General features: G+C 43.6%; 2 protein-coding genes across 2 annotated transcripts; both read right to left on the minus strand.

Moving 5' to 3' along the window:
- Positions 1-17,662: 17,662 nt before the first annotated feature.
- otulina (OTU deubiquitinase with linear linkage specificity a) lies at positions 17,663-19,194 on the minus strand. Its single transcript, NM_001160578.1, is given in 3 exon segments — positions 17,663-18,263; positions 18,414-18,535; positions 19,002-19,194. Coding segments are annotated over 3 exon segments (732 nt in total). The 5' UTR covers positions 19,170-19,194; the 3' UTR covers positions 17,663-17,821.
- A 9,131-nt stretch (positions 19,195-28,325) lies between these two features.
- On the minus strand, positions 28,326-114,236 carry LOC110489921 (POU domain, class 6, transcription factor 2). The gene is made up of 9 exons (XM_021562935.3): positions 113,847-114,236; positions 96,093-96,190; positions 90,745-90,952; positions 71,500-71,837; positions 50,208-50,351; positions 41,447-41,656; positions 37,866-38,019; positions 34,133-34,301; positions 28,326-30,090 (listed from the first exon to the last, which is right to left on the minus strand). The coding sequence occupies exons 1-9, from the start codon at positions 114,016-114,018 to the stop codon at positions 29,568-29,570; spliced, it is 2,016 nt and encodes a 671-aa protein (XP_021418610.3). The 5' UTR covers positions 114,019-114,236; the 3' UTR covers positions 28,326-29,567.
- Positions 114,237-125,328: the final 11,092 nt, after the last annotated feature.

Below are 125,328 nucleotides of genomic sequence, written 5' to 3' on the forward strand. Positions count from 1 at the left end.
CGAAAGCCTTGGCCAGGTCGATGAAGACGGCTGCACAGTGCTGTCTTTTATCGATGGTGGTTATGATATCGTTTAGTACCTTGAGTGTGGCTCAGGTGCACCCATGACCAGCTCGGAAACCGGATTGCACAGACGAGAAGGTACGTTGGGATTCAAAATGGTCAGTGATCTGTTGATTAAATTGGCTTTCGAAGACTTTAGAAAGGCAGGGCAGGATGGATATAGGTCTATAACAGTTTGGGGCTAGATTGTCACCCCCTTTGAAGAGGGGGATGACTGCAGCAGCTTTCCAATCTTTAGGGATCTCGGGCGATACTAAAGAGAGGTTGAACAGACTTGTAATAGGGGTTGCAACAATGGCGGCGGATAGTTTTAGAAAGAGAGGGTCCAGATTGTCTAGCCTAGCTGATTTGTACATGTCCAGGTTTTGCAGCTCTGCTATCTGGATTTGGGTTAAGGAGAAGCTGCGGAGGCTCGGGAAAGTAGCTTCGGGGGTGCCGGGGTTGGGGAAATTGAAATTTAGGTAACCTGCCTAAATGACTACCGACCCGTAGCACTCACGTCTGTAGCCATGAAGTGCTTTGAAAGGCTGGTCATGGCTCACATCAACACCATTATCCCAAAAAACCTAGACCCACTCCAATTTGCATTTTGTCCCAACAGATCCACAGATGACTCAACACTGCCCTTTCCCACCTGGAGAAAAGGAACACCTATGTGAGAATGGTATTCACTGACTACAGCTCAGCGTTTAGCACCATAGTGCCCTCAAAGCTCATCACTAAGCTAAGGAACTTGGGACTAAACACCTCTCTCTGCAACTGGATCCTGGACCCTGACAGGCCGCACTCCAGGTGGTAAGGGTAGGTAACAACACATCCGCCATGCTGATCCTCAACACTGGGGCCCCTCAGGGGTGTGTGCTCAGTGACTGCATGGCCAGGCACAACTCCAACACCATCATCAAGTTTGCCGATGACACAATAGTTGTGGGCCTGATCACAGACAATGATGAGACAGCCTATAGGGAGAAGGTCAGAGACCTGGCCGTGTGGTGCCAGGACAACAACCTCTCCCTCAATGTGATCAAGACAAAGGAGATGATTGTGGACTACAGGAAAAGGAGGACCGAGGACGCCCCCATTGTCATCGACTGGGCTGAAGTGGAACAGGTTGAGTGCTTCAAGTTCCTTGGTGTCCACATCGCCAACCAACTATCATGGTCCAAACACAATAAGAAAGTTGTGAAGAGGGCATGACAAAGCCTATTCCCCCTCAGGAAACTGAAAAGATTTGGATTTGGCATGGATCCTCAGATCCTCAAAAGGTTCTACAGCTGTACCATTGATAGCATGACTGGTTGCATCACTGCCTGGTATGGAAACTGCTCGGCCTCCGACCACAAGGCACTACAGAGGGTAATGCCTATGGCCCAGTACATCACTGGGGCCAAGCTTCCTGCCATCCAGGACCTCTATACCAGGTGTTGTCAGAAGAAGGCCCTAAAAATGGTCAATGATTCCAGCCACCCTGGGCATGGACTGTTCTCTACCGCGCGGCAAGTGGTACCGGAGTGCCAAATCTAGGTCCAAAACTGCTTCTACACACAAAGCCATAAGACTCCTGAACATCTACTCAAAGGGCTACCCAGACCCCTCTTTTACGCTGCTGCTGCTCTCTGTTTATTATATACATGTATGCATAGTAACTCTACCTACACGTACATATTAGCTCAATTACCTTGACTAACCGGTACCCCGTCGCTATTGTGGTTTTACTGCTTCTGTTTAATTTTTTGTTACTTTTATATTCTATTTTTTACTTATCTATTTATTACTTAACACTTTAAAAAAACTTCTTAATGCATTGTTGGTTAGGGGCTTGTAAGTAAGCATTTCACTGTAAGGTCTACTTACACCTGTTGTATTCAGCGCATGTGACAAATAAAATTTGATTTGATTTGTGATCACCAGAAAATGATCTTGTGATCTCAACCAAACAACTTTTTCATGTCGTGATGCCCCGCTGACAACGTACAGGCAATGTACACAGTCAGCGTTAATAAGATTCCAATGGAGTTTCCCATCTCCTCAAAAGTACAGTATCTCTGAGGTTAGTCTCCCATAAACGAGTTGGCTGACAACTTTATGAAAATGATCCATGTGCATGGATGAGGCAGAAGGCTGGTCAGATAGCTAGCAACAATGACAAGAAGCTGGCATGCGAGGAATCATAAGTGGCTCGTTTCAGCTCAGTGTATCTTGTGTAATTGATACCATGTCTTGTTTTGACTCATGTCATGTCTATGCTAATATGTATAACATACGCTAGCTAGCTAACCAACGACTGTAATGACTAACAATGTTTTAACAAGTGCTCATTGTGCAAATGTGTTTATGATTTTACTAAATATTTGGAGAATAAATAGTTTAGATGTTGTTCGCAATCTAAGCCTACCCTGTCTGTTTTGCCCCATACTTGCGCACACGTCGGTTTTGTTACTATTGACAAAATGCGATAGCAGCCGGGCCTACTGATGTTATCTCATAGAACAAAACGTAGGCTAAGCCTGTGTTAACCTCAGACCGTATTCTCTGTGGTTATCCCAAAACGTTATTCTTTCCCCATTTATTTTCCCCATAGGAATGGCTGAACAAACTAATTTCCATTTTTTAGTACTATATGCTGGCGAACTCTATTTGACTGTATATGAACCAGAAGAAATTAGGGATTGGGATGTCTTGCTTCCTCTTGCGTTTCTGTGTCACGTCCTGACCATAGAGAGCCTTTATTTTATATGGTGGAGTAGGTCAGGGCGTGACTGGGTGGGTGTTCTAGGTTTATTTTCTATGTTGGTGATTTGTATGATTCCCAATTAGAGGCAGCTGGTAATCGTTGTCTCTAATTGGGGATCATATTTAAGTAGTGTTTGTTCCCACCTATGTTAATGGGATATTGTTTTGCACGTAGCATCTCTGTAGTCACAGTTTGTTGTTTCATTTGTTTATGGTTTGTTTTGCTAAGTTTCACTATTAAATAATTATGTGGAACTCAACCTCCAGTGCGCCTCCCCAGCCCGGTACGTTGTGTGCCTGCTCCACGCACCCGGCCTCCAGTGCGTCTTCCCAGCCCGGTACGTCCTGTGCCGGCTCCACGCTACAGGCCTCCTGTGCGTCTCCCCAGCCTGGTACGCCATGTGCCAGCTCCACGCACCAGGCCTCCAGCGACGGTCTGCAGTCCAGAGATTCCGGCGACAGTTCCTAGTCCAGAGCTTCCAGCGACTGTTCCCAGTCCAGAGCTTCCGGCGACGGTCCACAGTCCGGAACCTCCAACGACGGTCCACAGTCCGGAACATCCAACGACGGTCCACAGTCCAGAACCTCCAACGACAGTCCACGATCCAGAACCTCCAACGACGGTCCACAGTCCAGAACCTCCAACGACGGTCCACGGTCCAGAACCTCCAACGACGGTCCACGGTCCGGAACCTCCAACGACGGTCCACGGTCCGGAATCTCCTGAGACGGTCCACGGCCCGGAACCTCCTGAGACGGTCAATGGTGTGAAACCTCCAGCTCCATGGCCGGAGCCTTCCCCTGCGCCGATGCCCAGTCTAAGCACGGCGTCCAGTTCAGCTCCAAGGCCAGTGTCTTCTTCTGCTTTGGTGCCCAGTCCAGGCACAGCGTCCAGTCCCGCTCCATGGTGGGAGCTTTTCTCTGCGCCGATGCCCGGTCCCCGAGCACGGCGTCCAGTCCAGCTCCATAGCAGAAATCCTCCTCTGCGCCGATGCCCAGGCCAGGGTCGGCATCCAGTCCTGCTCCATGGCAGGAGCCTTCCTCGGCATCTAGGTCCAGTCCAGGCACAGTGTTCAGCCTGGGTCCATGGCTGGATCAGCAGGATGAGCGGGTTCTTCGGCCCCCACCAGAGCTGCCAACAAAGAGGGTGGATCCTCGAGCTTAGCGGGTTCTTCGTCCCGCAATTGAGCCGCCTCCGATGCTGGCGGATCCGTGGGATGAGCGGGTTCTTCGTCCTGCACCAGAGCCGCCACCGACAATAGACACCCCCTCTAACCCTCCCTTTTGGTTTCAGGTTTTGCGGCCGGAGTCCGCACCTTTGGGAGGGGTACTGTCACGTCCTGACCATAGAGAGCCTTTATTTTCTATGGTGGAGTAGGTCAGGGCATGACTGGGGGGGGAGGGGGGAGGGGGGGGGGGGTGTTCTAGTTTATTATTTCTATGTGGGGTTCTACGTTTATTTTCTATGTTGGTGATTTGTATGATTCCCAATTAGAAGCAGCTGGTAATCATTGTCTCTAATTGGGGATCATATTTAATTAAGTAGTGTTTGTTCCCACCTGTGTTTATGGGATATTGTTTTGAGTTATTGCACATAGCATCTCTGTAGTCACGGTTTGTTGTTTCGTTTGTTTGTTTACAGTTTGTTTTGCCAAGTTTAACTATTAAATAATTATGTGGAACTCAACATACGCTGCGCCTTGGTCCGTCTATACAAACGAGCATGACACTGTTATAAAATCGGTTTTTACTAGTGTTATACAGCTATGACCGGAAGTTACTTTTCGTGGCAGGTTAGGATAATTAACGTTGCAGGTTAGGAGAATTAGGTTAAAGTTAGGAAAAGGGTTTGGGTTAGTTAAAACGTTCTCCTAATCTGCTATGAAAATTCACTTACGGTCGTAGCAGTACTCCATCTAGTCACAACCAAAGATTAGCTCTCACAAGATATTTGAGGGACCGCTCTAACAATGGAAATAAATGTCCTCAACGAGGGAAGGCAGACGAGATCAGGTGGGACCATTCTAGCCAATGAGAGGGCAGATACGCATGGGAACGACAGGCACAGCTAGGAAGTTTTTCTCAAAGTTGCCGGTGTCTTGATACTGATGGTCGAGATTGACTTTAGCTAAGCCTAACCCAGCTCTGGACAGAAGTGACTTGACGCAGCAGGTTAGAACTAACACAGCAGGCTAGGATAATTAACAAACAGGTTTGGAGAATGAGGTTAAGGTTAGGAAAAGGGTTACACCAAAATGACACTCATTTCCAGTGAAGCGCTACGTTTGCCCTGCAGCATTGCTTGCAGATGCAGTTGCATTACGTTCGGTGTGGTGCATACGTTGGATTTATCGAACCTATGCGTCAAACTGCATAGACCGCTTGACAGAAATGGTAGCAGAAGGTGAATGTTGAATTTTTGTTGCATACATATCCAGATGATGCTGCGAACAATTTTTCGCAATGACGCTGTCGGTGGGATCGAAGCGTTACGGTTAGGTTTAGCTAAAACACTAACTGTTATCCAAATCAAATTTTATTGGTCACACACACATGGTTAGCAGATGTCATTGCGAGTGTAGCGAAATGCTTGTGCTTCTAGTTATGACAGTGCAGCAATATGAACAAGTAATCTAAGAATTCCACAACAACTATCTAATACACACAAATTTAAGTAAAGGGATGGAATAAGAATATGTACATATAAATATATGGATGAGCAATGACCGAGCGGCATAGTCAAAATTCAAAAGATAGTATAAAATACAGTATATACATATGGGATGAGTAATGCAAGATATGTAAACATCATTATCAAAGTGGCATTAAGAAAGTGACTAGTGATCCATTTGTTAGAGTGGCCAATGATTTAGAGTGGACTATAATGTGGATTAAGAGTTACTTGTCTAACAGAACACAGAGGGTGTTCTTTAATGGAAGTCTATCAAATATAATCCAGTTAGAATCAGGAATTCCCCAGGGTAGCTGTTTAGGCCCATTGTTTTTTTCAATTTTTACTAAGGACATGCCACTGACTTTGAGTAAAGCCAGAGTTTCTATGTATGCGGATGACTCAACACTATACACGTCACCTACTACAGCAACTGAAATGACTGCAACACTCGACAAAGAGCTGCAGTTAGTTTCAGAGTGGGTGGAAAGGAACAAGTTAGCCCTAAATATTTCTAAAACTAAATTCATTGTGTTTGGAACGAAAGACTCACTAAACCCTAAACTTCAACTAAATCTTATAAAAAATAATGTGGAAATTGAGCAAGTTGAGATGATTAAACTGCTTGGAGTAACACTAGATTGTAAACTGTCATGGTCAAAACATATTGATGCAGTAGTAACTAAGATGGGGAGAAGACTGTCTATAATAAAGCGATGCTCTGCCTTCTTAACAACACTATCAACAAGGCAGGTCCTACAGGCCCTAGTTTTGACGCACCTTGACTACTGTTCAGTCGTGTGGTCAGGTGCCACAAAAATAACTTAAAATTGCAATCGGCTCAGAACAGGGCAGCCCGGCTGGCCCTTGGAACTCTATTCCACATCAAGTCACTGACGTAAAATTTGATTTACAAAACAGATTTAAAAAAAACTTATGGACAGTGGGTACTGTGAAGCAACACAAACATTGGCACACACACACACACACACACACACACACACACACATACACACACACACACACACACACACACACACACACACACACACACACACACACACACACAATAACATGCGCACTGTACATACACATGGATTTAGTATTATAGATATGTGGTAGTGGTGGAGTAGGGGCCTGAGGGCACACAGTGTGTTGTGAAATCTGTGAATGTATTGTAATGTTTTAAAATTGTATAAACTGCCTTAATTTTGCTGGACCCCAGGAAGTGTAGCTGCTGCGTTGGCAGCAGCTAATGGGGATCCATAATAAATATAAATACAAATACAAATGATTTCAAGTCTCTACGTAGGCAGCAGCCTCTCTGTGTTAGTGATGGCTGTTTAACAGTCTGATAGCCTTGAGATAGAAGCTATTTTTCAGTCTCTCGGTCACAGCTTTGATGCACCTGTACTGACCTTGCCTTCTGGATGGTAGTGGGGTGAGCAGGCAGTGGCTTGGGTGGTTGTTGTCCTTGATGATCTTTTTGGCCTTCCTGTAACATCGGGTGCTGTAGGTGTCCTGGAGGGCAGGTAGTTTGCCCCCAGTGATGCATTGTGCAGACCGCACCACCCTCTGGAGGGCCCTGCGGTTGTGGGTGGTGCAGTTGCCGTACCATGCGGTGATACAGCCTGATAGGATGCTCTCGATTGTGCAAAAGTTTGTGAGGGTTTTAGGTGAGAAGACACATTTCTTCAGCCTTATGAGGTTGAAGAGGCGCTGTTGCTCCTTCTTCACCACGCTGTCTGTGTGGGTAGATCATTTCAGTTGGTCTATGATGTGCACGCAGATGAACTTAAAACTTTCCATCTTCTCCACTGCTGTCCCGTCGTTGTGGATGGGGGAGTGCTCCCTCTGCTGTTTCCTGAAGTCCATGATCATCTCCTTTGTTTTGTTGATGTTGAGTGAGAGATTGTTTTCCTGACACCACACTCCGAGTGCCCGCACCTCCTCCCTATAGGCTGTCTCGTCGTTGTTGGGGATCAAGCCTACTACTGTTGTGTCTTCTGCAAACTTGATGATTGAGTTGGAGGCGTGCATGGCCACGCAGTCATGGGTGAACAGGGAGTACAGGAGGGGCTGAGCACGCACCCTTGTGAGGCCCCAGTGTTGAGGATCAGTGAAGTGGAGATGCTGTTTTCTACCTTCACCACCTGGGGGCCGCCCGTCAGGAAGTCCAGGACCCAATCGCACAGGCGGGGTTGAGACCCATGGTGATTGCATCATCTGTGGACCTATTGGGGTGGTATGCAAATTGCAGTGGGTCTAGGGTGACAGGTAAGGTGGAGGTGATATGATCCTTGACTAGTCTCTCAAAGCACCTCATGATGACAGAAGTGAGTGCTACGGGCCGATAGTCATTCACTTCAGTTACCTTTGGCTTCTTGGGTACAGAAACAATGGTAGCCATCTTGAAGCATGTGGGGACAGCAGACTGGGATAGGGAGAGATTGACTATGTCCGTAAGGCCTCCCGGGTGGCGCAGTGGTTCAGGGCGCGACCGTGTGGCGACGCACAATTGTCCTAGCGTCATCCAGGTTAGGGAGGGCTTGGTAGGGATATCCTTGTCTCATCGCGCACCAGCGACTCCTGTGGTGGGCCGGGCGCAGTGCACGGTAGCCAAGGTTGCCAGGTGCACGGTGTTTCCTCCGACACATTGGTGTGGCTGGCTTCCGGGTTGGATGCGCGCTGTGTTAAGAAGCAGTGCGGCTTGGTTTGGTTTTGTATCGGAGGACGCATGACTTTCAACCTTCGTCTCTCCCGAGCCCGTACGGGAGTTGTAGCGATGAGACAACATAGTAGCTACTAACAATTGGATACCACGAAATTGGGGAGAAAAAGGGGTAAAAAAAAAAAGAAGAATATGTCCGTAATGCGACCGAGGACACGGCTAGGAATGCTGTCTGGGCCGGCGGCCTTCAGAGGGTTAAGACATTTTTTTTTTAAATTCACATCGGCCACGGAGAAGGAGAGCCCAGAGTCCTTGGTAGCGGGCTGCGTCGGTGGCACCGTGTTATCCTCAAAGTGGGCAAAGGTGTTTAGTTTGTCTGGAAGCAAGACGTCGGTGTCCGTGCCATGGCTGATTTTCTTTTTGTATTCCGTGATTGTCTGTAGTCCCTGCCACATAAGTCTCGTGTCTGAACCGTTGAATTGCGACTCCACTTTGTCCCTATACTGACATTTCGCTTGCTTGATTGCCTTGCGGAGGGAATGACTACTGTGTCTGTATTCGGCAATATTCCATGGTTAAATGCGGTGGTTCACGCTTTTAGTTTAAACAACTTCCGCCATCTATCCACGGTTTCTGGTTAGGGTAGGTTTTAATAGTCACAGTTGGTAGAACATATCCTATGCACTTCCTTATGAACTCACTCACCGAATCAATAAATCTATATTATTCTCTGAGGCTACCCGCGTAATGAAAATAATCTTGAAGCGTGTATTCCGATTGGTCAATTTTAAAGCGTGGATTCCCCAGCAACAACCGTACGAACCATCAATCTCGACAAACCATCAGTACCATCACACCGGAATGACACATGCATCCACTTATATCAGTACATTTGAAACAGCCTAAACATTACTTAACTTTGACCTCTGTCACAACCAACGATTTATATATACACTAGATGACTGACAGGGGGCACTGTTTTGAAGCCACCGTGCCTCCATATTGACACTCCCCCACCATTGTAAATAATATTTTAGAAGCTATAGAAATGAATTCATTAATGTCTACATTTTGCCACGTTTATTCTATTACAGACACCTTACATCATACTTTTAAATTATATTATGTGAGCTAAACATATCAATTAAAAAATATATAAAAACATTTCCCTTAAAGTACATTTTTTGACAGTTCTATTGTTACTATCCCCGAAAAATACTTAAATACATGTAATTTTGTCCTTGGAAATGTTTATTGAAATACTGTAGAATTCCATTCATTCATATGGAGGACTGCTTCTTCTGGGGAGTGCTAATACAGGGTTCGTACAGACAGGGGCTATTCAAATTCAAGGACTTTTAAGTACTTTTTGAAGCACTCCAATTTATTTACAAGGACCATCAATTTGTAGTAGTTCATATTATGCATTTGTTTCTAGTCACCACCAGATGGCAGTATTATCACCACAACCTCATGGAAAAAATAACTTAGTATTCATCACTACACTTTACAAGTTCTACTCAATAATATGTTGTTGATTTTGTATTTTGTATTTTGAGTAGTAAAGAGCAGAGTTTTGGGACATGCCCACTGGTGAATACACATTTCCTATTCGTATTACTACACAATTCCAGCTAAATGACTGTGTTTTTATTGTGCTTCAGCGCAGGATGCAGCATTGTGTCTTTCCCCCTTCATGTGGCTCTTCACGGCCAATTCACCCATGCTCGCAATGTCAAAGTGTGACGCATTCTTTGCACCTTACATGGTGTGGGTTGGATGCATTGGTCCAGTGATGTCGTGGTAAAAAAAGATGGATAAACTTTACTGAACATAAATATAATACATAACAAGTAAAATGTTTCATGAGGGATCCCAGAAGGCCAGATTGAATCTACATTTGCCCGGTATTTTATTTTAGATATCGATGCCTAATCAATCAGTTCTGTACCTGCCTGGCTGAGTGGCAGTGTGGGTGGAATAGGCGAGCATGCTTGGCAACCAGAGCGAGAAAACACGTGGAGAAATAAAACTCGGCAGTCTGCCTGAAAATTAATTCGCAAGACCAATACATTTTTCAAAAAAATGTAATAAGCATATTTGATCATTATCTGTTCTCCTCTCATTTGAATTCAAGTGGGAATTCCTCTGACATCGCCTGATATACAGGACCTGGATGGCAGGAAGCTTGGCCCCAGTGATGTACTGGGCCGTACGCACTACCCTCTGTAGCGCCTTGCTCTCGGAGGCCGAGCAGTTGCCATACCAGGTGGTGATGCAACCAGTGGTATGCTCTCGATGGTCCAGCTGTATAGCTTTTTGAGGATCTGAGGACCCATGCCAATCTTTTCAGTCTCCTGAGGGGGAGTAGGCGTTGTCGTGCCCTCTCCACGACTGTCTTGACGTGTTTGGACCACGATAGTTTGTTGGTGATGTAGACACCAAGGAACTTGAAGCTCTCCACTTGCTCCACTACAGCTCTGTCAATGAGAAAGGGGGAGTGCTCGGCCCTCCTTTTCATCTCTTTTATCTTTATCACGTTGAGGGAGAGGTTGTTGTCCTGGCACCACACTTCCAGGTCTCTGACCTCCTCCCTATAGACTGTCTCATCAATGTCGGTGATCAGGCCTACCACCGCTATTTCGTCTGAACATTTAATGATGGTGTTGGAGTTGTGCTTGGCCACACAGTCATGGTGAACAGGGATTACAGGAGGGGACTAAGCATGCATCCCTGAGGGGCCCCCGTGTTTAGGATCAGCGTGGCAGATGTGTTGTTGCCTACGCTTACCACCTGGGGGCGGCCCTTCAGGAAGTCCAGGATCCAGTTGCAGAAGGAGGTGTTTATTCTCAGGGTCCTTATCTTAGTGATGAGCGTTGAGGGCACTATGGTGTTGAACGCTGAACTGTTGTCAATGAATAGCATTCTCACATAGGTGTTCCTTTTGTCCAGGTGGGAAATGGCGGTGTTGAGTGCAATTGAGATTGCATCATCTGTGGATTTGTTTGGGCGGTATTCAAATTGGAGTGGGTCAAGGGTTTCTGGGATGATGGTGTTGATGTGAGCCATGACCAGCCTTTCAAAGTACTTCATGGCTACAGACGTCGGTAGTCATTTAGGCAGGTTACCTTGGTGTTCTTGGGCACAGGGACTATGGTTGTCTGCTTGGAACATGTACAGTATTGTGCAGAAGTTTTAGGCTGGTGTGAAAAAATGCTGTAAAGTAAGAATGCTTTCAGAAATAGACATGTTAATAGATTATATTTATAAATTAACTAAATGCAAAGTGAGTGAACAGAATAATTTGTTTTGTTTTGTTGTGAGTACCCTTTGCCTTCAAACAGCATAAATACTTCTAGGTACACTTGCAGAAAGTCAGGGATTTTGTAGGCATATAGTCAGGTGTATAATTAAACAATTATTACCAAACAGGTGCTAATGATCATCAATTAAATATGTAGGTTGAAACACAATCATTAACTGAAACAGAAACAGCTGTGTAGGAGGAATACAACTGGGTGAGGAACAGCCAAACTCAGCAAAAAAGGTGAGGTTGGTGAAGACAGTATACTGTCAGAAGTCATACACCATGGCAAGACTGAGCACAGCAACAAGACACAAGGTAGTTATACTGCATCAGCAAGGTGTCTCCCAGGAAGAAATTTCAAGGCAAACGGGTTTCCAGATGTGCTGTCCAAGCTCTTTTGGAGAAGCACAAAAAAATGAGCAACGTTGAGGACCGTAGACGCAGTGGTCGGCCAAGGAAACTTACTGCAGCAGATGAAAGACACATCATGCTTACTTCCCCTCGCAATCGGAAGATGTCCAGCAGTGCAATCAGCTCAGAATTGACAGGAAACAGTTGGACCCTGGTACACCCATCTACTGTCCTGAGAAGTCTGGTCAGAAGTGGCCTTCATGGAAGACTTGCAGCCAAAAAGCCATACCTCCGACGTGGAAACATGGCCAAGCGACTCAACTATGCACGAAAAAACACAGGAACTGGGGTGCAGAAAAATGGCAGCAGGTGCTCTGAACTGATGAGTCAAAGAGATCTTCTGTTGAATCTGACAATTAATCTTAATGGTTGTACAGTCGTCTCAAATAAAACTGTGAAGGACCTCGGCGTTACTCTGGACCCTGATCTCTCTTTTGAAGAACATATCAAGACCATTTCAAGGACAGCTTTTTTCCATCTACGTAACATTGCAAAAATCAGGAACTTTCTGTCCAAAAATGATGCAGAAAAATTAATCCATGCTTTTGTCACTTCCAGGTTAGACTACTGCAATGCTCTACTTTCCGGCTACCCGGATAAAGCACTAAATAAACTTCAGTTAGTGCTAAATACGGCTGCTAGAATCCTGACTAGAACCAAAAAATTTGATTATATTACTCCAGTGCTAGCCTCTCTACACTGGCTTCCTGTCAAAGCAAGGGCTGATTTCAAGGTTTTACTGCTAACCTACAAAGCATTACATGGGCTTGCTCCTATCTATCTCTCTGATTTGGTCCTGCCGTACATACCTACACGTACGCTACGGTCACAAGACGCAGGCCTCCTAATTGTCCCTAGAATTTTTAAGCAAACAGCTGGAGGCAGGGCTTTCTCCTATAGAGCTCCATTTTTATGGAACGGTCTGCCTACCCATGTCAGAGACGCAAACTCGGTCTCAACCTTTAAGTCTCTACTGAAGACTCATCTCTTCAGTGGGTCATATGATTGAGTGTAGTCTGGCCCAGGAGTGGGAGGGTGAACGGAAAGGCTCTGGAGCAACGAACCACCCTTGCTGTCTCTGCCTGGCCGGTTCCCCTCTTTCCACTGGGATTCTCTGCCTCTAACCCTATTACAGGGGCTGAGTCACTGGCTTTACTGGGGCTCTCTCATGCCGTCCCTGGAGGGGGTGCGTCACCTGAGTGGGTTGAGTCACTGATGTGGTCATCCTGTCTGGGTTGGCGCCCCCCCCCCCCCCCCTTAAGTTGTGCCGTGGCGGAGGTCTTGTGGGCTATACTCAGCCTTGTCTCAGGATGGTAAGTTGGTGGTTGAAGATATCCCTCTAGTGGTGTGGGGGCTGTGCTTTGGCAAAGTGGGTGGGGTTATATCCTTCCTGTTTGGCCCTGTCCGGGGGTGTCCTCGGAGTGGGCCACAGTGTCTCCTGACCCCTCCTGTCTCAGCCTCCAGTATTTATGCTGCAGTAGTTTATGTGTCGGGGGGCTAGGGTCAGTTTGTTATATCTGGAGTACTTCTCCTGTCCTATTCGGTGTCCTGTGTGAATCTAAGTGTGCGTTCTCTAATTCTCTCCTTCTCTCTTTCTCTCTCTCGGAGGACCTGAGCCCTAGGACCATGCCCCAGGACTACCTGACATGATGACTCCTTGCTGTCCCCAGTCCACCTGGCTGTGCTGCTGCTCCAGTTTCAACTGTTCTGCCTTATTATTATTCGACCATGCTGATCATTTATGAACATTTGAACATCTTGGCCATGTTCTGTTATAATCTCCACCCGGCACAGCCAGAAGAGGACTGGCCATCCCACATATGCTCTCTCTAATTCTCTCTTTCTTTCTCTCTCTCGGAGGACCTGAGCCCTAGGACCATGCCCCAGGAATACCTGACATGATGACTCCTTGCTGTCCCCAGTCCACCTGACTGTGCTGCTGCTCCAGTTTCAACTATTCTGCCTTATTATTATTCGACCATGCTGGTCATTTATGAACATTTGAACATCTTGACCATGTTTTGTTATAATCTCCACCCGGCACAGCCAGAAGAGGACTGGCCACCCCACATAGCCTGGTTCCTCTCTAGGTTTCTTCCTAGGTTTTGGCCTTTCTAGGGAGTTTTTCCTAGCCACCGTGCTTCTTCACCTGCATTGCTTGCTGTTTGGGGTTTTAGGCTGGGTTTCTGTACAGCACTTTGAGATATCAGCTGATGTACGAAGGGCTATATAAAATAAATTTGATTGATTGATTGATTGATTGATGAGTCAAAATGTGAAATAGGGCTGGAGAGCGTACACAAATGACTGTCTGCAGGCAACAGTGAAGCATGGTGAAGGTTCCTTGCAAGTTTGGGGCTGCATTTCTGCAAATGGAGTTGGGGATTTTGTCAGAATGAATGGTCTCCTCAATGCTGAGAAGTACAGGCAGATACTTATCCACCATGCAATACCATCAAGGAGGCATCCGGTTGGCTCCAAATGTATTCTGCATCATGACAACGACCCCAAACATACAGCGAAATTCATTAAGAACTATCTTCAGCGTAAAGAAGAACAAGGAGTCCTGGAAGGGATGGTATGGCCCCCACAGAGCCTTGATCTCAACATCATCAAGTATGTCTGGGATTACATGAAGAGAGAGAAGAACCTGAGGCTGCCTTAATCCACAGAAGATCTGTGGTTAGTTCTCCATGATGTTTGGGCCAACCTACCTGCCGAGTTCCTTCAAAAACTGTGTGCAAGTGTACCTAGAAGAATTTATGCTGTTTTGAATGCAAAGGGTGGTCACACCAAATATTGATTTGATGCAGATTTTTTTTCTGATCACTCACTTTGCATTTTGTTAATTGATAAATATAAACATTTAACATGTCTATTTTTTAAAGCATTCTTACTTTACAGCATTTTTTCACACCTGCCTAAAACTTTTGCACAGTACTGTAGGTATTACAGCCAGGGACAGGTTGAAAATGTCAGTGAAGACACTTGCCAGTTGGTCAGTGCATGCTCAGAGTACACGCCCTGGTAATCCTTTAGGCTCTGCGGCCTTGTGAATGTTGACCTGTTTAAAGGTCTTCCAGAACAGCTGGTGCTCTCATGCAGGCTTCAGTATTGCATGCCTCGAAGTGCTCATAAACGTCACTTAGCTCATTTGATAGGCTTGTCACTGGGCAGCTCATGGCTGGGCTTCCCTTTGTGTTCTGTAATAGTTTGCAAGCCCTGCCACATCCGACGAGCATCAATGGTTCATCTGAGGGCAAAGCGGGATTTCTTATAAGCGTCTGGGTTGGAGTCCCGCTCCTTGAATGCGGCAGCTCTACCCTTTAGCTTTAGTGCAGATGTTGCCTGTAATCCATGGCTTCTGGTTGGGGTATGTACGTACGGTCACTGTGGGTACAACGTCATCGATGCACTTATTGATAAAGCCAGTGACTGATGTGGTATACTCCTCAATGCCATCGGATGAGTCCCGGAACCTATTCCAGGATCTGCTAGCAAAACAGTCCTGTAGCTTAGCATCTGCATCATCTGACCTTGAATCATTATCATGAATTAAGTCATAAGTTATAATGGCAAATCCTTTTCAATCCTTGCCATATGAAGAGAAATTACAGATAAAAACTTATCTGTGCTCATCGGCCATTAAACATAAACATTACACAACAAGTTGGAAATCGCAAATTTAACAATGAGTGGTTTGAAAGGAATCAGTGGGTAATTGCAAGCGTTGCAAAGCAATCTCTAGCCTGCTATTCAGTGGAGTGGGTATGTGGTCCAAGTCTGGGTTTAAGGGTCTTTTTTCCAAGCTTAAAATGATTAACATTTACATCAACACCATGGGTCAGAAAAGGTTGAATAAAGCACGAGTTAATAAGTTGTTTACATCTTTGTTAATTTACCGTAAAACCGGTTTTATTCAGTGTGGAAGGGCTCCCTGTTTGAAAGGGGAAACTCTTTGGATGCACCACCGGTGAGCACCACAGTTATTAAGTCAGCTTGACGACAGGGAATAAGACAGCTAGCCGTTTCTACACCAGGGAAAAATGCAGGACAGATGTGAATGGGGTTGATTTGGATCAAAGTAGTTCAGTAAAAGAGGTGAATTTGGGTTTTGCATATTGCAGTGAATTTTCTAGTGTCAAAGGCTCAACAATATAGGCTATAACGAGCTATGACGGTTCGTTTAGGGTATTATTAGTCTTAAAGGTTGAATACAATGGCCATGCTGTCAATCCAGCATGACTTCTGCCGCATTCAAAACAACTGGAAACTCTGAACTGGGAAATCTTTGATTTCAGTGAGTTAAAGACAACTGGGAACTCTGAAAAAAAACAAGCTCTGACTGGGAAAATACGTTATGAACGGTCATCCAACTCGGATTAGCAAATTGGGAACTCAGGCCTCTTTCTTGAGCTCCAGCCTGAAGACCACTGACGTCATGATTCAACCTTGTTTCTTTTGGAGATCCCAGTTGTCTTGAAAGTATCATAAATCCAGAGAATGCCAGACTTTGATGACAAAATTTGCCCACAAGGACCGCCGCACCACCTTCCTGTTCAAGTGAGCACAGCACAACAAGTTGAGTCCAAAAATGCCTTGTATGCTGCTGCATAAATGGTGTAATACGCCAGGGAGATATGTATACTGTAGCTAAGAAAGTAATACTAAGTGTATATTGTGTAGTAAGATGTAAGTAGCCCATGTGCCTCACCCTAATAATTTGGTCCCTTTCCCCCCTCATAAGTTAGCCTACTGTTCTGAGTTGGTGGTGCACATGTAGCCTGTTTTAGAGAAATGTAGTCATAGAATATTCTAAGAGCTTTCATTGTCTGCTTATCTGCTCCCTTTATCCTACAGTTCTGACTTTGTGTACAGGGAGAATACCGTAAGAACGGCCCATGTTCTGAATTATTTTGCTGCACATTTCAAAAGTGCTGAGCAAATAGTTATGGACTATGTCCGCCCTAGCTCACTAATTGTCTTAATCAAAATTACGGATTGCCTCTCACCTCATCGTCCCATTATGCCATAGTTTGTACATTTCAATTGTCAGTAGAAACCACGTTTCAGCAAGTCAGCCATATCAGCTATATATTTTTGTTAAGGCAGTAAATGAGGGGGAATTAACTGTTTCACTGACAGACAAGGCTTCGCTGATAGCCAGGTGTAGCAGTGGTAAGATTTCCCTCCTTGGTGCTGAAAAGAAAGCTCTGCTGTTGGGACAGCTTTATGTAGGTCCTAACAGTTTGTGGGCACCGTTTGTCACCGTTATAGTGCAATGCATGTATCGTTTAGTATTGTGGCTTTGCTGGCATGCACCTAAACATTTTTGAGGGAGTTTGCCCCAAGATTTACATGCTAAAACTGCCACTGAGCCTACTTGAATTCAGAGTGCCAAGTTCAAGTACTTAAGCACCTCAGCATGGCCGACAAGTAGCTTCAAAGCCTCTGACTAGCCAATAAATAGCATGAGCAATCCAGAGTTTATATATATATATATATATATATATATATATACACACACATCATTGTTCACAACCGCAAAAATCTTTCGGTGTTATGATTACTTCCGGGAGGTTGAGTCGTTCATAACTTTAATCGAATGACCTTTTGCAGAGCTGAATGATTGAACAATGGTATAGCCTATATTTCATTACATCTGTACAGGAATGCATTGCAAATACATTTTACATCTAGCTCATTGTTTGCATAGTAAGACGACAAAATCATTTTAAAAAATGAAGACACCATATCATGTGCAGACGACAAGTCTATCTTTTTAATATTTAGCATAAAGGCACTATAGTATAAGGATTCAACTTATTCTGTAGCATATATGCAATTGGATAAGAAAATAATGTATAGTAAATAATGTATTACATACAGTATCATATTACAAATTCAATTAAAAATTCAGACCCGTTCAGTCTTCCGTGGCATTAGTTTTGCATCTGAGCTAACATTCACTCCTTTGCACTCTTCAGCTGCTGTAGATGCTGAATCAGTTCCTGGGGCAGACCCAGTTCAGACACTATGTCCATGCAACACTGTAGAAGTTGCTCAAGACTTTCCCCTGTAATGGCAAAGGGGTCTGTGGGCAGTGTGAAGCTCAAACGGGGCTTTTGTGGCAAGATGGGACCAATGTCCATATCACTGTCTTTCCTACAGCCGCCTGAGACCTTGCTGCATCCCCCGCCTGCACAGCAGCCCGACTCAACCTCTACAACCCCCAGATCCTCCATGTTCTCCGAGACGTCACTGACACTGGGTACGGGGTTCTCCAAAGCCGTCTTCATTGCCTCCATGAGAGAGTCCTCATGCTTTACAACCCGCTGTAGGAGGTCAGTCACTGAGGCAGGGGTGGGGGTGTCTGGTCTCTGGAGCTGGCACCAGCACTGTATAGCACTGTGTAGAGAGATACAAAGGGCCAACAGAATCAGAGACAATGGGAGAGAGAACAGAGTGGGACAGGCATGGGTCATGCACAACAAAGAGGACAGCAATAATGTAGCCAGCACAAAGAGTCATATGGTCACATCATGGAAAGAAAGCTACCTTATTATTCCTTTCAGCTGCCCAATGGCCCTGGTGCTTGCAGCTCCTTCTCTGTATCCCATGTTGAAACCAAGCTGGAGTGACGCTTCTTTTCCATGGTCGATGCCATCAACATAGCCGTCCTGACAGAGAACCACAGAACAGCATAACGTTCGTCACATTGTTTCTAGAGAGGGTGCTGTGGGTTACAATGCAGCCAGTTGTATTTACATTAGCTGCCTACAATGCCCACATTGTGTGCTGGGTGACGCTAGAAGCAGGGCGAAACACTTCGAGTTTTTGTTTCAACCTGGTAGTTAATTGCATTCTCCTGGTTTCCCATGTCTGAATTACCCTTATTAGAAGGAAAGGACCATGAAAACGAGAAATGTTTCGCCCCTACAGGTCTGACATTGAACAGCCCTGTGCTACAGAGAAGTGAACATTCTAGCTATAACTGGCTGATAAACCAAATAATTGTGAACAAGTCCAATAAACCAACGCAATATGTAAAATATTAGGGAAAAAAATACGAAAAATGAACATGTAGCTAGCTATGACAGCTAGCTAGGTGGAAACATGATTGATAAACATTATCCATGCATTTACCTTCACACGTTTCTTCATATTGTACTTCCATTCTTTGTCCTGTAAATTAATATCATCCGCATCCTCGTCAAATACGTCCTCGCCACTGTACTGTACAGACTTAACCCAAGACATCGTGGACTTTAAAAATAAATTTTTGCCCCTACAAGCTTGAACGTTTAGTAACATAGTTTGACTGCAAGTCACGTGGGCCAGCAAAGTTAACGACGTCATCACAATGCGCGTTGAGGTTTTTTCTTCTTTGGATGGCAATGTATACCCAAAGAGACGAGTGCATACATTCTGCCATCTACTGCGGTGAAGTAAAATTACACACTCGTCTCCAGATTAGGTTTTATTTAGACTGTAGATGGCGCTAAACCCATACAGGTCTACAGAGCTGCTAAAAAATATGAAGGCCTACTGTACCACTGTTTGTCATCTACATTTGTTCACTCTATCCCACATTTTTTTTTAACAAGTAAAACGAATTATATGAAAATATTAATGAGGATGTAGTTCATAAACATCCAAGGAGTAGGTCTATTTCAAAGGCAAGATAGCCTACACAGAAATGCAAATGGACTTTACTGTAGCCTACATCAAAATGAATTGCACCACAGATAGTATTTTATGCATTTTAATGATTGGTATTATCAATAACCTTTCCATCTACTACCCATCCCAAATAAAATGCGCACTATTCATATCTGGGAAATAAATATCTGATAACCATGTTCTAGTCACTATTGAAAATAGAAATACAGAGTATTCTCTTTAAAGCCTCTGTGGACACTGACAGTCTCTTATTCCTTCCTCTAAGCACTTCAGCCCATCTCTTTGGGATCTTTGCCTGACTGCAGACAGTCCTAATTCATTAAAGCTCCTTGAAACTGAGAGAGGGATGTTAATATTTAATCATTGAATTACTGGCACAATGGAGGAACGCCAGAACAAAAATAATGGCAATACCTTACACTTTCCGACTACTTTGTGTGCAAGAAATGTTTCTGTCTATTTACAGAGTTTTGGAGCCCAGATATTTATCCATTAAGAGAGTTGCAAAATGTCCTTTGGGAGCTGGTGTACACGCAGAGTAAACATATTTTGAAAATGGACTACTCTCTCCCATAACATTTCATTCATGATGCCGGAAATGTTGATACTTTTACTTTGGCAGCTTCAGTACCTAACCCACATCCTTGATCGTTCTAGCAAAATGAGTTTTAGGAATTATGATGGATTACTTTGTGTAACTGAGTAGTGACCAAATGAATGTTTATTTTCAATAAGTCTTCACATTTTGTTCAAGTAAATGTCACAGGGCTGAGATTGAATATCAAATGTAGACCGTCTTGTTGTGGTATTAGAGGTCTGTACCGTATGATCTATTTACACAATACACCCGCAAACAACTTTTGTCCAGCTTGACTGCATCTGTCGTTGATGTCACTGCTCAGACGCTCTTTGCTATCGCCTGTTGAAGTTTCAAAGAGGAAAATATGTTATTTGTGACGACAAACACATTACTTGCTCATCAATATTGCATTTCCCCCCTTCTTGCTGTTGAGAGAAGAAAAAAGTCCCTGCTTTATTTTAAGATTTCCCATTCTTCATGCCATGCTTTATGGAAAACACAGGAGAGATAGAATGTGGTGGACAAATGCATTTCACCTAGGTAAGAATGCATTTGCAGGAGCTGGACAACAATGGCCTTGAGAATACTCAGAGGCCACGGTGGGTTTGTCTTTGCTTTGGAAATGGAGTCAGTCCGTGGGCCTCATTCACAGCAGCAGCCACACCTTCAGTCCCTCTACACAGAAAGCAGAACAACCAGCCAGGGCAATCGCCTGACACATTTCCATCCAATTTCCACTGCAGAATGTGTTCATTTTCGGCCTAATGGCATGTCATTCTGCTGGAGCCTTTGGTCAAGAATTAATCCTGGAATCAAAACAGATTTTCCGGAGAGCAATCTTCCATCAAGTATTGATTTTTTTACACTCACGGAGCCTGTACTCCCTAATTTAACCTGACAGCCGGCAGCACAATGGACTGGGAGCACCTTGGCATCTCACAGAGGGAACTCTCCACCTCCTCCTCTCTCTCGTTCTCACTCTCTTTCTCTCTCCCTCCCTCCTTCTTTATCTCCGTCTCCCTCTTTCAAAAAGTGAAAGAAAGGTGGGGAAAAAAGAATCAGGGGATGTAAAGCTTCCTTCTCCCCGTTTTTACCTCTAATTATGTTTTCAAGTATAGTGCAACTCTGCAAGGTATGAGGCTGAGAGAGAAAAGGGGAGAGAGTCTTCTGGGGCCATCAGGTATCATTATGGGCCTGTTGACATCTCTCTGTTTTTGAGTGATTCTCATCTGTGATTTCCCCCCAGCCATTTTCCTGAGATGTGCGTGGAGGGTCTCATCATGGCCCCATAAAGAAGGCCAAAGTGTCCTCACTGGGCCCCCACTAATAAGACAGCAAAGATGCAGCCAACCATACCACTCACTCCTCTATCCATATCTCCTCTCTCACTCACTGCCTTTTGCTTTGTGCTCTCTGTCTCTTTGTCTCAAAGTACACTATAGGTGGTTCAGGGAGAGAGTGAGAGGCGGATGAAGAGGTGGATGTTGTCCTTACAAACATCTCATCAGAGGAACAGTTATCTTCCAGACTACCAAACATCCGAAAGAAGGGATCTCTGACCCTTCAAGACTCCTGTGATCCATGTACAAAAATATACAGCACTCTCTCAGATGGCACCACTCCACTTAGAATAAAACCCAGTCGTCTTGTTTTGACCTTTTTTGGATTATATAAATCTGAAGGAAATGGACAGCACAACGATTTTCCACAATGATCAGGATAGCTATGTTGTCTGTATAATGAAATATAGCAGTGACTATGGCTAGAGACCCGGTTTGGGTCCATTCATTTCAACACATAAATTGAAAGTCAATCCATGGGCAATCCTCCTATTTATAAAGCCAATTCCTTATTGCGTTAACTTGAGGTGGAATTGACCCTGGAAGAGATAATCAGACCTATAGATTTTCACCCTGACAACAATAATTAGGTAAAGCAGATGGTGTTTGCCATTTGATTTTTTTTTACATCATGTTCTGAACATTACAGCAATGTAAATATCTCTGTTGAATTCATTCAAAATGATTGAATTTATCGTTTCCACAACACACAAGAATGATAGAGAAAAAAATGAAGTCAAATCAACTCCCTTGGAGAAGTGGGACACATGAAACACTGGGCGTAACCCTGAGTCCTGATGGAAAACAGAAGGCATCACAAAGTGAGAAGATGCATTCACACAGTCAGTGTAGACAAGACAGTGTGGAAAGTTTAATGGGCTGTGGGCAATGCAATCTGCTGCTCCAGTCAGGGTGCCAGCCATCTCCATAAAAACCTTGGCTATTAACTCTTCAACCTTCAAATGCCTCAAATTGTGTCATGGCTAATAATGGTGGGAAAACCTCCAGAACAACACCAAAAGCAACAAGGGATCATATGCATGGACAACTTGGATTGCATGAGGATTGGTAATTGTACCCCCAGAGGCATCCTGGTGTGCAGAGCAGAGCAGCATAGTGGGAGACTCCTCAGCGGCTTGGGGGCTGAGCAGTGAGAGGAGCAACATCTCAACCTTGAGGAGGAAGTGAAAACAAGGAAGCAGAGGGCTGCCGGTAGTGAGGGATACACCGACAGTTCGTTTACTGAGAACATCAGCCCAGTGCACATTGTCGGAAAGATAAGGAAAGTGAATGCCTCATGCCTGATGGAAAACAAAGGGGGCAATTTAAAACCATCTGCATCCAACACATGCACCCTCCTCCTCCACCTTTATCTTTCTGTGTCCTGACTGATATTGAAACATAATCCATTTGGACTGCCGACATGTCATAATATTTTCTTCTAACCCTCTTTCCCTTCCAGGACAATTTCAGTTGGTGTCTAGTTGAACAGGAATGTGCTATAAGTCAGTCGGTTGACTTTTGCAGAGAGATGATTTTTTTCTTCTATTCAGACTGTCATAGATCAACCCAGAGAGATTCTCTTGTTTGAAAGACTACATATACGTTCTGTAGCCAAAATCCAAATAGAATTGTCTAATTTGCCAACAGCACATAAAGAAGTGACAATTGTCCCCCTCTAATTTAATTGAGATAGGGCACTTGTTCTTGTCTATAGCTGTTCTGTACTTTGTCATGCATTTGTATGTTTTATATGGAACCAAGCAAGAGTATCTGCTGCATGTTCAGAAGCTAATGGTGATCTTAATCAACTAAACTAAAGGAAACTGCAAAGAACACGGACATGTTTATGATTATTATTAGGGGTCATGGATATTGTCACACCCTGACCTTAGTATTCTTTGTTTTCCTTGTTATTTTGGTTAGGTCAGGGTGTGACATGGGTGATGTATGTGTTTTTTGTCTTGTCTAGGGGTTTTGTATGTTTATGAGGCTGTATCTTTTCTAGGTAAATTGTATGTCTATGTTTGCCTAGATTGGTTCTCAATTAGAGGCAGCTGTCTATCGTTGTCTCTGATTGGGAACCATATCTAGGCATCCATGTTCTGTGGGTACTTTGTGGGTGATTATCTGTGTCTATGTCTTGTTAGCACAGTTCTTATAGCGTCACGATTGTTTTGTGGTCAGTGCTTTCTTTAATTAAAATATCATCATGAACACATACCACGCTGCGCTTTGGTCTACTCCATACGACGATCGTGACAGATATTGTTTAAAATGCAGGGTTAAACAGCTTCAGTATTGACAGTATTGATTAAAGATACTTTACTAGCAACCTTACCCCACCCATATGTATACAATTAATAGAACAGAATATTCTATACTGAACAAAAATATCAATGCAAAATTTAAAGTGTTAGCCCATGTTTCATGAGCTGAAATAAAATATCCCAGAAATGTTCCATAAGCACAAAAATATTATTTCTCTCTTGTGCACAAAATTCCTTACGTCCCTGTTAGTGAGCATTTCTCCTTTGCCAAGATAATTCATCCACCTGACAGGTGTTGCATGTCAAGAAGCTGATTAAACAGCATGACCATTACAAAGGTGGTGGGGACAGTAAAAGGCCCCTCTCTAAAATGTGCAGTTTTGTGACACAGCACGATGGCACAGATGTCTCAAGTTTTGAGGGAGCGTTCAGTTTGGCATGCTGACTGCAGGAATGTCCACCAGAACTGTTGTCAGAGAATTGAACGTTCATTTCTCTACAATAAGCCAAGGCTTTAGAGAAAGCGGCAGTACGTCCAACCAGCCTCACACCCGCAGACCATGTGTAACCTGGCCAGTTCAGGATCTCCACATCCGGCTTCACCTGTGGGATCGTCTGAGGAGATGGGTGCTGCTGAGGAGTATTAATGTCTGTAATAAAGTACTTTTGTCTGGAAAAACTCATTGGCTGGGCCTGGCTCCCCATTGGCTGGGCCTGGCTCCCCATTGGCTGGGCCTGGCTCCCCAATGGTTGGGCCTGGCTCCCCATTGGCTGGGCCCGGCTCCTCGATGGGTGGTTCTGGCTCCCAAATGCCTGATGAATTTATTTCAATTGACTGATTTCCTTTTATGAACTGTAACTCAGTCAAATCTTTTAAGTTGTTGCGTGTTTACGTCTATATTTTTGTTGATTATAATTCTAAACAATGTCCCATGATATGTGGTCCAAAATATCAGCATATCAACTGTACCATTTTGAACATTTGAGTGGGATTCTGTATCAGTATGGCATTGTCCAGAGGCAAATGGGTGAACTGAATAATATGGACTTTAAGAATGTTTGTCTATTCTATTCCATTTCTATGATTCCACCTCACGTATCGGGTTACACCTCTCCTTACAAGGGTAGTGTGTTGTTTATATGTTGAGAGTGAGATCTGTTGATTTTGTGCCCTGGTCACTCACTTATTGACACTAACTTTTGGAGTTGAAGTTGACTTTTCCATCAACAAACTATAAACATTTTAAGATATTGAAAAAAGACGAGTCGGAATAGCTGTCTCTGCACAATGATATTGTACATAGAAAAATAAAGAAACTGGAATAAATACAAAACAAAAGAATATCAAATAGCCCAAGTTATACCTCAACCATCGCCACTTAAAAATACATCTAGCAGTTTGAAACGAAGAGGGGAAAAAACTGAAAGTATGACAAAAAACATCTTCAACATCAGTCTTCAGCCTAATGTTAATAATTTATGTTGTCTGTGCTTTTTTTTTAATTATTATTATTTATTTACTACTTTCTATTCACCAGACAGTCAGTTTTCAAAGGCTTCATGGACAAGAAAGCTATTTCAAACTTTGGAGTTTAGTTTCAAAAGGCTTTCACCCAAGAATGTGTTTTCCCCCTCATACACTTGTCTCGGTATTGTTTTCTGCTAAGGCAAAGAAATGAAACATTGATGTGAAATAACCCTGACATGTATTCCTTTCTATTGACCCTATGGAAATCTAAATGAATTGCTACTGACCCCAGAGGTTTGCAGCCTGTCCGTTTGCTTTTAGGTGCAAACTCTCTGTATTGAAAGGTGGTTCATTGGTGGAAAAGCCTTTGTGGACACATCTCTCTCAATCATGGCACAGTGGAAGTGCAAGAGAGAAAAAAAAAAAAACTCTAAACTGATAGCCAAGGGGGTGGGCTGGGGGGGATACGGAGCAGAACACAGAAGTCTGAGTTAACTTTATGCTCCAACTATACATGTACGTGTACACTGTGTCTGGGTTTTAATGGATTTGAGATGCACTTGCGCTGACAGCAAAGTATGCATTGGTAAAATAGGAGAGGAAAATATCTCAAAATCTTCTGAGACTGGAGAACAGTGAATTCAAAAAAGCATTTTCTCTGCAATCCGTCCCTTATTACTCCAACTGCAGTGTTTACAATGTCTGTCGGTACACTCTTAGAACCCCGAGGAACCCTTTTTTTCCTAAGAGTCTATGGTGTTAGGAATGTGGTGCATTAGTGCTTTCTTCATCATTATATGCAGCTCTTACCAGAGAAGTTCTCTAAAATGTCCCTAAACATAGATTTTAGATTCGGATGATTTATTCTACATTTCATAAGAAACAAGACAGTCCATTCATGTCAAACAATTGTTTATTATTCATTATGGTACAAATAAATGTGACAGACTTGAAGAATTGTAGAAATACACAAAGTGCTGCATAACTGACCAAACAGATATTGCTCTATAGATTAAGTTCAGTCTATAAAATTTAAAGCAACCTTTGCAGATTCATCAGCTTTGGTTTCAAGGTCGTTCTTGAGTTCCAACAACATTTCAAAACCAGTTGGTGTGTGAGTCTGTGTGGATATCGTTTGAAAACATTTATTTAAAATATTATTATTATTATTCTTTTTTTAACATAATTGGGGGCAATTATAAAGCCTTCTTTGCCCCTTATGAAATAGGGCACACCTTGAAGACTGTAACTGAGCAGTGCATGTAACAAAGTCACAGAGAGAGAAAAAAACAACAAAAAAACAAGTGACAACAAAGTTTAGAAAGTCCTGTACATGTTACCCTGGAAACCACTTGACTAAAATAAAACACATGGCATACAGAATCTCAGTTCAGACACAACCCCCCCCCCCCACGAGAAGTGAACACTACTTACAAACATTTTACAGGAGCCATTCTTCTGTATTTTCTTCTGTCATGGCGTTTGCGTGGCATTGCTCAGTGTGCGAGGACAGTGCTGAGGTAAAATGTCAATGAACTACAACTCATCTAATCATCGACTCTCTTCGTATTTCAAGATTGTCAGCGACATGAACCCATTTCTCTGTACAATGTGCATATAACTATAGAGCTTTGGACCAGCATCGAAGGTTTGAGCGAATGTTTAAATCCGTTCCTTGTCTTTGTTTTTGGTTACAGCTTCATTGTTGAGCCTCAGTACTACATGCCCATACTCCGCAGCATCATCACTTCTCTTACATGTAGGGATGAGGTGGGGTGAGACAGGGAGGGAACACACAAAAAAATCTTTGGATTGATTTAAATCACATATGACTTAAAGTATATTAGGATTGACCACTATTTAGTAATACGGCCTTTAAATATCTAAAAAGGTGTAGTATGACACTGTTTAACACTACTTCCTGTAAAGGTATATAATAACTAATAAATGGAATGAACTCGTCAGGGAGCTTGTATGTATAGTACCTCTTACACCTCGGCCTACTGGAACATACAGTCCGGGCTACAATATCAATGAATGTCTATTTCCTTATGCGTTTGTAAGTGTTATCAAGTGCACTTTACGTTGCTAGGCAACACCAGTGCACAGGGGGACTAACAGACATTGAACAAAACACACCAATACGAAAACACGGCAGAAAATCCAAGTTCACTGAGCCTGTCATGTAACACTCGCCATTCTCCCGTCACCTTATTTAAGTGTTTTATACGAGTCAAATAAGAACATTTCACATCAATGTGAAATCTTAAGAGTTCTGAGAAGTGGTTTTACACATATGTACTAGTTTGCAAATATTCAGTGGAGAGGTTCAACACATTGGCAGTATAGCTTATTGACACATCAACGGTGTAACAATATTGATTCCTTGAATCCTCCATGTGGGTCCTGGTAATATTGAAGTACACCTATGGGGAGGGGGGGGGGGGAGCTCGACGTTATGATGAGACTGTGTTTAGATCTGTATATTAACAGCTACGCAGCAACAACACCCTATGATTTGTTAGTTGAAATGAAATTGATTATGTCTTGCGGACGGGCTATTGGGTTGTCTTGCGTTTCACACAACTTTTTCCAATACACTTTTTTAATTAGGCTATACTGTCTGTCAAGGCTTCGCTGTAGAATCACTCAAAGCAAAAGACAATGAAAACAAGCACAAAACAACAGCATGACATTTTGCAAACAGCGTTTGACCCCCGAAGACAACGATTCAGAGATGAGAAAACCTTCCGATTGATTCGATTAGAATGAGTTGCTGAATGCTTAAAGAAAGTAATCCATATTTTGCTCTAAGGGCAGAAAAATGTGAGATAATTGCTAAATCCTCTACATGTGTAATTTGTTCTCTGTGACAGTGTACTCTGAAGAATGTACTTAATGATTTGAAGCTCGGGCTACCTTTTGTGGTTTTTGTCGTCTTGTTTTCAGATTCCTGTAACCCAAACCTTGTTATCGGAAACATGCGGAAGCAATTCGGTTATGCTATGCTACGGAAAATAGAACAAACTAGACACACACTTCAGAAAGGGATGGGCAGAAAAGTCCTCACAGTCCAACACATTTTCTATATTGCAATACAACAGGGTTGTCAATTAACAAAGAGTTCTCTTTTGAAAGTAAACATTTTATTTGGCATTCCGTTGGCCTTTGTGTAAAGGAGTGTATGAAAGAAACCCCGCAGGAAAAAAAAGAACAAAAGGGAACGTAATAAGCACATCAAAATAACTAAAACTTTTAATCGGCCAAGGTAAAAAAAAAAAAAATCTCCCCAAGTCCTTGAGCTGAAGCAATGTGTTCTTTGGCTATCAGGCTTTGGCAACAGAATGACTTACAGCAGCACTTGACACAGTATAACATTGAGGGAAGTTCTCCCTGACACAACACTAGGCCTGAAATAACAGAATTGACGGCATGTTTCTGTACGTATAAAAAAAAAAAAAGTCACAGTTGTCACAAAAGGAGAATAAGGTTGAAAAGACGTTGTCTTCCGTCGTGGATGACATATATATTTTGGTGAACAGAGACAGAACCTTTATGGTTAGGTACTGAGTATACCCACACTGTTTGGACAGCCTTAAGTTTTATTGTCCTTCATCAACAAAACATAAGACAATCCCATAAAATCATTGATAAATACCTGTAAAAAGTTGTTACCTGTAAAAACACCGTGACTTAAAATAGCTGCAGATGAGAAGGAATCTGAGACAAACAACAATGTCATTGTTTCACAGCAACAAATGCATTTACACGACAAATCTTTCAAAGAGAACTTTGACATTGTGATTTCAATCTGAAGACGGTATTTAGTAGATATTTACATATCAGCCCAGGAAATAAAATTAAGTGAAACAAAGTTAAAATGTACACCCAACCTCACACATATATCGTAGATTTTTTTGCCAGTACAAATGTAAAAATTTAGAACACATTTACACTTAAAAAATTATTCTTAGTATTCTGATGCAACAGACTTTGGTAAGTAGTTAGTGTTTTTGTTTTTGATTTTGGTATGATCTCTTTACTAAAATCTCCCTAATGGGAACCCAAATTTGGACAATGTTCTGGTCTATGAGGCCAGAACTTGATTGCTTTGAAACAGCACACTGTAGGTTTGTAATGTTTTCTCTCAAATGTGAACATATTTTTTCCCTTATATTTGGTTTTTGCCAAAATATTTAAATAACTGTGGTAATCACACTGACAACACTTATTTTTGTTTGCAAATGTTCATAACTGTCCTTTCAGTTGCCTTTATAAAGGGAGAGGAATGTTCTTTCAGTCTTCATCCTACTTTGGGTCATGAGCCACCGTGTTGTTCGAACTTTCCTCTTTACCTCTAGTTTCGGTCGTTCATTTAGGGAGCTCTTCCAGAGAATCAGAGAGAGGGTCCATGGGCGCGGTCGGGCCGAGGTCCAGGTCCAGGTCACCGGGCTGTTTCAACCGCTTTATTGTGTTTTTCAACGCTTGCCTCTTGTTGCAGAACCAGACGCGGACCACCTCGCGGTCATAGTTCAGTTTCTCGGCTATCTCGGTCATTTCCTGTCCAGAGGGGTGCGTGTTCTTCTCAAAGTGGCTGTTGAGGATCTCCAGCGCTTGTGGGGTGAAAGAGGTCCTCCGCTTGCGTTTTTTGGAGGGCTCACTGCCGATAAACTCGGTCAGGTTCTGCATGCCGGACCGGTGGCGGGCCTCGGCCTCGGCCATCCAGCGTTCCAGAACCGGCTTAATCTTCTGGGCGCTTTTTGGGGTGATGTCCAACTTCTCAAACCTGGCAGGATATAAAAGGCCAGGGTTCAGTTTGCCTGTCAGACTGCTACCTATAGGGTTTTCTTGGGCTTCCTGTGGTAGGAAAAAGTGGCTTCTCAGGATGGTGTGTCTGGGGAGAATTGAGAGAGAAGAATCTTACTTAGGTGCCCTGCTGGGCCAAGGGATAACCTGCCTGCCTCAGTGAACTGGGCCTCCTCTCCCAAGCAGCTGCCACTGGGACAGAGACACCCACCAGCCTTGGTTACATCCATGACAGTTTGTAGCCAAAGTTAAAGCAGCTGAAAGTGAACGTTACATGTGGTGCCATTTTGTTTTCGCTTTGTCCGCTTTACTTTTGTCTGGTTGGCTGTGGCTGTAGTTCTCTGTCCCAGATAGGCAGCGTTGGGGTGAGGAGACCCTGCCAATGGCTAGAAAAATACTTCAGGTGGACCAATAAAACTGCCCAAGCACCTGACTATAATGATCAAACACTGAGCTTTAGCTATGGAGACTACACTAGTATGCATTGATACACAATACCATCTACCCATCATATCATCAATCAGAAAAAGGTAAAAAGGGGTTAACCAAACAATGCCATTTTCCCCAATACCTTCCCTTCAAGTGATAAAAGTCAAGGTTTTTCATTCATATGGTCAAACAGGCAGCAGTGCAAGCACTTAAGCACAGAACTATCATTTACAAAAGCAGTTTGAATTATTCATCAAAATGCACATTTTAATACATTTTTTTGAACTTTTCTCCCTCAGGCGCTCATTGTATATTTAAAAAGAATACATTTCCACTTTTCAGTCTTGAATATACTTGAAAGTTTATGAATGCATGAAGCACAAGTAAATATTCGAATGTTGTGTATTGTGTACTTTAGTGCCTTTGAAATGAACCCTCAATAGCTCAAAACAATAGTTCCAAAGTTTTGAAAGAGTTCCTAAGTCATGAACAGTAGCTAAATTAAGGCTCGCTGAATCAGTATGATCTCACCAAATAGTGGATAGATACTACTGTACTACTAGATCATTGTAAGGGGTATCTGTACTGTAACTCAGTGTATTTTGACCCTGTCAGCTGCAGTGTTCTGTGAGACAAGCACAGAGACGGCGTTTGGCTTGGACGTGCTGAAGGATGATGGAACTGGGCTAAAGTTGCTGGGTTTCTCACATGCCGTGTAATAATGGGATCAGTGTCAGAGTGCGGTTTAAGCTGCCTGCCCTCTAATGAGAGTCCAGGCATCTGTCTAGGTGTTCAGGGGCGAGCGGCTGAGAGAAAAAGTAATACGCCTTTAAAACAACAGCGGAACACGCCTCTTCTATGACCTCGACCTATCACGGATGCCTTTGATATAATCTTCCTGGAAGGCAGGTGAGGAGATGCCTCAGAGCTGGGAGAAAGAACCCTCTCACAGGACCAAAATGAAAGACATTTCTTAGTGGAGAGTCGACTTGTCATACAGAACGATAGCGAATAATGCCCTGTCTGTTTTTCCGCTTTCCAACTCTGTTTTTACATTTCTGCTTGTCGACGGGCAGTATTATTTATAAGCCACTCTTAAACAGTGGAAAGAGGACGGTTCCATCCTGCAAGGAATACATTAGCCAGTAAATATATGGAGTGGGCAGAAACAAGACATTTCATGGATCAACAGGGACCAAATGCACTCAAATGAGTGGAGAGCTGCTCGGCTGGCTCCTCAGTGAGGAGCCACTCCTACTAGTTGAGAACCACCAGTGGGAAATGAATACATACATGTATATCTACCTCTTTTACTCCCCTTCCTCTCTCTCTCTCTCAACAGTCTTAAAAGTACCTTTTTCAGGCCATGCATAAACATCTTCTAAGTGCTAATGCTTACAGTGCTGTTTGCGTTTAACCATTTAACAATATCGTGAGGCCATGTGTAAGAATGGGTATTTGACTAAGTGGAAGGTCCCTAACTTACAGAATACAGGGGACAGATCCGATGTATTAAATCAGTATCCGAGCTTTCAGATATGAATCCAACATGCCAGGTACAGGTGGAGAAAGAAGTGGATGCGATGCAATATAAACAGGGCGGGTGTGAAGGCACATTTCTGCTTAATTTGATGTGTAAGTCTGAGTGTAAATGAATGTTGTAAATGCATGCAGCTTAAACATGGAAACATAATTCCCCTTCAGGAATTACACCAGAAACGAGTAGTTAGGACAACATTGTGCATCGATGCATTCTGAGCGTAGTTGCATTGAGGAGGAGGTGGATTTAAACTTAATGCCTGTTTTTTTCTGCAAGAAAAGGTGTCCTCCATTTGGGAAAGCATGCCATCAATCATAATTTGCAACGTTATCTAAAAAAGCATTTTTGGCAATATCATTACTTTAGTTTAACCCTAGATTACAGATTGCATTTGCTGCTTGTACAAAGCACTCTATGATAAGACAATATTCCAACCCATTGGTCTGATGATGTCCTTATGGGATGTCTGTGGCCCTGTGATAAGCTAATAAAGCCTTTTTAACAAAGTGAGCAATGGAATCCGACAAGATGGAACTCTGTGTCACTGTCTGTTCCAGTGACATATGACAACAGCAAGCCCCTAAGCTAGCATGCGGTCCCCTCGTCTCCTCCAACTTCCATGCCTCTGTTGATGTTAACTAAACTAAAGCATGTGAAGACTATCTACTTAAAACGTCATACCAACAACAAAAAGACGGTCTTACCGACATAGATGAACTCACAAGGACACATTACCTGTTCCTTTTTTTTCTTCTTTTTTTTGAAGCTAATGGCTTTTAATGTACGTTCTAAATGTCTGAATTATGCACGCGTGTAAATATTTCATGGGTGTTTTTTTTCTAAAGACTTGAAACATTCGTTTGAAAGGGCTGTTGCTCATAAGAACCCTGCTCCCCCAGTTTCAGATTATACTGGCCGTTTGATGCTGATGTGATGAACATTTTAAGAGCGCGTGGTAGCAGTGGGTCACATACTGTAGGCAGGACAGGTCATCAGCAGAGCACATGCAGTTCAGAAGCGCATTACAAATGAATACAGGAATAAGAAGGTTGCACAGTGATGATAACTGTTGACAGTGATGCATGCTACTGCAGTAAAGCACAATACTATGGGTGGGTAGGGTACAAAGAAAAGGCAAAATGACATTAGCCACAGGCCAAATGTCAGAGCTTAATTAGATGTGATTACGACATTTCAACTATTGATTTCGTACACTTGGTGAGAAAAATCAAATAGAACAGAGACAATTGTACTTTTAGATCGTGTGAAACTTAAGAATGAAGGGAGTTTGAATGCTGTGACGTAATATAACGGCGAGAGATGTGCACTTCTAAGGGGTTTAGTTAATTGGTGCTGAAGTTAAAGGAGGAAAGGCTTAAAAAGAACGAGACATTACCTGGTAACACTAAATGTCCGATTATCTAATGAATAGATAATGCGGCTTTAAACGCACGTCCTTACGGGACTGTGGAACATGACAATCTTATTAACAGACTGGTTCTTGTCAGGTTCTCTTAAGCCCAATGTAGAGTGAACAGCAATAGGCCTTAGTAATTATTAAATGCTTTAAGTGCTTCGTGTAATACTCTAGGTGATGTATTTTGCATAAGTAAGTCATGTCAGAGGAGAGGGGGGGGGGGGGGGGGGGAGAAGAGAGGAGGACAGAGAATTGACATGAGACCTTCATTTGACTGGATGGTCTTCAATTATGTATTCATTTTAATATCTTAATGATGTCTGCTTAAATATGAGATGAAATATGGATGTGAGTCGTCATGGACACCAGAAAACCATGTGCAGTCTCAAAGACAGCACTCCTGAGCACCTTTTGTCTACTGTGGCGACTACTACACCGACAGGAGAGCGCAGCAAGAGGATCCGTTGATCTCCAGGGGAGTGATCATTCAGATATAAAACGGTTTCAGATGTTCTACACGAGGTTCTACATATTTATTTGAATAAAACTGGTAAGATATTGCACTTGCACTTTTAGTACCACAATGAGTGAGTCAACTTAACTTCTGCACTGCAGTCAAGAAAAACACTTTTATCACTTGATGGGAAGGATAGGAATATTCCAGGAGACACCGAAATCAACAGATCTATGCCAGAAAAGACCATGCTTTGCTGTGAATCTTTCGGCACCCCAAGTTCTCCTTACCTGCAGATGGCAGACTGACTATAGGCCGGGCCCTCGGCCGCGCTGAGTGCCTGACCCACCTGCGTCTGGGTCAGCCCCAGGGACAAGCGGCGGATTTTGAACGCTTTGGCGAACTCCCGAATCTCCTCCAGGTTGACCCCATCCACTTCGCTGGCGGCCGTCTGGGGGTCTACAATACAACACAGATAGAGGGGGGGTCAAAAAACGAGAAGGACCAAGGCACTCTTCGTATAGTTAAAAGGCCTTTAAAAAAAACGATTTGTCAGGGAGTAGAGATGGAGGCAGAGGGAGGGTTAGCACCATTAAACACACCGAATACAAAGAATATAGCTAATTCACACACATTCCACTATAACGTGACATTTCTGGTCTCTGTTGACGAACAACAGGAGTAGCTTTAGAAATCTATTATGAATTGAGTTAGCAGTGATTGCCATTCTGGTGCTTCTCTGCCCTCTAGTTGATAATAGCGGTCTCTGTACAATATGTACTGTAATGGTGTCGAGAGTGAAAGGAGGGCTTTGCGTTTAACGCTACATTGAAAATGCTCCTCATTTAATCGTCAACGTGAAAGCTCATAGACACATAATGGACACAGCAGCACAGAAACATGTCCATTCAATAGGTTAGTCCACTGTGGTGCCATTGCCGTTCTCAGCATTCCTCCTGTTTCATTATGAACAATAAGCAGACTGAAAGCCAACCGTTTTATAGCCCAAACTCTGCGCTTTCATCATGGATGTGGAATGTTTATTAAGAGGATCATTCCAATCATCTGTCCCTCCTTTGGGGAAGTCAGTTGACACCTCCGCAGAACGACTGTGCTGCTGTGTGTGCTGCTGTGTGTGCTGCACTACTCAGTTGTTCAACGATGGCATTCAACTCTACTCTAAAGAAGACATTTTATTGTTTGATTGTTGTTTGTAAATTGCTGCTTTTGCGGACCCACATCTAAGTGACTTTGGGGACCTATTTTCCCTGAAGCATTATGAAGAATTTCATAGCTAATAAAAAGTGATTTCACATTGTACATCAATGTCAGGTGCCCTGGCATCCTGCTTACTAAAGCAAAGTTTGTGCCAGTGAATTATTCATCTTGGTCATTATCAATGAATTATTAAAGGAATTTTCCAAGCGTTTTGAAGAAAAAAAATCTATCGGGCTGCCATCTTGCCGTGAGGCCTCATAAGAGACGCAGCGATTCTGAGCTTCTCCGGCGGCAGAGCTCTAGACGTGCAAACATTTGGAGACATGGGACCAAGTCGTCCCAAATGGCACCCTATTCCCAATGTAGTGCACTACTTTGACCAGGACCTATAGTTCTTTTGTATTTTTGACTGAATGGAGGGTTCGCCTCGTCAAATGTAGGGCACTATATACGGAATAAGCTGCCATTTGGGATGCAGGCCCTGAATATCTTAAGAGGATGGGAGGATGGGCACTAGCTGCATCCTCAGTCCTCATCACTTCCACCTTGATGAGCATCTGATTATCCCCAACGGAGAGCCATTGAAGTGTGTTTCTCTATGAAATGATTCGTCCTCTCTGTAAGTGGTGCCCACACTGTCTGTCCACTGTGATCCATCACTGGTCTCCTTCCTATATGACTGCCTTCAAGGCTTTACAAATAAGACATATTCCATATGATGGCGTTGGATTTCATTTACATTGGGTTTGAAGTTCCTATGTACCCTGAGTGGGCATTTGTGATCTAAAAAGACATTGAATGTTTGAAAAAAAAAACATCCGCTCGTTTAGAATAAAAATCTTGGTCATACTTTATTATAGTATGGATACTATCAACAAACTATCTGTTGATAAGCAACTGCTTGCTAAGGTTACGGTTAGGGTTAGAGTAAGGATAAGGGTTACGGTTAGGGTTAGAGTAAGGGTTCAGGTTAGGGTTAGAGTAAGGATAAGGGTTACGGTTAGGGTTAAAGTAAGGGTTCAGGTTAGGGTTAGAGTAAGGATAAGGGTTAGGGTTAGAGTAAGGATAAGGGTTACGGTTAGGGTTAGAGTAAGGATAAGGGTTACGGTTAGGGTTAGAGTAAGGATAAGGGTTAGGGTTAGAGTAAGGATAAGGGTTACGGTTAGGGTTAGAGTAAGGGTTCAGGTTAGGGTTAGAGTAAGGATAAGGGTTACGGTTAGGGTTAAAGTAAGGGTTCAGGTTAGGGTTAGAGTAAGGATAAGGGTTAGGGTTAGAGTAAGGATAAGGGTTACGGTTAGGGTTAGAGTAAGGGTTCAGGTTAGGGTTAGAGTAAGGGTAAGGGTTTGGGTTAGGGTTAGGGTTAAATTTAGGGTTAGGATAAGAGTCACGGTTAGGGTTAGTAGATAGTTAGGCTAAACGTTGATGATGGTCTGTGGATAGTCTGTAGAGCATCTACAGATGGACTATCCAAAGAAAGTGTTACCCTTGGACCTTGCAAAGACAATGAGCTGGACCAGGGCAGTATATTGGCAAGAGGAATGTAGAATTTAAAAAAACGATATTATGTATGAATCGACACATGTCGATGTCCACGTACGTGTCCACGTACGGGATATTCACCTAAAGGGGCTATGCATCCCTGAACGACGTGGAAGATGTGCTCCACGATGCATTGACGGAGAACCCCGACTTGATGTTCCCTCTCATACATACCATGGCGACAATTTGACAGTAGAAATGTGTTCAACATCCACTGAAGTAGCTAGAACGTTTACTAGGTAGCTACGGCCGTTGCCTTGGTAACCAAACAAACAGACTTGCTAGTTTAGCTAGCCAAGCCATCAGTCCTAGCTTGCTATTATGAAAATTGAATTCAACGATGACAATAATGTTTTCAGTTCGACTGTTGCTTTCAAAAGCAGCTGAAACATAGAACATGTAAGAATGAACTATAGCCATTGAATTTTACCGTGCTGATATACCATGCGTTACAGGGAAATAATGCACGCTCTAGAATGGCCTTCAAGCCAATCAGAAACGAGTATTATCAACAATGCCATGGTGTAATTAAGCAATACGGCCAGAAGAGGTGTGGTATATGGCCAATATACCATGGCTAAGGGCTGTTCTTAGGCACAGCCCTTAGCCGAGGAGCCTTATTGCTATTTTAAATTGGGGACCAATGTAATTAGAGCAGTAAAACAAAATGTTTTGTCATACCCGTGGTATACGGTCTGATATACCATGGCTTTCAGTCAATCAGAATTCAGGGCTCAAACCACCCAGTACATAAAACAAGTTGATCAATGGCAACTTCTTTATATTGAATGCAGAACTCAGTCGCAGATGCCTTCAAAATGAGGGAATTTAGGTGAGTAGCCTGTGACAAATGAAATTTATATTTATATTTCTCTGACGAAAACAGAGTTTTTAAGGCAACGGTTTGCATGCTGACAGCCTTAGGCTCTATGATTTATTAAGGGTCCACAGAGGGCTAAGAATTTGGAAACTGAGGCTGGTGTTCATTACACACAGTGTTTTTGATAGTCTAATAAACAGAATATTAAATAAATCCTTTAAGAAGAGGAAGGAGAAAAATCTAAAGTTTCTGGACAAACAGAAATCCAGTGTTCTTGAAATATAAGGTTCACCATACCAAAAGACTGTGGTCAATGACAATATGTAATTCTCTGACAATGTAGGTTTATCTGTAGGCTTGAATGTTCTCTTAATATGTGTGTGTGTGTGTGCGCGCGTGTGCAAGTGTGTGTGCGTGTGTGTGTGAGTGTGTCACCGGGTACTCACTGCTGACCAGCTGACCCACGCTGAGGGCAGAGGAGGAAGATGAGGACGAGGAGGAGGACGAGGCCTGGCGGAGAGGACTCTGGCTGTGGGGCATGTGGAGCAGGTTGGGCTGAGACGACAATGGGCCTGTCTGAACATGCTGAGCCTGAGGCAGCTGAGGACACACAGAAATGAAATATTGACTTAAAACAACAACACAGCCCCTATAACGTTGCACCAATAGCACTATAAGCGATCTTCATAACCAACCACAGCAGTTATGGTGACTCTCCAGCACCTGTACATTGCTGTGACACTGCAGCAATTATATTTGACATTAACAGCTGAACATAATAAGATTAGGTTTGTGTAAAGAGGTTATATGATCATTACAGTGTATGCTAACAACTATTCAGAATGATAACACACAATGCACTATCAATAGTCGGGTCAATAGAGTAAACTAGTCAGGGCTAGATTTCTATTGAAACAGACAGTGTTACATTTGTATAGAGACAGACAGTGGGGTTTGATAGGCGATGACTGGTGTCTCTGCTGTTTGTATTTCTCTCTCTCTCTCTCTCTCTCTCTCCTCCATCCTCTCTCTCTACCATCCTCTCTCTCCTCCATCCCCCCCCCTCTCTCTCTCTCTCTCTCTCTCTCTCTCTCTCCTCCATCCTCTCTCTCCACCATCCTCTCTCTCCTCCATCCCTCTCTCTCTCTCTCTCTCTCTCTCCTCCATCCTCTCTCTCCACCATCCTCTCTCTCCTCCATCCCTCTCCCTCTCCCTCTCTCTATCTCTCCCTATCTCTCTCTCTCTCTCTCTCTCTCCTCCATCCTCTCTCTCTCTCTCCTCCATCCCTCTCTCTCTCTCTCTCTCCTCCCTCCTCACTCTCTCCTCCATCCTCTCTCTCCTCGATCCTCTCTCTCCTCCATCCTCTCTCCTCCATCCCTCTCCCTCTCCCTCTCCCCCTCTCTCTCTCTCCCTCTCTCTCTTTCTCTATCTCTCTCTCTCTCTCTCTCTCTCTCTCTCTCTCTCTTTCTCCCTCTGCCATACAGGAGTGTAGAGAACACTATGACAATAGTGTTTTCTCCAGTCGTCAGACACAAGGGAATTGCTAATGAAGGCAGGTCTGTGCAGGAAAAGACACGTGGACACCGCCGCTCCTGTAGCAAACATCATTTAGGATTTACAGGCAATGTGCTTCGGCTCTAAGAAAACGATGCATTTTCATGTTTGTGAGCAAATGAATTGCTCTTACAAGATCAAGCTGATATGTCTTCACTCTAAAGTGAAGGCCGTCTCCTCCGTAAACTAGTTTGGCTTTCCCACTCCTCTCTCTTGCTATTAGTTATTTTCCCCCTCGGTATGTGTTTGTTTGGGAAGTGTGGTGGATGTCAACAGAGATGCACATACTGTCAAGACAGTTGACAGGCAGAGAGAATTATCTAGCTTCACTGGAAATATTCCGCACTGCCGGCGCTGACAACCGTAAATTACACCTGTGGAACTGTCGGTGTCGTGTGTCTTTGAAGTGAGGACAAAAACCATAAACATTATTACAAATGCATTCATTCGATCGCGAGTGTGATCCGGTGTTCCGTGAAGTCACGTTTAAGACCATCTTCTGAGTTAATCCACCCTATCAGATTGAACTATTGTCCTTGCCATTTACCTATCATGTTTCACTTTTTTAAACCTGCTTTTTTTTATGGCTGAAAGCCTGGTCGATATTAGGTAGACCTAAAGCTGTGTCATTTATTTGGTTTCTTTGGTATGTGTGCGTCTGACACCTACCATGTATGTACAAGTCCAAAAGAAGGAAGCTATTTACTTTGTACATAAAACTTTTGCACTAGGTGGGATTTAAGCTCACTCATACAAATAGCACTAAAGAACTCGTGTTCTTCGGAGCACAAGAGAGCCTTCTGTCCCTTTTAGAGGTTCATTCTGGGCTTGTATTGTTTTGCTAGCTAGAGACACATGATTATCCCTTTAAATGTTTGATTTTTAAGGAGAATTACAACATGGTCAGGTCACAGAGGTCAAATAGGTGTAGGGGGGAGTATTTTAGTTTTAGGTGGGATGATGAAAAGCATTGCTTTTTGTTTGGCTCTGCAAGGACTCTGCATACTTCTTGAGAGGGAGTCTAAGAGGATGCCTGACAGGTGCTTTACACACACGCACACACACACACACACACACACTACTGCTCGACAGATTTGATTTCTTTCTGTAGTATTTCTATAATCTTTACTGCCCTAGTCAAAAGAGTCAATTTGAATGGTTTTATCGAAAGCAACGTCTTCCAAACACTGGGACCAATGAAATGTTACAGTTGGGAGTTATGTTTTTGTGAAGAGAAACCTTTTCAAGTGGTGTTTAGACAGAAGATGAGACGACTTGATAGCTGAAAAAAACATCAGACTTGACTCGTTTTGTAAAGGGTTACTTTTCTCAAGAGTAAACAGAAAAAAAGTTCAATCTACACAGATAAAGATTTTTCTCCTCATCCATTTTTATAGTGTGTATCTATGTGCTCCTGTAACCAGGTTCCCATCCAACCTTTTTATGCCTAAAAAATGTCACGACAGGCCTGATGGAAAGAGCAAATTTGTCAGCAAACTTTCCAAATGTCGACAAAAAACATACGCTAGACAAGGTGGCATCTTTTTGTGATGGTAAAGTTAATTATGCGATAAATGGCGGTGGAAAAGCTTTAATGGGCAAATATTTATAATTTTTAAAAATGTTACTTTCATTTAACTAGGCAGGTCCGTTAAGAAAAAAATATGATTTACAATGACGGCCTAGGAACAGTGGTTTAACTGCTTTGTTCAGGGGCAGAACGACAGATTTTTTACCTTGTCACCTCGGGGATTCGGCCAATTCTCTAACCACTAGGCTACCTGCCGCTCTAACCATCATGCGATGACATGTCGTGTGGTCCTCCCACTACGGCTCGGGAAAAGCATGCAGTTTATTAAGCTACAGATGAAATACGTTATGGTGAACCTCACAGGGTGGTGAAAGTGCACGGTGATGAGTTTGATGCTCCTTTCCTAATAAATATAGAGGGTCTTATTCTGGTGACATGACATCCGATGCTTGGTTGACGTTTGACAAATGTAAATAATCTTGCTCTTTTGTCCATAATAATCTCATCATGTAGGCTAAACCCGCACTGTATCTGCAAGCTGTTGGCTAGGGCGCACGTACCAGTACCGGTGGACACATTCGCTAAATAATTGTCTTCGTGACAAAACCATCAGTAGATTTGAACATGCTTTTTTATTCGCACATGGGAATTTAACCACAAAAGTCATTTTTCTAAGCTCTACATCATCACGCACAGCCTTTTATCCGCAGTAAGTCAATTTGATGGAAACATCTCTGGTGGGAAAATGCGCGTCATTTGCTTATGTGGAATTTAGAATAGTCGCATGAGAATCTGTCGCCAATTGGATGGAAAATGTTTTTGGCCTGCACTGTGTACTGTGATTAGGAACATATCTTCATGTGTCTGCATTGTTTGTGTGTGCACGTATGTTTGTATCTGTGCATGTGTGTGTGTGTACTGTACGTCTGTGTGTGTGGTTACCTGCTGTCCAGGCTTGATTGGTGACAGTGTGATTCCCTGGGTGTTGATGACAGGCAGGATTTGATTGCCGATCACCGTGGCGATGATCTGGCCCTGGGCGTTGGTCAGAAGCTGGGGTGTAATTGGCTGGACCTGCAGCGCTGGGTTTACGCCCCCTGATTGGCTCGAGGGCCCCCCAGAGTTGGGCATAAGTGGGATCGTTCCAATTATCTACGAAGGAGGGGTGAGAGGAGAAGGGGAAGAAATCAGATGGGTCGTTCCAGTGATCTACAGTACACGGAGAAGTGTAGGAGGGTGAACATCATTAGAACATATTGTTCGTCTGATCTACTGGACAGAAGTATGGAGCGATGTTCATGTTCTGTATGAAATCCCACAGCAAGTAAAACATAGAGCACTGTGCACGTCCACACATGCATATCAGTGAGCGCACAAACCATTAGAATGACAGTACCAAGCCCAGGCGCAGAACACTTGATGGTTGAGTAAGTGGATGAGGGAACGCACAGACAGATTCTCTGATCATCTGTCACAGAGGAGCTTTTATAGGCCAATGCAAGCAAAGGCAGAGCACCCAGCTGGGAGCACACTGCAAAGGTCAGCTCTGAGTACCTGTGTGTGTGCTGGTGCAGACCACTGACTGTGTTATCCATCACCAGGCCAGGAGAGGGGCGTGTGTGTGTGATTCATGTGTGTATATGCGTCTTTGTCCGTTTCTGTTAAGGGGGGTTGGTAATGTGGCTGGGCTGAGAGATCTCCCTCCCTTCCCCTTCCCTCAACGCACACACACACACGACCAAACAGCTCCCAGGGTCCCTGGGGTACTTCATCCCCCCCCCCCCCCCCCACCCCCAGCTCTCCTCTGCTCTCCTCCGTGGCTGTAATCAGGAAGTGCAGATCAAAAGGGGCGGCAGAGTGTCACCGCAGCGTTTTAGCTCTCAGAGCTGCCAGAGTGCGACCAAGAGTAGCGCTTTAGGGGGGGACTTAGCGCCTCTTCCCGATGATGAAGGTTAATGTCATCTGGGGTCTGGTCCTGGACAGACAACTTCAGTCTCTCTGCCTGCTCTCTCCACTGACAGAACAACAGCACCCAGGCTCATTATGCCAGAGGAGAGTGAACGTGGTTGGGGTGGCAAACCTTGTCGTTTGGACCAGGCTGGAAGATTTGGGCTGGCACGTTCCTATTTTTTAAAATTATAGATATGTAAATAGTCGCAGGCAAAATTCAAAGCAAAATAAATGGACATAAGCACAATGAATTTTGGTAACTCATGCTGCCCAGGGTTTCGCCATACTTCATGCATCGTGTATAAATGAGACACCGGCATAATTTAATCTAGGCAGGGATTCAATTATTACACATGCACCTGTCACTCCCTATGATTTCACAGCGAGATGCGAACAGATCCCTTCATACTGTAGTCCAGCATCTCACCACTGCTCCCTGTGCTAATCTAATTCTTCCTGCCATACCTCCCTCTGCCCGGTCCCCCTCCCCTCTCTCCCCATTCTCTGTTTGATGTAATGTGGAGGGATCAGTGGTAGAATTGTAGGCCGGCAATCTGTAATTCATCCCCTCCACGGCTCATTTGCTTACGTTGCTTCGCATTAGGCGACAGATAATTTATCTCTCTCTCTCTCTCCGCGCTCCGCGTCGCCTGCTCTGATTCCACCCTGTAATGCTCTCCTCTCCTGCCACTTAGCATATTTTATTGCGCCGCCTGACGCTCATGCCTCCCGACGCCTGGCTTCGCGTGCCTCTGTGGCGGTTGACTTGTTCCGCTCAATTATTCATCCTTATTGGACTAAGTGGTTGTTCTATAAACGTAATAACACAGGCAGGGAACTGACAGCTTAGCTCTCGTCCCCGGATGCGCCGCTACCGCCGCGTCTCCATCTCTCCCTCAGACTTCCTGGGTGTTGCATGGTAGTGCTCCAATGGCGTTTCTCAAGGCAGTCGATTGTGACACTGATTTTGAAAACACATAATACATTTAGAGGGAAGACCTGGTGGGCGGCAGGTGGCCTCGAGTTTAGAGCGTCGGGCCAGTGACCGAAAGGTCGCTGGCTTGAATACTGGAGCCGACAAGGTGAAAAATCTGTCGCTGAGCCCTTGAGCAAGGCACTAAACCCTAATTGCTGACCAATGACAACCTTTACTGTGACCCCACTCCCTGTGGGTGTCTCAGGGGGAGTTAGGATATGCAAGAAACACATTTCCATCACACATTTGTGTATAACAGAACAAATATAAGCACCCACAAATGATTATCATTTTACCTGTAGATGCACAGAGAGGTCCATGGAGAAGACACACTTTGGTCTCAGACTACAGCCAGTTATGGCATTTTTTAACAACATAGGCTGTGGCACCTTGCAACAAACAATAGTATTGTCAGCTTTGTCCAACCAGCATTCTTAATGTTTCTCTTTCCTTTTTGTCTTTTCTTTCCCAATCGTGAGGCGTGTCAGGAATGGTCAGGACCTTGGTCCCTCTCTCTCTCTCTCTCTCTCTCTCTCAGCAGAACTCATTAAGATTATGCTGCTCTTCTCTCGTTTCCACAGAAACGTCATGTCATCTCCTCGGCCAGGCCAATCGGTGGTGTTAGCCACGCTGGCCAGACAATATCTTTAGCCATTTTCCCCTCCTCTCTCCGCCAAGGAAATAGAGGCCCGCGTTGGGAAATCCTGACTTTCTTCATTAGAGCTCCAAGACACCAAGCATATCAATTTTATAAGGGACATGGTATGTAAATTGCTTTATACAGCTCCCGAATCCTCTTGATTGTCTGGCTCTAAAATGGAATACTGGTGTAGGTAACGTTGGGTACAGTACAATCTTCCACAAACATGCAAACCTGCACAGCAACTAGCATTCACCTGGCTTAATTTGTCCTGCTGTTATCGTTAAAGCAGGTGTTCAAAAGTTAAAATGGCAATGCCAGAATGTTTCCTCCACCTCTGAGGACTTCCACGAGCAGGAGTGATTTGTATTCCAATGGAGTCCCTCCCTGGTTGTGTGCATGCAGGTTAACAGTGCATGTGTGTGTTCCTACCTGGTGTAGTGTGCATTAGTAACAGCAGTGTCTGCCCTGTGGGCTGTAGCCTTCATCAAAGCCCATTGAAGGGGATGGATGGCTCATGGGGGTTTCACCAGGAAACAGAAAGACCAGCCACCAGGGTTAACAGGGCTGGGAGTTCCCCCATCACAGACCGTTTTGGGGCTAGCTACTTTTCAGGTCATAGATCTTACCATTGCTCTCTTTGTCAAAATATTATAGGTTTCTCTATGGAGCCGTGGAAGGTATGGCACAGAATGTGTGGTAAAATTGTGCATAGTACAAGGGAATACAGAATGACAGAAACCTTTGTGAGGAAATGTTTCCTCTAGATACTGAGGAACTAAGGTTTCCTCTAGATACTGAGGAACTAAGGTAAAATGGTGCAGTGCTTTCCTTAGGCAGACTGTGTACTGATATGAAATTCATTATTGAATGAACTCTTTCTTACAGTACAGCCTGAATTACAAAGATGGGACTGAAGAGTGGCTTCGTTGATTACTGGACACATATACTCCATAATCAGGTTGACACATGTTAAAGCCACATTATTAAAGCCAATGCTTTTAAAAGCCCCTATCTGGAACCTACTCTAACAAGAAATCCAGGGCGCAACTTTCACTGGGGAAGGGGAACATGTCCCCCCCCCCATATTCTGAAATTACATTTTCATCATTGGAATGTGATACAAACAAGGCAACGGGGTGCTTTAGGACCATGCGGATGCCTATGAGCAGTCGGGTAGGCTGTTTTGAGTGTTTATCTGACAAAAAATGTAATATATATATATATACAGTGCCTTGCGAAAGTATTCGGCCCCCTTGAACTTTGCGACCTTTTGCCACATTTCAGGCTTCAAACATAAAGATATAAAACTGTATTTTTTTGTGAAGAATCAACAACAAGTGGGACACCATCATGAAGTGGAACGACATTTATTGGATATTTCAAACTTTTTTAACAAATCAAAAACTGAAAAATTGGGCGTGCAAAATTATTCAGCCCCTTTACTTTCAGTGCAGCAAACTCTCTCCAGAAGTTCAGTGAGGATCTCTGAATGATCCAATGTTGACCTAAATGACTAATGATGATAAATACAATCCACCTGTGTGTAATCAAGTCTCCGTATAAATGCACCTGCACTGTGATAGTCTCAGAGGTCCGTTAAAAGCGCAGAGAGCATCATGAAGAACAAGAAACACACCAGGCAGGTCCGAGATACTGTTGTGAAGAAGTTTAAAGCCGGATTTGGATACAAAAAGATTTCCTAAGCTTTAAACATCCCAAGGAGCACTGTGCAAGCGATAATATTGAAATGGAAGGAGTATCAGACCACTGCAAATCTACCAAGACCTGCCGTCCCTCTAAACTTTCAGCTCATACAAGGAGAAGACTGATCAGAGATGCAGCCAAGAGGCCCATGATCACTCTGGATGAACTGCAGAGATCTACAGCTGAGGTGGGAGACTCTGTCCATAGGACAACAATCAGTCGTATATTGCACAAATCTGGCCTTTATGGAAGAGTGGCAAGAAGAAAGACATTTCTTAAAGATATCCATAAAAAGTGTCGTTTAAAGTTTGCCACAAGCCACCTGGGAGACACACCAAACATGTGGAAGAAGGTGCTCTGGTCATGTGAAACCAAAATTGAACTTTTTGGCAACAATGCAAAACATTATGTTTGGCGTAAAAGCAACACAGCTCATCAGCCTGAACACACCATCCCCACTGTCAAACATGGTGGTGGCAGCATCATGGTTTGGGCCTGCTTTTCTTCAGCAGGGACAGGGAAGATGGTTAAAATTGATGGGAAGATGGATGGAGCCAAATACAGGACCATTCTGGAAGACCTGAGACTGGGACGGAGATTTGTCTTCCAACAAGACAATGATCCAAAACATAAAGCAAAATCTGCAATGAAATGGTTCAAAAATAAACATATCCAGGTGTTAGAATGGCCAAGTCAAAGTCCAGACCTGAATCCAATCGAGAATCTGTGGAAAGAACTGAAAACTGCTGTTCACAAATGCTCTCCATCCAACCTCACTGAGCTCGAGCTGTTTTGCAAGGAGGAATGGGAAAAAAATTCAGTCTCTCGATGTGCAAAACTGATAGAGACATACCCCAAGCGACTTACAGCTGTAATCGCAGCAAAAGGTGGCGCTACAAAGTATTAACTTAAGGGGGCTGAATAATTTTGCACGCCCAATTGTTCAGTTTTGGATTTGTTAAAAAAGTTTGAAATATCCAATAAATGTCGTTCCACTTCATGATTGTGTCCCACTTGTTGTTGATTCTTCACAAAAAAATACAGTTTTATATCTTTATGTTTGAAGCCTGAAATGTGGCAAAAGGTCGCAAAGTTCAAGGGGGCCGAATACTTTCGCAAGGCACTGTATATATTATTATATCACGTATAAAACCAAAGTTGCGCCCCTGAAGAAATCCAATGGGCATTAGTGATAGGGTAAATGACTGTAACCACTACTGTAGTGTTCCGCTCTCTTCAAAATACCAAAAATACTTCATTTAGATTAAAAGACCTCTATTAGGAGAAGAAAGGAAAATCAAAGCAGGACAGGGATTTTCACACAGATACCTTTTTATCAAATTCCTTGCGCTTTAGTACAGTTACAACGCTATCACAATGTTGTCTTACCTAGCTAGAGAATAAATATTCAAGAAGTGGACATGTATTCGAGCTAGTCTAGTCCCTCTATCCTTCTTCCAGCAAAATAAACACCAAAGTCTGATAAAAGCTATTCTTTTGTTTCCTGTTTGAGAATCTACATACCGACACCATTTCTGCTTTTACGGTGGGCAGCTTCTGAGGCAGTGTTTGTTTTGTCTCCCAGTCAAGTTCCAAGCATGCATTTAGTTTCTGTAATGTTCCCTTCCCAGTATAAGAGGGGTGTCGGCTTGTACGTGCGCACGTGTGCGTGTGCGGTGGGGGGGACCCTGGCTACGTTAGTAAAGTGTGGTGCACGTTTCAGAGTGCTCAGACTGAATAATGCTCTGAAATAATGAGGTGGGGAGCAAAGGACTGTAGCCCAGGGCTTTGACCGTCTCAGTGACCTGATTATGTCAGCCAATGTCAGTCGCCGATACACTACAAAAGCACAGAGCATCCCATCAAATGCATCTCCATGGCGATCTGTCCCTGTGGCCCCGGCACCTTTTCCCAGACCAGGGAAACCCACACTGTCTCATTAGCCGCATTTAGCATCAAGGGCTAACACAGACTCACACAAGCTGTTTACAGTATGAGTGGACAAACATAGAAAAACATCTACAGTCATACACAATTATAAGTAGCCTACGATACAGTTGAAGTCGGAAGATAACAAAGTCCCTGTCTTAGGTCAGTTAGGATCACCACTTTATTTTAAGAATGTGAAATGTTAGAATAATAGTAGAGAGAATGATTTATTTCAGCTTTTATTTCTTTCATCGCGTTCCCAGTGGGTCAGAAGTTTGCATACACTCAAATAGTATTTGGTAGCATTGCCTTTAAATTGTTTCACTTGGGTCAAACGTTTTGGGGAGCCTTCCACAAGCTTCCCACAATAAGTTGGGTGAATTTTGGCCCATTCCTCCTGACAGAGCTGGTGTAACTGAGTCAGGTTTGTCGGCCTCCTTGCTCAAACGGGCATTTTTCAGTTCTGCCCACAAATTGTCTATAGGATTGAGGTCAGGGCTTTGTAATAGCCACCCCAATACCTTGACTTTGTTGTCCTTAAGCCATTCTGCCACAACATTGGAAGTATGCTTGGGGTCCTTATCCATTTGGAAGACCCATTTGCGACCAAGCTTTAACCCTCTGACTGATGTCTTGAGATGTTGCTTCAATATATCCACATAATTTTCCATCCTCATGATGCCATCTATTTTGTGAAGTGTACCAGTCCCTCCTGCAGCAAAGCATCACTATAACATGATGCAGCCACCCCCGTGCTTCACGGTTGGGATGGTGTTCTTTGGCTTGCAAGCCTCCCCCTTTTTCCTCCAAACATAACGATGGTCGTTATGGCCAAACAGTTATATTTTTGTTTCATCAAACCAGAGGACATTTCTCCAAAAAGTACAATCTTTGTCCCTATGTGCAGTTGCAAACCGTAGTCTGGCTTTTTTATGGTGGTTTTGGAGCAGTGGCTTTTTCCTTGCTGAGCAGCCTTTCAGATTATGTCGATATAGGACTTGTTTTACTGTGGATGTAGATACTTTTGTACCTGTTTCCTCCATCATCTTCACAAGGTCCATTGCCGTTGTTCTGGGATTGATTTGCACTTTTCGTACCAAAGTACGTTCATCTCTAGGAGACAGAACGCGTCTCCTTCCTGAGAGGTATGACGGCTGCGTGGTCCCATGGTGTTTATACTTGTGTACTATTGTTTCACAGATGAACGTGGTACCTTCAGGCGTTTGGAAATTGCTCCCAAGGATGAACCAGACTTGTGGAGGTCTACAACTTTTTTTGGCTGATTTCTTTTGATTTTCCCATGATGTCAAGCAAAGAAGCACTGAGTTTGAAAGTAGGCCTTGAAACACATCCACAGGTACACCTCCAATTGACTCAAATGATGTCAATTAGCCTATCAGAAGCTTCTAAAGCCATGACATAATTATCTGGAATTTTCCTAGCTGTTTAAAGGCACAGTCAACTTAGTGTATGTAAACTTCTGACCTACTGGAATTGTGATACAGTGAATTATAAGTGAAGTAATCTGTCTGTAAACAATTGCTGGAAAAATTACTTATGTCATGCACACAGTAGATGTCCTAACCGACTTGTCGAAACTATAGTTTGTTAACAAGAAATTTGTGGAGTGGTTGAAAACCGAGTTTTAATGACTCCAACCTAAGTGTATGTAAACTTCCAACCTCAACTGTATGTGCATTGCTCTGTCATGAGCATGTTGACAAACTCTTCCCTGTACAGCAAGTCTTACTCCTTACAGACTTCCTACACAAACAAGCATGGAATTAGGTCCGTCTTATCATAAAACCACAAAAGGTATTCACCGGGCCGCGGTTTTAATTGAGTGATAAACAGGATAGCGGGAGGAGGGCGGAGAGCGAGGGATGAAATAGGGGTTAAGGTAAATAACTGGCTGGCGTGAAAGGGCACATTGTCCATGCGATCTCCCTTTAATATGCGCCGTGTGCACCTGCGATAAGATGATTCATTAGATAGGGCCCCACTCTGACAAGCGCCATCGTTCAAGCCTCTGGCTACTGATGGAACAATTCTGCAGCCACCCTGTAAATATGACAAGGTCAGCGTTTTACTGCGACGGGTGCATGAGGATAAGAGGAGGAAGGGCTTTGTTTATTCCCAAAAAGCTTAACATATGGCAGGATGGCTGCCGCGGAGGAATGCCACATAACACACAGCTAAAAAAGAAATAAATAAACCCCCAAACTGGATTACTACATATGAAAATGAAATATTGAGACCATCCAGTCTTTGGAATTGTGTGTTGTGTGTATTTAGTTAGTGGAAAGTGTTTTCTAAGACTGGTACAGTGTAACATTGACTTAAGAACATGGAAAATACAGTGAAACCATCATTATGTGATGTGATCTTCCCCCACTATAACTTTCGCATTTCATTTACAAGTAGTTCTAGTCAGGTCTAATGAACACTGTGAAACCTATAGGATACCTCTTTTGATATTACGACTGGTAAAGATCACTAACCTGTCCTTGTGCATTAGTGACCAGTTGCCCCGTGACTCCAGCTTGCAGGTTGGAGAGGGTGTTGCCAAAGACCTGGGATCCGGCCATAGAGCCCATAGCTGCTGCTGCTGCCGCCACCGCAGCCTGGCTGGCCAGAGGGTTCAACTGCAGGGACAGAATCATACCGTTAATGACGGTTACCGTTTGGTTATAAATTAGAACCAGTGATCAGTGTTCTCCAAGTGTTACTGTAAGTAAACACACATGGAAGAGAGTAGAGGATGAGGAAAGTGAAGTAGCTTGACAGAAGCTTGACACCCCACAGGGTGGGGTCCGGGAGGGCACAAAGAGGGGGTGGGCCGGTGAATAAGTGCCCATTTTACCAGTCTAAGGACTTCCTGTGGCCCTCGGGGCTCCCCCAGGGCCCTGCAGCATCTCTGCAGAGGCCGGACAGCACCAGACCATGACGGTTTAACGACAGAAGGAGCCATGGTAGCTATTGTATCCTCAACCATCTCAACACGCTCCCACTCTGAATCAACCTGCCACCATACCGGGCCACCACACTGCTCCTTTCCAGGGTTTAAAAAAATGACCGCGTTTACCCTGGCTGTAATGGACTCATCTGGAACTGGTGGACAGGCCAAGTGATTGTAAAGGACGTCTCCCGTGTGGGCAGAGCCTGTGGAGCTCCAGCTTCGTAGGAGCATGAGATCACCCAGATAAATCAAGCTAACCACTTTATTAGAGGGTGAAAATGCACTGCTGATTTGGTTGTAGTGCAGCAGAGCAGAGCCTTATTAGGTTGAGTAAGGGGGGGAAAAAATAGCAGGCCGGCAGAGGAGATCGTCCAATGACTCAAGAGAATAGAGAAATAATAGAAATTCTGTTTAGGCTGTGAATAACTATTCCTGGTTGGCAATAATGTTATGCAGAGGGCTAATACATATTCAAAGATGGTTGGAGAAAATATTGAACAGACTAATAGCACCTTAAAGGGGCAATCTGGAATTCAAACCAAAACAAAGCCATCACCACACCACTTTTTGGTAAACAGCTGAGGGATGTGGGGCAGGAGAAATGTAATCACTCAAATTCATATATAGCCTTTATATATCACGCCGAGTAGACAATGTTACAGTCATGCAAAAACATCATTGATAGGTAGATAGATAACTTAGAGAGTAATGGAAATATATTATCATTCAGATAGTTCTGGACAATATCAAAAACTACTCCAGCACAGGCACAAATTCCACTCATTTTTCTGTCCACACAATCGCTCTACGGGGATTTGATCTTTGTTAAACTGAGGAGCGTTCAGTTGCCATTCATCTTTTATTGTTCCCCATCACCATGTGTTATTACGCTTTCTGAAATCAAATGACGGAGGAAAAAAAATGCCACAGAACGATCAATACTTTTTCATTGACAGTAAAGGTTAAGCACATTAAGAATGACACTGCATTTGTCTTATGAAATCATATTTCATGTTGGTGGCCTCAAATTGGCCATGATTGATATTGCGTCCCCTAGTCTGAAAGTCATCCGTTTTTTTTTCTTTCTCTCCAGATAATCACAGGTATTTTCTTTCTTATGTGCCCATGCCCCGTTCGTCCTTCTGAGCAACCTCAGTAGGAAACGTTAAGAAGAAATATCTTTCCACTTTAGTTATTTACCTTTTACAGCACATTGGAGAGTTCATTCAAGCTTTTCCTCGTCATTGGCTACTTGACATCTGTCATCATCTCCACACGATAAAACATTTGCACATCATTTCCATATGTGTTTGGAGGGTTATACCGTTTGACAATTTGATTTGTTCTTCCATGATCTTGTTCCAATCAGAGGCTCATAATTTACAATTAATTTCCTCTACGGAGGGTAGTAAAAGGCCAGAGGAACAAAACAGAGGAGGAAGCATATATTTCATTACTTGACATTCAGTAATCGTTTTGAAAACATGTCACTCTACAGTGAAATGGATGCCCTGAAGGACTCGTGTCATTTTGGATCTCCATTTTTGCGATGATATCGACCGACTTCTAACCTTCTAAACTTATCTCATTCATTTTTGATCATATTGAAGCTCATGTCAATGGAGATAGCAATAGTTTGTTGATTTTTACATCTCATGGAATCAGCGGGAGTTCAAGATAAACAGGATCAAAATAACCTGGCTACCCCATGGAGTGGCAAGATGCCTTCATGCCAAAATGTCTTTGGAGTGAGATTGGTACCTAGACAAACTGATAGTGTGTCTAGACTCCTTTTTTTTAAATGATAAAGTATGCAGTGTCACTTAGCCTTTTTAGCATGACATTGTCAAAATGATACAATGGCCAAGCCCAGGTGAGACAGAGAGGATTTGGTTATGTTATCGTTTAAATATCAGGCCCTTAGGCGTTTTGGTTATGCTGGTCTGATAAAGAGGATGTCCTCATGTAACTGGCTTGATGATGTGTATTTGGTAATCCCATGGGGTGATGTGCTAGCCTGATAGAGGCACAGTGGAGAGGAGGAGGATGTAGAGAGGGGTGTCTACACAACAGCAGAGCAGAGCAGAGCCAGGCTTCATGTGGAGGCGGAGAGGTCTAGATCAGTAAACAGACAACGGTATCAGCTCTGACAGAGTCACTTGACTTCCTGATGTAGTTGGCGTCCAATCAAAATCAAATGAAATCAATAATGTATTGGTCACGTACACATATTTTGCAGATGTTGTCGCGGGTGCAGCGAAATGCTCATGCTCCTAGCTCCAGCAGTGCAGTAAAACTTAACAATACAAAACAATACACGCAAATCCCCCCCAAAAAATAAGAAGAAAGGAATGAACAAATATAGAAATATTAGAACCAGCAATGTCAGAATCCACAATATAATATGATGGTGTGTACAGACAGTATGGACAGTATACAAATAGAAAAAGTGTGTACAGAAGTAGTTATATAGGATGAGCCATGACTTGAAGACAGTGTATACATATAAAGTGTGTAAAAGAGTATGTAAACATTATTAAAGTGACCAGTGTTCAATGACTATGTGGGCATGGCAGCAGTCTCTGAGGTGCAAGGTAGAGTACCAGGTGGTAGCCGGCTAGAACAGTAACTAAGGTTCAGGACAGGGTACTGATTGTAGGTGATGGAAGCTGTTTTTCAGTCTCTCGGTCCCAGCTTGGATGCACCTGTACTGTCTCCGCCTACATGGTAGCGGGTGAACTGGCCTTGGCTCGGGTGGCTGAGGTTCTTGAGGAATTTCTTGGCCTTCCTGTGATACTGGGTGCTGTAGATGTCATGGAGGGCAGGCAGTGTGCCCCCGTTGATGCGTTGGTCTGACCACACCACCCTCTGGGGAGCCCTGCGGCTGTGGACGGGGCAGTTGCCGTACCAGGTGGTGATACATCCCGACAGGATGCTCTCAATGTTGCATTTGTAGAAGTTCGTGACGGTCTTAGGGGCCAAGCAAAATTACTTCAGCCTCCTGAGGTTGAAGAGGCACTATTTGGCTTTTTTTAACACACTGTCTGCGTTGATGTACCATTTCAGATAATCAGTGATGTGCACGCTGAGGAACTTGAAGCTTTTCACCCTCTCCACTGCAGCCTCGTCGATGTGGATGGGGGCGTGCTCCCTGTGCTGTCTCCTGTAATCCACGATCAGCTCCTTCATTTTGCTGATGTTGAGGGAGAGATTATTTTCCTGGCACCACTCTGTCAGGGCCCTCACCTCCTCCCTGTAGGCTGTCTCGTTGTTTTTGGTAACCAGTCCTACCACTGCTGTATTCGTCTGCAAACTTGATCATTAAGTTGGAGATGTGCGTAGCCATGCAGTCATGGATGTACAGGGAGTACAGGAGGGGGCTGAGCACGCATCCTTGTGGGGCCCCAGAGTTGAGGATCAGTGTTGTTTCCTACCTTCACCACCTGGGGTCAGCCCGTCAGGAAGTCCAGAACCCAGTTGCACAGGCTGAGGTTTAGACCCAGGGCCCCGAGCCATGTCGTTGTCAGTGTGTGTTGTGTGTGTGTGAGTAAATTTCCCACCCGGTGTGTGTTTGTGTGTGTGAGTAAATTTCCCACCCGGTGTGTGTTTGTGTGTGTGTGTGTGTGTGTGTGTGTGTATGATACTCTTGTGCTTTGAAACTATGGTGCTATGTCCTGTGTAGCTACAGTGTATAAGTGGGCAGCTGAACAACTGTTTGTGGTAGTATTATTGTGTTTGATATCCCTCTGCTATTCAGAGGCTGTTATTCTAGTAAATCCAGGTAAAACGAGAGCGCCAACTGGGCTGTAGCCTAGGATCTTGTATGGGGTAATATGGCTAGCAGTTTGAGGGAGAGCCAGGCATAAGGAGGGGGGATAGCGGTGTTTGACACCTAAACAGGTGATTTTCCGCCACAGTGCTTCCTCTCAACATCGCAACAGGAAGCAGAAAATGACAGACCTGGCCCAGCATTTGTGTTGATTGCGTGTGTTGCAGGAGATAAATAGTGATCTTCCCGTTTGCAGGGCCGCCATGTAAACCATTGTGTTCCAGACTTTTCATTCTCCCGTCAATAGGTTGGTGAATCGTGTGGTTATGGAGTGTTATGGATCTCACTAGTCGCTCACCCTGGCTGTATCGGGCCAATAACACACAAACAGGAGCCCCAGGAGCCTGATAATGACATTAAATAATTGCATAAATACATATTCTGGAGTCACCAGGGAGTACTGCGTCTTCTGATGCTGTGTAATGTAAAGTCAGGTTCACTGTAGGACCAAACACCAGTTTGAGACACATAGCAGGTTATCATCAGTGGACCACCAGCCACAGATGTTTCCAGTCGCTACTACTTACCATCAGTCTCTATAAGCCTTATTCATCATATTAACGCTATACGTACTGTGCAGTACATGGAGTAGGGGTCAGTATAGAGAAAACAAGGTCCTCGATTCAAGGTAGGTCATTCTTTGATAAAACAGTCACGTTGTTAAAAAAACATGTTTTTCGCCATGGGCAAAAGTTGAGGACTATTACTATTATGCTCTATTATGCTCACTGTTGTTGCCTGTGCTGTTGCCATTTGACCATGAGGGTCACCCGGGGGCAGTAACCCGTGTAATCTCTGGAATAGGAGAGAAAATAGGCACTCTGTGAGCGTGGAGAAACCCCCTTTGGAAACTAAAGTGTCTGACACAAACTAACTGGAGTTTATTCTGGGCTGGCTCTTCTTATGTGCCTGTTTTTAAGTTAATAACTTTTTTCCCCCCCGGGGGACACAACGGGACAGAACGCAGCAGAGGTAATGGGTATCAACCGGGGCCAGACAACAAAAAGGAAGCATCTCATGGGACTTTAGTTTTGATAGGCTTGATGCATGCGGCGCGCCAACTTTTTGACGTTTAGCTCCCCGAAAAACTCACAATAATTTAGCAAAACATAATTATCTGTTTGTTTTGCAGCGATATGTATTGGAAAAGGAAAACAGAGTGTTCTAGCATTACCAACGAGCTTGGAACAACATCCATTATAGTCCTCAGTTCTCCCAGCTCCTTATATGGTCATTATCAGAAAGCATTTAGCTGGACAAAACTGGACCAAACCACCTAAGAGTGGACAATTACGGTAGGATGAAAATAGTGGAATTGCATACTCAGCATGTGTAATGGACAAGCAAACCTGTACATGAGAGCACAGTATATCTGACCAGTATTGAAAATAATGTACTTCAGCTTGTCTGAGAGGGTCCTCGTGTAGTAATGGGGTTGATAGCACTAGAAGGAAGCCTGGCAAAGTAATGCTATTGAATGCAGCCAGATACACATAGCCCATCTGTCAAAGTAGCACATCCATCTTAAGTCCTTCTGTCATACTCGGCATCACTCAGCCAAAAGTATGGCAAAGTGAACCAAACAGGGAAAATGAACAATCAATAGCGTTATCGCTTCTGGATGAGAGGAACGGGCGTCTATCTCAGGAGGAAAAACAAAGAAGTTTCCCATCCCTCGCTCCATTTTTCCCAGCCCCACCTCGCACATCCCTCCATCCCTCTCTTCTTTCCCCACTCCTGAGTGAATGTAATCAGCTGTGACATGAGAAAGCACGCTCTCTGTCTGCCAGTCCTCTGCTGGGCCTATCTTCCCCAAACAGCTCCCCTCCTTGCCCCAACCTCCTTCCCCTCGCATCCGCCACCAGGCTCATGTACATCGAAATGCCATTAGGCCCTCCCAAACACCTCTAGTCCCTGGGTTGGCTGGGGTGACTGAGGCTCACACACTGCGCCTTCACTCTAGGTCCTCAGAGCTCCTTCTGGGCCACCGATGGGCCTCTGTTACCACTCTACTTATGGGCCATTGTCACAAATCAACATTGGAAAGGACATTGAACATTGACGATGAGGGAAGAGAAAGCTAGAAAGGCGTACAGAACGCCAGGGACAGTAAACGCTGTGACAATACAACACCACAAGACAACAGTAGCCATACGGACCATTCTACTGGCAGTGGACCAGAGACGGCTGGGAGTGGGGAGTGGTGCTTGCTAACGGAGTGATGTCATCCTATCCCAGCAGTCCGACAACTAGTTAACAGAGGGTGGTTGGGCTGATCAAATAAGATGTATTAACTCCAGGTAATAGACATCCTAAGTTGGCGGGGAGAATGGCCATATTTAATGAACTGAATGAGGCAGAATGCAAATGAAGGAAGAGCAGAGTCGTGGAAAGGTTGGGGCTAACTATAAAGGGATGATTGAGTGCAGGAGAGTAGCCGCCAATCTCCTCTCTCGCTAGCCTCGTGTGAAATGAGCAACGGCTTGAATCATTAAGTAAAACCTGTTCTCGCTCACGCGTTGATAATTGTGGGGCTTGAGAGTTCACAACGGGGACTATAATGTTCAATTTCCTCTGTTCAGAGGGGCCACAGACTGTGTGGCTACAACATATACCATATAATATCCCTTTCATTCTAATTCCTCCCACCGCTTGAGGAATGGTCCATAATATTAGTCTTTTTTTCCAGGTGTGTTACATTTACGGCCACTGGCTATGTGATGAAGTACTATTCGTGGAAATTCGCTGACCATTCCGGTTTCACGAAGTGACATTTGGTGCAGTTATTTCCGTATGGTTGTAAAGTTGAGAAACATGAGTTTTTTTTGTTGTTGCTTAAAGCCACCTTGCCTCTCCTGCTGCAGATGTGAAACGGCAGAGAGAGTATTACTCTGGCTGAGAGTGTGAAGTGGAGGCATTGCGTTCCTGGTCTGTGCGTATACTTCTCAGTTTACCACAAAAGTAAGTGAAAAATGAAACATCCGGTCAAAAATGCACTGAATAACAAAACCAGATATTCACATGGTAAATCACCAGGGGCTGGTTCCTCGGACACAGACTAAACAGTCCTTGACTTAAAAGCATTCTCAATGGAGACTCTTCATATTAGGAAGTGCTTTTTAGTCTGCAACCAGGCTTTACTGTCTGGAAAACAACCCCTGGAGAGGAATGAAATTATGTTGGGCGTGCATTCAACCATTTCTGTCCAAAAAGTTAAGGAACAGCAATCACCTAACAAGATTAAACAAAATGTATTGCTTAACTTTGGCAATTTTTTATGACATGATCACGGTAGCCTCCATTATTTTTCATTTGGGGTAGAAATGCCATCTCTTTTCACGTTGCTGTTGTTTGACATATAAATATAGCATTTGAATGACTTTAATATCCTCCTAATCAATGACCGGTGATCTTTCCATGTCCTCAATTCAATATAGGAAGGGTCATCCATGATCCAGCTTTATAAACACAATAAAGGTAAATGATTACTCTCCTCTGTGGTGTCCAACAACACAGCCTTTAATGAAGAGAAATGAGGGAGATTGAGGGGGAGGCCTGTCACGTGTCATTGGTCGACTCTTGAGTCCAGAGATTAATCACAAGAGAGGCGCTCCATGGCCGAGACGTGGTCACCCCAGATCAATAAACCCCACCGCTCACACACACACACACACACACACACACACACACACACACACACACACACACACACACACACACACACACACACACACACACACACACACACACACACACGGAGACAGACACACGCACACTCTCACACATACACGTTTCAGTTTTTCTCAAACGCGTACAAGCATTTTTTTGGAACAATGTTGTTGATTTTCAAAACAGAGTCGGCAAGACACAGAACTCTGTGGCCTTTTGCAAAACAGTAAGTTGCCTTCTCAAAACATGAATACATTCATCCAGACCACATTACACCGTCAAAACTGAAAATAGATTCATCAAAAGAACACGACTGCCTGCAAAAAGATGAACACAGCCACATTTACTGTGTGTCTTGAGTCCAAGCAGACAAAACAGAAAGTTAGTATTTAAAAATCCCAGTAGATGAATACATTTTCTTTGCTGTTAGTAAAGTACAACTATCCAAAGGTTGCAGAATTATGGGCAATTCATCTCCTTTTATGAATATTTCACCAAACAATTTCATACACATCAAATCAAATATTATGCCTGATTGCATTTTTTTTTGCAAAACATAAGTACATTGTGTGCAGGATTCATTCATCAGTATCATCACAATCCAATTCCCTGTATTCTGTCACACTATCCACAATAGAAAGACGGAAAGGTGAATACAATGGAGGAACACAACTGATATGAATGTATAGGCCTAAATCCACTCCAATGCAACGCTATATAATGGAACTTCCTTCTCTGCTTGTCTGCAATATTGTAAAAAAATCCTAACAATTAGACGGCCTCCATGGCCTAGATCCTTCCATATATTGTATTTGCATGGTATGACACTGATGGGGTGATTTATAATGTTGTGCACTAGTATTTACTGATGGCTGGAAACAGTGAACAGAACTGCACACATTTCTCTTCTGACGAAAACAATGCGTTGTATTCTGTGAACAGAACTGCACACATTTCTCTTCTGACGAAAACAATGCGTTGTATTCTGTGAACAGAACCCTTAACGATGAACTTTGAATTCACCCATGACATTTGGATTGAAAGTTTCACAAAAGGTGGTTCAAAGATATGCAAGTCAGGTACCAAGGCAAGAAAACGATCAGATGTTCCGTAAACGGATTTGAGCATTTGAGCATTGCTGTTCGGCCATAAGATCGTTTCAACACAGATCTCAAAAATTGCTTGAGGAAAAACTAAGTAAAATTATTGACTTTGAATTCTGGTTCATTCACAGAATCGTCCATATCAGTTTCACTCTGCTGAGGAAATGGGGCAGAAGATCACCCACCTGGACAAATGCATGATGGAGCTTCCCTTTCCTGTATTCCAATGGTGTATCAGCAGTTTAGAGTACAGCTATTGAGTGCCCCCATTAAGCGTGAATTAGATCATCTAATTCCAACATAACATGCAAATAAAACATTTTCTGGTCATATTTAGCTCTGACTTTTGACTTGGTCTTAGCATGATGCCATAATGTAATAACATTCAATTAAAATAGGAGGCTCTTTGCGCTGCTGCTGCTGTGCGATGCGGCTGTTTTCCTTGTGTGAGCCCGATGCTCTGTTTGCGGTCACTAATGGGCATCAGAAATTACAGGTGGCAGAATCGCGCCCTGCGGGAGGATTGGCCTCCTCAGTGGAGCAGAGCACTTAGAACGTAGCCTGTGTCTGGGAGCCCACTGGAGGGGGGGGGGGGGGGGGGGGGGGGGGGACTCAATGTCACGGCTTACCCTCATAATTAAAGAAACCCTATTCTGTATCCACTGTTAAGTGAGCCTTGGCTCAGCTCCCCATCTCCAAGGCTCAACTGTGTGTTGCACCCAATGTGAGCGTGGGCTGATCTGGGCACCAAGTCTGTCTACTGGCCGTCTGCTCTGGGCTGGTAGCCTCCTCTCTTCAGCCTCTCTTCAGCCTCCTCTCTTCAGCCTCCTCTACTCTACTCCTCTACTCTCTACTCAGTGGGAGAGGAAGGCTGGCTGGCTGGGGAAGAGGAACAAGCACCAAAACACAGATGGGAAGCAGCAAATAGGTGAGCATGTCGCTGTACATAGTAACAGAGTGCTGTGTAAAGAAAACCTGCTCGCAGTGGTGGGAAAAGTCCCTAATTGTCATATTTGAGTAAAAGTAAAAGTGGAAGTCACCCAGTAAAATACCACTTGAGTAAAAGTCTAAAAGTAGATATAATTGCTCAAATATACTTAAGTATCAAAAGTAAAAGTATAAATCACTTCAAATTCCTAATTTTGAACCAGACAGCAATATTTTATGTTTTTTTTTAATTTACGGATCGCCAGGGGCAAAGCATGTACACTACATGACCAAACGTATGTGGACACCTGTTCGTTGAACATCTCATTCCAAAATCATGGACATTAATATGGAATATGTCCCCCTTTTGCTGCTATAACAGCCTCCACTCTTCTGGGAAGGCTTTCCACTAGATGTTGGAACATTGCTGCGGGACTTGCTTCCATTCAGCAACAAGAGCATTAGTGAGGTTGGGCACTGATGTTGGGCGATAAGGCCTGGCTTGCAATCGATGTTCCAATTCATCCCAAAGGTCTTCAATCGAGTTGAGGTCAGGGCTCTGTGCAGGCCAGTCAAGTTCTTCCACATCGATCTTGACAAACCACTTCTGTATGGACCTCGCTTTGTGCATGGGGGCATTGTCATACTGAAAGAGGAAAGGGCCTTCCCCAAACTGTTGCTACAAAGTTGGAAGCACAGAATTGTCTAGAATGTCATTGTATGCTGTAGAGTTAAGATTTCCTTTCGATGGAATTAAGAGGCCTAGCCCGAACCATGAAAAACAGCCCTAGACCATTATTTCTCCTCCACCAAACGTTACAGTTGGCACTATGCATTCGAGCAGGTAGTGTTCTCCTGACATCTGCCAAACCCAGATTAGTCGGTCGGACTGCCAGATGGTGAAGCGTGATTCATCACTCCAGAGACACTGCTCCGGAGTCCAATGGAGGCAAACTTTACACCACTCCAGCTGACTCTTGGCATTGCGCATGGTGATCTTAGGCTTGTGTGCGGCTGCTCTGCCATGGAAACCAATTTCATGGAGCTCCCGACGAACAGTTATTGTGCTGACGTGCTTCCACAGGGAGTTTGTAACTCAGTAGTGAGTTTTGCAACCGAGGACAGACAATTTCTTCTCGCTACGCGCTTCAGCACTCCGCAGTCCCATTCTGTGAGCTTGTGTGGCCTACCACTTCACGGCTGAGCTGTTGTTGCTCCTAGACTTTTCCACTTAACAAATAACAGCATTACAGTTGACCGGGGCAGCTCTAGCAGGGCAGAAACTGACTTGCTGGGAAGGTGGCATCTTATGATAGTGCCACGCTGAAAGTCACTGAGCTCTTCAGTACAGGCCATTCTACTGCCAATATTTGTCTATGGAGATTGCATGTCTGTGTGCTCGATTTTATACACATGTCCCCATACATGTAGTTAGTATATATATATATATAATTTGAGTCAATTGGAGGTGTACCTGTGGATGTATTTCAAGGCCTACCTTCAAACTCTGTGCCTCTTTGCTTGACATCATGGGACAATCAAAAGAAATCAGCCAAGACCTCAGAAAATAATTGCAGACCTCCACAAGTCTGGTTCATCATTGGGAGCAATTTCCAAACGCCTGAAGGTACCACGTTCATCTATACAAACAATAGTACGCAAGTATAAACACCATGGGACCACGCAGCCGTCATACCTCTCAGGAAGGAGACGCCTTCTGTCTCCTAGAGATGAACATATTTTGGTGCGAAAAGTGCCAATCAATCCCAGAACAACGGCAATGGACCTTGTGAAGATGATGGAGGAAACAGGTACAAAAGTATCTATATCCACAGTAAAACAAGTCCTATATCGACATAACCTGAAAGGCCGCTCAGCAAGGAAGAAGCCACTGCTCCAAAACCTCCATAAAAAAGCCAGACTACGGTTTGCAACTGCACATGGGGGCAAAGATCGTACTTTTTGGAGAAATGTCCTCTGGTCTGATGAAACAAAAATAGAACTGTTTGGCCATAATGGCCATCGTTATGTTTGGAGGAAAAAGGGGGAGGCTTGCAAGCCGAAGAACACCATCCCAACCGTGAAGCACAGGAGTGTCAGCATCATGTTGTGGGGGTGCTTTGCTGCAGGAGGGACTGGTGCACTTCACAAAATAGATGTGATCATGAGGAGAGAAAATTATGTGGATATATTGATGCAACATCTCAAGACATCAGTCAGGAAGTTAAAGCTTGGTCGCAAATGGATGTACCAAATGGATAATGACACCAAGCATACTTCCAAAGTTTGGGCAAAATGGCTTAAGGACAACAAAGTCAAGGTATTGGAGTGGCCATCACAAAGCCCTGACCTCAATCCTATAGAAAATGTGTGGGCAGAACTGAAAAAGCGTGTACGAGCAAGGAGCCCAAGAACCTGACTCAGTTCCACCAGCTCTGTCAGGAGGAATGGGCCAGAATTCCCCCAACTTATTGTGGGAAGCTTGTGGAAGGCTCCCCAAAACGTTTGACCCAAGTTAAACAATTTAAAGGCAATGCTACCAAATACTAATTGAGTGTATGTAAACGTATGACCCACTGGGAGTGTAATGAAATAAATAAAAGCTGAAATAAATTATTCTCTCTACTATTATTCTGACATTTTACCTAAGACAGGGAATTTTTACTTACTTAAATGTCAGGAATTGTGAAAAACTGAATTTAAATGTATTTGGCAAAGGTGTATGTAAACTTCCGACTTCAACTGTGTAATGCAGAATTCCCTCCTTTGAAAGGGTTTCCACATACTTTTGTATATATAGAGTATGTTTAGTGACTCGGCCAGATCAGGGTCAGTAGGGATGACCATGGATGTTCTCTTTATGTGTGCGAATGTGACCATTTTCCTGTTCTGCTAAGCATTCAAAATGTAACAAGTACTTTTGGGTGCCATGGAAAATGTATGAGGTAAAAAGTGCATTCTTTTCTTTAGGAATGTAAAAGTAAAAGTAGTCAAAAATATGAATAGTAAACTACAGTACAGATACCCCAAAATAACTACTTAATTATTTTACACCACTGCCTGCTTGTTACATCCCTAATTCAAGAATGGCAGTAATTGCAAAATTCCGGGAACTTAAAATAAATTCACAGGTTTTCCATAAATCCTGGTTGGAGGATTCCGAATTTCCTGCTTATTCTCTCCTGATTCCAAGTATAATTGTTTTTTAGAAAATATAGTAAACATGAATATGCTTATTTTTGGGACTTATCCCAAATGTCTTTGGCCTGAGTCTGAATATTTCCTTGGCCCTAATCCCTCTCATTTGAAGTAAATAAAAGTAGCAGTGCTGTCATGGCCAGGCTGTTTCCCTCATCTGGCTCCCCTTATGCAGTATAATTATTCATATGGAAAATGTGGCGCTGTCTGTTGATGGGCAACAGTCTTATTTTCTGCTTCAGTCAACAGTGCACATTTGTATTTCTAAATTGTGGTGGTGGTGCGCAGGTCGTTACGTAAGGCAATTTTCTGCCTTCTTAAGAGCCGGATCCCCTGTGCATTAATGAGACTACCTCCCTCCACCCCCTCCCAACCTGAGCAGCTAAAGGATCCCGACTACTCACAGGGCCCTACTTCTAGCACTAGACGGCAGTGACGGCACTACACATGAGCCTTCTTCATTCGACAGAACCCAGCAGCACAATTACACACAAGTTTATAAAAAGTAGTAATATTTGTAAACAACAAATTCATCTGATGTGGTGCTTTATGAAATTTGATATCAATTCTGCCGTATTTAATTCATTAGTAGTTAATTGCGATATGACCATATGACAGTGGTGTGTGTATTAAGCCTATGACTTCTAACACTGTATTTTTGTTCACTACAGAATATTCAATTTTCTCATGAGATTTCTGAGACGCAAATGGACAATTTCGTAGACTTAAGTCAGTCCGGAAAATGGAAATCACGGGTACATTTAAGCATGCTAGGGGCATGTCATTTTAATTTAGATATAATACACGGTGGAATTGTCAGGGGCTGCAGGCGCGTACCTGATCTGGAAAATCAATGAATCGACGTGGAAGAGCCCTTTAATACACATGTTAATATAATGGGAATAACACCAGAAAGAGAGGAAAGGGGCAGATTGGAGGATTCTGATTCTAACAGCGGTTGACAAAGGAAAAAGTGCGCTGCAGCGGAAGACAGTGACACGGGTGTTTGAAGGAGCCTCAGCTGGAGACAAAAGCAGTTGAGATGGGCTGGAGACCGACTGAGGGGAGGGAGGGAGGGAGGGAGGGAGGGAGGGAGGGAGGGAGGGAGGGAGGGAGGGAGGGAGGGAGGGAGGGAGGGAGGGAGGGCAGACAGCCAGGCCCCTGAAAGCCTGTTGTGGTTGGCAGGTGCTGACCTTGGTGACGATGGGTTTTCACGAGAGGGCTCTAATGAAGCCTGATTGCCAGGGACTGCTGACGGGGAGTCAGGAGCGGAGGGGAGAGAAGTGGGGAGAAGGAAGAAGGAGCGAGAAAAGGATATGGAGAGAGAGGGCTCAGGTAATTGCAGCACTTGTGGGTCTGAGGCCCCGCGGCCCTGTGATGTCGGGGTCCACTGAGGAAGAGAGAGAGAGAGAAAGAGATTTTGATGGTAAATTGTGGAGAGCTGGGACAAGAGGGAGGCAGGGAGAGAGCAGGGCTCTGGGGTGTAATTACCCCAGTGAGTTTGTGGGATGGTGGGAAAGAGAAGAGTGGACAGGCCCAGTGTGGAGCTCTGACAGGGACGGAGGAGAGGAAAGCAGAGGACTGCAGGGGGGAGGCCAGACACACGGCAGGAAGCTGACGAAGGGATAGAGGATGGAGGATAGAGACAGGACATACTGTAAGCCCTGAAACCACAGAGCTAGACACCGCTAGACACTACGCCAAGGTCAAGGGCTATTAGTGAACACACAACACATAGTGTGTGACAGGACAGCCCAGACCAAGACAAAAGATAGTGTTAGGCTGGAAAATACAAGATACTGTACATGAGCCTCTGGAAGTTGTTGCTCAACAAGAAACAGCAGATAATGTTCAGGCAGACTGCGCATTGGAGCTAACCAACCAGACAGTTTGTGCAAAGAGATATTCTTGTTTCTATTGAAAAGCAGGAACGGGGAGGAAGGACAAATGAGAACTCAGAAAAATATACAAATAAAACAAGAATGGAAGAGAATGATAACATGTGGAAGAATGCATGTATGTACTTCGTGACCCTGCACATCTATGTACTGGTACCCCTTGTACATAGACAAGTTATCATTATTCAATGTGTATCTATTATTACTTTTGTTATTACGTGTTTTACTTTTCTATTATTATGTGTGTGTGTGTGTGTGTGTGTGTGTACATGCAAACAACATATGTGTGTATACATGTGTGTGTGTGTGTGCTAGCTCCAGTGGATGGCACACAGGGGTCACGAGGACCCGGGCTCAGCGAATTGAATAAGAGAGAGTTGATGGGCTGGCCTAAGCCTCCCGCTGCCGCCGGATCAGTATGTAGCAGCCTCTCTCTCCCTCTTCTGCCTCTCCCTGCCGGGGCCGATGTAACTCAGTGGACTGGCAAATTACACCAGACCTACAGCTGTAGCCCGACATTATGATTAATTTGATCAGTAATTTCTCCTGTTTTTCATTTTAATCGCTGTGACTATTCTGCTGTGGCAGGTCTTTCAGATCTAATTAAGATCAATTCCGCTGTAACAGACTTGGCGAGCGCCGCGCAACCCGTCAAATCCCTGAGCTCTGCTGGGCGTGGAGAAAACCTACGCCTCTAATCAATCAACTTCCAGCAAATTCAGCCCGGGCTGCAGCAATCAGCCTATTAACACACTTAAGCAAATTTCATAATCTCCCTCCCTGTCTATTTGTCATCACTGTGGAGGGAGGCTGAGGCCATTGCCTGTGACTTCCTGGAACTCAGCATGCTGGAGAAGGGTGGGAGAGGTAGCAGCATAGTGGAGGCTTCTGTGGTGGAGACACACTGAGGAGTGGGGAGAGTGAAACTCGCGTTAAACTGTGGAGAGTCCACCAATAACCTTAGGGCTGCTAGGCTGCTCTACTGAAACAAAAACAAGGGAGCCTTGTCTCAACGCAACCGTTTTGTTTTTCTTTATCCACTGTAATGTGGATATTGGTAAGCCAGTGGATATTTGTGCTGCCCTCGCCATACAAAGGACGTTTTCACAGTGGCGATAGCAAAGGGTTCTTTTCGAGAGGTTCTCGAGAGGTATTGATTCTCGAGAGAGTAAACTTGCGAAATTTTCTGTATATATTGTATATATTTTTGTGGTGTTGTTGCCTGATTTGGATGTCATTTTGGCATTAATACGTGTCACATATCAGTTTGAAAACAATGTAAAAACGTAGTGAATAAAGCTGCATACAAACATGGGCTCTTTTTTGCTTTCTTCAGTAAGGCAGCTCCAAAATGCAGGTGTTTCAGCCTAGCTCAGTGCTTTCTCTGGTGGTGGGGCAGCCAATGGGAAAATACGGAGCGTAGGGGTTGGTAATGTTCTCTGGTTGCGCCGTGATTGGCTCAGGGTTCTGTCACTTATGGGGACACCACGTCACCACAAAATCTACAGGGAGAGCTCGAAAAATCAGGCCCCTTGGGTGCTGCCATTGATTTACGTTAGAAGTGCCCATCCAAGCAGGCTCAGGGTCATTGGTCATTACAGATAAAATGACGTCAAATCATGAAACATCTCCATTAGCTTTGATTGGACTGATCATGTCAACATTACACTTTCAAAATCTTACCCAACAAGCTAGGCAAGCAGTCATCATCATGAATCAAGTCAACAATCTACTGGCAAATCCTTTCCAATCCTTGTCATATGAAGAGAAATTGTAGATAAAACACATCGGTGCTCATAGGCCATTGGACATAAACATTACACAACAAGTTGGAAATCTCAAATTCAAGAATGAGTTTGGAAAGAATCAGTAGCCAACTGCAAGAGTTGCAAAACAATCACTAGCCTGCTATTCAGTGGAGTGGGTGTGTGGTCCAAGTCAGGGTTTAAGAGTCTCTTTTCCAAGCTTAAAAGGATAAACATTCATATGCAACACCATACGCCAGAAAAGTCTGAATACATTGGCCATGTTGTCAATCCTGCATGACTTCTTCCGCGTTCAAAACAACTGGAAACTCTGAACTGGGAATTCTCAGACTTCAGTAGGTTAAAAAAAACAGGGAATTCTGAAGAAAAAAAAAATGAGCTCCGATTGGGAAAACACATTTTGAACGGTCATCCAACTCTGAATTCCAAGTCGGGATCTCTGGCCTCTTTCTAGAGCTCCGACCTGAAGATCACTGACGTCATGATTCGACCTTGTTTCTTTCCGAGTTCCCAGTTGTCATGAAAGCACCATAAATCCAGAGAATGGCAGACTTTGATGACAAAGTTAGATGACAAAATTTGCTCATAAGAAGCACCGCCTCGCCACTTTCCTGTTCAAGTGAGCACAACAAAACTCTTGTATGCTGCTGCATAAATTATGTAATATGCCAGGGAGATATGTACAGTATACTGTAGCTAAGAAAGTAATACTAAGTGTATGTTGTGTAGTAAGTTGTTAGTAGCCCATGTGCCTCACCCTAATAATTTGGTCCCTTTCCCCCTCATAATTTAGCCTACTGTTCTGACGTGGTGGTGCACATGTAGCCTGTTTTAGAGAAATGTAATCAATCATTGAGTAATGTAAGTGCTTTCATTATCGGCCCCTTTTTTTTAAGGTTAGGCTTAAGTTTAGGCATTAACTCCACATTTTAAGGTTAGGCTTAAGTTTAAGGTTAGGGTAAGCATCTGCGTTCAGTGCCAAAGATTGCATGTTTGAATCCAGCAATAGAAAGTTGTTTTGAGACTTTTGTTTTAACCCTTACGTTAATCATTCTGAGTTAATGCCTAACCTTAACACTTCGAAGTTAATGCCTAAACTTAAGCCTAACCTTATGACATTTGAGAAACATGGATGAATGTATGCATGAAGAGTTGCTTGCTTAATGTTAGCTAGTAGCTAGCTAGCTAGTGGAATAGTTTGCAATAGTTAGCCTCCTGGCTAGTGGCTACTGTGACATTTACGGTACTTTTGAGCTGCGAAGCAAGAACGCCAAACAAACCCTTTCTCGGCTTGTGACATTCCTGTTGCTAATGTGAATTGAAAAGTGTTTGTACATACACTATATATACAAAAGTATGTGGACACCCCTTCAAATTAGTGGATTCGGCTATTTCAGCCACACCCATTGCTGGCAGGTGTATACAATCATGCACACAGCCATGCAATCTCCATATACAATTGGCAATAGAATATTACATTGGCAATAGAATTGCCTGTACTGAAGAGCTCAGTGACTTTCAGCGTGGCACCGTCATAAGATTCCACCTTTCCAATAAGTAAGTTCATTACATTTCCGCCCTGCTAAGCTGCCCCGGCCAACTGTATGTGCTGTTATTGTGAACATCTAGGAGCAACAATGGCTCAGCCGCGACGTGGTAGGCCACACAAGCTCACAGAACGGGACAGCGGAGTGCTGAAGCGCGTAAAAACCGTCTGTTCTCGGTTGCAACACTCACTACCGAGTTCCAAACTGCCTCTGGAAGCAACGTCAGCACAATAACTGTTCGTCTGGAGCTTCATGAAATGGGTTTCCATGGTCGAGCAGCCACACGCAATGCCAAGCGTCGGCTGGAGTGGTATAAAGCTCACCGATATTGGACTCTGGAGCACACTTCAGGGAAAGGGGGATAACTAGTCAGTTGTACAACTGAAATGTGTTTTCTGCATTTAACCCAACCAGAGAGGTGCGGGGTGCTTCCTTAATCAACATCCACATCTTCAGCACCCGGGGAACATTGGGTTAACTGACTTGCTCTGAGGCAGAACAACAGATTTTTACCTTGTCAGCTCAGGGATTTCAATCCATTAACTTTTTGTTCACTGGCCCAACTCTCTAACCACTAGGCTACCTCACCATCTGACAATCTGAGAGACAAATTTGGGTTTGGTGGATGCTAGGAGAATGTTACCTGCCTGAATGCATAGTGCCAACTGTAAAGTTTGGTGGAGGAGGAATAATGCTCTGGGGCTGTTTTTCGTGGTTGGGCTAGGCCCCTTAGCTCCAGTGAAGGGAAATCTTACAGCATACAGTTAAATTCTAGACGATTCTCTGCTTCCAACTTTGTGGGAACAGTTTGAAGAAGGCCCTTTCCTGTTTCAGCATGACAATGCCCCTGTGTACAAAGCGAGGTCCATACAGAAATGGTTTGTCTAGATCGGTGTGGAAGAACTTGACTGGCCTGCAAGAGCCCTGACCTCAACCCCCTCGAACATCTTTGGGATGAATTGGAACACCGACTGTGAGCCAGGCCTAATCGCCCAACATCAGTCCCCGACCTCACTAATGCTTTGTAGCTGAATGGAAGCAAGTCCCATCAGCAATGTTCCAACATCTAGCGGGAAAGCCTCCCAGAAGAGTGGAGGCTGTTATAGCAGCGAAGGGGAGACCAACTCCATATTAATTCCCATGATTTTGGAATGAGATATTTTGGTCATGTAGTGTATTATGTCAATTGAGATTTTGGTCCTGATAACTCTATTCAGTGAGAATCAGCTCACAGACATCTAGAGCTGTTGATTCTATTCACCTCCCAGTGGTGAACAATTAGGAGAGTAATCGTCTCCTAATGAATGTTTGTCTATCTGACAAGCCCTCTGGTTATTAAAACTAATGGCTGTGGTTATTAAAACAAATGGTTGAATGGCTGAGTGGTCATGTGTGTGTGAATAATAATAAGGAGATGAAATGAGAGCTGTTATCTTTGCTAGAGTGCATCTCAAATGGCACCCTATTCCCTATATAGTGTCCTACTTTAAAACCAGAGCCTTATGAAAAAGCAGTGCAGTAAATAGGGAGCCATTTGGGATGCAGCCCTTGCACGCACGCACGCACACACGCACACGCACACACACACACACACACACACACACACACACACACACACAAGATGGAGGGTGAAGATCTATCTCTATCTATCGATCTGTCTGTCTGTCTGTCTGTGTTTCTATGTTTCTATGTTTCTATCCCTGGATTAGAGTGTCTGCTAAGTGACTAAAATGTAAATGTATCTCCAGTCATCATAATCAGGATCTCAGCTTCTTAATCTAATAGTAAGGATGAGGTCTGGTGGTGAAACTAGTGGATTTCATTATAGTACAAATAGATTATGATTGCTCCTTAATTGTGCTAGTAAATAGAGGATAATTATATTTATTGCTCTCTGTAGCTCTGCTTTCTAGACCTAAAGTTATTTTCAAAAATGAAAGAATATTCAAAGAAGACATAGGGAAGCTTTGCTTGATTGTAATGCACATCAGAACACTTATGTACTCCAGAAAAGAAGGTTATTACTGCAAGGCTTTGGCCCTTATGCTGGCTGTGTCTGAGTGGACCAGTACTGTGGGTTTGTCCCAAATAGCACCCTATTGCCTATATACTTTTGACCAGAGCCCTATGGGGGGAATGGATGGAATAGGGTGCCATTTGGGATGCACAGCCGATGACTGTGCTAGACTGTGGTTATAGTATATGGTTGGTGTCTAGGTCTGGGAGGCAGGCAGAAGCTAGCCAGCTTTTGGAGGCCATTAAATGCGGGGGTCTGTTTTTCCTGCTGAGTCTCACTGGGCCGTGACAGGGCCGGAGAGGGGTGCAAGGGGGAAACAAATGGCCGTACTCATCCTGGCCATAAAGAAGGGTGCAGCGCCACAACCCAATAAAGGCCTGACGCTGATGAATGTGGCCAGGGAGAAGGAGGCGACCCTGGCCGAGCTCCACCAGAAATGAAACCACAGGGATATAAAATAGGTTATTATCGTCGCACACTGACAGCCAGACGGACAGAAGGGGGCCGAGATGGATGGACAGACAAACTGACGGAAAAAGGAGGTTGGATGAGGGAAGGGCAGCTAAGATAAAAAGACTGATAAACAGTACCTAGACAAACAGGGTCTAATGAGTAGTCATCAACATTGTGTTATGTCAAGATTGGCCTTCGTCTCTCCACAATACACCCCACAACACCATTTCATCACAATACCACCACTAGTAAGACTATTCGAACACACATCCACTGGCTGAAGTTTTTGCATGAGGGCGTCAAAGACGCAGCAGCAATAGGAAGTAGGCCTATGTAAGCTACAACTCTTGCAACTTGGATAACACAAGTTAAAGATCCTTTTGGGATTAACACAGTGGCATACAGTAACAGGGTAGTGTGAGCTCACCTGCAGTGGCATGGGCGGTGTGACGGGCGAGGGCAGGCTTCGGCCCGGTGATTGGTTCTGCCTGAGCGGCGGAGACAGCGGGGGTTGGCCCGAGCCGGTCATGGAGGTGGTGGAGGAGGCGGAGCCAGGGGAGGGGACCGAGACGGAGGACAGCTGTAGGCTGGGCGAGGTCATGTGACCCCGCGACGACAGCTGGTTGTGGACGTGGCTGTGGGAGTGCTGATGCTGCTGATGGTGTTGCTGTTGTTGGTGATGGTGCTGTTGTTGCTGCTGGTGGTGCTGTTGTATCTGTTGAAGCTGCTGCAGGTGCTGAAGCTGGGAGTTCAGGGATGAGGTAGCTGGTGAAGGAAGAGGAGCAGAACATCAAATTGATATCATCACTACTGTATCTTAAACCATTCACTCAAAAGTGTTTGTAACACATTCATGTGTAATCATGAAAACCAGCAGTCGGGGTATCACACCTAACAATAGATAGACAATAGGTCGAGGTGTGGGAATATCAATGTAAATGGTCCAGTCTCACAACAAAGTCCAGTAACATTGTAACCTCTACCACGGAGTTCCAGAAGAACCTGACTTCAGTAGTTAGACGACAAAGCTATCCACATGAACTGATATAATTGGCGTCTCTGGAGAGGAGCGCTTCATTTTCACTCGGAGGATGTCACAATCTCGCGTTTAATTGCGGGAAAATCTCCCGAAGAAGAGTCATTCGTCTTGAACGGCACGTCTGAAGAAATCATACCGTTATCCTCCTCTCTGGATTTAAACGCTAATGAAACCGGATGCACTTCTCTCACCGTTTCCGTGACACACAGCCAGAGATGGACAGACACATTCGTGTGTACATCAACACGGACGCAGCCACGAGGTTCTTAGAATATGCCATACGTCTACGTATCCAGCTCTTCATATATAATACAGTGCGTGGTGGTGCATTTCACAAATGCTCAACCATTGACTCAGAGAATCATTGGTTCTTATTTTTGTATATATTTTTTTACAAAACCCTAAGTGACTGTATGAGTGACTGTTTTGACCTAAGGCATACAGCATTTCACCCTTATAATCACTCAGCGGGCAGTATAAAGAGAGTGACACAAGACCAAGTCATTTCTAATGGCAACCCAAATATTTGATCAAGACGTCAAATTTCCCCCTGACCTTTACCAGTCCTCTAGTAAAAAAAAAAGACCAGGTTCTGAGACCATTATTTGACTGTGAATCTGCTTGACTTTTCCCCTTGAGAAGAGGGTACTGGCGGTGCGGTGAACGACAGGCACCATACAAAAGATCCGATAGACATTCAGAGGGCTCTTGTTACCATTGGTCTGCCCCCAGCCTAACACTTGGTGGTGTTTTTGCCAGTCCTGGGACTGCATGTGAGTGTACTACAGTATCTTGCAAAAGCACTATTACCTACTTATGGTATGTTAAGAATGCTATTTTAAGCCGTATAACATCGATATAACCTACAGTGGCCAGGCTACCGCAACGGAGTCCTCTTTCAGCCTTTAAAACAATGAGAGGTCTCGAGAAATGGAGAGAATAACAATAGATCAATGGCAGAAAAGAGAGTGTTGGCTGGTGTTTGATAACACAGCAGAGCATTTGTGAATAGAGGGGTAGACCAGCTTGTATACATACTGAATCAATGCGCTTCAATAATTAAACCAACGGCTGTTTCATAGCGAGATGAATTAATAAAACATGAGGGCAGACATTTCTTTGATTAGTCCGGTCGCTCTGGGTTCTGGAGAGGCACATGCGAGCATTTGATCAAGACCTCCCTCTTTTCCTCGGCTCTAAGTAGCAGAAGAAGAATCCCAGTGAAGAAAGCAAGTGGCTGTGTCCCAAATGGCACCCTATTCCCTATATAGCGCACTAGTTTTGACCGGAGCCCTATCGGGCCCTGCTCAAGAGTGGTGCACTATAAAGGGAATAGTGTGTCATTTGGGATGTGGGCCAGTGTCTCTGTGCCAGTAAATAGCGGCAACACTTTTACATTTCTTCTACCTCCTGACACATTGACACCTCTCCCACACCCACCATGAATTATATATCATCTTTGGCTCGCTAAAGCCAAGAGTCCAATTCTCATTTGAAATGTTGGGGCAAGTTGTCCAGCAAGCTATGACAGGACTGGGCACCTCTCTTCCTGCTCGCAAGTGTACCGCAAGGAAATGTGGAGGGCGCCAGTTAAAAAGATGGAAAGGGGGAGGAATGAAAGACAGAAAGAAGGAAAAGGAGAGCGAGAGAGATAAAAAGAGATTTCTGTCAAAAATGTTTTATCTAAACCAGGGGAAGATCAAAGAGGAGTCAGAGAATTTCCTCCAGCGACGACCGTGAGGCCGAGGAGGAAAGAGAGGCAAAACAAAAGAATATGAAAAAGAAAAACAAACACAGAGGGAATATGGAAGAAGCCCCATGTGGCCTTATTATAACGGCTACACCGCAGGTAACTAACTATATTCTTTAACAGCGATGCTTTATAAATTCTGTCATCTTGTTTAGACCGTGAGGCCCACTGACCCTTCTTCCCCCTGTTGCTGGAAGAGCATTCTTCTAACAGCGGCTGTCTGATTGCTTTGGCTGACCTCATAATCTAGCATCCCTGTGTCCACTAATTGTTCGTGCTACCTCCTCAAGCAGACAGTGGATGGAGGAGGAGGAGAAATGGAGGTTCGGAGAAGATGGAGACAAGGGCAAAAGGCTGCTGGGATCCTATGGAGCTCATTATGTGTTCTTCACTCCCATGGCGGCACGTTCACCAATCCTGGCACAGTGTTCAAGTGGCCCTCTCACTTACAGGCACCATGCATAGGGGTACAGGATAAAGGAGCCCAAACTAGCAAGCCTCTGATAATCATGATATTAAGAATAAGCCACAACACAGACAAAATACTGAAAAAACATGCCAGCTGAAGAAATGAAGTTAAATGTTCATTAGATGTGTATTATTGTAAGTTGTAATCTACTGTATACTGTAGCACTTTTGGACCATAAGAGGTCCCAGTAGGTGGTAGATGAAATACCTCAAACAAGATACAGTGACTCTCTATCGATACAGTGACTCTCTCTCGACACAGAGGAGTGGGAGTCATATGACCTAGGATACTGTAGGCCAGGGGTGATACTGTAGGCCGGGAGGGGGGGGGGGGGGGGCGCATTTGTCCTTCAACGAGGTCCGGAGGGCCGCACTGACAATTGGTTATACTTCCTCTCCGTCCAATTAGGCTAAGCAAAACTCCCTATGTAGCTTTCATTTCGGTGATTATTAGCGAGCTGTACACAGTCAAGAAACTGTATGGACCATTATTTCAAATCAAATGTATTTGTCACATTCGCCGATGACAACAGTGAAATGCATACTTACATGCCCTTAACTAACAATTCAGTTTTAAGAAAATACCCCCCAAAAAGTAAGAGATAAGAATAACAAATAATTAAAGAGCAGCAGTAAATAACAATAGCGGGGCTATATACAGGGGGTGTCGAGGTAAGAGGTAATTATGTGCATGTAGGTAGAGTTATTAAAGTGGCTATGCATAGATAATAACAGAGAGTAGCAGCAGCGAGGGGGGGGGGGGGGGGGGGGCAATGCAAATAGTCTGGGTAGCCATTTGATTAGCTGTTCAGGAGTCTTATGGCTTGGGGGTATGCCGTTTTGATTTGGTTTCAATCAATACAAAGTATATTGAGTTTGTTTTTAGGTATTTTTTTTTAACTCAAACCACCCGTGAGCCGGATCCCATTTGTTTGACACCCCTACTGTAGGCTCTTGTCAACTTTGTTTCAGTGTGGATGGTGCCACTGTAGAAATGAACTGTCGTCTTTGACTGCTGCAGCCCTGACTCTGTGAAGTACAAAGCGAGACTGATTGTCAAAGGTCGCGAGGCTAGGTCAAAACCGGCTCGTACGTCAAACAAAATGCTATTTCTGTTTCCTGTGTCGCTCAGGAGAGGATGAGAGAGAGAAGCAGCCACCTCTCTCATTACAACAGACCCCTCTCTGGTCCCTGCCCCATTACTGCAGTTCTCTCTCTGGGCTTGATTTGGCCTCTGTCCTTTTCTCCTCGGTGTTAACAACAGCTCACCCCTGTGTTTGTGTGTGTGTGAGTGTGTGAGCGTGTAATGTGCACTTGTCCATATCTGTCTATAGGATGCATATGTGTAGTAACTATTTAACTATATTATTTAACTATAGTAACTATATATAAGGTCAGGATACTAAATCATTCCATACATATAAGGAACAATAAAGACAAAAAAAATATAGATTTATAAAGAAATTACTTTTAAGGAGAAGCAAGTTAACTTACTTTTATAGCACTGCACACTATATATGTGTGTGTGTGTGTGTGTGTGTGTGTGTGTGTGTGTGTGTGTGTGTGTGTGTGTGTGTGTGTGTGTGTGTGTGTGTGTGTGTGTGTGTGTGTGTGGTTAGGACACATGCATACGAGGTACAATATAAAATACTGTATAGAAATAATGAAAAGGCCAAGTATTTGTTATATACAGTATTGAAAGAAAGTCACCAATGGCAAAAGGTCATGTGATAATTGAAAGGAGAAGCATTCAATGTCTATATCCATGCTCATCACACTCAGCTCCCAGCAAAGGCCAGGTCAAAGCCCACATGAAAGAGACAGTTAAGAAATAAACGGATAAAAGGACATTGACTGGTCTGGTTTCAACCCACAACGTTTAGTCCATTGGTTAACTCTTTACTAAATCTCTTTCTTACATTGGATTGTGTGTATCGCACAGACAGAACGGCGAGGAGTCCAGTCAATTTAATGTTGCGTAAAGAGTTAGTTCTTCAAGTACAAAAATAAGAATATTGTAGGCTAAAACATTCAATGCAAAATGGTACAATATGTGTTCAAATGTTCGGAGGCATAAAACATCAAAAGGTCAAAAACGAATCTGAAGCGACCTTCGCTCTATCTTCACCTCTCTCCTCCCAGCATCATTAGCAGACTGCAGTAAAATAGGAGCCTGACTTCAGACTGGGTCTGAAGAGGTGCCTTCACGAAGTAAATGAAAAGATGTGTTCTGACTACTTTAGGCGGTCGTCTTAACATTGCTGTGGTTCTTGAACAAGCAAAGGGAGAGGAGATAATGAGAGGAAACAACAGACCTATTATGTCTCTGCCTCACGTCCCACTGTGGGAGGACATAAAGCACTGTCTCGAATGGTTGCTCAATGAGCCACACGGATAATTACTCCACTGGAGAGAGATGGACGAGTCGGCGGGGCACTTGGCAATTATGAACATGGACGGAGGAAGGTCATTTTTACCCCGAGGATTAAGAGGAAGCACACTCAGACTAATAAACTGGGATGAAAACATGTTATTTCTACCAGAAACTTCTTTTGCACATGCAGCTGTTTCCATGCAACGTTATCAAGGTGGTAAATTCGGAGGAGCAGTGACTCCACAGAGAAATAGTCCATGTTATTGGTATTAGCAATATGGCGGCTCAATTTAGCATGCAGCATTAGATTTCAGTGACATGTTTCCCTTCGCCCTTTTTGAATAGATAGCGAACTAAAACGGAACATATTTTATTTTGTGTCGCGGAGGATTTCAAATTTCAGCACCAGACGTCGTGGTGTTGCGTCAAAGTAAACACTGAAACGACAGATAACGCTCACACATTGAACTAAAGGTCACACGACACATTTCAATGTCATAGGTTTCCCGAGACATCTGGGAACACAAATGTGTCTCTCCGTTTTATCATTCGGTAGCTGGGGTATACGAATCACGTTGAGAGCATGAAACATTGATTCCTGCTCCGTGGCCATGGTTAGAATGAACACAGGGCAAATAAAACCAGATAAAAGATCCAACTGTGTAAAAAAAAAATTACCTGCAGTCACTGTAGACAATATCAATGTCTCAGTGTCGCTTCGGAGGGGTTTAGACACTACAAAAATGGAAGCAGTAGAGACTGGAGTCGAATGGGCCATGTGGTTTTACAGAGTAAAACACACCGCTTGTAGGGATCCACAGATAACGCTTTCACTTTGTGATGCAAGGCAATACGAAGCTGTGTTGTGGAATTTTCACCCCAGGGGAAGGATTTGAAAGTATTTAGTATTGAGTCCTCTACATGGAGATATTAGAACACAAATAAGTCAAAAGATACAGTATAAGAGCGGACCTACTTTATCTGTGATTCACCGTAGATATTTAATTGCTATAATTGAATAGCATTTATCTGTCCATGTGAAAGGTCAAATCAAATCAAATGTTATTTGTCACGTACACATGGTTAGCAGATGTTAATGCGAGTGTAGAGAAATGATTGTGCTTCTAGTTCCAACCATGCAGTAATAACCAACGAGTAATCTAACCTAACAACTCCACAACTACTACCTTATACACACAAGTAAAGGGATAAAGAATATGTACATAAAGATATATGAATGAGTGATGGTACAGAACGGCATAGGCAAGATGCAGTAGATGGTATAGAGTACAGTATATACATATGAGATGAGTAATGTAGGGTATATAAATATAAAGTGGCATAGTTTAAAGTGGCTAGTGATACATGTATTACATTAAGATGGCAAGATGCAGTAGATGATATAGAGTACAGTATATACATATACATATGAGATGAGTAATGTAGGGTATGTAAACATTATATTAAGTGGCATTGTTTAAAGTGGCTAGTGATACATTTTTACATCAATTCTCATCAATTTCCATTATTAAAGTGGCTGGAGTTGAGTCAGTATGTTGGCAGCAGCCACTCAATGTTAGTGGTGGCTGTTTAACAGTCTGATGGCCTTGAGATAGAAGCTGTTTATCAGTCTCTCGGTCCCTGCTTTGATGCACCTGTGCTGACCTCGCCTTCTGGATGATAGCGGGGTGAACAGGCAGTGGCTCGGGTGGTTGTTGTCCTTGATGATCTTTATGGTCTTCCTGTGACATCGGGCGGTGTAGGTGTCCTGGAGGGCAGGTAGTTTGCCCCCGGTGATGCGTTGTGCAGACCTCACTACCCTCTGGAGAGCATTACGGTTGTGGGCGGAGCAGTTGCCGTACCAGGCGGTCATACAGCCCGACAGGATGCTCTCGATTGTGCATCTGTAGACGTTTGTGAGTGCTTTTGGTGACAAGCCGAATTTCTTCAGCTTCCTGAGGTTGAAGAGGCTCTGCTGCGCCTTCTTCACAACGCTGTCTGTGTGGGTGGACCAATTCAGTTTGTCCGTGGTGTGTACGCCGAGGTCAATATCTTATATCAATACAGTAGTACAGTCAATCAAGATGGCCGAACATCCCAACTGGCTCTTTAACTACAGCTGAGGAGTGACACGGCTGATCCCAGTTGTCCTCTGAGTTGTTCTCTGTAACACCTAATCGGACATAATACTAGGCATGGCTGCTTAACTCACTCATTCCTTACAGTAGGAAAACTCCCTATGAACATAGCAGGCTTCTCTCGCTCTTCAAAAGTCTGTCCCGAAGGGAGGCTCAGACAGTGGTGGAGGTGATACAGAACGTGCCACTGAACACAACAGAAGTAAATCGTCCATCTAACAGTATCTCTGCCTTTTGCCATTCTGTGGTAGATAACAGAGGAGAGTCTGGAGCCCCTGTGAAGCCTGTCGGCCCTGGCAGGCCAGGCCGGGTTATTACAGCTCGTTCACGGTCCCATCATCTGTCGTCAGACCGAGGCGGAGGACGTGAGTAAAAGCCTCATGCAAAATTTATGTTCATGCGGCTGTTTCAGTGGGTGGAAAAATCAATATTGCGGGCCCGATGCACGGAGATGACTGAGTGCTCTCTGACTGACAGTAAAAGCTGGGAGAGATTGAGGGGCAACATTTACTGCTCCCGAAATGGAGTGTAGTCGAGCTCCTCTAATAGTCTACTCAACTTAAATTAGAATTTCATTGGGGATTATTTGGATAACAGTTGTGATTGTGGGAGGTTTAAAGAAATGATGCTGTTAGAAAAGAGAGAGGAGGGAGGAAGGGAGAAATAAGAGCACACGGGTTGTTTTCAAGTCCTTCAAAAAGCATCTTTCCTTCTCAGCTTTCCGGCAGCTACATTATGGGGTTATTAAGCATTGCTTCGTTCGCCTACTCACTCCCCCTCTCCCCCACTCCCCCAGATATGAAATGATTCTAAAATAATGAAAAGACAATGTGGGGATGAGTAGGACATCATAGGCCCTTTGTTGTATGCTGCCTCGCTTACATAAGCTTTTGAAAGTGTGCCATATTACCCACAGTGCATTTGGAGAGAGGAATGCGAGAATAGAAGGAGAGAGAGAGAGAGAGGAGAGAAAGAATTCAGTGGGATGAAATAACCCCAAAACAATGGGATTTGCTCTCCATTCTTCTGCCTCCATATTCTGTCTTTAATTATTCCCTTTGGTTGTCTGTGGGAGAGTGTAAGCACTTTCGCACAGCACAACATGCCCACCAGCACAACATTGTCAGCCCCAGTGATGTGGAGACTTCTGAGTGACACAGAGCCTCTTGTGATTAGTGATGCTCTTTAATACAACACAACACAGCAGCGATATGATTGGGGGAGGGGGGGGGGGGGGGTGGTGGGGCAGATTTCAAAATGCAAAGGCAAAGATGGTGTCAGAAATATATGAGAGCTTTATGATGTAAATCACAAGCACCACTACTTGTGATACATTTCGTACCACATAAACCGAAATGAAGGCAAATACGCTGCAAAATGCAAGCATCAGAAATGTATATTTCATTACACATGCAAACAATCCAACATATTTCTTACGCAGCGTTTAACATAACCTCAGCTGTTTCCTAGAGGGATTCTTTGTGCCGGTTTAGTAGTTTCCTCCTGAATCGCATATGAGATATTTGAGGGCCCAGAACGATGTATGATGAATGAAGTAGTGCACTACTTATACGCTTATCATGCTCACTGACTAGCAACAGGTTTAGCAAAGGGCAGCAGCAGTAAATGAAATTCACCACCGGGACAATATATCATCAGAAGAAAAAAAAAAAATGCATGCACCCGAAACTTACAAGCCTTTGCCAGGTGCTTGATGGGGGAAGAGGACGGGGTAGTGGAGAGGGGAAGATGGGGTTGGGGTGAGGTGCAGGCAGAAGGGGAAAGCAGAAGATTTGTTGAATCATTTCTATTTTCTTATGGGGCTGATCTGTGTCTTGTAACCATTTCACTGCAGCCGGAAAAAGGGAGCACCAGGGCTAATTTCACAGTGAGAGCTCACTGAACAAAACCCCCATTGTCGGTGGGAAAAGGTGCTAAATCTACTTTGTCACTCTGAATTACAGCCACATAATTCAGGAACCGGAGAGGAAGGGGGAGGAGAGTACAGGAGGGGTGAGCGATGTGTTTGAACAGAGACAGAAACCATCGCTTTTCTCTCTACCCTGAGATGTACTAAGTAATGCTCTCTTATGATCAGAGAGTAATGGATCTCTCTGGTCTAAACATGCCATCCTGCTCAAACACTATATAATCCATCTGTGATGTATCTGTGGTTAATCCAGAGATGGGCCCCCAGGGACCCCACCACCCCCCCAGACCTCCTGGGCTTTTGAGCTCCTCTGACACTGATACAAGCTCCCCTGTCTTAGCCTTGAGACACCAAACCTATTAATTAAGGCAATTAGGCCCCGGCCAGCAATTAGTAACCACAGATAGCTTTTAGCAGCCTAGCGGACCAGCCTTCTCCCAATGGCCATGGGGTTTGTTTCAACACTATCTGCTGTCACCACAGGCTCTCTGGTTTCACAGACATGGAACTGGCGAGCCGTGGTTAATAATGACCTTAGAGTGATCTGGGCTGGACTGGATCCTTGTGACCCCCTGAGCCTTATGCTCTTTACAGAGTCGCACTTTGTTCTGCTAAGTTATTTCTATGACTTTTCAAACACGCCAGACTGTTCCCCTTTGAAATCCCTGTGTTATGCCTGTCTGGTCATTGTAGGGAATGGAAAGGATGAGTGCACAGGCTATTGATTAAAATGAGTAAATGTGGGGTGAGTGTAAGCAGTATTCATTAGTAGATAAGTCGTTTATTGATTTCCTGTTATTATTAAGTTGATGGTAGATTTGTATTGAAAAAGTGTTGGGTTGTATTGATAATCTGATATTTTTTGTATTGACAAAATTATGTATTCCAATCACGCTTGAGCTGCTTGTCCATTATGAAAGAAATATCTATTACTTTTGAAAAGTGTTCAGTGCTGTAAGAAGGCAAAACTATATATTTCTGAATAAGTCTCAGGATTTCTGACAACAAAAAAAACATACTGAATGTTACCAATTTCAGTAACTATTTGTTTTGTAGGTATCCCTAGAGGAACATTCAGATTGAATAGCTTCTTTAAAATCCTCACTTGGTAGAAGGAAAAGAAGCCTTTCACTACTTTTCCCTCCACATTTCTAAAAACCTCTAACCCATGAAGATGAATTGTCAAACAACCCCGTGGTAAAATACACTACAGTCTCCCTGTAAAGCCTTTGCTTCAGTAAAGGTGTGTGTTTGTAATGACGTTTGGAGTTGAACTGCCTGATAAATAAAAAATTGGGCTGAATGCATACATTCAACAACAGATCAGATCATTCAATAAGTCACCTTACTGAAAAATAGGAAATAAAGGACACAGCTGTGCTACTTTACACAATTCTACATTGGAGGCAATCTGTGATAACACCATGTTCATTCCAGTTCTGTCCCATAAAATGACCATTAACATTACAAGTCATGCGGAACACAGATAAATGTAAAATGTCACCCAATTCTGCCAGGCGGGAATTTCAGTTCCACAAGATTACCATCTCTGTCTGCTCTCTACCACAGCACCTTGTGTAATATTTCATTTACAATATTTCGTAAGGTAATTTTCCTATCAGTGACCATGTAAATCACAAATCAATTTTCATTTAAAATGCTCGACTACAGATTGTTCCTGAACGCGTAGGAATCGTGCCGTGGCAATCTCTGGCAGACCTTTAATGTGTGAGGGGTGCTAATCCTCTGTTAACCTTCTGGAGGGAAAATAACCAGAGTGAGAGGTAATTCTGTATATGCTAACTACCATCTGTCCGACTGTCTAGGCTCTGAGGTAATTTGCTAGAAATATTGGAAATATGGAAATGTCAAAATGTTTGAAAAACAAAATCTTTTGATGATAATAATAATAATTGTATTACCTAAAATACAAGTTCAGTATCGAAGAAGTAAAAAACATATATATTTAACACCATCCCATTTTTCATTCCATATTTGACTGAGCATGGGGCGACAGAAGGAGTCCGTCCGGCTGGTAATGTAATGTATTGTTATAGTCCAGTTGATCGAATCAGAGCTGGCTAGGGTAAAGGGAATGTGTTCCAACTTCGTAATTTTATTTAATACCAGTTGGAAAATCGCAAGTCATTTCAGGCCTCCCTGCACCACCTCTCTGTCAGAAAAGAGCATTTTACTCTTCCACACAAGACCTCTATTGTCAGCCAAAATAGCTAGGCGACAAACACTGTTACTATCGTGCAAAGCCTGTGTAGAAATACACATCACACCCTATACAGTACCTCATGTGTAGTTCTTGGGTCTATGGTTATGACACGATGTTAGCAGAATGTCTCCCTCAGTGCTCTCTCTGCAGCAGTAAGGGCACATGTCAGGGCTTGCTGTAGTGAAGCAGCCACAGCCATGTCTGATTAGCATTGTTATTACTACACTGACATCAAGAGTGCTCTCTCTCTTTGTCTCTCTCTCCCCCTCTCTCCCGTTCCCTCTCTCTCTCTCCCCTTTCTCCCTCTCTCTCACTCACCCCTCTCTCACCCCCCCCCCCCCCCCCCCCCCCCTCTCACTTTCACCCTTTTTCTCTCTCCCTCTCTCTTAGGCTCCACCATCAACTCGCTGTCCTGCAGCACAGCTGAAAACAAACAACGACATGTGGAGGAGCTGGGATTTAGCAGGTCAATGTTGTGACCAGCAAAGCTGCGAGAGTATGCCAGACAATGGCAATTTCTTAAAGACATAAGCCGTAAATAAACTGTATACAACGAGAAAGAATAAATAGCATTCCTCGTATTACTTGATCCTATGCATGATGTTGCAATACAACCGCAAATTGAGGACAAACGTTTTGAAATAATGTAACATTTGGAGGTGAAATTGAATTACACCTCTGCTTCAAAAACTAACATGTAGGTTTAAATAGTACGTCTCAAGGGATAGGTGTATGCGTGTGTGTACGAGTGTTCGCCTGCTTGAGTGAAAACAAGGGTGTTTGATTCTAACCTTTTGAACACTGCTCTGGCTCATTCTGATTGGTGACTTATTTTCTTTCCCTGAACTGTCACACAGGCAGTCGCCCCCCACGTTTCCCAAACAATAAACTAGTGGCAGCTGATATCAATGGCAGAGATGAGAACCCAGGCGTCATATCTGCTGGGATTGCCTGGGCGAACCTGCCTCAGTCTGCTCTTCATCTTCAACAGCACCTCTCACTCTCAATTATTTGGCTGCTGTCACAACAAATCAATCAAATTATCGCTCCAGGACAGTGTATGCAGCTGCTCCTTATGGCGTCGCTAGTTGCATTACCTTTGAAATGTACGAGGTCTACATTTTATCACTGTTATTTATTTAAATGCCACTCCCTCCCCTGCGAGTCACCTTACAACCGCAGCAAAGTTGAATCATTAAAGGAACGCCGTGGAATACACACTGGTGGAGGACGCTTCCAATTAAACAGGAGACGGGCTGGGATCGTTTCTATTGTGATGAGATAGGGAGAGGGGTGTTGATCTAGGGTGCGTATGAGAGGACCTGGCGGTAATAAAGTCTCACAATTCTGTCTGATATTATAATAATCCATCCTGATCCACTATGAATTGGACAAACACTTACAAAGCTGCTATATGTAACTTTATGGGCGATCCGACCAAATCTACATTGAAATGTGGGTTATAAATCTGTCATTCTCATTGAAAGCAAGACTAAGAAGTGGTGGATCTGTTCTATGTATGCTATTTCTATGCTTCCCTTCTTAAGTTTAGTTTTTCCAAACTGTGGCAGTATTTTCTCCAAACACCGGCTTTGAGGGCATTATTACTTTTATACAACGGTTTACCAATATATTCAAATAATGATTGATATATTTTCATTAAAAACGTTATTTTGATTAATTTATTCATACTATTCCATCCTTCCACAAGATATAGTCCCGAAACAAATCTAGCGTTGCAAGAGATGTGACCCAGTCATTTGTTTTTTTTTTTGTTCTGTATCTATGGACGCGACCCAGTCATTCGTTGGACCCCAAGTCCCATACTGGCTGGCAACGTTCTTATCTTTGCTTGCTAGCTTGCCAACTACGGCAAATTTACAGTCACATTGTCACGTTCTGACCTTAGTTCCTTTGTTTTGTCTTTGTTTTAGTATCGCCGCCCCAAGGCAGAGCTGGAGGCAGCGAAAGCCGAGAGGCGGAGTTATGAGGAGGCAGCACGGCAGCGCGGCTGGAAGCCCGAGAGGCAGCCCCAAAAATGTATTTGGGGGGAGGCACACCGGTGGATCTCGTCTCACTCATCGCCTTAACCATCCGGATCGATGGACGGGAACGTAGGAGGGAAAGGAGGTCTGATTGTGGTCCCAATCGCTCACTCAAGGATCCCACCTTGCATCTGATGAACTCCGGAAGTCCCCGGCATCTACGTCCCCGAGAGGAGCCAAGCTTACCCGAGTTCCTCCAAGAGCCTCCGAAGAGTGCCGATTTACCTCGGCAGAGCCAATGCAGCTCGGCAGGGCTAGGCTGTCTCCAGCCGAACGCGTATGCAGACTTAACACCCATAGTTGTCTGTATTGCGGTACTGGCAGTCATTAGGTGTCTACCTGTCCCTTAAGAGACCTAGCTCATTTGTAGGAATGAGTACTCTTATGGGTCTTAAGGATAATTTTGCATCTCCCCCTACTCGCCCCCCTCTCCATGCCACCCTGCTGTGGGGCGACCAGTCCAAGTCTTTCCAGATACTCATCGACTTGGGGTCCAATATGAGTCTTATGGATTTTACCGGGACGTCTGTTTCACCTGTCTTTGTGCTTGTCTCTTCCCCATTATCCCCTGTGTATTTATACCTGAGTTCTCTGTTTGTCTGTTGCCAGTTCATTTTGTTTCGTCAAGCCTACCAGCGTTTTTTCCCCCTCTGTTCCTGTCTCTTGTTTGTTCCCTGTTTTTCCCAGTTGTGACCTTTTCTGCCCGCCCTGAGAATGCCTGCCATCCTGTAGCTTTGCCCCACTACTCTGGATTACCAACCTCTGCCTGACCTGACCCTGAGCCTGCCTGCCGTCCTGTACCTTTGGCCCACTACTCTGGATTATTGACCCCTGCCTGCTTGGACCTGTCATTTGCCTGCCCCTGTTACTGTAATAAACATTGTTACTTCGACACAGTCTGCATTTGGGTCATGCTTGAAACGTGATAGTTTCACCTTTTTTCAATTGACCTTTTTTTGTATATATCCATAAAAAATGATGCCAGCTGATTAGGGATTTCGACTGGCTGAGAAGCGCTGCCTGTCTGTCTCAACCGGTTCATTACTATTGGACAACAGGAGATTCAACATTGAAACAATGTTGCAAATGTCGGAGAGACAGACAGCAACATTTATACAAATCTCCACTGATTAATAACTAAATGTTAGTCTCAAAGTAGTGTGAGATTATAGTGGAGATCAAGTTTATAATTTGCTTGGCTGGGCTGATGAGACAGTGCAGTGCAGTGCAGTGCAGTGCAGTCAGATGGAACAGAGTAAACAAGCATTTCAACGTCATAGATTACTTAAATTTATTTAATTAGGAAAGTCAGTTAAGAACAAATTCTTATTTACAATGACGACCTACCCTGGTCAAACCTGGACAACTCTGTACCACCCTATGGGACTCCCCAATCATGGCTGTTTGTGATACTGCCTGGATTTGAACCAGGGTGCCTGTAGTGACCAGGCTATCTGTAGCGACACATTGCAATTGAGATGCAGTGCCTTAGACCGCTGCGCCATTCGGGAGCCCAATTTAGCCGGTGGCAACTTGTGGAATAGACACCGGCTGGAATGTGGTTTTAACCAATCAGCATTAAGGATTAGACCCTCGTTGTATTATGATTTTCTACATTGCTTGTTTTGTCACATAAACTGAAATTAGGTGAACTATTATACGTTTTGCATAGCTCATCTTTACCACCATGACAGTCTGCTGTAATGTTAGTTATTCTTAGGATTCTCAACATTAACATTTTTATGTAAGACAGAGCTTTTTATTTGCTGCCAAGTACGCACACATGCAAATGTGCGTACGCGCACACACACACACACACATTGTGTGACAGTATAGTTCAAACAAAGTGGCATGTTTGAAATGCACCAATGGTGGAATGGGGTGAGGAAAAGGGTATAGATAGGCATTCACTTTAAATCGCATGGTTCCTGGGAGCTGTGGTGCTGTGGTGAGCTAATCTCCTAAAAGAGCGGTGGCGTACCCCCACCTGCATTCAGCTGAGCGGGAGAGATGGAGTCTGACATGAACTAACTAGTGCACCCCTTTGGTGTTGTAATGAGCAGAGTGATTTCCATAATTTGTGTCATGTTAACACCCACTCACAACATGAAAACGGTAGCGATAGTGTTTGAGCGTTTTCATCAAACCATGGAGGAGACATGCCTTTGATTGCTACTGACACGTCTTCTCATTAGGCGGTACCGCTAGGTGAGTGGGATGCACAGCGTTTATCTACCTGGATCCCCGAGTGCCGTTTCAAGTGAGGGGAACAATACTCTCACCTCACCATTGGAACGGTGGTCTCTGATGTCATGTGCGCGGTGCCTGGTGCCTGGGCTGAGAAAAAATAAGGACGGGATACGCTTATTAATAAGAAAGGGCTTTGTTTGGTTGAATTGAGTCTTGAATTAGTGTCGAGTCAGTCATAGAGAAAAGAAACAGGCGAATGATGTTTCATTTATTTCCCTCCATTGAGCATTACAATTCTGCTTCTTTGATACTTTACAACTTACAATACAAGGAAGGCAATCTTGCATGGCCAATTACTGTAGGCTGTACGTGCAACAAAGCTGTATTGAAAATCCAATAAAATGTTATCACACTCCTAGAAAAAAGGGTTCCAAAAGGGTTCTTCAGCTGTCCCCATGTGATAACTTTTTTTGGTTCCAGGTAGAACCCGTTTTTTAGTTTCAGGTAGAACCCTTTTGGGTCCCATGTAGGACCCTCTGTGGAAAGGGTTCTATGTGGAAGCAAAAAGGGTTCAACCTCGAACCAAAAGGGTTTTTACCTCGAACCAAGACTAGTTCTTCAAAGGGGTTCTCCTATGGGGTTCTCCTAGTGGTTAGAGCGTTGGACTAGTAACCAGAATGGTTGCAAGTTCAAACCCCCAAGCTGACAAGGTACAAATCTGTCATTATGCCCCTGAACAGGGGGCATTGAAAATAAGAATTTGTTCTTAACTGACTTGCCTAGTAAAATAAATAAAAATATGGGGACAGCTGAAGAATCCTTTTAGGTTCTAGATAGCACCTTTTTTTCTAAGAGTGCAGGGTATTTATGTGAGTAATCTATATTTCCAAGAACACTATATCTAGTTAGCTACTTGTTGTGCAAGTGTGTTTTGTTTCATTCACATATCTAATTATACAATATACAACAGTAATATAGTAATAATTACGTCAAATTATGTTAATTACAGTTAATCAATATGAATCATCACATAATTGGACAAACAGCATAACCCTAAACTAGTTGCAGGTACAGCAGTGTAAACTCTGTTACACAAGATACCTTTCTCCCTTGTCTAGTTTCAATGGGAATTTGTTTGTACAGAATGTTTCCTGGCATAAATCATTCTGACAAATAACAAGTTACACTGGGTGCTGCTGTGTTTACCGTGTCCGCGACAAGATGCTGCTGCTGCTCCGTTTTATTTAAGCGGCAGCTCCAACTTTACTGCACAACCTCATTACAATGACGGTTATTCATCACTCCGTCTCACAACTCTCCAGCCTGCACACTCCTCTCTTCCCTCCCTATCTCCCGCTCTCTCTCTCTCTCTCTCTCTCTCTCTCTCTCCTTCTCTCTCTCTCTCCCCTTCTCTCTCTCTCTCTCTCTCCCGCTCTCTCTCGCTCTCTCTCTCTCTCTCACTTTATTCATTTTAAAGAAGGATCTTAGACGAGGCAAAATGCCAGGAGTGTTTAACGAGAGATAAGTGATCAAAGATGCTTAACGTGAATCGCTTGGCTCTCACATTTCTCTGCTTATCTCAGTTGTAAGAAGTGTTTAGCACCTTAAAAAAGCTGATGGGGTGAACAATACGGATTTAAAAAGCCGGTGAGCGCTGACAGAAAAGGTATACTTTTTAGCATCACATTTGGGCATTTGTTAAAGCGTGGAAAAAGTGGAATCCATCCTGGCTGTAGTAGCTACTAAACTGTGCTATGTACTGTGAAGAATCCCCCCCCCCCCCCCCCCAAGTCAAACAGACATATTTGCTGATCATTAGCCGGGTCATTAGATTTAAATAGAGTTAGAGATCCTCCTGCAGTCTCATTACTGTAGGCTAATAGTTGTCTGTGTCTGTTGTGACGCTAATTAACCAGCGTAGCAGCGTGTCACGGTGCGGTGTAGCAGGGCTGTAAACACACTTGCTCCCGAGGTCGTGAAATGAGCTGGCTGCTAGCTCTGGGCACTGCAGGCGACAGTAGGGAGTAGGGACACTGACAACAGTAAACGTGTGATTAATCAGGGCTGGGGGGGACTGGGGTAGGGGGGGGGGGGGCTGGAGAGGGCGAAGGGGCAAGGGGGTAGGCCGGGGCTGCCTGACAGAGGTGCTGTGCCAGCAGGCCTCATAGTCAGCAGGGCCCTGATGAGCTCCGACAGGGGAGAGTGGAGGGGCGCCGCGTGGCCAGAGGGCCCTGGACACAGTCAAGACATTTAGCTTCACTCCTGACTTGTGTCACTTTCTCTCCACTGAGGTCCCTTCGATGCGTCCCTCTCAGATAGGATGGCAGGGGAACGTGTGAATGCGTCTGTGCGCTTAAAAAGAAACCGCAGAGGAGGCATTTCTTTCCTTAGCTTTGCACCCAACGAACGGTGAAGTGCAGCAAGGGATTGCGGACTGAACCGTCTGTTGAAAAAGATGACTGAGAGGTGTTGGTTATGTTCTTTCAACATTATGACAATGTGTTTGTCAGTCGGTTATCACAGCCTCTGGCTTGTCCCACATACAATATGAGAAGTTGTTGAAGTGTGAGACAGACAGACCTTCTGGTCCCATTATCCTCCATTGCTCGGGGATACATTGGAGGGGCTTCACTGGCTAGATAGATGTGGGGTTTATTAAAAGCTCACCCCATAGCGATGATGCACGTTGTTATTTATGCATGTTTGTGTCCATTAGGGGCTTCTAACTTCCTTCCCATTTCCTCACTCATTCCATCTGTCCATCCATTTCCTCACATGAAGAGGAGGTGGGTGGGGGGGGGGGCTCCTCTCTATGCACTTTGTGCTGCACTGGCATTATTGTAATCTCCACCCAAAAACACACTGCTTTACATGCAGCCTGGCATCTTTTTACATTAGCGACTCCAGGCCCCTCTCATCCAACATTCATGACTGAAGGTTTCCCCAGCCATCCCTCAATCTAATGGTATAAAAGAGACAATGTTTTAAACATTAAAATGAAAACCATTTACAACTATGATCAAAAGAGAACACTTGGGCATTAAAGTTTAAAAGGCGAGGATAAGTACAGCCACGTGGACGGACGGATGAGGATGAAAAGAGAGTACAGTGCACTCTTACGCAGAGAAAACGGGCACAAAGTGCTTTTGCGCCGCGCGGCAAAACGCTGACCTGTAATTAATACGGCTCTTTCTCCAGGAAAGTTGAAGATGAGATGCTTTTTGGAACACCCCCCCCCCCCACCCCCCCCTCAAACTCTTTTTATCCCCTCTGGGATTTTTAGATTGACATTTTTTTTTACAGGTGAATCGTAACACATAACCTGTGTAGCAAAAACTGTAAATACTGGTACATACAGTGTGTGAGGACTAAATGCTTTTGGTGAATGTCATAACATAAGATCACTGCTGTTTTTACGTTAAAATGCATGCATTTATACGCATTACTGTCAAAAACTCAAATTGAGTCTCCCGCCCTGTCCTCTATAGGTTATCTGGTGGAGCAGCCCTCTTACCTTGCAGGTTCTGTAGGGGAAGGGTCATGATGCCCTGTGCGGCTGCTGCAGCCATCAGGCCCTGGATGTTGGCCGTGGGCAGCGAGAGCACCAACCCCTGCTGGCCTCCCAGGTGGCCGCCTGTATTGAAGGGGATGAGGATGGGCTGGTTCAGGCCTGGAGACCCCCCGGCCAGCTGCTGGGCTAGTTGCTGAGCCACCAGCAGAGACTGAATAGAAAGACACTGGGTTACAAAAATGTATTGACATTAGTAAAAGGCATAGTGAAGGTGATGAATGTGTTAGTGTGCATAGTAGCGAGAGGTCACATTTACACATTCCATTTCATCCATAAAGATGCATTCATGATATTCACATCAAATTCATCTGGGAGGGAATGAATGGGTTAACAAGGTAGCCACGCATGTCACGCTCATTTCACTCAAGTGACTGAAGTGCTTTAATCAATGTGCTGCTCTGACGAATGCCGTTTGTTTTTGTTGATGACATCTGCTTTGAAACATGCCACAGCCAGAGTGACAGCCGAAACGCAGTGCGGCTTATTGGCGTGTGGAAAAAGGAATACAACTCCAACCTTTGAATGAGAGCAGTGCATTTCCCTCTCAGATGGATGCAGAATGGTTTACATTTCATTACAATGAACACACAGGTTTTGCTCGCCCGAGGTAGAGTAAGTCATGATACGCTGAAGACCACACTATTTACCAAGAGAGTTTTCATCTATATTTTTCGTAGCTGTCTATTTACCACCCGAAACTGATGCTGGCACTGAGACCGTACTCAACGAGCTGTATACATGCTCCTCCAGGGGCGGCGTTCCTAGTGGCCAGGGACTTTAATGCAGGGAAACTTCAATCGGTTTTAACTCATTTCTACCAGCATGTTACAACAACAAAAAACTCTAGACCACCTTTACTCCACACACAGAGATGTGTAAAAAAGCTCTCCCTCAACCTCCATTGAGCAGATCTGACCACAGCTCAGCTCAGCATTCAAAACCATAGTGCCCTCAAAGCTCACCACTGAGATAAGGACCCTGTGACTAAACACCTCCCTCCGCACATGGATCCTGGCGTACTACAACAGCTGTTGTCGTCGGTGCATATGACAAATAACATTTGATTTGACCTCTGATACCCTAGAATCAGTCATTCCGCCAATATCAGCACTTTCCTCCTTTGCTAGAAGATACAGTACATCACTGACTTCGTGTAAGCATTCACTAATATTAGTCAGAGTAGAATCTGTGCAGTCACAGACACAGACGCTAAGATATGTTATCTGGAGTATTGCCAGGAGATATTTGGCAGAGTAGAGGAGCAGTTCAAAAGTATCTTCACAGGGAGTGGGTTTGCAAATATACAGACAACATTTCTATTGCCAGAGTGCTTTGACCCCGAGTTTAATTCATGTTCTTTACACACGATGTGGAAAGGTTGTAGCACCATCGGAATACAGAGCTGTGACATCCAGATATGTATTCAACTTGATATCATCGAAGATTTTCTTCAGTCTGCCAGAAACAAGCCTTTTGCATGGCGTAAAACGACATTATTAAATTACCTGCTGGGATGTGCCTCTAGACAGAAAGAATGCATGGTGTCTTTGTGTCCAAGCCCAGCCTGAAAAACATCCCTTTAAACGTCTCAGCTCCTGTACGCCTGTAGTATACCTGCCTGCCCTGCGACCTCGGTGCTGCTCCTGCTCTGCATGACTCCTCTACACTGACCTGAGCCCACAAAACTTTAACAGCACTAGGCAGCTATCTGCTTCTATTTTGAATGGGTGTCTGTGGCGAGGGAGCCGAGGGGCCGACTGGTGCCAACATGCCACCGTACTTCCAGGCTTGGTGCTGCTGGGTGACAGCGGTGTCACTAAGATAACCCGGCGCGCTAAGGAAAGCAAGCACCAGTTCCGACATAATCACAGTTTAAGGAATGTGATGTTACACGGGTTTAAAGCCAAGAGGCTGGGAGAGATCGGAAGGTGAAACACTAGCATTTAAACAGAAAACAGGGCAAGAGAAAACCTCCATATGTTTCTAATTTCCTCATGTATTTGTTTCACCTACACCTTTGATCAAAAGGTGACCAGGGACGAAGCTTTAATAGTCAATGACATGGGGAGAGGTTCAGTGCTAGCAACTGTATCCTGTAAACAAAACGGATTAAATAACAATGATTCTTGTTTTGTTTTTTTTATAAACGGGGTGGTTCGAGCCCTGAATGCTGATGGGCTGACAGCCATGGTATATCAGACCGTATACCGGGGTATGACAAAACATTTATTTCCACTGCTCTAATTACATTGGTCAATAGCAATAAGGCTCCTCGGACGTTTGTGGTATTTGGCCAATATACTGTACCACGGCTAAGGGCTGTATCCAGGCACTTCGCGTTGCGTCGTGCCTAAGAACAGCCTGTAGCCGTGGTATATTGGACATATACCACACTCCCTCATGCCCTGTTGCTTAAACAGTCAATACTCATTAGGTTTAAAAAACATTCAGAACCATTTTAGTTTGCTTTGAAGTACTATAGAAAACCATAACACAAAGGAGTGCCACTGGTTGACTGTGAACGTATTCCAAATGACGTTTGTCATTAGCTACAAATAAGGAATTAGTCACTTGAGTGAGCAAAGAGAAACCATCAAAGGACAATAACAAAGGGGGGGGGGGGATTTTGTCAGTGCAAGTGACATATGTTTAATCTGGTTTTTTTTTTTTAAAGTAAATTTCATGTTGAATTGTAGTGTGCAGATAATCAAAGACATCTTTGAACATTCATTTCGACTTCAAATTAAATGACATCCTTTCGCCTGACACTGAAGACAGAGCTACATGGAAGGGAATGGTATTAAAAAACAATTCTCCATACATCAAATGTACTGCTGATTTATTATTACAAGCACGTGTCTGCCAGCTTCAGAGCACTTCCAAGTAAATAAGACCCCTTGCTATTTGTCTTTGGGCTGTGTTTGTTGCTGGGCGGCTCATGGCTTTTGTGAAGAGAAGAGGGCAGTTTAGAAATGGATTGTCTACCTAACTTGCTTCTGTAAAACATGCAAAGTGTGAGTACTAATTTAACTGAACATTACATCTGGAAAACTTGCCTCGGGCCGCCACCACATTCCAGATCATAAAAACGATATTGTCTTTTAAAATACCAGAGCATTATAGTAAACAACCCATTCTGCTTCCTTTGGGTGTCTGTGTGAATAGTTCGGCATTATTTCCCATTCTTTTTTTGTCTTGCCTGTCTTTCCAACACAGGTCTAGTGGGGATGGTGTGGTACTGGCTTTGGCATGGCTGACAGTTGAGTGTGGAGGAGTGGGGCTCCAAGGGAGCAGGCAAGTGTTCTGGGTTGGAGTTTGGCTCTGGATGGGGTCTGGGTGGGAATCCAGACCTGGGTAAGGTACTCTGCCTCTCTGCATGTGTTCTGGGTCGAGTTGGGCTCTGGATGGGGTCTGGAATGGGGTCTGGGTGGGGCTGGATGGGGCTTTAGACCTAGATGAGGTACCCTGCCTCTCTCCATGTGTCTGGGTCGAGTTGGGCTCTGAATGGGGTCTGGGAGGGGCTGGATGGGGCTTTAGACCTAGATGAGGTACCCTGCCTCTCTGCCCATTAGGGGCCAGCAGGCCCTTCCATCTGCAGCCCAGGCAGGCGCTGAGAAATTGCCCGTAATCACAGAGATAGACGACTTTTGTCGGGGGGGGGGGGGGGGGGGGGGGGCACATTCATGTTGGGTAAACTACCCTCGGATAATGGCTGTTCGCACAATATCCGGCTCTGGAGAGAGGATCTATCAAAACATATTGATCCCGAAACAGGAGAATTGGTTATGGCATGCGCAGCACCTTTGTTTCTGAAAAGTGTTAGATTCCCTGAGACTGTACTGACAGCATTAATATATTAGACTGAGACTGTTGGGGGAACAATCTCTTACAGCTCATACAGTAGGCTCTGGCACAACCAGTTGCACTAAAGCATTTCTATTTGGTCTAATACCCTTGTTTAGCATCCGTGTATTAAACAGCTATCATATCTCTCGTCAACAGTGTGGTTTTAATCCGTTTGGTTGTCGGCTGCTCATTCTGCTGAGCTGAGTGAGATAATTCAGCAGGGAACTCAGTGAGTTAGTCTCTCTTCCCCTCACATATCCTCTTTTGTTTACCCTGATGAGGATTGATTCAGTAGCGGATCCCTTAATTGAGTAACACTGAGTGCCGTGTCCCAAATGGCACCATATTCCTTATCCCCTAGAGCACTACTTTTAACCAGGGCCCATGGAGCGCAGGTCAAAAGTAGTGCACTACAAAGGGAATAGGGTGTCATTTGGGATGCAATCCCCTGAGTGCCGGGAGAGTGGGCTCATTAAGGGAAGGGAAGCTCTGTGCCTGCTTGGTTGCCTGTCTGGCTGTTCACACTACTGTGTTTAGGGAGGTGACAGTGAGACAGCACTAATGAGATAAATGTTCATTAAACAGGGCAGAGCCACCAGCCCAGTAAAACCAATCACGTACGCTGGCTGTCCTACTGAGCTGTTTAGTAGGGTTGCCTGGGGTTGGAGTGCGTTTTGTTGGCCTTGAAGGGGAGGGGCAGAGGAAATGTAAACAACTCTCTATATATCCTATGCAGATGACAAAGTGATCACCAAAAAACTGCTTTATAGTATATGCTCATAAATACATCTCAACTGATTATCTTTGGGGAGGATTTGATATAATTTGTAGATCACGTTCATGTTCTGTTGTATCTGGTGGGATTATGTGTTTAGGTGCAGCCAGTGGTGTAAAGTATTTAAATACTACTTGAGTAGTTTTTGGGGGTATCTGTACGTTTTACTTGACTATTTATATTTGACAACTTTTACTTTTACTTCACTACGTTCCTAAAGAAAATAATGTAATTTTTACTCCATACATTTTCCCTGACACCCAAAAGTACTCGTTACATTTTGAATGCTTAGCAGGACAGAAAATGGTCCAATCCACACACTTATCAAGATAACATCCCTGATCATCCCTACTGCCTCTGATCTGGCAGACTCACTAAACACAAATGCTTTGTTTGTCAATTATGTCTGAGTGTTGGAGTGTGCCCCTGGAGTGTGCCCCTGAATATAAGGAATTTTTGATTATTCGTACTTTAACGTTTGATACTTACGTATAATTTAGCAATTACATTTACTTTTGATACTGAAGTATATTTAAAACCAAATACTTTTAGACTTTTACTCAAGTAGTATTTTACTGGGTGACTTTCTGTTTCACCTGAGTCATTTTCTATTAAAGTATCTTTACTATGACTGGGTGCAGGTCAATAGGAGACATGGAGAGACACCCACCTGTGGACCCACCGGGTAGGCTGGGTGACACTGTCCCAGCTGACTCTGTTCTGACGGGCTGCTGCTGGTATCAGACTGGACAGAGCCATCACGGGCTCCTGAGGTAGAGAAAGATAAGAGGGGGAGAGAGAGATGTGAATCCACTATAACATGGAAACAATCAGGCACAAAAAAACATCCACGCGCAGACATAGCCAGCTGTGATCACACAGCCCCGAGTACGGAGTGGAGGGGAGGGGAGGGGATTTTGTGTTAAAGTGCTATATCAATAACCGCTGCGGCACCGTTCACAATCAGCGCTGAATAAACGACCCGCCAGTTGAGAGTCTCATTGACGTGAGGATGATGCTTACCAGGCAGCCGCACCCCGACGGCCTCGATTACAGCTGAGGGATGAGAGATGGAGGGCCACATAAACTGTGGGGCCCGGCCCTGCATTATTCCCACATTTACATTGTTGAGCATCATCACCCCATCTAACCCCCCTCCCCCCCTTGTACCAGAAGACAGCCTGTGGCTATGAGACACAATTAGACCTGTTTCCTACAGTATGAGGCCACGGCGGAGTAAGGAGGCGCACATCCGACAGGGACGTGATAATAAGCCTGCTGTGTGATGTGACGGCCGGAGAGAAAACAAAAACCACTCAGGGTGGGTGGGCGGTGAGACACAGGTTTGTGTCCCAAATGGCACCCTATTCCCAAATGGCACCACTACTTTTTGACCAGGGCCCATAGGGCACCATTTGTGACACAGGCACGAACTGTTAAAACATGGACTCTCGCTCTCAGCATCTCTCAACAGCTCACGCGCATCTCAGACCTCAGTCATCATGTGTGATGACGTGTTTTGATGGAAAATTCCCTTGCCACTATAGTACAGTTTTTATAGGTCCCTTCTGCCTAGCTGTTGTAACTTTTATACTGTCGATAAACCATGAAACTATTCATTAAAAGTGTGTTCCTTCAGATAGTTCAGTGATAAACTATTTGCTTTTATACCATATGGGCTAACTTGTATAACGTACATCTTTGCCAAAAGTCAAGAACATTGATCACAAGTCAAAAGAAGTCATCAATACAGAGGTCTCGGCATATTGATATTTTCTCTAAATGCAGGCATACATCAATGGCAGGCTACTTACTATACAACCCTTTCAATGTATTGTACAACAGATTAAAACTCACTTTCCACAAAAACTTGAATTCAAGTTGGTAAAAGAAGTCAAGGAAAGTAGGAAAGCGAGTGGGAGAGTTCTAGAGAAAGCGAAAGAACATGAATACACTTGTGTATCCCTTTTCAATTTGAGCAAGTTACAAGTCGGAAAAATATTTCTAAAACAATCACTGCATCAAAGTTTGACCTTTGTATTACTTAAGGCTTTGCTGTCAAGATGTGGTTGCTGTTTGGTTGTGTGGGACTGGGACGGTACAAATTTGCGCATTACGTCCGAAATTCCACTCTGCCATCCAAAATCATCTCATCTTTACATAAACTCCAAATAATTGGTGAATTGTATGACCCATCAAATGAACCTTAAGCATTTGATGCTTGATTTAATTGCCCTGGGGGACAAGCCCGCATTTTGAGCTGGTTTCTACCTCTGGCTCACTGGGCCAGCGTCTTGATATTGGTCCATATAAACCCAAGCTTGTCAACCCTGCAGTCACTTAACATTAGACAGTGCAGTTTCTTACCAATTTTACCCATTATGGGTCAAACATAGCCCAACCCAATGCCTTTAATTATTGAAGAGATGAAATACCACTTTGAAGACAGGCTTTGGATTTGGACAGCAGAAACCTAGTCTCATCCTAACACCAGGGCAAACATTCAAAAGAGGTTATCATAAGTGCATGACGATGAGCGTAGTTTAGGGTTTCTCACTGACATGATATATGACATCAATTCAACCATTTCCTCTGACTTGATCTAATGTCTTTGAAGACAAGTTTCTTCATGTAATGACAACCGGAATTCACAAGTCAATTGAGGATCTCATTCACATTTGTGAATATATTAGGGCATTACTCCATAACCCCACTGGTTTCCAATCAACTTCGACAACTACAAGCATGCGTATCATCAAATGTCATATCAAAGAACGACAAGCACGACAGTGGAATTGAACATTGAGCACTGGCAGCAGTTCATCTCATTAGCATATATCCATTCCATCTCAATGTCAGAGATGAAATAAACAGCGGCTTGACTGTGGCATCCACCCCTAATCAGAGGGATCACTCCGCTCTATTATTGATGAGCGAATGAAAGTTTACAGCATGGCAATACCATCAATAAGTAATGAACATAGTTTGTGTAGTGAATAATATATTCCATTTGATAAGCAGGAGCAGAGGGCTACGGCTGATTAAATAACTGCTTGTATGCCTTTCATTGCGTCATCTCGCAATAATTTAGCGTAGTGTTAAGAGAAAGCGTGATCTGCCTGCAAATATCTATGACGTAAACACGTTTAGCACCGGGAAAGGAATCGATAATAAATAAATGCACATGCACATCTTTTCCCCGAGGTGTTGGTCGTGATTTCTTTAACAAAATTAAAACGCTGACAGGAGGAAATATCTTGGGAGTCCATCTTCAATCATCTTTTATTACTAGGTTCTTTGTTATTTTAACCAGTTTATATATTGTGAAGGTTTCTTCAAGCGGATTCCCTTTTGGACAGTAACACTGGACTGACAACAGCTATAATGACGCTTGGAATGATACAATGAAATAATGATTGCTGAAATAATGTTTTATACATATTTTCTACTTACACGTTAATACAATTTTATACTTCAGACTGAAGTAATTCCTTCACTATTTTGTGCCCAAAAATCCAGAAAGCGTCAATGTGTTCACATTTCATTTTGAATTGGTAAACTCTCTTTGGTACACTTTTGCCAGCATTGCAGCACATAGACCTCGCATTGAACTTAAGAGCTTAATGCTTGTTATTATAAAATACCATTTCTCAACTCTGTTATTTGTGCTGATTTAACACAACTGAACAACCCCAAACTCTCTCCCATATATCCTAACCACAGTCATCTCTTCTACACTACAACAATAATGATTCCGATATCAGTGATCGGTGGCTTATGGTGTGGAAATATCCCCAATATCTGACACTAAATAAATTATCTTGCATTGATCCCCTAAGTGGCGACTGGAGGGCCACGTTCAATGCCCAAACAGGGCAGAGGGTTTGTATATGGGGTGCAAAGAGCTGCATTTAATTGACGTCATCCGCGGCTCGTCTCAATACAGAGTGCTGCCCCAAGCACAACACCACACAAAACAATTAGTCCGCATTTCATAAAGCAATCAGTTTGCCATCTACTCTAATGCAACAACTGCTTTATCCATTGACCATGTGAATGACATGGGTGTTATTGAAGGCTTTGTGTCCGAGTTAGCTTTCACCCCACTGCATTTATGAATCAATTTTTGTCCATAAAAGAAGCGTTAACACTTAAAGCTATTTTAGTGGCGATGCATTATAAGCTGTCAAATATTGGAGAGAGCGCAGCAGTAACGATTCAGGCTTTTCAAAATCAACCAGCCCATAAACTCCGCAACACCCCTTTTTTTTTAGTAATGGCTCTTTTCAAAACGCTGGGCTAATGGCATGTTGTTTCGTTATGTAGCTGTTCTCATTGAGATGTAATATGCAGGTTGACGTTTATTGGGATGAATCTTGTCCTGGAGGCAGAGCTGAGTGATTTCTAGATGGGCCAGCGGCAAAGTCAAACTTGGCTATACAAACTGTGCCTTTGGTCTTCATTTAAGGTTAGCACTTTGGTTAAGGTTAGGGTTAAGGTTAGGTTTAAAATCCGATTTTATGACTTTGTTGCTGTGCCATCTAGTGGCTACCCTGCAGAGCTGCCTCCAGTACATGAGTTATCCTAATAAATGACAAAGCGCATTTAATATATTAACAACAACAATGACTAAACGTATCTCAAAACGGTTTATTCCCCCTCCATATTTATTAGTCACGCTTTTTTTCTACTATTAAATATCAACACAATATCGACATTCAAAAGAAAACACATTTGTGCACTCTTATCATACAGTTTCTATTTGCCATGGAAATATATGGTTTTGTTCCTTATTGTTGAGTGCTAAACAAATGAGAGTGAAAGCCCAGGCTGCAGGAATCAATAGAGATTCACTGATGATGGGGGTCAGGGCATCATACTGGGCGAAATAAATGACAAGTCACATCATACACAAGGTTTAATTCTATCAATACCAGACCAATTGTGTTGGATTGTTTGGCCATTGATTCCACTAATGCTTCTGAAATGCCTGACACGGCATAGCTTTTATGCTATTGGCACAAACACAAGTTTACTACACGCGGGAGCGAAAGAGGGAGAGGAGGAGAGAGAGAGAGTTTCCTATTCCCCAGTAAGTCATACTGCATTATATCTGAAAATAAGAGAAGTGACAGTACTGTATAGTGCCCTGGATTTACAGTGGTTTAAATGGACACATACAATTAGATTTTGGATTTGTCAATAACTCAGCCATTGTTCGACCAATCCCTTTCTCAAACTAGGTTAACACACGCACCATTGGCCTACATTCCAAACTTCCCAAGCCTTTTTAAACCTCAAATACACTACAGGTCTGACATTTCCTGCGTTGCAGGAACGTTGTCCTGCTAAAGGGTGATCAAATACGTCTGTAGCATTGTTCTGTCTTTCATTGAGCACACCAAAGCCCTCAACAATAACCCAGAGGATAATGTTCTGCCAATAACCTCTGGGTCCTCTTTATTAGATGGCTCCCCGAGGATGAGCAGGAAAGTAATACTCTGTTTAGAGACCCTCAGAGGAGAGGCTGGCTGGTTATACGTCAATAGCGGTTTTGGAGTCGGAACGCCCCAGACATTGACTGTTGAGTGGCTGCCTGTAATACCATTAGCTGCATTATCGTACACTAGAGCCTGGAGAGCTGTCATTTCCTTAATTAAGGGCCCAGCGCAGGGGCTTGGTGGTCAGGGGCCGAGCCAGTCTCTCTGGGCCCCTTATATTAACGGTTGATTTCTGCTGGAGCAGCAAGGAGCTCCAGACCCTACAGGCAAAAATATCAAATTAATTCATTATTCCACCAATAAGTGGAATTATGGAGTCAAGGTATTACACAGGAAGCAAAGCAAAGCACATGGCAGTGTGGATTGGATTTTTCACCTCAGCAGTTCTTCAGCCACTTCTGGCGACAGTAATTACAGGACCACCAGAGAACATGAGATAGAGGGGGTATAGAGACTGACTAAAGACTGTCTTACCATTAAGAAATGATTACAGGGTACAAAAACTATGTTTTTGAAGTGTAGACCCCCCCTGTTGCTGCTCAGTGTAGTTATTGGTCATCGTCAGTATATGTAAATGGAACTGATAACAGGGAAGTAGCATCCTCCCATAGTTATTCTCTCTTACATGGCCATGGGTCTTCCTCCAACAGGAAGTGCTCTTGGCCTGCTCTTACCTGCCTCTCCTTCTGCATTGAAGTGGACCAGGAGCCAAGCAGACTGGAGAGCACAAGTGGGACAGGATGAGGTCAATTGGAGGGAAGGGGTAATGCTCATCTCAAAGGTCAAGAAGGAGAGGGTGTGATGAAGAGTGAGAGAGACGGGGGGGGGGGTGGATTGGAGGAAGAGGGGGAGAGTTGGAGAGAGAGAGCATTTGTGCAGGCAACTCTCAGGGGAGCGGAACACTTTGCACATGAGTACATCTGTTGCGGTCCATTCTCCTCATTCCCCAAGCAATGTCAACCTGATTACCTCAGGGTTGAAAGAGACCAATAACAATCCCAAATTATTCCTCATCCTTTTATGGTCATCAGTGCAGCATGGACGGTGAAATCAGGGCCTGCCTGAGAGAGCTGTAAGCCTGTTAGGAGAGCTGGGGAATGCTGAGGTGCCTCCCTTCCTATTGATGGGAGCCTCTTCTGAAATTACTTAAATTATATTTGTGGTAAATAGGATTCAGCCTGATCTGGTGCCCCCTTCATCGTCACGCAAGAGGGTTTCTCTTTAACCATGGCTCTCCGTCTGGATCTCTATCCAACATGTTTTCCTGTCACAAACAAAGTCATTTGTGGAGTAATACGGCTTCATGTTCAAATTAGCAAATAAGTGATTCATCATTATATGCAATTCATTTCAAAAGTACTCGACATGACCAAAACTATGTGGACACTAGGGCTGTTGCGGTGACCGTATTACCGCCACACCGGTGGTCACGAGTCATGAAGGTAGTCAGATTCCACATGACCATTTTGTCACATGTGATTAGGCTTCTCCAAGCTCTGATGCTGCTGGTCATTAGTAGCCTACCAAACTTGCTAACTGCCTGGTACTCAGCACTCTATTGTCCCTCTAATCACTCTGACATCAATGCAAATGTAATCAAAAATCTAATCAAACACTTCATGAGAGCCCATGAGCTCATGTTGCGCAACATTTCTATAGGCTATGCAATTGTGTGAGAAAACAGAGTGATGGCCTTTACTATAAAGAGGAGGATCCCGTCAGTTTTCTATAGACTAGGAATACTATATTTATTTCTCAACTTTCCTAATATTTTTCCTAATATTTTATAATATGCTTATATTTAAAACCGGAGTATTGCCTACCTGGCTGGCATGAAAACGAACCACGAGAAAAGCGTCCTCCATTCACTATTTAAATGCATAGATGACATGTATTATTTCCCGCTGCCCCTGTTTTGATACAGGTGCATGATAATGGTCCATTCTAAATCAAAACAAATTTCACACATATATTATTTAGTATATGTAAAGGCAAGATTAAATCAGAATAGTCTGATGGGTGATAATATTAGCCTATCACTTGTGAATGATATATTATCACTTGTGAATGTTGTTGACTTTTTCGAATCATAGTGGCACACCTCATGTAGCCTAGCCGATAGGTCTATATGTTTTGATAAGGTTTGTATCACAACTAAAGTGGCCAAATAAATTCCTAAAATTAAGTCCATTAATGCGCTTTACAAGGGCTGAGGTCAGGGCTCTCTTCCACATCGATCTCAACAAACCACTTCTGTATGGACCTCGTTTTGTGCACGGGGGCATTGTCATGTTGAAATAGGAAAGGGCCTTCCTCAAACTGTTGCCACAAAGTTGGAAGCACAGAATGGTCTAGAATGTCATTGTATGCTGTAGCGTTAAGATTTCCCTTCACTGGAACTAAGGGGCCTAGCCCGAACAGTCCCAGACCATTATTCCACATCCACCAAACTTTACAGTTGGCACTATGCATTGGGGCAGGTAGGGTTCTACAGGCCAGTGATTCATCACTCCAGAGAACGTGTTTCCACTGCTCCAGAGTCCAATGGTGGTGAGCTTTACACTACTCCAGCTGATGCTTGGCATTGTGCATGTTGTTCATAGATGCTCAGCTGCTCGTTTGTGGAAACCCATTTCATGAAGCTCCCGACAAACAGTTATTGTGCTGACATTGCTTCCAGAACACTCACTTGGTAGTGAGTGTTGCAACCGAGGGTAGATTATTTTTTTCGCGCTAGATACTTCAGTACTCGGCGGTCCCGTTCTGTGAGCTTGTGTGGTCTACCACTCCGCAGCAGAGCCGTTGTTGCTCCTAGATGTTTCCACTTCACAATAAAAGCACTTACAGTTGCTGGGGCAGCTCTAGTAGGGCAGAAATGTGACGAACTGACTTGTTGGAAATGTGGTACCCTATGACGGTGCCACGTTGAAAGTCACAGAGTTCTTCAGCAAGGCCATTCTTTGGCCAATGTTTGTCTATGGAGATTGCGTGGCTGTGTGCTCTATTTTATACCCCTGTCAGTAACGGATGTGGATGAAATAGCCGAATCCACTAACTTGAATGGGTGTCCACATACTTTTGTATATATAGTGTATCAAAGAAAGAAACAGTGATATCTATGTGAACTGCTCACAACCCTTACATTACTGTAGGCAGAAAATGTAGAATGTGCGGTGAACTCACCGCGTCCAAAGAGCGGCCGCCTGTCAACCTGCGTTGCATCTGGCCAAACGAGAGCAGTAGCAGAACAATTAAGAGGCAGCCGGTGGCGTCTGTGGGTGGAGACTGGGCTGGGGATGGGGAAGGGGACAGGGGCCGGTGCGGGGGGCGACTAGACACCCACATATCACGCTTGACACATCAGCCTCGGGCCCTCAGGCTATCCTACACTAATGCTGTCCCACTTTCTGCCCCCTGTCCCACAGAGCTTCTGTTCCCCCCCAATACTCTGCCTCCACATCGCCCACTCTCATAACGGTATCATAATAATGGATTACACTGCTACTGTGCAGCATCTATCATCCCAGAATCACAGAAAGTGCTCCAGTCTGCATAGGAGTCTATCTCACCTCAATCCCCAGCAATGTGAAGCAGGGTGCTAACCTCCAAATAAGGATTTATACAACTCACTATTAGTCAGGGGGTGACATGGTGAAAATGCAAAGTTCTGCAATGTTTTAACTATATAGATACTATGGGCATAACAACAAACATGGTGAAGGGGGGGCAGAAGCGACCCTCCATTCTCTCGAACAGAATTTCCACAGTACACAACATTCTCATAGTGCCGTCACGCTGTGGAGGGAGGGAAACGTACGGGATCGACTATTGCTTTGAAGCCCGTAACTCCATTTCCCAAGAAGAGAAGCATCACAATGTTATTTCACATTCTCAGATATGAAGGGGGGAGGGGGGGGGGACACATAATAACTTCTCGATAGCCTGGATCTCGACTGCCCTATACCCCCCCCCCCCCCCCCGCACCCCCTCCCCTGCACCCCCGCCTCCTCCACACACCCTTTTCTCTTCCCTCAATCTTTGGTTTCAAAGGAAGCGAATCAGCCAGAAGGACAGAAGGTTATGCATTAGTACTGGTCATTGCTCAAAGAACGAGCGCTATAAATAATAAAGGGTTGTGAAGGACACATGGGCTTGGATGGATCTCTGGTTCACACCACACAAGTCAAAGACAACATTGTAATTTCCATTCCCTGCTTCAATTATTTCCAGACATCAACGACCGTGTCAACGCCAAGGAGCTGTGACGTTTCTTTGTTAGTCCAACATGAAGAGCTTTTTGATATTGTTTATGGAAACTAGACTATGCAATACATATTTCTTTGAAAAGTATTATTTCCCCCAGAGTATGGTGAGAACAGAATAAAGTGTATTATAGTATTCATTACATTTCCTTTGCCACTGGCAAAGTGCCCTCAATGTCATTTGCTTTACAATATTTCTTTGTACAGCAACGCAAAGGTTAACAATTCATTTCTACTATAGCTGCACAATATAGTCAACAGATCATAATGTCAGTCACTTTGAAGTGCTCAGTGTCACTATGAATGCAATCTACATGACTGGGATTTTTCTGTGTAAAACAGATGACCTTCTCTCTATGTCCATCTCCATCTTCCTTATGTCCTCCTTGTTCCTCAATGCTATCTGATCTGTGATGGTAGAGATAGCGAAGATAGCCCACGGGAACTCCGGGCGCATTAGAGAATGTATTACACCTGCTTTATAGGCATGCAGCTGAAATCCTCCTAATGATATCAACCTCCTGGAGAGAAAGAGAGAGAGAGAGAGAGAGAGAGAGAGAGAGAGTCCTACTCCCTTTCTTCCTCTCCTTTATCCTAGTCTCTTTAACTTTACTGAGCTGGTCCCATTCACACACTGTGTCTCTACCACTTCATTACTTAACCCCAGCACAGCAGAACATTACAGGCCTCTTTGCATTAGCAAGCAGCCAACCCCCCCCCCCCCCCCCCCCCTCCAGTCACTCGCCCTGCTCACTAAGCTGATTACACAAAAATAATAGGTGCGGGGGGCTGCCTCCAGCAGTGTGTCTTTGTGTTTATGCAGAAGAGTGAAAGTCAGGTTGAAGGAGACAAGGGGATGAGGAAGTGGCAGATAAGTGAGTGGAGGTATGAAATGCAATACATGCTGATCCTAATAAAATAAAAAAGTTCCTTCTTGGTGATAACCATATTTTTATACAGGCGTATCAACTACCACTTCAGTAATCCAAATCATTTAAATGATTTCAGTGAGGTACTGCACAGTAGCTGCCAGAGTGCAAAAGAACATAAATATATTTTCTTATTAAGATGAATGAGTAACTGCTCTTATGAAATACAACAAATTAAGAGATGTAGGGTATTATACAGTAGTCTGTCTAGACCTTTTCTTGGAATGACCTCCAATCGCATACATCAATAGAAGATTCCTTTTTCTCTCCTCTTTTTAGTCTGTAGGTGACCTTTCTGAAAATGTTCCTCCATTTTGGCAGAATCGGTATAAGTGCAGGCCATTTCATGTAAACAGTAAGTGTATGAAATGAGTGGCCCTGTCGTTCCAGCCAGGCTCTATTTGACAGCATGATGATAGAAGCGTCACATCCTTGGGAGAGTAAATGCAAACTGACAAGAGATGAGCCTTTGGTTGCGGAATATAATACCCGAATTGTGCTCCGAGTGCCTTATTATCTTGTCTGCTGGTGTTTGAAAGGGGGAGATTTGCTTGAGAGGGGAAGACAGAAACTGTACACAGCCACGCCATCTCCCCCCCACGGGGGGAAAATAGCGTGGCTTCCTAACCACAGCTTTCGCAACCTAATGTCCATTTTTCCTAGGCAATAAATACATGTCATCAGGATGTTGTGGTGCCTCATGGCTTCTGCTAGCTGGAGTGGAAGGCTATTTGCACAGCCGTGAGAAATGAGCTTTTTTTTAAAAAAACGTGTGAAACCATTTCACCAGTGAAGGGAGCATGGCTGGGTGTGTGGTAGACAAACATTACTCCCAATGACATTGTCTATCAGTGCTTCCTGAGCACTCAACCGAACCCGAGAACACCCAGAACGTGCACACCTTCACTTCAATCAACTTTCTTTTTTTTTTGCAGAAGCAGCAGCAGCAATCAGAAATTTGTACTTATCCACTTAACTGTCAAAAAATCTATTAAAGCCAAAAGCAGCACTCTACTCTATACAAAACAGTTCATCACAAAATAACCTGGCTGAACCTGAACTCGCTCACTGTGTTGACGCCGTCAGAAAGAGTCACTGAATGTCATTCTCATACTCTTTCTGCTTTTTTTTCCCCCTCTGCTGCCTCTCAACCCACTATAGCTCATAGCCACCTAGGAGAATATAGGCGCTCTCAGCCATACAGTCTCCAAGGACATGCATGGATATTTTCAAGAGCATATGGTGTGAAACCATATTGTGCAGGTTTTGACAAACGCCTCTATCATTGTGTACAGTGAGGTTGACCCAGCGGTATGATTTTAACAACGAGGACGCAACAATGCAGAGCTGATTTTTTTCTTGCACGGGAGATTTTTTATGTCCAAGTGGAGATAAAGAGCTGGCGAACTGTACAATATCTACAAAATCAAAAGAAACAGGACGATGAACCAAAGGGTCAAACTAAACCTAATTAAATAGAGCTCTTAAAACTCTGGCTTCAAATGCACTTGTTAACCCGGCAGCATGACGACCTTTGACCTGTTCCTGTCTGTCAGGCAACCTGTTCCTGTCTGTCAGACAAACAAAGAAATCAGTTTAAATAAGGGGAAAGGAGGATACCTAGACAGTTGCGCAACTGAATGCATCCAACTAAAATGTGTCTTCCACATTTAACCCAACCCGTCTGAATCAGAGATGTGTGGGGGGACTGCCTTAATCGACACCCACGTAATCGACACCGGGGAGCAGTTGTTGTTGGGGGTTGACTGCTTTGCTCAAGGGCAGAACGGCAGATTTCTCCACCTTGCCGGCTCTGGGACTTGAACCAGCGACCTTTCGGGTTACTGGCCCAACGTTCTTAACCACTATCCATCATGCATCTGACCAATGGGAACCTTACATTTCACATCATGATCAATTAACGTTCAGTAGCATGAATTACCATGGAAATATCTTCAGATTATACACATACTCGAAGGTCCCCACAGGAAAATGCTACTTCCGCATTCCCCGTCACTCTCAATACTCTACGCCCTCTTCAATCGCCACATTTGACCGTCGCAACTACAACCAGGAAATGGACCTCTTCAATAAACGAGGATGTTGTTCAAAAATTATTTTAGCTCAACCTTAACGTTTTAATAGTTAAACGTGATCACATTTTAGTTGTACCATCTGATCGCTGCATGCCTGCATAGAAAGGGAAATGTTGGGCAATGAAAGGTTTTGCACACTGAAACCAACCTCCATAACCCTCTTTACAGGTGATCAACAATCAAATGGACATCACCTATCCACACATGATTGTAATTAATACATGTGCTTTTCTCAGTAAATGGTTTACTTAATCACTGTCTGGTTATTCAGAAGGCCTGTCTTTAGCTTAGGTGACAGGGGACAATTGTCACATGTAGGCTACATTGACCCCACCCACCGAAGTAATTATAAATTGTGCTGTTCTGGGTTAAATCATCAACGAACATTGTGAAGTGTTGCGTCACAAAAAGTTTGGAACTCCATCAACAGCAAATAATATTGTGGATTTTGTCTAATGTGTTAGGTTGGTGGCTTGGGACTTCTTAACCAAAGCAAAAGTATCTGAAATGACTCATATTAGTAGCTTAATGACCATTATCCAGAAGGGGTTTGTTCACGGAGCTGAACTTACTATGATTCAGTACATAATGGAATCCTGAGTATAGTGCTGAGACACGTGGACAATCATAGCTTGGCTAATAAACTGGGGTCAAAAATGTAACACAATGTTAAGAGTCAGGATTTCTCTCAACATCCCACATTTTTTTTTACTTGGACACATAAAACTACACAACAATACATTGGAGAGGGAAACGCTGGAGCATTGGGCATCCACATACATTATCAAACATTTAAACCACAACTTGGAGTCTTCATGATTTTTTTTTCTGATGAAGAAATTCAAAGTATAATCAATGTCCTTAATAAAACCTGCACGTTTATAAAAGTTTGCTTCGGCCATCGCAAAGAGATACGTATCCATCCTTAACCTCGAGTACATGCCTCTGTAGTCTACGGCAAAGGGGACTAAAGGAGGCTGATAAGAGAGCATGGAGTCTTCATACCTCACATACCTGTAACATAGGCTAAACATGCATAAACAAACGTGTGCACAAAGATACAGTACAACCTTGGCTTAACATTACACTTCTTCTTGTTTGTGAGCAGCAACCATCCTCCTGTCATCCACTTTGCCCTGTGGCCTGCAGTTAGGGGAGCAGTGCTGCTTCGTGAGAGGAGTTGAGCTACCTCTCTCTCTCTCCCTCTCTCTCTCTCTCTCTCCCTCTCTTTCTTCCTCTCTCTCTTCCTCTCTCCCTCTCTCTCTCCCTCTCTCTCTTCCTCTCTCTCTCCCTCTCTCCCTCTCTCCCTCTCTCTCTCCCTCTCTCCCTCTCTCTCTCCCTCTCTCCCTCTCTTTCTTCCTCTCTCTCATCCTCTCTCCCTCCCTCCCTCCCTCCCTCCCTCCCTCCCCCCTCATCTCCTGACTGTAGCGTTTGGCTGGAGCAAGGAGGCTGGGTAGCCTGGCAACCACATGTCCTGACTGCCTCTACGCTGTGCCAAGTCTCCCGGGAGGAGCAGTGGTTCTGAGGGCACACCCCAGGCACAGCCTACGGGCAGAGTCATGCCTTCCTCCATCAGCCCCACAAGAGACACCAACTCTGGCCAGTCACATATCAAGACATCCTCTACCAAAACACACCACTGTATTTATAACATTTACATAACTCTGTTATCATTTTGTAATTGGTGTTAAATACAGTATTATAACAATAACAACGGCCGTTTAAGAAAAGTGCAATGCAATATGAAGGATGTCATTTCTCATTTAAGAAATATTTTTATCATTGTAGTCTGTTCAGCAGAAATGGTCTATAATTGAATGTGTGTGTGTGTGTGAGAGAGAGAGAGAGATACAGAAATAAAGGGAGGGAGATAGAGAACAAACAAACATGGACTAATGGGCTTCAGCTGTTATCAGGAGTCTGAAGGTGAAGTGAAAGAAGGCTTGATGCTTATTACAGAGAATTGCAACAGTGTTGAGATGAATGAGCTACCTGTTACCCTAGTCTCTGTTTTGGAGAGCCTAGCCCTGGGATATCCTAAAAAATTCATTTGAATGACAGCTGGAGCCGTACACTGATCAGGACGTGAGGCTGTTTGGAGAACCTTCCCCCAAAATACTTCTCAGAAGTTCAGCCAAGTGGTGCTTTGTGGCAACAACAGAACACAACACTGCCAGGCTACACACTATCGTCCCCTTTGCACCACTCATGCGTCTAGTCCCAAAACACACAACTTGTACAGACACACAAAACACACACACCATACAGTACCTGGCTACTGTATGCTTTATCATAACGGGACAGCTGCCGTCTGATGTATTATTCATTTAGCAATAACCAATGCCTCTCTCGTCTTTTCACGTCCAATGGAACACAGCCTTGTTTATGATTGGTGTTACAGGTAGACTGTTAGAGCATTGCTCCTCTTGGGCACCAATGGTGTTGGAGGACGTCACCAGCAACGGGTCACTCCAGATGTTATCTGTACTAACGAGTGTAAGTGATTTCCTGCACTTGATCATTAGAATTCATCCAAAAGGAGATTAGCCCTGATTATACAGTGATTATTAGAAACTCAACTTGTTTTATTGTGATATATTTGTGTTTTTTTTGGCAGCAGGCAGCACCACATAAATGAGAAAAGATAGCATCTCTTTTTTTTGCATTCTCGTAATGCCTCCAAGTCTTAGCACTGAGTGCAGTACATCTGTGTAGTGGGTTGTAACACACGTGCTCAATGTTTTCTCTCAGGAAGCGCACCCCCTTCCCTTAACTAACACGTAAGGGGGAGAAAGTCACAATATTGCCAAATAGAAAAAACATATTGACACGTAAAAGTAAATGAGATGTAAAAATGGTATGTATTGTTGTGCTGACAGTGTTTCAATAGAAAAGGAGTTAAGGTATTGTAGCTAAGTGCAGGCCAAACGCAGAATCCAAATGGGTTTTTAATATGTTTTGTGTGTATGTATGGTGAGTATAATACATCAATGTTTTTCTGTTTTTCTGGTATAATCTGAACTCGAGGTAGCCTACGTACGCTCTGTTGCCACCTATAAACCCACATCAAACCTTACACATACATTACTGTAAGGCCAAATTGCATTCTTCTCGTCAGAGTCCGTGTGTACATAACTTGGTATTTGTTCTTTTGGTTCTACTTTTTCATAGGATGTTTATGTTACAGAGCAATGTGTGTCTTTTTTTTTGTATTACTATAATACTATCATTATTATGTTTATAATGTAGTACGTTAATATGAGTATGTATTTTCCTACCAATATAATCACGTATAAGTAGTACTGTAGTAGTTTGTATCAATATTATCTGTAAGACACAATTCAATTTGTTTTCTTTCATGAAAACATATTAAACCCATTATCTTGTAATTCCACAAGTTCGCATATCTCTTCAGACCACTAAAAGCCTCTCTGCACACGCCGACATTTACTGTAATATGAAGGGGGTTCATGGAATTTTAGTCAATAATCTTTTACACTGATGTCCATGGGCATTTTCAGAAATAGACGTAGTACATCCTTAACGGCTGAGTACTGACTCATAACCTTAAAAGCATGTTCAGATGTGTACTAAGTCTAAAAGTACTGTACCATGAAATAGCCTTTGATGAAAGCACAGAGTAAAATGTGGTCTTAAATAGACCACATCATAGCCCCTCCCATCACCCACACCCGCAGCACAGTAGAACAAAAAAGTCAACTTTAGCCTCTCCACGGTTCTATTAGGTCATTTAGTTCAAACATTCTAATTGCAACGCCTGAGAGAATTGGTAGAAGAAGAAAAAAAAAGGAGGCCTATGTGGTGCCTTTTTGAAAAGCAGAAATGCATATCTTAGATCCGTATTACCCATATCAATGTTGGAATCGCTACATGTTTTTTTTTATTTTTATTACACATAAATTTGATGGGACCAAACATTTACTGAGTGATCATTTGGTGTAAGTAAGGATTAGTGAGTGACTGAATGCGTTTGAATTATTTTTGTGACCGCATTGACTAAAAACTGAATGCCAATTCTTCCATCAAAAAAGGATCTGAGGAAAATCCAAACAAACCAGTTGAAATAATTGAGGTTGTGTATAAGCTTTACTTTGAGGCTGAATCTACATGTTACAGCAGTCAATATTAGACATAGTGTTATATGACCTTTATAGTTTCATTATAAAACACGTTTTAATCTCATTAGACCTATTGATTCATCGTTATGACCTGGGATTAAATTAGACTGCCTGGATAAGTAAATTAGTTTAACTAAAAGCATATTAATTAACTTGGTCACAACTGTAATTGAACCTGAACATGACATGAATAAGAGAGATGGATAAATACATATTTTCTATCTGTTAAAATGACATCCATTTATTTTCTAATTAGTATCTCTTAATATTCTAATTGTAGTATTTAAATGTAATTCCCTATAAGAACTATAGGCCATTTTCCAACAATGATTAATTTGACCATCGTTTCAATGTCTAAATTGCTAATGTTATATTAAGTGATTTAAATGTGTTTACTGCATATACTTTTAATAAATATAAATTCATCTTCATACCCTTATTTGCCATTGGACAACAAAAACAATTGTTAGTAGCTTACATAAGAATACATTGTGATCATCCACCACTGCAGAGATAATCAAGCACGAGCACATTTCACAAACCAAAACCAAAGCCAGAGATCCTCACCACTTGCTCAATTCATAGGCATTTTTCCCCCCCTGATACAATATAGCCTAACATTCTCTCTAATTTTGCATATTTTGTCACAACGTTCACACTTTTCACTTTCACACAAGCAACAAAATATAAAACGCCACGTTCCAAGACATAGGCTGCGTTTACACAGGCAGCCCAATTCTGATTTATTTTCTCACTAATTGGTCTTTTGACCTGTCAGATCAGCTCTGTGAAAGATCTGATGTAAAAAGATCTGATGTGATTGATCAAAAGACCAATTAGTGGAAAAATTAAAGAATTGGGCTGCCTGTGTAAACGCAGCCATAGATGCTTATTTTCAAAGTTATGAAAGGAAGGGTCACTTGTCACAAATATTTTCGTCTGTTCTACCAATCTAATCTATGTAAACTATACAAACACAAATTCCTAAATGTGTATGCCTAAAGGCACATTGCAACTCCAAGTGTGATATTTGAACAACTCCAAGTGTGATATTTGAATAATCACCTGATGGGGACTCTCACAACATTCTATTTGAAAATGTTACCACACCTAAACTTCTCAAGATAAACTTCTAAAGATAAATCAATTAATCAATGAGCACAAGACTCATAACAAAATACCAAACCGTTTATATATATATACTTATATTTCCAGTGAAAAAAGTCATGACGACATAATGAACATGTAAAACACCACATCACCTGAAAACTCACTTAAATAACTTGTCTTCTACAATACTACAACTCAGGCAACCAACCCTATTGCATCCACCTCTTCCCCGAATCCCTGCACCTCAACTTAGTTAGGTCTATCACAGTCTTCTAGCACCTGCTCCAGCAGCACCTGGTCTCAGACAGCCTTTCCCTGGCCTCTCGTGCCACAACCAGTCCCCGAAGGGAGAGGAGAGACCGAGAGCTGTCCTGTCCATGGACTCACCATAGAGCTTGTTGGGTATGTCCTCTCTTTCCCTGGCCTCGGAGGACAGGAGCAGTGACTCGTCGTTGAGCTCGCTATCTGGGGTGGCCGCTTTGTCCTCGGCCCGGAGTTCCGCCACGCTCATCTCGCTGCGCAGGGAGAGCAGCGGCTTGCTCAGCTGCCCTGTAATCATCGGATCGTGGAGGGAGCTGGGGAGCCCAGGTGGGGAAAACAACAGAACAACGTGGTTAGATTTGCCTCGCAGCACACTACTCTACGCCGGCTTGTTCTCTCTGTCTACCCCCCTTCACTCTCCCATTCTCTCTATCCCGGTGTCTCCCCTCTAACGCTCACTCGTCACTCTCTCTCCCGCCTTTCCCCTCCCTCTCTCGCTCTAGCGCTCGCTCTTGTATCTGAGACTGGTGCTGCTCCCGCTGATATTGCTGGCTGCAGCCTGCCCAGTGAAGAGCGGCTAAGGTTCGTATGGCTTTGCCATTATACCTTCCAGCTTTAAAGGTTCTCCACACCTCTCCAGGCTCGATAATACCAACAGAACAGACGTATCACAATTTCACCATTACACTCATCCTGTACACGCATACTGTACCTAGAAATTAAATTGCTAAAGATGTATCTGCTATTACAAAAAAAAAAAACATCTATGTAGACAGTTTATTCATTTCTCAAAGGTAAAGCCTGCACGATACTTTCAGTAAGAGCAAGAAGTCAAAGGTGTCCTTATTCTTCTGCATTAGTCAGAGGCAACCAGCGAACGATTAAGGCCTCTTCCAATCAAGAGCAGGAATAGATCACTGCATATCATAAGGTCCTCCCCAAATTACGTTTTGAAATTCCAATGTCTCACATTTTTACAAAACACGAACCACCATAAACTGGAGGGAATTAGAATGACTGTCAATGAATTATTAACAAAGTAATGTATAGTGTAATGAAGTAACCTGGCTAATTACTGATGTGCAACTATCTAAAAGTGCACAAAATAAATAAACCATCAAAAAGCATACATACCTAAATGAAGCTCCACTAAATGACAAAAAAAAGCGTAAAAGATTATTTTCTGAATGTCCAAAAAAATCTGACAGAAACCAATTAAAACATGCTCGCCACCACAGAGCAGAGACCAGCTAGTGCATGATGCTTGCTACAAAACAGAAACAGCCTCCTCGACCTTGTTGCATCTGAATAGCCACTGTGGGTTCAAGCCTGAGGTTGCTTCCAAGACAAGCACTGGAGATGTCAACTCTACTTTCTCTCCTCCCTTTCTCTCTCTCTCTCCCTCTCTCTCTCTCTCTCTCTCTGCCTCTCCTGTGTCTCCTCTCCCTCGTGTCACCTCAGACTGTTCCCCCTCCCTCCTGCTCTGAGACACACAAAGAACCGCAGCAACACAGAGAGGTAAAACTCTGTCCCACTCACGCTGCCTTATTTATGGACAAGCATTCAGTCTAAATGGGTTGGAGATGGGGACAGGTGACCAGCATGTATGGCAAGAGGGAAAGGGGGGTCAACCTTGCCCCTGCGCCAGTACACCACCACCCCCACTCCTGCCAGGGTGGTCGATGTTTTCCTGCCCAGAGGGGCTATTTTAATGCGCTCATCAGAGGAATCGGGGGGGCTTTGATATGACATGATAATCTATGAAAATGTTCATCAATGGAATAGTAGCTGTCATCCAAAGGCGAGCCGGCTGGTCAATACTCATATCCCTGGTAACAATGTCGCTTGTCATCAGGGCTTCATTGGTGGAGCACTTAAATATGGAACTCTGAGCATAAATGCACCTCTCTGCCTGGCGAGGTAAACACATTTTCCCCTCTGTCTGAGGCTGGTCTTACGCTCTCTCTGCATCCATTTGGGCCCACCCCCACCTCCCATCTCCTATCCTTTGAGTCGCTTGATAGGTCCACTGGAGGGCAAAATTAATACCTAATTGAATCTTGCAGTCATCAAAATAATCAATAGTTTTTTATTATTTATTCTTCACAGTCTGTCGGCTGTTTGAAAGCTCAGAGGGACAGCAGCAGGGAACGCGGGCGGTGCTGAAATTTCACAATATAATTTTCACCGGGCATGAGAGTTCGCAAAACAACATTTAAAATAGAATAAAAATGAAGGTAGTGCCTTTTGTTGGAATGTGGGAAAAATTAAGAGAAAGGGGAATCTTTCCCCCACCAGTTATGATGAGAAATATAATAATAATCAATGGACATTTAGATCAAGGCAGGGTCCAGAACTGTCCATCATTCCATTTCTTTCCCTTTTCCTCTTTTCATCATATAAGGAGTGTTGGTAATGCTGGCATTTCTCTTCCTGACAGACTCTAAACAAGTGGTGGGAATGAGATCACAGCTCTAATCATCAGTTCCACTGGCCTCTAAGTCTGCTGGAGGATAGGCGCAGCATCGGTCTCTTCCTCCTTCATCCAGGGCTGTTAATTACATGATTAAAAAAGGGCTCTGGGTGCAGCTCTTTAGCCGAAGTGGGAATGGGTGTGTTTGGTGTGGGGGCTTAGGGGTGGAGTGGGGTGAGTAGGGGGGAGTGGGGTTGCCTTAGTCCCCATGGCCTCAGTGCAGGAACAGGGAAAAGCACTTGGCTTTCACCCTTCCGTCCCTCCCACTCCTCCGTCCCTACCCTCAGTGTCCATGAAAGAGGTGGTCAGCACAGAGCCCTCAGCGCTCATCAGATATCCATGCTAATAGCTAATGGCCTTAATGCCATTGTCCCCCTGAGCAAGGGACTTCTGCCTTGGTCGACCACGCTCAGCTCAACCGAAATTCAAGGCTCTGGACGCCGGAAGAGAATGATAATGAAGTAATGTTAAGAATAATAAAAAGAATAAGAGTAAATGGTAATAACAAGGATACAAATGGTGGTAAAAATAATAATAATAATAATTGCACCCTGTTCGGTGTCAAACATATAGCCTGGCCTTCAGAATCGAGTAAGTTCTAACATAATATTATGACAATAATTATTTTACAATTATAAGTGAATACTCCTAATTTATTTACACATTACACAATTGAAATGAGTAATCTATAAATGTACTAAACGCAAAAAGAAATGGGCAATTTACAGTGGCTATTTGTTTTCTGCAACTTGCCTCGTTCTACCCTGTTCCAAAGCTATCATATCCAGGTATTTGACAGTAAATCTATAAGCTGATTCAGTATGACAACGATTGTCTTCTTTTATTAAGGCGCCATTGACATACTCACAGTCACTTGTCATAAGTTAAGAATAGATCATTCTTTGTGGCAGAATATGTGTTGCTTACATTTAGATCACAATTGATGTCCCCGAGGAGATAGCAGAGTGGTTACACTTGTGTGCAGTGTTTGAGTACAAGATGCAGGGTAAATAAGCCCTTATTTTCACCTGAAGAAAGTTAGTCTCCAAATAATAATAAAAAGCACATGGAGAAGTTGTCCGTGAGAAGTTACAGTGAGAAGTTACAGTGAGAAGTCTTCTGAGATTTAGAAAAACAAATGCCTATACAAGAGGAGTGTTAAAAGAGAATGTGCTTCAGCAAAAAATGAGTGACGTCATTGTCACCAATGCTGGCGGGTGGAAGGATAATGCTGGTGAAATGGAAGGATAATGCACCCTACGCCCCAGAGGTATTGTATAATGTCCCATCCAGCACCTCTATGGTCATGCTGCATGTGCTATGAGAGATGATGATTTGTCTCCCCCTTAGGGTAGGGAGACATACTGTTTATCCACCCATTCCCCCACTATGGCACGTCTGTTGTGCACTGGGCGGCTTTTACAGTAGTGTCCAGCTATTCCCATGTTAAGACAAAACGATATAAATAAATAAATGAAAAAAGGTCAAGTGAAATCTCAAATATACAGTATTTTCAATAAATATGCTCTGATGCTTTCTTATCCTTTATAGACATGTGACTCCAGTGCAATTAATTCAGATTTCTTCATCAAGTGATACCGGTATCATACAGTAAACTGATGGCTAACTTGAATTTTAATGTAAGGCATCTCTCCCGTAAGCACATTATTCTCTGAATGGAATAGGATGACTTTTCCCAGAATGACCGTTTAAACCATCCAACAGGAAAATGTACGTCTCTCTTTCATATTTCTCATTAATAATCAATGATTAAGGTTCCCTACCTCCACTAAAATAAAAAACGCTCCAAAATGCCATGCCATAATGGATCAGCGCAGGCCGAAGACTATCAAAGACTGTATATTAAAAAGAGTTATTTGAAGCCTGCAAACCAGGAGACACAGCAGATCCACAACAAATAAAATAACCTGATTGGCCAGGAGTGCGTTTTTTTGTTACATCAATCCACAGTGCTGACATTCTGGAGCATCAAAGCTTTTGCTGTGTCTAATCTGACTCCTCCTACAAGGGCAGGGGAAGCTTTCCCTGTGGAAAATGCAGCAAGCTTTCGGTCGTGCTCCTCTGCTCAGACGTTGCTGACCAGATCTTACGATACCTGGATAGGTATTTTATGTATCAGCTAACCATATCATATAATATAGCAATCTGGTGCCCGACGACACCAGATTGGTTGGTGCATGCAACATCTGAGCAGGAGAAAGCTACCTTTACCTTTACCAGTGCGACATATGACTGGTCATTTCGGAAAGCATCTCCCTCAGCATTCTACAGAACAGGTCTAACCTACACTACATACTGTAGATCTGCTCAAAACCGGCTTAATGACACAGCAATGTATCAACTTTAAGAAGGTCACTTCATCTTCATGTTAATTCCAATATCTCCTGTAGTCTGCATTTACCCCAAATCTGCAATTAGATTTCATTTAAAAAACAAAACATTACAAACTCAGACAGCTGTGCAGAGGGGGAAAAAAGAGAGGGAAATAGAGAGGGGTATCACTGGGCCAACGTTACATTTGCCACTATCACAACTGAAAGGCCCAGAGAGCCACACAGCACCATGGGAGTTTAAAGTCAACTTACCCCAGCCTCCCCCAGCCACCCCTGGGACCTGCACCATAACCACATTCTCATGAAAGGCGTGAAAATCTGATTTCCCAAATAGGATTGTTAATTTTCTATGAGGGAAGAGGCAGCGATCGATAAATCATTGCTAAATAGATTGTAACGAAAAAAATGATTCCCCACTGGTGTCAGTGCATTAGAAGTCTCCTGAGGATGGATAAGAGGAGGTGGGGGTGGAACTCAATCTCAATAAAGCAGATACAAATCATGCCTATAGCACCCATCTGGACCCAAGCCACACCACTACCACAGCAGAGTAAAGCCTTTTAAATATCATTCTAGTTTGAGAGGCAGGAGAATGAGCACAAATGTTTTTACTCTACTGGTTCCCACGTGTTTGTTTTGTCTGATGCCCCCCCCCCCCCCCCCCAACAATAAATACAATATGAGCCTATCATAGCCTGTAATGTTCTCTCTGGCCAAGCTGGCAACGGCAGCCTCAGATGCCAGGAGTGACTTCTTGCAGTGAACGTCATTGAAATAATCACTTCATTGAGTTTTCATGTCAACAGGGAGTGTTAGTCATTCACTGTCTAATACAAACTAATTGCAGAAGGGGGCAGTGGGTCGGATCTACTGTTGGTTGATCATAATTAGGGGAGAAGCAATACGCTGAATGTCAACTAGAGGAAGATATTGTTTTCCTGCTTAGATAGAAATTAATAGCTGATCCCAGCCCATATCTATCACATTTGCATGGAGATACTTTTTGTTGAAAAACATTACATTTATATCTTATTTGACATTAATGACAAGTTGGACAATAACATATTCCATTCCATTAATGATAATTTGGACAATAACACATTATATTCCATTAATGATAATTTGGACAATAACACATTATATTCCATTAATGATAATTTGGACAATAACACATTATATTCCTCTTGATACCTTGACTTGATACCTTGACTACCTTGATTAAGTTTGCCAACAACACGACGGTGGTAGGCCTGATCACCGGCGACGATGAGACAGCCGCACTGCCAGGACAACAACCTCTCCCTCAACGTGGGTAAGACAAAGGAGCTTATCGTGGACTACAGGAAATGGAGTGCTGAACAAGCTCTCATTCACATCGACAGGGCTGTAGTGGAGCGGCTTGAGAGCTTCAAGTTCCTCAGTTCCTCTGTGTCCACACCCCGAAGGACCTATCATGGTGCAAACCTGTCGGCAGTTGGTGATGTTTTTTTTCATGAGCGTGTCCTTACTTCTATTGTAGCATGTTGGACGACTATCATTCATGTTCCATTCACCCAGTTCAATGTAACAACCATAGGTTTAGGCTACTACATGATACTCACATTTTCCCTATACCCATTTATGAAGTTACTACAACCTAGCCTACGAATTAAAGTCTACAACGTAGGTGCACACAGGTCGAGAGAAATGTTTTTAGGTGACAGACAGTAACACATGGACAGACAGCGATACATTCAATACCTCCTTGTACACTCCTTCCTGCATCTAGCTGATCTAGGGTATAATCATTAGTCCAATAGTTGCAAACAAGAATTTCAATTGGACAAATTCAGGTATGTTTATCCCAGTTTTGCTCCGTTTGCTTCCGTTTAAGAAATGTTTTTCAACAGAATCGGCAGAATGAATACACCCCTGTACATCACTGAGGCCGAACTCCCTGCCATTCATGACCTCTATACCAGATGGTGTCAGAGGAAAGCCCTAAAAATTGTTAAAGACTCCAGCCCTCCAAGTCCTAAACTGTCCTCTCTGCTGCCGCACGGCAGAACAACTTCTACCCCCAAGCCAATAGACTCCTGAACAGTTCATCAATTGGCTACCCGGACTATTTACATTTGTATATTTTTCTTGGACTGATTCTATTGCACCGGCTCTATGCACACTCACTAGACTTCACCCACTCACATATACTACACTGACACTCCAACACACACATACACATACACAAACATGCATATTGACGCCAAACACACACAGTCACACAGACACACTTTCACACTCTTTACACACGCTGCCTGCACTTATTATCTATCCTGATTCCCTAGTCACTTTTACCCCTACCGACATGTACCTACAACTACCTCGTGCCGCTGCACATTGACTCGGTTCAGGTGCTCCTTGTATATAGCCTCGTTATTGTTATTTTATTGTGTTACTATTTCCTTAATTGAATTTTTTAGCATTTGTCTTACTTTTTAAATCAGCATTGTTGTGAATGGGCTTGTAAGTAAGCATGTCATGGTAAAGTCTACGCCTGTTGTATTCCGCTCATGTGACCAATACAATTTGATTTCATTTTGACTAATATAGTTAACTTAAATGTGTGTGTTGGCTACCTTATTTAATATATTATACTAGATGCATAATGCTCTCAAGGCTCTACTTTACAGAATAGCTGTAACAGGCGTTGCTAAAGGCAGTACATTATTATAATACCCTACTCAGTTATTTATTATCAAAACAATTGGGCATCTATACTGAACAAAAATTGCAATATTTAAAGTGTTGGTCTCATGTTTCATGAGCTGAAATAAATGTGTTTACAATCCTGCTAGAGAGCATTTATCCTTTGCCAAGATAATCCACCCTGTAACGATCCTCTTCCTGTGAATGACTGGACCAAGGTGCAGCGTGAGACGTGTTCATGATATTTTATTAAAATCAGAACACTAGAACAAAAAATAACAAAGAGGAAAACGAACAGTTCTGTAAGGAAACTAACTATACAGAAAACAACTACCCACAAAACCCATGTGGGCAAGAGCTACCTAAGTATGGTTCCCAATCAGAGACAACGATAGACAGCTGTCCCTGATTGAGAACCATACCCGGCAAAAAACAAAGAAATACAAAACCATAGAAAAAAGAACATTGAATGCCCACCCTAGTCACACCCTGCCCTAACCAAAATAGAGAATAAAAGCCTCTATGGCCAGGGCGTGACACACCCCCTTGACAGGTGTGGCATATCAAGAAGCTGACTAAACAGCATGAGGGAGCATGCAATTGGCATGCTGACTGCAGGAATGCCTACCAGAGCTTTTGCCAGAGAATGTTATTTTCATTTCTCTACCATAAGCCATCGTTTTAGAGAATTTGGCAGTACATCCAAACAGCCTCACAACCACAGACCACGTGTAACCACCAGGACCGCCACATCCAGTTTTTTCACCTGCGGGATCGTCTGAGACCAGCCAGCCGGACAGCTGATAAAACTGAGGAGTATTTCTGTCTGTAATAAAGCCTTTTTTTAGGGAAAAACTCATTCTGATTGGCTGGACCTGGCTCCCCTGTGGGTGGGCCGGTGCCCTTCCAGGCCCATCCATGGTTGCGCCCCTGCCCAGTCATGTGAAATCCATAGATTAGGGCCTAATTAATTTATTTCCATTGACTGATTTCCTTATGAACTGTAACTCAGCAAAATTGTTGAAGTGGTTGCATATTGCGTTTATATTTTTTGATCAGTATATTATGTCCCGGGGCCTCCCGAGTAGTGCAGCGGCCTAAGGCAATGCATCGGGTTCGATTCCAGGCTGTGTCACAACTGGCCGTGATCGGGTGTTCCATAGGGCGGTGCACAATTGGCCCAGCGTCATCCAGGTTAGGGGAGGGTTTGGCCGGGAGGGCTTTACTTTGCTCATCTCGCTGTAGTGACTCCCTGTGGCGGGCCGGGCGCCCGCAGGCTGACTTTGGTCGTCAGTTGAACGGTGTTTCCTCCGACACAAGGAGGCTTCCGGCTTCCGGGTTAAGCGGGCAGGTGTTAAGGAGTGCAGTTTGGCGGGTCATGTTTCGGAGGACGCATGACTCGACCTTCGCCTCTCCCGAGCCCCTTCGGGAGTTGCAGCGATGAGACAAGAACATAATTGAAATTTGGAGAAAAAGGGAGTAAAATACAAAAACACCAAAAATTATAGTATATTATGTCCCACTACTCTGGAGAATTGGCCCACAAATGTAGGCCTAGGTCATGGCCAAATATTCCTAGCCTATGTGCTGATGTCATTATATGCACCAAATAAAATTCACAGACCTTCCTCAAATATTTGTTTAATTCATTTGAGATTATAGAGATTACAATGTATCTTATTGTTATTGACACAAAAGGCAGGTGTTTCATAATATTTTAACAAGATGATTTCATCTGGCAATGTTGACCACCAAAACATTTAAGAGTAGGAAGTCCCATATGACAAACGTTTACTGGTAAACAGCTGAGCGAGGTTCGGCAGGGTAGCCTAGTGGTTAGAGCATTGGACTAGTAACCGAAAGGTTGCAAGTTCAAATCCCCAAGCTGACAAGGTACAAAATATGTCGTTCTGCCCCTGAACAGGCAGTTAACCCACTGTTCCTAGGCCGTCATTGAAAATAAGAATTTGTTCTTAACTGACTTGCCTAGTTAAATAAAGGTAAAAAAAAAAAATGTGGCATAACAACTACATTCACAAATGACATTGAAATACATGAACCTATATTTATGGATACAACTTATACTATGAGACGATGGCAAAGGTTACTATGGACTACCTTCTGTTTCAACAAAGATAATGATTGATTTCAAGCCAGATTTATTTTAGAAAAAAATATTTTTTGAAACATTTAATTTTTTTTGTGGAGCGGACCGGTCAGTTGTCATGACGTCATATGCTGACAGAAATGGCAAATTGCATTGTTTACAAGAGTGAATGTTCTTGCGTATCATAGTCTGTACATGTGTATACTTTTACATTTTATTTACTTATTTTTTGGTCCTTTTTTTTCTATTATTCAAGTAAGTTGACTCTGTTATCATGAATATTGCCCTGTATTTGTGAAAAAATGCATAGAATCAACACAAAGGCAACACTGATAAGCTTACCCTTGGAGAACCCAGATTTGGTAGCCTACAAATGTCCAGAACTGGATAGAAATATAAAAGGGAAATGTGTACTTATGAGGTGCTTTTAAGGCAAGGTGACAACAAATGTTCCTTATCTGATACCTGCAGGGCCAAAGTCTCTCATGTGTTCACAGTAGACCAGCATGGAGTATTGATTTGTCCAGAATCACTCAGATCTGAGAGAAATGTGTTGATTGTTTCCCAGTAGTTCCCTCTTCTAGTGATGCGGTGGGATAGAAGAAGTAAGAGGTAAAGCCATCTCTGCCAAGATGCAGCTCTCTGTTTGCATCAATTTGGGGAGTTAAAGCCCTATAGTAAGACTGAGGGTTGAAATGCATACAGCGCATTTGGAAGGTATTCAGACCCCTTGACTTTTCCACATGTTGTTGCATTACAGCCTTAATCTAACTTTTATTAAATATATTTTTTAAATAGTAATCTACACACAATACCCCATAATGACAAAGCAAAAACAGTTTTTTTTTTCATTTTTGTGAAATTATTAAAAATAAAAAAACAGAAATATCTTATTAACATAAGTATTCAGAGCAATTGCTATTAGACTTGAAATTGAGCTCAGGTGCATCCTACTACCACTGATAGTCCTTGAGATGTTTCTACAACTGGACCTAGCCATGAGGTCAAAGGAATTGTCAGTAGAGCTCTGAGACAAGATTGTGTCGAGGCACAGATCTAGGGTAGGGTACCAAAAACATTCTGCAGCATTGAAGATCCCCCAAGAACACATTGGCCTCCATCATTCTTAAATGGAAGAACTTTTGAACCACCAAGACTCTTCCTATAGCTGGCCGCCCTGCCACACTGAGCAATTGGGAGAGAAGGGCCTTGGTCAGGGAGGTGACCAAGAACCCAATGGTCACTCTGACAGAGCTCTAGAGTTCCTCTGTGGAGATTGGAGAACCTTCCAGAAGGTCAATCATCTCTGCAGCACTCCACCAATCAGGCCTTTATGGTAGCGGCCAGATGGAAGCCACTCCTCAGTAATAGGCACATGACAGCCTGCTTGGAGTTTACCAAACGGCACCTAAAGACTCTCGGCATTCAGGCCAAACAGCTCAGTCCAGAGAATCTTGTTTGTCATGGTCTGTGAGTCCTTTATGTGCCTTTTGGCAAACTCCTAGCAGGCTGTCGTGCATTTTACTGAAGAGTGGCTTCTGTCTGGCCACTCTACCATAAAGGCCTAATTGCTGTAGTGCTGCAGAGATGGTTCTCCCATCTCTATAGAGGAAATCTGGAGCTCTGTCAGAGTGACCATTGGGTTTTAATAATTGGCGCATTCATTAATTAGCGACAGTCTTTATGCCCTTCCACAAATCTGTTTCATGTCTCAGGTAGCTCGTGAAAGCAAGCATGGTTAGAATGCAATAATTGACAAATATTTGACATATTCAAATAATTCCCATGTGCCAACGTATAGTCACGGTCGGTGCCATGGTGAAACCTGCACTCCTGTAGATCTGTTCTGCAAAGAAACATTATTTTTATAGTAGAAAAAAAAGGCAATTTCGCTAGCTGTAGGCATTTAGAATGAAATGTGGAGTGAAGTTTTAATGTTACGGGGTGACATCACGTACCTTCCAAATGATTCAGCAATCATAATTTCTT

The sequence above is a fragment of the Oncorhynchus mykiss genome, chromosome 15 (genome assembly GCF_057628025.1).
Source record: "Oncorhynchus mykiss isolate SJ-2025 chromosome 15, ASM5762802v1, whole genome shotgun sequence".
Classification (NCBI taxonomy): domain Eukaryota; kingdom Metazoa; phylum Chordata; class Actinopteri; order Salmoniformes; family Salmonidae; genus Oncorhynchus; species Oncorhynchus mykiss.

Bases quoted from the DNA above. Each gene is read 5' to 3' on its own strand.
- LOC110489921 (XM_021562935.3), bottom strand. From the start codon at position 114,018: ATGATTACAGGGCAGCTGAGCAAGCCGCTGCTCTCCCTGCGCAGCGAG. The intron at 96,191-113,846 runs GTGAGTCCATGG...TCTCTACCTCAG, and splicing joins CATACCCAACAAGCTCTATG to GAGCCCGTGATGGCTCTGTC. The intron at 90,953-96,092 runs GTGGGTGTCTCT...CTTTCTATTCAG, and splicing joins CCTACCCGGTGGGTCCACAG to TCTCTGCTGGTGGCTCAGCA.